Source organism: Diadema setosum, chromosome 7 (assembly GCF_964275005.1).
Source record: "Diadema setosum chromosome 7, eeDiaSeto1, whole genome shotgun sequence".
In the NCBI taxonomy this organism is placed as follows: domain Eukaryota; kingdom Metazoa; phylum Echinodermata; class Echinoidea; order Diadematoida; family Diadematidae; genus Diadema; species Diadema setosum.
In genome coordinates, this window is record NC_092691.1 from 21,282,461 (window position 1) to 21,426,639 (window position 144,179).

The 144,179-nt window shown below is 38.2% G+C and overlaps 7 protein-coding genes across 7 annotated transcripts in view; 5 read left to right on the forward strand and 2 right to left on the reverse strand.

The window, feature by feature from the left end:
• LOC140230869 (arrestin domain-containing protein 2-like) overlaps positions 1–11,179 on the forward strand; it is a 33,318-nt gene extending 22,139 nt beyond the window's left edge. The window contains exons 4-8 of the mRNA XM_072311013.1: positions 3,554–3,701; positions 5,051–5,147; positions 6,299–6,555; positions 8,538–9,237; positions 10,004–11,179. Of these exons, the coding sequence (XP_072167114.1) occupies positions 3,554–3,701; positions 5,051–5,147; positions 6,299–6,555; positions 8,538–9,237; positions 10,004–10,164 (1,363 nt within the window). The 3' untranslated portion in view covers positions 10,165–11,179. The remainder of the gene's footprint in view (positions 1–3,553; positions 3,702–5,050; positions 5,148–6,298; positions 6,556–8,537; positions 9,238–10,003) is intronic.
• Positions 11,180–20,927: 9,748 nt separating this feature from the next.
• On the forward strand, positions 20,928–28,856 carry LOC140230851 (uncharacterized). The gene is made up of 8 exons (XM_072310998.1): positions 20,928–21,081; positions 21,599–21,799; positions 23,344–23,507; positions 24,738–25,086; positions 25,605–25,783; positions 26,606–26,651; positions 27,043–27,141; positions 28,214–28,856. Exons 2-8 carry the CDS (start codon positions 21,599–21,601, stop codon positions 28,250–28,252), a joined length of 1,077 nt encoding a protein of 358 aa, XP_072167099.1. The 5' UTR covers positions 20,928–21,081; the 3' UTR covers positions 28,253–28,856.
• Positions 28,857–36,110: 7,254 nt separating this feature from the next.
• Positions 36,111–49,348, forward strand: LOC140230323 (uncharacterized). The gene is made up of 4 exons (XM_072310477.1): positions 36,111–36,160; positions 38,733–38,917; positions 45,392–45,538; positions 49,130–49,348. Exons 2-4 carry the CDS (start codon positions 38,897–38,899, stop codon positions 49,280–49,282), a joined length of 321 nt encoding a protein of 106 aa, XP_072166578.1. The 5' UTR covers positions 36,111–36,160; positions 38,733–38,896; the 3' UTR covers positions 49,283–49,348.
• A 10,520-nt stretch (positions 49,349–59,868) lies between these two features.
• LOC140231110 (anoctamin-8-like) lies at positions 59,869–80,486 on the reverse strand. Its single transcript, XM_072311261.1, has 16 exons — positions 80,420–80,486; positions 77,551–77,724; positions 75,959–76,202; positions 75,469–75,607; positions 74,286–74,499; positions 72,602–72,732; positions 71,454–71,615; positions 70,117–70,310; positions 68,898–69,048; positions 68,117–68,191; positions 66,862–67,084; positions 65,955–66,055; positions 64,999–65,190; positions 63,411–63,542; positions 61,165–61,275; positions 59,869–60,201 (listed from the first exon to the last, which is right to left on the reverse strand). Exons 2-16 carry the CDS (start codon positions 77,603–77,605, stop codon positions 59,869–59,871), a joined length of 2,457 nt encoding a protein of 818 aa, XP_072167362.1. The 5' UTR covers positions 77,606–77,724; positions 80,420–80,486.
• A 7,146-nt stretch (positions 80,487–87,632) lies between these two features.
• Positions 87,633–121,003, reverse strand: LOC140231111 (MAM and LDL-receptor class A domain-containing protein 2-like). Its single transcript, XM_072311263.1, has 19 exons — positions 121,000–121,003; positions 105,096–105,254; positions 103,583–103,851; positions 102,669–102,756; positions 101,475–101,627; positions 100,748–101,031; positions 98,802–98,892; positions 98,281–98,448; positions 97,551–97,813; positions 97,232–97,322; positions 96,465–96,653; positions 95,681–95,955; positions 94,809–94,902; positions 93,983–94,153; positions 93,339–93,613; positions 92,365–92,620; positions 91,325–91,593; positions 90,656–90,752; positions 87,633–90,071 (listed from the first exon to the last, which is right to left on the reverse strand). The coding sequence occupies exons 1-19, from the start codon at positions 121,001–121,003 to the stop codon at positions 89,827–89,829; spliced, it is 3,441 nt and encodes a 1,146-aa protein (XP_072167364.1). The 3' UTR covers positions 87,633–89,826.
• A 6,167-nt stretch (positions 121,004–127,170) lies between these two features.
• Positions 127,171–133,648, forward strand: LOC140231112 (ileal sodium/bile acid cotransporter-like). The gene is made up of 4 exons (XM_072311264.1): positions 127,171–127,362; positions 131,408–131,601; positions 132,025–132,229; positions 133,208–133,648. Exons 1-4 carry the CDS (start codon positions 127,171–127,173, stop codon positions 133,646–133,648), a joined length of 1,032 nt encoding a protein of 343 aa, XP_072167365.1.
• Positions 133,649–138,911: 5,263 nt separating this feature from the next.
• Positions 138,912–144,179, forward strand: part of LOC140231113 (ileal sodium/bile acid cotransporter-like) — a 13,285-nt gene continuing 8,017 nt past the window's right edge. Inside the window, exons 1-3 of the mRNA XM_072311265.1 lie at positions 138,912–139,100; positions 141,099–141,292; positions 142,137–142,341. Of these exons, the coding sequence (XP_072167366.1) occupies positions 138,912–139,100; positions 141,099–141,292; positions 142,137–142,341 (588 nt within the window). The remainder of the gene's footprint in view (positions 139,101–141,098; positions 141,293–142,136; positions 142,342–144,179) is intronic.

A 144,179-nucleotide genomic window follows, 5' to 3' on the forward strand; every position in this document is an offset into this window, starting at 1 on the left:
GTGAATTGGCTTATAGGTTCCCTTTGTGCCTAGTACAATATGACAAAGAGCAGGCGTCTGGCCAGTCATTGTATCGAGGCTCTTTAATACGCTGATTGCCTGTGTTTTACTATGGTGTGATGAATACATGTATGTCATGGGTGGTATCATATGGGAGATGTAACAGTACCATGTCTTATGTGATGTTTCAAATATGCAGCTTGAATGTTGTTGAACTGTATTGGTAGTGTTACATCGTACCTGTATCAAATGACCAATTTGCAGTTCAAAGTATGTTCCCTGGAGTACAGAGCATGTGTGGTCCGTATACTGATGCAATAGATGTATTGAGTAATAACACTATGGAGATGATATGCCTTAAAATTTGCACAGCTATTGAGCTATGCAAAATGCGATTAGAACTGCCTAATGTATCACTGTGTGGGATTTTTAACACCTCATTTGGTTGTATTCTGTGAATTTATAGTTTTTCAAAAGTGGATGCTGTCCATAATTGTAAAGCAGTAGATATGCTTATGTGGTACGTAGTTTAGATGATTGATGACACTATTAGTGTTAAACACTAACAGGTTAAAGTAGTATGAAATTAGTAGTCAATGTGAACATATGAGAGTTATGAGAGTGTCTAATGGAAGCGTCACTTTCTTAGAACCTGTATCACATTAATCTAGTGGTTGTCCATCATTATGGGCTCATGACATTGTATGTGCACTTCCATAGTATATAATGTGACAGATATGTAGGTTTATGTTGTAAAGTATTGGAAGTGACATTTTGTTCTTTACTGAGAGAATATGAAAGTCAGGCAGATATTTTTGCAGAAGGTTTTTTTTTTTTTCTTTTTTTTTTAATATGTGACCGTGTACCTCAAAACAAACATAAAGTCGCACATACTGATTTTGCGTGAGGACTGAAAATAAGTGAAATGGGTCAACCTAGCCGAACTTGACTTTTTCATATTTTCTGAAAGAGCGGGTCTTCTTTTACATTATGCTAAACTTTGGTATCATAAAACGGGCAGGAAAGTGTGTTTTTTTTTAGCAGTTTATCTTGAACATTTTTGGTAGAATAGTGTGATTAGGTGTGTCTTTAGAATCCCTTTTTCATTTCTGAAACACCTTGTCCACACTCTTCACTTTCAACTCTAATAACTTTTGAAAGGATAGTGCTACTGCTTTGAAAGTTGGCATTGATTATGGACAGAATGTGTTAATGAGGCATGCTTAATTTCAGTTTGATCTGATAATCCCTTCATTGTTGTTACTCTGGCGGTTTACTTCCTGTTTTTTGTCCCATTCATCGCACAGCCAACACGGTTTGGTAAAGATTAAGCGCTTAAATAGACACTGTACTTCAGGGCCTCTTTTCTCAGTTCACCCTTTTCCTGAGTTTGAGCTTTCTTTCCAATATTTAGATAGGTTAGGAGAGTCCATTTGATTTGAGTTATACATCATTTTAAAGCTTAATGTCTGCTCTTTCAGAATATGTTCTTAACTAAAAAGTCATGTCTGGCGACTTTTTGTTTGTTTTGAGGTGCAGGGTCACATATGTTCTCTATGCCTTTACGTCAGAGACTGAATGATGCAAAGATTTCTTATTTTGTTTTGTTTTTTGTTGGAGGCCTCAGTCTTTTCTACACCCAGACATAGATCCCGTTTACAGTGCGGGGCCGGGCTCGGCTGCGGCTCGGCTGCGGCCGAGCCCGGCCTCAATTGCGCGGCCGAGCCTCTCAACTTTGTCCGTTTACACTGCTGGGCTCAGCCGCGCTTTTAATTCAAACCTTTCAATATTTTGTCGTAGTGGCGCTCTGCTTGTAAACAAACGCAATTTGGTATAGCCTGGTTTTCAGACCCTTTGCCAACTGGATTCCGTGGCGACGAAGTCGCCGTTCGGGCAAAGGCCTTTGCTGAAGGAAAAATCCTTTGCAGGACAAAATCACCTTAAACTATACTAGTTTTCCACGTTGAGGGGGTTAATATCGTGAATAGTGAAATAGTATGGGCAGAGGGTCTGGAAGCCAGACTAAAATTGGCCGCGCATTTGGCCCAGTTTGCGTTTACACCAAGAAGAGGCCGGGCTCGGCCGCGGCTGAGCCGCGGCCGAGACCACCTCCAGAGCGAGGCCAAATGCGAGGCCAACTTTGGCCTCGCATTTGGCCTTTTGCGTGTTTACACTGAAGCGGGGCTGGGCTCGGCCGCGGCTCGGCAGCGGACTCACCTCACACTGTAAACGGGGTCATACAGAGACTGTACTGCATACTCTTGTGTATGGCATGGTGGTACAGAGACAAACGGTTGATAACTGGATTTTGCAAGACACAAGTGTGTTTACAATGCAAGCTGTGTCATGTTTGATCAAGGTGCAGGTGTTCGTTCACCAGTCATTTAAATGTTTCTTCAATATACATAAATATAAATATATACATTCTTTTTTTTCTGCTGAAAAACAAAGGTATATTGCAGGTCTGGTTCTCCAGGAAAGCATAAGGAAGTCACTGACTTTCTGGAAAAAAAAAAGAAAAGAATGTATTTATGGAGAGTTTAAATGAACAGCATATGTATCCATTTTCATCAACATGAGATATTAGAAAATGAAATTGCTGAAAAACAAATTAAAGGGTGTGTACAGTTCTGGTAGAGGTGAGGATTTAGCTTTTAACGTTTTGCGAGATATTCAGAAACCACTCTATGAGATGTCAAAGAGCATGCAATTCTGAGGAATATCAAAAGTTTTATTTGATGAAAATCGGTTTTGAAATGGCTGAGATATCAAAAAACAAGATGAAACAAAGACATCCTAATAAATGGGTGTGGCCTGTAGTCTTATATTAAAATGACACTTTTTTGGATATCTCAGCCATTTGAAAACCAATTTTCGTCAAATAAACATTGAATCCTTCTTAAAGTTACATGCTCTTTCATAGTTCATAAGAGGTTTCTCATTATCTCACTTAGGAATGTTCAAAACATGAATCCCCACCTCAGCCAGTACTGTACAGTCCCTTTTCCTTGTGATAATTTTAACAATTTACATAGATTTTTGAAAATATTTCTTGTTATGCAGCAAGTGCAGTAGAAGATTTGATTTTGATTTTTTCTCTATCTGATGATGACCTATAAAAAACTTAGAACATGGCATATATCAGTTTTTGCATTCCAATTCTTCATGTCATCAACCCCAGATGAAAGTACACTCTGTGTATTCTCATGAAAAAGAGTATTCTCATGAAAAAGCTTTACGTTTTCATCTGTACTTTTTATTGAATGTCTAAGAATCCTATATCAAAGATGTGTTGAAAATATAATTTGAGGACTGTTATTCAGCAAAATTTGAAACTAAATCATGACTATGTCATCTTTTTTCTCCATCCTTCAAACCCAAATGCATTCATAAAAATACATGTAAATTGAAGAAGAAGAAAAAAAAAATGTGCCCTCTTTGATATAGAAGTATAAATCTTATTCAGTTCTTCTGAAAGATATATAAATGCCAGTCAAACAGTGTTTCATAAGCATCCAGTAATCATGCAGTTTTTCTTTTGTCTTTCTTTCAGTCTTCCAACATCTTTTGAGTCCAAACATGCCAGGATACGCTACTGGCTGGAGGCTGTCATCGTCAGAACCTGGTTCAAGTCGAAGAGGAGAACGCTGCAGGGATTCACCGTCATCGAACATGTCGACATCAACCAACCTGAGCTTTTGGTTCGTAGCTTTACACCCACTTGAGAAGAATGTATTGGGCATAGAAGTCTTTGCTGACATTAAAGGATAAGTCCACCTTCATAAACATGACGATTGAGAGAATGCAGCAATATTAGTAGAACACATAGGTGGAAGTTTGAGGAAAATTGGACGATCCGTTCAAAAGTTATGAGTTTTGGAAGTTTCAGTTCCGCGATTGCTGGATGTGAAGACTACTACAGCTTGTGATGTCATATGAGTACAACCATATAAAGAAACTATAAAGAAAATTCAACATATTTTCACTTTTCTCGCATAATAGAAGAGTACATGACTTGCCTCTTTCAGAAGGCAGGGGGAGTAATATTACCCTTAACATGTATCAGTTACAAGTTGAGGGAATGTGTACTTTTTTCAAAAAATGAAATTTTGTGGAATTCTCTTTATATTTTCCTTATATCGTTGTACGCATGTGACATCAACTGCAGTAGTCTTCTCATCCAGCAGTGACTGCACAGAAACTTTAAAAATTCATAACTTTTGAACGGATTGTCCAATTTTCCTCAAATTTTCACTGATGTGTTCCACTTATATTGCTGCATTATCTCAATCCACATGTATATGAAGGTGAACTTGTCCTTTAAGAACAACAATATATAACCTTACATTATATCTACAACAGATTGATTTTGTGTATCTCTGTTTTTGTCTTGTTTCTATTCCTCTTCATTTCCTTTTTTTTTCTTTGTTTGTTTTCATTGATATCATTATGAATAAATTATGTATGAGAAGTAGTAGTAATAGTAGCAGTAGTAGTAGTAGTAACAGAAATAATAGTAGTAGTAGTAGTAGTAATATTAGTGGTAATAGTGGTAGTAGTAGCAGTAGCAGTAGTTTAGTAGTAGTATCAGTACATGTATTATCATTTAATATCAGTGTGAAAAGAGTGAGAGTAATGTAATTAATTATCAATGTCATTATTATTATTATTATTATTATTATTATTATTATTATTATTATTATTATTATTATCATTATTATCATCGTCATTATTATTATTATCATCATTAATATCATTATTATTATTATATTTATTTAATTTTTATCATCATTATCATCAACAGTATCATTACTATCTATCATTCATTCAGGGTAAGAAAAAAAAAATATCATTACCGTGGGTAGTTGCAGTTTTATCATTATCTTTGTTATTATTGACATCAGCAGCTGGTGACATTTGGCATTATCACGCTTTTCCCTCCAAAGAGACAAGAATCACCAATGTCACTAAAATCTCCATCTGTCATCAGCTCTGATTTCTCAAAATTCTTCCATTAAATTTCCGTCATTCTGTCCGTCTTTTCTTATAGGTTCCTGTGAATGAAAGCAGGGAGCACCACATTGGATGTTTGTGTCGGAAATCTTTCCAGGCCAGTGTGACTCTACACAGAAAGGGCTACTGTCCAGGTATGTATAGCTGCCTGATCCCACCTGTTTGGGACTAGCACCCATTAAACCCATTGAGGACTGTCTGATTTTGCTACAACACGCATTTCCCGCAGACACTTGCCCGAGTATACTCGGGACTTGTCCTCAATGGAGTAAAGGACCTACCATATGCTGTGCAAATGCATGTTGACCTGTATTGACTCATGTTCAAAATTTGGGCCTAAATTGTACATTTTCATCTTTTTCTTGAAAACCCCACGATGGATTTTCATGAAACTTGACAGGTTGCGTCCCTAGGGGGATAGGATCTCAGTTATTCTTTAAATGGGCTACTCACCCCCCAACCCAATTAAGGAGTCTTTAAAAAAATCTTTAGAAGGATAGAGCTAAGTTAACACTGTAAGTACATTGATGACTGTTGAAGTTTGTTCATGCTGGATTGGGGATGGGGAGTAGGGGGTGGGGGTCTAAATTTGGGCTCAAGTGGGAGCAAGGACCAACACATTTTCTTCTTTTAAAAACACATGGTCAAATTTGTCACCAAACCCAGTACGTTATCACAAGGGTGACAAATTATATATTTAATACAAGGACACCAGACCCCCTATCAAGTTTATTCATAGTATATCCAGGGGTTGGGTAGGGATCAAATGGGGGGAGGGGGCAGTTTTTACATCTAGGTCTTTATTTTGAAACTGCATAGTCAAAATTGTCAAAATCCAGTGTACTTGGCAGGTATTTTTATCGGTGTGATCGATTATGTAAATTGACACAATGCCCCCATAGAAGCCTTTAAAGCTCCCCCTTCCACCCCACCCTGCCCCCATAAGTTTGCAATGTTCTCAGGTAGTATACAAGAATGCGTGGGAAGTGAACTTGCCATACTCAGGTTAGCACAGGACCCTCGGATCTCTTTTTTTATCATTATGATAGTAGAAGACCGCAACATTTAGAATTAACAAATATATTAGCATTTACATTGTATGAAACAATATTTTGTCTATTTAAAGAACACACATGCACACCTACACACACACACACACACACACACACACACACACACACACACACACACACACACACAGATGCCTGGTTATTTTGAAATTAGAATGCGAGTATGAATGGGGCAATATAACTGCTCTCCTCCGTTTTTCACAACTACCTGACAGGCGAGACGATACCAGTGAATCTCGAGATCCAGAACGGCACCAAGAGGGCGATCCAGTCACAGATGGCTCTGATACAGGAGACGGCGTATCGAATCAGGGGCAAGACGTTCACCGACAACCAGCAGATTAACACCATGGACCTGGGCGTGCTACCAAAGAGCCAGCGCCATTGTTCAAACAACTACTACATCCAGCTTCCTTCCATAGCACCCTCCATTATCTCATGCAAGATCATCACTGTTAGCTACAAACTGCAGGTGAGGTTGCAATGCCGCCATCGCATTTTGCTTTTGTTTGGTTTTGGTTTTGTTTCAGCTGTGTCATGGAGTTCTGACATCCCATTTTTTAAAGCTATAGCATAGTTCTCAGAAGGGCTCAAATTCTGTTTCCCACAATTTGGAATTTGCTTGCAAATTCATCATCGAAAGGGTCTCTGCCAATTACTCAAGAATACCTGCCTGGCTGATATGGTTTGCCAGGATAACGAGTTGGTTTGGAGTATTTTGAGATCTAAAGTATCAGCTAATTTCAATCGCTAGTACACAATCTTTACTCCCGAAGCACCCTCTCTGTTCAGCACTGGGTTGGTAGAATGTTTACTAGTAAATGTGATGATCAAATCGTGCCCTAGCTGTAGTATTGCATCACTTGCACCTAACAAGCTGCTGCATGCAGTTAGCTCTTCATCTGACGTAATAAAAACTGCTATGGCCTGATATATTGTTATCAATCGGTAACTAAATATAAAACATCATGTGGCAACCACAATCAGATGTGCTTCGAGATTGCAATATTTTTTGGCGTACCTTTCTGGCCAATATTACACATTTTTGTCATTACATAACTGAACTTGTGTTTATATTGCAGTGTAATTTCACTCATTTCTTATGCATATGTCTCCATTTTAGAGTAAAATTTAACAGCGCAAGTGCAGACAATGAGATGTTTGATTCTATGTCCAAATTATATGATTGTGTAATTACAGGAAAAAAATTGATGTACTCTTTAAAATCTTGCCATTTTTATATAATGAAAGCCCTAACTCTTGTGTTGTTCCTCACGTAAAATTCACAGAATGTCATACAATGTTGATAGTGTGGATAGTGAAAATGAAATAAGACAGCAGAAGATGGTTCAAGTTATTCAAAAAAAAAAAAAAAAAAAAAAAAAACAAGCATGGCTATGGAAATAATAGAATTTTTTCCTTGGCAAATGACAAATGGAATGTCAGGAATAATATTGTCAATGTATAGATCTCCATGTGATTTCTAGACTATTTGATGTCTCTCCTCATTTTGTCTTGCATTTTGAAAAAAAAAATTGAGGTGTTTCAGTAACCAAGCTTATCCTTTAACTATCACAGGTGAAGTAGAGACTGATGCATGATTGATTTAATGTACAGAAACAGCATTGATTGTTAACTAATAGATTGAACTTCATGAATAGCAATGATTTTTTTTTCTTTTTTACATCAAGTTATTATGAATGCATATGTGACCTGCTACAACAAAAGGATCCTAAAGTGGCTGACGGCTGAGCTGAGAAAATCGAGTTTGAAGTCACATCATCAAAATTGGTGAAAACAATCGGGTCTCTGTTTTTGGCATAATTTTGTAGTCTAATGTTTTGTCTATCATCTGCCGAAATTTCAAAGCTAAATGATCAAAGGAAAGGCAAGAAATCAGCGTTTTTCTGGGCCATGATTTTCCGACTTTCAATGTGACAGAAATGTGTCTGAAGATTTGGATTTAGCGCCGCAGCTAGACTCCACCCCTGGCAACGAGGGAGTGATCTTATTGGTCAGGGCATGGCATCCTGATTACTGAATGGTCATGCGTAGACCGCTGGCGCTAAGCTTGAATGAACATCGCGGAGGTCGCTAGGAGCATACCTTCTATTGTCAAGCGGTGAAAACTGTCTCGCCTCCTCTTGATCATGGTAGCATTGGAAGGAAAACTTTGAAGGCGTTTTTCTCGAAACTCTGATTTCCACAACCACTTGACATGCACTAATAAAATCATTGATATCTCTGCAACTAAATACTTTTATGAGTTGTGCTATATATGAAATCAGAGTAGAAGAGTAAGGGAATAATGTCATGCCATTTTCAGAAAATTGTCCTCCCCTGACTTTCGGATGCTTTTGTTGTAGTGGGTCACATATATTTGTCAATCTTTGCATGTAAGAACTGGCAGTTGAATTTGTTGTCATTTATCTTTCTTGCTATATCCATATGTAGTTCACTGTTGGCCTCACTATGAGCAAGGAGAAGGTGGTATTTGTTGCTCCCTTCACAGTTGGCACGATACCTTACCGAGAGCCACCACCGCCCCAACAACCTCTCCCAAATTCTGGTTTCACAGTGGACCTCCCATCCCCAATGGAATGGCCTGGAGGATTTGCTCCCTCGATGGGGAAGGAATTACTTGATCCGCCCCCAAAGTATCCCGGGGGACCCTCCCCGCCAAGTTTACCTAGTGCACCTCCTCTACCAGAATATGAGTCTGGGTCAGGCACTTTCATGGGCAACCCACCAAAGACTACCACCTCCACAGTGCCACTGAGAAATGCTCCTGACCTCCCCGAGTTCAGCAGGTCGCCCTCCGACAGCAGAACCAGCCCATGTCCCGCCGTGAGACCGCCGAGTCCATGCGCCCCCAAGCCGAGGTCCCATGCTACCGCTCCCAGACCGACCACGCCCACTGCCGGTCGATCGTCACCATCGTCGGCCTCATCGGCATCCAATGGGAGACCTCTGGTGCTTCCCAAGCTTGAGCAGAATAAGGTCCAACTGAAGCCGGTGAGGACTGCTCCCAACAAGCTTCCCAGTACCAGGGACATGGCAGCGGCCCCGCCCACACCTCCATCATCTTCGCCTCCTCCACCTGTTATCAACCCCAACCTTCATGTATTCCAAGATACATCCACAAGTGGTGACAGTGAGTGCTCTCATTTTGTGTAATCTTTCAACTCGAGATATTGCTACTACATTTATGATAGAGTATTCAATTTGCAAGGGGTAGTTTGCTCATAAAATGAGTAACACAGTGTTCACTACCCATATTCTTCACTCCTTAAATTGTAATTGAGGTCCACAAAACATTGTCAAATCACGATTGTGAGTACCCAAAATTGTCTTGACTAGAAGGGGTACTAGATTCGTGTTGTGCTGCAGTGCTGTGAATGTTTCCTTGTAGTTTCCACTGAGATCACCCCCACTTTACAATTTTGCCATTTTAAAGTCATCTCTTTCATCATATCTCAGGAATAATGTTTGAAAATGTGGCCCTTGAAGGTGCAAGTCTGCGTAAGACATCAACTAGGAAATGCTCCCATGAGTGGAAATGGTGTGGAATCCATAGATGACACAATTTGTAGTAATTTATTATCCTTTTTTTTCCATTCAGAGTGCTGGGCCCCATTTCATAAAAAGTTGATATGATAGCTACTCTTGCTGGAATGGCAGTTGTCAGGGTTACGACAAGAATGCAGCTTCCTGATTGGCTGTTGCTGTTGCAAGTTGCCATTCCAGCAAGAGTTGCCATCCTAACATCTTTTATGAAACGGGGCCCTGGTGTAGCCATGAAGTAAAGTCTAGTGAATGTAACTTGCCAATTTATTTGTTGTTGTTGTTGTTGTTGTTGTTGCACTTTTCTTTTTTATCTCTCTCTCTCTCTCCCTCTCTCTCTCTCTCTGCATGTACAGATTGTGTTCATGCGTATGCAGAGTGCATCTTTGGTGGCTCTGACGGGCGGAGTGGAGGAGACGGAGGAGATGACTTTGAGGATGGGGAGGACCAGGATCCAGACACTTACAGCTACGTCCCCATCTATGCCTGGGCCTTCCCCACTGTCCAGCAGAGATGATTGATGTCCCAGCCAGCAGACAACTAGCCAAAGCGCCTGAACTTGACTAGACTTGACTTGACTTGGATCATGATTTTAGTTCTTTGCTGCGCTTGTTCCAGGTTCTGGGATAGGCAGCAGGCGGCTAGAATGTCTAATACTCGCCCTCCATGACTATGACCCTGTCCAGCAGGCCGATGCGGGCCCCAACATTTTCAGACAAAGTCTTGCTTGGTTTCCTACATCCTCTGGAGCTGGGAATTGGCATACTCACGACTGTCTTGATACACAATGTGGCACATTCCACATGCCCTTACCATGTGAGTTGCCTGTTGCGTAGAACTGTAGTCAGTTCCCAAATTCCCAATTTATTGCTAGTAGTGTTGCAATGGAGACTTCATCATGAGGTTTGACACCACAGGTCCAGCAGATCATGCATCCTTCAAATAGTGTTTCTATGTCAAAAAAACAGAGAATGGATGGAGCAGTCAGGAGGAAAAAGGATGAAAATCTCATAACATCTAGAAAAACATACTCTGCTCTACATGAATATATTGGACTTGGACTAGTCTGTGTTCCAGTGAATGATCGTGATGATATATACAGACTGCAGTTTTTGAAACATATTTGTTCTCTCTGTCTCTTACTGTTATCCTGGCAAAGATATTCCCATTAGGAACGTTGATTGTAATCAAGAGTTTATCCACTGAGAGACTACTGCCTGACAGAACACACACATGTCATAGTGATTGTTATGAGGGACTGAAGGGATTAGTGCTGTGGTCATATTTTCAAGATTGTAAAACTAGGGATGACATTATACTTCAATAGCATTTACAATCTCCCAGGAAAGCAAGGAATAACCACAGACGAACACATCTTCTCTGGTCATCAATCCAAGCATAATGATCATCAAGTATTGGTTTGCTCCGACATTCAGAATCAGATATCATTATTATTTTGTTATGATTGTAATCAAATGTTTGAATATGCCTGTTTAAAATTGTTTCGTTACTTGAATTTGCTTGAGTATACCAGAGTGATAGGTGAATATTCTTTCAGTAGAAGATGTGTTAATAACATTTTTTCAATGCCAACAAATTTTGTGTCCTTATTCTTTTTTAGGGGGTGGAAGTATGGGTAACTGTTTTTTTCTTGATAGTGTTTACAGATTATCAAAGTAGAGTGTCATGTTTTGGTTGGAGTTTATATAAGACAAGATTTTCATGCTGCTTTAGGTAAAAGGAATCAGGCTTGTACAAAATTTCAAGTATTTTTTAAAATTATTTTTTAAGGATGCAAGACCCTTGTGCACTTTGGGAATTTGAGATATTTTTTTTTTCAGAAATGAAGCCTTTTGAATATTAGAGTATTTATTGTGTTCTTTTGGATACAATGAACTGGTTGCGATACAAGAAGTCAGCACAAGGAATGCACCCTTAAGACAATCTCTTACAAGTATGGTGTGTCAGATAGCATATTTGGATCCAGCCATAGTTTTTGTTTGTTTACATAACGGGGAGTGAATTGAAACAAATCCATCACATTTTGTGTATGATAAGCAATTTGATAAGCTCTAATAGTGTGATTGTGATTGAAATGTATTTCTTCTTTTTCATGTATATAGCTAGGAGAATAAATAAAGCCAAAGATTTCTGCATATGTGATAAGATTTTATGTGGAGACATTTTTTAGCTCACTACAGAGGCTTTATGATTTTTGTTGTCTGTGTCTCTGTCTCTCTCTCTCTCTCTCTGTCTGTCTCTTTCTCTCTATCCTTCTCTCTCTTGCTCTCATATGTTTCTATATTGATGTAGCACAAAACTTGCCTTGGGTTTGTGATATATGTTTCCAAGTGAAGTATAAATGATAATCATGCACAGTATAAAGGAGCACAATTTGTGATGAAGGTGGTGTGGGATGTGGAATGTGTAGTGGCACATGAAATGTGTCTTTATACAGCTAGTGTCATATACCAGGTAGTCTTGCAATAATGTGTTGTAGTCTTTCATGTTCTCTGTTGGTATTTTATGTGAATGCTCCTTTAATACAATCTGTATGTTTTTCACTGCATGTAACATGCTCTGTTTCTCAGGGGGGCGTTTCATGAAGGAATTTGTCGGATAAAATATCTGACAAGTCAATTATATCCGACAAGTTTTGAGAAATTCTTTAGTCTGATTGGCTGATTTCTCTGAACTTGTCAGATATAATTGACTTGTCGGACATTTTATCTGACAAGTTCCTTCATGAAATGCCCCCCAGATCTAAGTTTGTGACATAGGCTATCTTTTATGGTCAAGAATTTCTCGTGGAAAAGTCAAAGTCAAATCAGAAATTCTGCTTCCAGGATTTATTGTCAATAAGTGCACAAGATAAAATGTATGGTTAGAAATACGTCATGTGTGTGATGTCAGCATGTTCAAATACAACCCATTACCATGGTACTCTGATGAAGCCACAAATGTTTGGCCTAAGAAAACTCCAAAATTAATGATTTGTATGGGGGAAAAAATTGATCTGTGTTTATCATAAAACATAAAAGTTTTACATCATCACTGTCTTTTCTCACAGTTTGTTGGAGTCCTTGAATATTTCAATTTGGAAAATGGTTTGGTTTCACACAAATAAATAAATAAATAAATAAATAAATAAATAAATAAATAAATTACTGTGGCATTTCAGTCAACATATTATACCTAATTTCTAGCACAGGTGACTATATCTAAAAGTCATAGCTGATTTTCTCAAAAGTATGTAAATTCTGTGGTTCAACTATCGTTAAATTTCTAAAGAAAGTTTATGGAAGTATTATCAAGTGATACCAAGTAATAGTGTGCGATCAGAAAACCAACAAAATCAGGAGAATGTAAAAATTCCCGAATCAGAAAATCAGTGCTCAGTGACTCTATCAGACTTTCATGGCAATGGGCCACAAATGACAAAGGGTACTTCATCAAAGTGGTTTGAATTCAAGCAGATTTTGTTCCCTTGGATTGTGTGTGTCTATGAGTATCTACCATTGGTGGCTGGTATGTTTGTAGACATGATTTAGCTTAATTTGTGGCCAACCTATATCAAAATTTGTTTTACAATCCTCTTTGTACATGTGATTGAAAATTAGGAATATATTCTACATATTGCTGAGCTGCATATCTATCACACATTAAAATGAATGACTGTACAACTGTATTATGCTTACCACATAATTCTGCACACTGAATTTATGATTTTTAACATGACATTTTTGTTGTTTAAGCATATATTTTATCAAAGAGATAACAAAGCATTTCTACTTATATCAATCAACATCAGTACTAACTAGACAGATGCAAAATATAGCATATTTTCATGTGAAGCAATATCTATCATAAGACAAAGAATATTGATATTTTGTATAACTTTCTTTTATTTCATGTTTTAATCCAGATAGCAGACATGTGAATGTGATGACAGTAGTGGAAGTAGATGCGAGTATGTGTATTCATCTGACAGAACAACGTAAACAATTTGATCCACAATTTTAGTTTGGAGCTCTTCGAGCTCTTTTCAGCTTTGGACATATGAAAGGAACTTGCCACAGTTTCTACCACGTGCATATGAAAATTAAAAGGTTAATTTTGATACTAGTTGCTCACTACAATATCATTTTGCTTTTTCTATGTCAGCTATATTTAGTTGAACAGAATCACACATAATTTCATGACAATTCTGAAAGGTGTTAGTCCCTCTGTAATTGAGGATTACAAAGGGGACATTGCCCCCCCCCCCCCATCTCCTACTTCCTGCAAGGAATGCTACAGGGGCCACAAGGGCAGGGTCCTTAACCACACCCGCTGTATACTCAGCTTTCTCAACAATGATGTCTCTATTTGCCTCTATCAAATAAGGGCTGCTCTGTTGCCATGATGTCATCAGGTCCACCACATGGTTAAGAGAGGTGTTTTATACCCTCACCATTGTTATATGTTTGCGTGTGAGATATCTCCAAGCCACTGCAAATTGAAAATGTCAAATACATTGTTGGGACATATTGAACATATTCTTATTGTTGGGATTCCTAGTCTTTGTAAAAACTCCATAAATAAGCCGTACCATGACATTATTTTCTGCAGTGATTCCACTATGGAGATGTCAAAGATTCTACCAACATGACGACAAATCACTGACCTAATGTGCCTTGTAATTTTTGTCCCTTTCATATGCAATTGTGTAGTGCAACATGAATGTGTGTTAGTCAGACTTTGAGTTGGGTGTGTTATTGTTGTATTTATATTCACATCAAAGAATCATATTATTCTGTAGAATGATCATATGCATGGGATGCTTTCCTAGCTGTGGTTACCAACAAACCTATGTAAACATGTATGTATATTTTGTTCAAATGCAATGTACAAATTTGCAATATGGATTGGATATCATCCTGACATGATTGTATTGAGAGGTGTGAGATTCTTGAAAAAAAAGAAAAGAAAATGTGTGCCTTACATTATGCCATAGTGAAAGTGAAGTAGAATTCCAATTAAATTAAATGAGCAAACTACAGACAGGGTACTTATAATTACCCGTCATTAGAAGCAAAGTGCTCATTATTTTAGATGTTATTTCGGTGATCAAATATAATTATCTGAATTGTTTCTATGCAGTTCACATTCATACTGTGGATAGGATTGGATAGTTAAAATCATTTGAAGAGAAGATGGCAGAATCGTTTTCTGGCGCAGCCAGCAGAGATTGTATGTGATACCAAGTACCTCCTTAATGAGACTATGGACCTACTTACTGCAGACAGACTCATAACGGAGGTTTTTCTTTGATCCCATCACCACTGCTGCCACGGGTGCACGTCACAAGACCAACACCCACCTGTCATACAGCCCATGAGTTCGACACCAAGCTAACAAGGCCCACGAGAACGACACATTAAGCCCTGTGTTGTATCTGTCGAACTCGTGGGCTGTTTTTACCTAGTGTCAAACTCATGGGCTGTATGACTAGTGGGTGTCGGTCTTTGGGAATGACCCTGCTAACACCTAACCCAGGGCTCGACACTAACGGTGGCCCGGTGGCCCAGGGCCACCAAAAAAGCACGTCGGGCCACCAAAATTTCAGAAATGAAGAATTTGGTGGCCTGATCGGGCCACCAAAAAAGGTCGGATGTTTGCCTTTGGGCTACCAAAAATAAAAGTTAGTGTGGAGCCCTGCCTAATATTATGTGCATCTTGAAAAGTACATTCAGATATTTGGACGATGACAATTGTGTAAGCATAAGCATTTCCATCATTTCAGTCTTATTTGGCTGAGGTGCCCTTTCAGACTCAACTGCCTGTGAATAGACACCAATGATTGGGAGCAGCAAACCTTAAAACATGACAAATTTTGTGTAACAAAATTGGTAATTACTGAAGTGGACACTTGTGGACATGCATGTAATGTTGCTAAGCAGTAAGACATTCATTTTGTCTGCTGTTACTGTCCATGTTTACTCTGAAACAATGTGCAAAAAAAAAAAAAACTAAACAAAAAGCAAACAAACACTAGACAACAAGTCATAGTCAACCTGCCAAAATTTTTCTTTCATATGGCATTTTGCAAATGAATTTGCTTGACGGATGATTTCCCAATATACACTACAACTGTACATGCATTTTTCATGATTTGTGGCGAAGGGCACATGAGCTTACCCTTCTTTGGGAGGGATTTTTCAAGTAGTGAGATGTGGATCTTTCAGACTGCTCTATGGAAACCAGCCTAAGCTTCATTTATGTAGTTTACCAAACAGTAAAAAAAACAACAACAACAACAGCAACAACAACAACAACAAAACACACACAAAAAGTCACACATACACACACACACGCTTGTTGTTTTTTTTAGGTTTTGACATACACACACACACACACACATGATGGAGGTTATTCGAGAGCTTTAACCCATTTCCTACGGGAACCTGATGGCTTATGTATTACGTCTATGGGGATTTCAGAATTCAGTATGGAATGGGTTCATTTTGAGTTTTAACAATGAATCATCTCAAATGTGACCATGGCTTATCAAATGCCAGCAGTAGTCATACATTTTAAAACAGTATAGGTATACAGTGCCCTTTCAAATACAAATAATATTTCGTGTGAATCATGAAATAAAGTATTTTTATTAGAAACTGTTTGATGTATAGTGTATTCCATGTACCTGTTTGTCTTTTATGGGTAGTGACATTAGTCATTCTTTTAAGTTTGAAACTGTCGGATCAGAAAGCTGGAAATATTTGACCCCTAGAAGACAGAGATAGATGAATAGATAGATAGACAGAGAGAAAGATAGAGATAGAGAGAGAGAAGGAGAGATATCTTCCCATTGTATTGGCTTGAAGTACAATACATTGTAGTCTTGTTTCGGCAAAACTGGGATTGTGTACATGGAATGCACATGGCCATCCCTTTCACAATGTGATGAAAGAGGATGATGGCAATATCTCGATCTCGAAAATTGTGCCACTTTGCGTCCAAACAATCGATCAACATTTATAATACTGCACAGTATTTGGAATACAGATCTCACCTGGATCATTAGGCTTAGACCTATAGGTTGTTGTGGTAAAACTAGAATAACTCCCCATAAACCTTAAAGGACAAGTCCACCTTGATATACATGTGGACTGAGTAAATGCAACAATATAATTGGTACAACACGTCAGTGAAAGTTTGGGGAAACTGTTCAAAAGTTTTGAGTATTTTTAATGTCTGCACAGTCACTACAGAGTGAGAAGACTTCCACAGTGTATGATGTCACATGCGTAAAACAATATAAGGGAAATATAATTTAAACAAAGAATTTCACACAATGATTTTTTTTAATACAAAAGAAGTGCATATTTCCTTGACTTGTCACTGACGTATGTCAAGAGTAGGCCTAATATTATGGTTACAGCTCGTTATTCTGAAGGTTCGTTATTCCGAAGGTTTTTTAATCCGAAGGTTCGTTATTCCGAAGGTTCGTTATTCCGAAGATTCGTTATTCCGAAGGTTCGTTGATCCGAAAATGAAATAAGATTCGTTATTCCGAAGGTTCTTTAATCCGAAATTATGAGGTTCGTTATTCCGAAGGTTCGATGATCCGAAAATGAAATAAGGTTCGTTATTCCGAAGGTTCGTTAATCCGAAAACGACATAAGGTTCGTTAATCCGAGAATGTAATAGGGTTCGTAATTCCGAAGGTTCGTTGATCCGAAAATGAAATAAGGTCCGTTATTCCGAAGGTTCGTTAATCCGAAAATGATATAAGGCTCGTTATTCCGAAGGTTCGTTGATCCGAAAATAAAATAAGGTTCGTTATTCCGAAGGTTCGTTAATCCGAAAATGAAGTAAGATTCGTAAGTCCGAAAATGAAGGTTCGTAAATCCGAAAATGATATAAGGCTCTTAGTATTCCGAAAATAGAGTAAAATTCTTGTTATGACAGAATATGGTGTTGTAATTAATGTCTTTTGCGTTCGTTGATACGTGTGCGCATAATTATGTATGAGTGTGTGTATTGATGTCAAGTACATAGAACCTTTGAAATTACTGTTTAACTGCCCATCTTATCCGCTCTCACCCCCATTATCATCGCCTTATAGCCTCACGTTTATCGGTAGTCTAAAATTCATCATCATCATAACAATTCAGGAGAGGCAAATTCACTTTGAAAAGGGGATGCCAGCATACTCATACTCTCTTTGGACACATAAACACCTACGAAAACACACATGTAAACAGGCACACACAAACACACGCAATGCCATATAAACTTTTATCGGCGACGTATAGAATGCCGTCGTAATTTATAATTTCATTAGTATATGTATACTAATGATGAAAGTAGAGGTATTTTCTCCTCCGGAGGATGAGTTCGCCCCTCCCACTCCTTCATTTCTTCGTCAGTGTCAGGGTAATACATTCATTATTAGAAATAATTACCATATTCTGCGACTCTAACATGTCTCAAGCAGGAAAAGAAAATCACACATGCTTGGACTTAAGAATAAAAGCTTTTAAACAATCAAATATATTCAACAAGCAGATTTCAAAATGAAACATCTCTTTTAATAAGCTTCACCGTGAAGAGTGGAATGTAATCGAACTTGTCCTACCGACCAGTCGCTAGGTTAGAAATTATTTTTGCATGAATTCAATAAGAAGTTGAATGCAGTTCTCCACTTTTTTGTGTGACATGGTAACACGTGGAATTCGTGTCGTTATGGTAACTGACAAAATGTAAGCCAGTGCTTTGTATTATTTCTAGCTCTCGTGAAGTTAAGTAAATTGGGTTTTACACTCCATTACACTGTAAAAACATCGGTGTTAGATTTAACACCATGCGTGTTAAATCTAACACCGATCAATCTTCAATAGAGGACCACACCCACAGGTGTAGAAAATGTATTGTGACGGTGTTAAAAAGTGTTCACCTGGCACTTCGTGGTGTTAATTTGACACTGTAGCTGGTGATATTTTTGACACTGCGCTAGAGTTAATTCATTAATGTCACCGCATGGTGTTGATTTGATATTTGTGGTGTTAATTTCAATGGTATAACACCCGTCCAGCTTCATACGGAGACCACACCAACTGGTGTTAATGTGGTGTAAATTTGTTTACACATTTTTTCAAAAATCAAGTACTTTGTTGGAAAATTCTTCATCGTCTTGCTGAAGTTCAGAATTAACAAGAAATTCAGTAACTAAGAAACTATCCGAAAAAAAAAAACCAACAATTTTATATTTTGAAATGATACCCGGAGGTGTTAATCTAACACCATAAATGAGCACCGGAAATTTAACACCAGCTCGGTGTTTCATATTTGACACCGGACTTTTTGCAGTGTATGATAGCCCTTGCCATGACACTAGTTGTATTACGTATTACCAAAGGAAACTGCAACTTTTGTCTGTGTAAAACCCGATTTTGGACACATATTCAGGTGTACTGTTTGGATGTTCAAGCTACGGTACCCATTGTTAGAAGTGAAAAAACAAACAAACAAACAAACCCGAGTTGTCAGTTTGCATGCATTTCACTTTCTTTAAACATATAATTTCTTCTTTTTTTTGGGGGGGGGGGGGGGAGGGGGACCGCGGTCACCATCTTAAAATAAAGGGAAGGCATTCAAAATTAAAGGGATGGTATAGTATTGGCTGAGAAGGGGCGTCAGGTTTCCAACTTTTTTGTGAGATAATGAGAAACTTCTTATGAAATATGCAAGAGCACGTAATTCTACGAGGAATTCAAAGTTCATTCGATGAAAAATGATTTTGAAGTGGCTGAGATATTCAAAATAAAGGGATCCTAATAAATCGTTGGACCCACCTTTAGTTTGGCCCGATGTTTTACTATGTTTTTGGATATCTCGGCCATTTAAACCGTTTTTAATACAATACACTTTGAATTTATTTTAAAATTGTACCATTTTAAATTTCACAAGTGATTTCTATCTTGCAAAAAGTTAAAATTTGAATCTCCCATCTCAACCAAAACTATACTATCCCTTTAGTATACCTCGCCTGTATGAAATAAATCTCTTTATAAGACACTAATACCCCAGACGATCGATAGACACCCCAAAACACATACACACAGACACAAAATAAAAAAGGAGACTAACTGCAAGCACCTTACAAAAACAAAACACGCCCCGTCATTGGATTAAAAAACAAACAAACAAACATATACGTATTGATGTTGGCGATTATGTTGGTCGTTATCATACATAATAAATATGATACCGAGTGCTGAAAAATAACCATTATGAAGGTGGACGATTTATGAGATCATAAATATTTACTCGGAGCGGCTGCATGTTGAAGATCCCGACTACAGTATGGGGATGGTGGGGCATAATGAAGCACTTAATTTCAAACTTGCAATATGACGTCGTTACTGTTATTATCATAAAAAATGTGAGGGTGTCTGAAAATAGGCTATAGAAAAATCACACAATCCCCTACGCTCGAAATCCAATCAGGTAAATAATTGTTCAGACTGAATTGAAATCAAGATTCTTGATCTACGCCATTTCTTCACGCAATACGACGTGCTTTACCTGAAAATATAAACGTGTATCATCCTCCCCAGAGACAATATGGAATTTTCATTGCGTAATATTTAAGCATTTTTTTTTTTTTTTTATTACGACGTATTTTGTCATTACAGTGAGTTTATCTCATTTTCGGAATTACGAACCTCATTTCATTTTCGGATTAACGAGCCTTATTTCGTTTTCGGATTAACGAACCTTAGGAATAGCGAACCTTATCATATTTTCGGATTAACGAACCTTCGGAATAACGGACCCTATTTTATTTTCGGATCAGCGAACCTTCGGAATAACGAACCTTCGAAATAACGCCACAAAATAATGTTCGGATTAACGAACCCTTCTTCATTTTCGGATTAACGAACCACTAGGTATAGGGAATTTGCGTGTTTCGGATCAACGAATCTTCGGAGTAAAGAACCTTCGGAATAACGAACCTTCGGAATAACGAACAGCACCCCTAAAGTACAACCGATATATAGATATTTGTTATTTTTATACTTTGTCCATGGTATCAGTAAGCAAGATAGCTCCGAGTCCAAGGATGGGGTGATAAAAAGACAGAACAATCCCTAAAGCGCGTAAGCGCAAACGATACGCTCCAAAATCAAGAAATCCTTTGTGACGTCATTAACACATCGTTTCTACAACGGAGTTGTTTTGAAGATGCTGAACTGGTGCGGGGCGGTACAATCAACTGTCTATGCAAGATAAATGACAAACACTAAAGTACGACGAGGAAGTACGAAGAGTATCTAGCCTGTTTTAAATTCTGAAAGAGTGACCGAACCTCATCTACTCTGCCGCAATGTAAAGAGAGTGACGAAGCTGTGTTAGTGCCGACATGCAGTAAAGACTGAACAAGGTAAAATCGCCTGTATTTTTTTGTTTTTCGTTTCTCCATTGTTATCTATAAAAACAGTCACAATGAAATCCTCTTGTAGATGTTTGTTAGACATGTTAGATGTCACAGTCTGCTGTTTGAAAGAGTATTAGAGCACTAGACACTCGCTGAAATACTATACAGCACTTGAAGTGGCTTCTATGATTGTCGACTGGACAATAAGATTTGAATATTGTATAATTTAATTAGAATTAGATTCTTTTGGGAAATTGGACCTACTTTTTGTACTGCGTGCAAAGGGAAGGGAATTAATAAAGACTTTAAGAATTGAAAATAGCCCCCCAAATGACGTCTGCGTTTTCATTCAATCTACACATGGAAGAGCAATCTTTCTCCAAGTGGATCACAATAAGAATACCATCCTGGATATTTACTTTGAAGGTAAATTAAAAAAAAAAAAAAAAAACCGCAATAATCCATAGCACTGCTATTATTTCAAAATCTCCTTGGTTTCTCTTTTCAATTCGGACGGTTGTAGATGTTAGAATTTCCCAAAGCTATACTGAGTTCCGTGCTGTATGTCTTCGCCGTGTACTGGGGTATCCTTGATGCCGTTTTCTCCCTGGTATTTCGCCGTGAGGTTGAGCCGACGGAACGGTGTACCATCTGCTACGTCAAATCGACCACTGCAGGGTTTGTGGGGCAGAGGCTTGCTCAAGCGCGCCAATGGTTCCCAAGGGTGAGTTTTCGTGTGATATACAATTCTATATATTGCACTCTCACTAACACACATGCACAGCTACTGACATTGACTGATACTGCAGCAAAGAAAAAAAAAAAATGTGTACCGAAACAAAAGATCAAGCAAACACACACACACACACACACACACACAAATCCAATAGAACATATCCCCACGATTAATGTCATCATACAGGTATAAAATTATGTTACAAGGGCACAATACAAGGGAACAAGAATCAATTTTCGAATGAAACCAGCCTCCCCTCCCCCCCCCCCCCCAAAAAAAAAATATATACTGTTGTCGATGTTAAGTGATCACTTAACATTTCTAATAGTGTTTGTTTGTTTGTTCATTGTCATCTGAGAAGATGGCTGGATATCCCATATTCAGCTACGTTAAGCTGGTCTTCCATGGGGTCCAGTTGGATGTCAGGTGGGACCACTTCACCGGGTTAAACACCCCGCTCTTTGCGATGAATGAATGAAGCGGGATCTTTTACGTGCATGAGTTGTTACTCTCTCAAACACGGGAGTTCCATTTTATGTCCTATCCGAGGGACAGAGTGTTTTGCCTCTTGCTAGAGGGGACGGTCTGCTCACACACAACATTGCTCAGTCCAGACTCGGGCTCGAACCCTGGCCCTTAGGATCGTGAGGTAGACGAGCTACCGACTGAGCCAACTCACCTCCCTAAAATAATGGTTAGTGCTCATGCTTACATGACAAATTTATATTTTCCCTGAAAATTAAACCTGACATCTTTTATGACCAATGATAAATGCATTTCTATTTGTCAGTGGTGTCTGTATACTCAGTGACTTTTTACTTCAATTTTGAGACACATTAACAGAAAAATCCAACTTCAATGCAATTCAACTCAATAATTCTGCGGTATAACTATTTGAACTCTGTGCCTTTAAGAAAACATCTCTACAGCGTTATTCAGGAATAAAACCAACCTGTCACACTTAAAGTTGTTTTTTTGTGTGTTTATAAATCTACAAAAGTGTTTGTTTGTTGTTGATGTTAATTGTTTCTGTCGAAAACTGATTACTATTCTTGAAATATTATGTCATGACACTTTTCTCAGACGGTATCAGGATATCACATGGCCTATATGAAACTAATAATCATTGTTTCTTCTTTTTGTGTGTCTTTTCACTGTCTGCATTATTCATATACGTTTTCACTGGAACCTTAAGACTGCATGATAGGATGTGTAGTAGCTCATAACTCGTGATATCTAATGGTTGATAAAATTATTCTAACCACGCGCGATACACGATCACTAGCAATGATGTGGTAACCTTAGTCCAGTTTTTTTCGGGCGTACAGACAGGTTTGTTGGCATCGAGCGGTTACAGGGGATAGCGCGATAAGCTATGGAGTGGCGCACTGAGGTGGATGCGTAATGACAAAAAACGTCCAGAATCTGGACTATGGTAACCTATGCGTACGTATAGTGAATAGTCCTCTTAATGTTCGAACGGAGATTTAAATACAACAAAACCATATTGCTGTATCTGTCTCTTTCTATAGGCACAAACGGGCGGCTCGCAGGAGTCTAGCAACACTTGCCCAGATGTCACACAATCACATTTGCAGAGCAGAGAGGTCGAACTCGATGATGACAACGACGATGACATCGATGAAGAATACTATGATGAAGTAGAGCCGCCAAATCAGTCACAGCCTAAGCAGAAGTACGCGATACGATAATGTGTAACAGTGCATTCAGGTGACATCAGGTCACGTTCAGATATATACAGTAACACAATCATCGAAAACATTCTATAGTGTATTTTCCTCCTAATCTTTCTCCATTTCCCTTTCTCATTCTCTCTCTTTCTCATCCTCACTTTTCCTTTTAGCTCTCTTCAGCCTTCTCTCGATCAATCGATCTATTTCCGTCATCCCTTATGCCCCAGTCACATAGACATTCCGGATCACCCCGGACCACCCCGGATCTGATCCGGGGTGATACGGGGAGAGATCCTTGTTGACGCCTTGGACATCCTTGGACATCCGTGTGTGTCCCTGTAGATCCGGGGACATCCGGGAGGCTAACACGGCAACTTTTGGATGTCAAAAACATCCGGCGTCATCCGGGGATTGCCGTGTTGGCAGAGCAATCCGGGATGGTCCGTGTGGATGCCGTGTAGCTGCCGTGTTGATCCGTGTAGATGCCGTGTGTGTCCGTGTAGACGCCGCGCTCTTCCGGCCTTATCCGTGTAGCTGACGTGTTGATACCGTGTGTACAGTCATACCAACGCTCGTCGACACTCTATCGAGGTCGAAACTATCCCAGATCTCCCCGGATCTTCCCGGATCACCGTGTAGATCCTTGAGCATCTGTGTTTATATGTGACTGGGGCACTACATCTGTCATGTAGGACATGTATTTTTTGCAACTTTCCCTTCGCATCGTGTTTCTTTCATTGTACTATGATGAGTGTTCCCATTCGACCGGTTACCAAGAACTCAAGCAGTGTTCAGTTTTCTATTCTTACCCATTGTAATGGTAACTGCCAATGGTCAAAGGCGTTATACGGAATTTACATCCATGTAAGATAGGATTTTGCTTATAATAATGTTAAGATATCAATGCTATTGCACAGTATGTTACGAAACGATTGTCTATGTTATATTCATGAATTATACAGTAAACCTAACTCTATATTTCCATATTCAAGTTGATTTCATTAACAAAAGAGTAAATTCAAAGGAACATAATGTTGTATAGCAGCCAAGTTTCTTGAAAGCAGATTAAAAAGTTAATATTCGAAATTCGACGTTCGCAACGGTTTGGCTTGGAAAAATTCTATTAAAAATATCATTTTAGAGATCACACTTTTCTTTATATTTTCAAACAATGATCAGGCAACAATGAAAGAACACGATTGTCCATAATAATTTGAAATTTATTCTTTCAGGTCTTACCAGGTTACCCTGGCCAGCACTTTCTCTGTTTTAAAGAGGGCCCTTCTAAACCCCTGGAAATCGTGTGGCAACGTCGTCAGCTTTGGCGGGAAAATCTACCGCCGCGTACGCCACTCTGTCGTCTGCCAACTGCAACGGAGGGTGATAGCACCCGTGCGAAAGGTTTCAACGCTAGCGGCGGACAAATGTCGGGCTACTCTGGGGTTAAATTCTACTCTGTCGGCTCCGAAGGAAAATGCAGGGTTCTCGGGAAAGGAAAAACTATCAGCTGGCATTGCTCTTCGAAAAATGGGATCTGAGATTTTGCGTAAGACCAGCAGTCACCTGCCGGCGCCAGGAAAGGTAGATAGGTTGTTCCTGTTTAACAACACACACACTACTTAAATTAATGGATGAAATTCCTCTCCTTTTTTTTCACACAGACACGGTGACGAACAATCACACGAACCTTCAAGAAACGTTAGTGACGAAATATATGAGAGAGAAATACATGTACACAATGAATTCATTGATTAATGGAAACTTGAATCTAATAAATCACGTACTCACACCTTTCTCCCAGGGATTTGAGTGCTTATAAATGAGTTCCCTTGAGCTACATGCCTTTTTTCCAACTTACCAACTCTAAATAGAGTTTGGACAGATAGAAAACCAGACAACAGGTTATTTCGGCGCTTAACTCAAATAATAAAAAAAAAAAAACAAGATGGTAATTATCTGTTTTTTGAACTTCCTTAATTCAGGAGACCTTTTTTAACATTACTGTACAGTATACTCTGTTTAATTGCCAGCTCTGTATTCGCTTTATCGCAACTTAGTCTCGTTCTTTTTTCTTTTCGACACAATCACCGACGATGTAGAATCTAGTGGATGCAATGTCAGACATTCTCGACAGTAGTCAGGCGATACGTAGAGAGGTTAGTGACCCTTTGCGGGGACCACTGGACATGCGCACAGATTGCCCCGTCTTCCTGGATCGACTCGCCCTCGCTGCGTTTCGAACCGGGAACTGGTTGCTTGGCCTACGCAGTACTGAAGAGTAAGTCAGCCCTTTCTTTATTATATATTTATTTTTTGAATATCCTAAAACGGTGGTCCGTCCTTGCCCTGGCAAAAAAAAAAAAAAAAAAAAAAAAAAAAATATATATATATATATATATATATATATATATATATATATTGCGCCTTGCGAGAGTTTACACGTACAAGTCTATACTCCAAAGTGGCAACACATCACATTAGTGTACAGGAAGAACTGAAAGAAGAAAAAGTATATAAGACGGAGAAGATTCAGAATCAAAATGAGCTTATTAATCGGAAGCATTCTCCGAGAGAAAAAGTGCTAGCACTTTCAAACATCTGCTGAAATTCTGAATCCATTTCATGCAACATTTATTTGAGAAAATTATAAGTGCAACATTTTCGAATGTCACATACAGTTGAGGATGATGTATTATGCTTATGTTCTGCAAAACTACCGTTGCGGAGGCACCATAATAATGTCCATCAATAAAGGCAAAAGTAATATAGTCGTATGATATATGGTAGGTATTAATAAAACGAATTATTTGATTATAGAAATGATACCATGAGCAATTGATTTGCAATAGAAATAATCCGTCACGTGATTTACGAGGTCTGATCTTGTTTTTTTTTTATGAGAACATTGATTGATTTGACAATACTGATCAAAAAAAAACAACAAACAAACAAACAAACCCACAACGTCGTGTCACTATGATCCTATTTCAGAACTTTGCGAGTCATACATTACACTTTACTGCGGTCTCGCTAATAATGCAGAATCATCACTAAAAATTATTCGTTTCAATTTGATTATTCTCCATAATCTCGATTTCAGAGAAGAAATTGCATTTCTTGACGGCTACCATGGTCACCTGCAACAGGTAAGCAGAATCAAGGCACAGTGAACCCACATACAGCATTGCATAACAATAAAACACAATATTTGAATATGTCGAGTTGATTTTTTTTTCCATAAAATTAGAGGAGCATGGTGATGTTATTAACGATGGTTATTTTATAATATCAATGATTTTTTTTTTTTCTGGTGCAGATGTCACTTTACTGTACTCACCCTAAAGGTGATACTTTATAACATTTTATACGCTGTATTACCAATAGCTGGTATTTGGATATCATTAGTATACATTGCATATTATATACTTTTACCCTAATTTCAACTACCATAATTTTTTTTTTCAAGTTTTGAATGGTCAAGTACTTCGTAACAAGATTACACAATGATATCATGAACAACCCCGTTCATCCCTTTAGATGCAGATGCGCGCACGGAATATTGATTACAACTGCACAATGGACGAAATCCGCGCTCCCCAAGGAAAGGCTGCTCTCTTGATTGATCTTGATACTCAGGTGAGAAATCCCGTTGTGTGTAAAAATTCTCTATGTACACTATATCTTCCTAAATTAATAATCAGGAATGTTCTGGAAATAGATAGAAGAAAAAAGTGTAGGTCCCACGAAAATTTATCAGGACAGAAGATTTGAAAGTGTTTTAAGTTAAGTTGCCTTTAAGGTAACCCTCCCCCCGCAAAAACAAAACAATATATATATATATATATATATATATATATATATATATATATATATATATTATGTTGATGGGATTACTCCGTTAACATTCGATCCGTTTCTAGTAAGTGGCAAAATATCAGTGAAATCGGGTCAAATTTTGAAAATGCTGCATTGGCTATGATCAAATTTGTCGTGTAGCGATAACTTTTCTTGATAAAAATTAACATGTTTAGGTTGCTGTGTTTATCCAGAGAGATGGGGCTTTATCTCCCCGGTTTATCTTTGACCTGACTATTGAAGTGATAGTGACCACATTGATGTCAAAAGATCAATACACTCTCTCCAGCTCAGAGGCTAAATTCTCGACATTACTCAGATAACCGGTTTTTTGACAAATTATGGCTCTTACTACATTTTGACCAGACAAAGACAGCAGAGCCATTTCTAAAAGCTAATACGGAAATCGTAATTTTGAAACGATTTTCTGTTATATCTTATTTTGTAACAAATAAAGACAGAATAAACTGACCAGAAAGAATATAAATTATTAGTGGAAAAGTAATAATAATTTATATTCTTTCTGGTCAGTTTATTCTGTCTTTATTTATATCTTAATTTGGAAAGAATTAAATGAGCTAGATTTGTGCAGTCTAAAAAGAGAAACCGTAAATCATTTTAAAACCTTTATTTGTAAATCGTAAAATGGTTATGAAACTGTCGTGCAAAATGTGTTGCAAAGTGATGATATCAGAATTGAAGGAAACGTGAAAAAAAAAACCCACACAAACAAACCTCACATAGATAGAACAGGTAAAATACAAAAAAAAAAAAAACGACTATCTTTGTATGTACACAAAGGCACAAACGTTCTCATCAATATGTTTCTCTGTATTCTTTGTTCCATATGCAGGTTACTGAACTGACGGAACATCGCAGCACAATCGTTTAACAACGAACACGATGGATGCGTAAATTGACTTTGATGCATTGTGAATGCCATAAAAAGAGCAATGGAACATAACTAGAATATTTTCACATTGATAATACGGTGTAGGAATAATTTCATTTCGACAGCATTGATACATGGGATGAATACTGTTCAATTAATACACTTCTCAATGGGGACGCAGTGTCTCCACGCGGAAAGTATTCCTGCAACGGCAGAAAGGCAAATGCATGATCCACATTCATGACTCGCTACAATGTACTCTCTTATATCTATACTTTTGGCCCGATGATAAGTTTGGTGGATTTTTTTTTTTGCTTTTGACGACTTGAGGGCGGAGCTTGTTTGTAGCGAATTTCCGTTTCCTGCCTGGATCCACTCTGCCCACCATAACAACACAGGACATAGTTTGGAATAATAACGTATAGCAAGCGACGCCAATATGAAACAGAAAACTTTGGCTAGATGATCTTTAGGCATTACCCTTATCTGTAATATAGTGCATGAACATTTCAAGCGCTCGTAAAAATATGGAATTATCATATTTGTATATATTTCCTCCAGTGAGAGTAGTGAATGATTGATAAAAGTGATTATTGGTCTGAAATCGCATGATGTACTGAGTATTTTGTTTATTTCCGTCGTTGCAAAGCGAAGGTCTATTGCCACTCTCTCCCTCTCTCTCCCACTCTCTCTCTCTCTCTATCTGAATATGCCTTTAATTTTCGTTTCAAGTCGAGTATATTTGAAAGTATTGCTGATTTTTAGCTAAGGTAGCTAGAATAATTATCATAACGTACGATACTGGGTATTAAGGCCTAGATTTTTTCCAGGTGTCAGGAAACACTCCCATCTTTGTATAAAATAATCTTGCATAGACGGATAAGCCCCTCTATATTAGCAGAGGTCTCTGTTGTTCAAAGTCTGTAATCCATTTTTAATGACGTCTCTTTTTACTTCCGATTGACTAGTGGGCGACTTAACTCACTGTTAAATAGTAATGTCTCTTCTCAATGGCTCGGACCAGATCTTTATTCGAAGAAGGCTTGCATAGTCTCCAGGAACTGTACTCAACCCCTAAGCCAAACTGAAGTTTTCATCGAAGGGAAGGTGTAAAAAGAACGCTAAATCTTCCATTCTGTGAGCCCAGTGAAGTTTGATTGAATTGAATTTGAAGTTTATTATCCAATGCAATAGTAATCACTGTACATGTTTTCCAGCTATGCGGTCACATGGAAAAAGCAAGGATAATAGAGACTAGAAAATAGCATGAATGCCAGTCGAATCTGGCCCCATGAAATTCGGGCAGTTACAAAGTATTTTATCTTACTTTTTCTTACTGTGCAGTAATGTGTTACCACTGTAACTGTAAAGCCCGCCGCAGACTACACGACCTTTCGACCATGAGACCGGTTATGTGACCTGGCAACGCACGCTCTGTGACCATCCACTTCTGACCTTGGAACCTGCAACCTGTCCCGTAGCAACCGCAAATGATGCCATGCTGCAATGCCCGCTGCGCCCGGCCATGCACATGCTGGCAGAATGCCGGCCGGATGCTGCTTCACAAGTGCTATATAACTAGCATGCATGCGATAGATCGGCGACTATACGTATCGACGAAAATTCAATGTTTTTGTCATCAAAGTGTAAAACTTATCTTTCTCCTGGTTGAACAGTGATCAGTTAGATTATTAGGATTCGAGACTGTGGCGTTATTGCGTTTGAATACAAAAGTGGAAATTTCAATGTATTTATGTACAAACTATAATTTATGGCAAGTTGTGATGGGTGACATCATCACCTCACTATTTGCATAATCATATTGACTGTTTAAGAAGTGGGGCCCGACTCAACAGAAAAAGACAACAGAGGAAAAACCCAACACCCAACATCAACCAACCGACTTTCCCGTGCAACCGCTGCAACCGTGCCTGCCTGTCCCGCATCGGACTCATCAGTCACTTTCGAGCCTGCAGCAGACGTTGACTTCCTTAAATCTTCGTTCGCGAAGCAAAGCCATACCGTTTCCTGAAAAATTAGTGAAACTTCAAAATGCCATATAAACTCCCCTATTTTTCATCCGCTTTTGATAAGTGTTTTTTAATGTTGTGCTTAGAAAGTTTTGCTTCTCTTTTTTTTTAGCACTTGAATTTCCCTTTTAGTGTTTTCATAAGGATAATTTTAGAAATAATGGTTTTACCAACATATAAATGATTGACGAGAGTCGTCACGAGCAGAGACGTGCCGCTACTGAAACCAGTTTTCGTCTACCAGTCGTGACAAATCTCATGTTCATGGCACGTGCACACCGGTAGACATGGTAACAATCAACTGGGATGTCTACCCCCAAAACGTTAAAGTATCTAAACAGAATATTCTCTTGCATCAAGTACATGTATATGATATACAGGTCCACATCGGCTGGATGTAAGAGTTTAGTATAACAGTACAGTAAAGCAGACAAAGTTATGACCAAGTAGTGCAGGCAACCAGAAGGACAGATTCACAGCAGTCGAAAGTCACAATAGAGGTAAGCTGTCCATCTACTGTTTAGTGGAAGCCCTATACTTGTCACCCATTAAGTCCCCAAAACCACATTCCTGTCGACGACTTTTATCATTCACTACTCATGTTATTTCATACGGTAGAATAACATGCCTTTTGTCTGTGCCCAACTTTGGTCAGATCATTGTACCAAGTGTATATTAATTTAAGCTGCATCCAGAATCATCAAAAGCCTCCAAATCGCAAAAACTAAAACGGATTCTTTAACTACCATCGTAAACACATTTCAGAAGATTAAGTTAAATATTTCTGTCTGAATTTGGCAAATACTTTTTTCTTTTTATTTTTCCAGATTCCAGTAAATGTAACAATATGCACATGAACACATTCATTCAAGTAATGAATTCTTGCGTCGAGTTTTTTTTTTTTCGTTGTTGTTGTTTAATTGCAATTGATTGACAAGTTACACTTTATCAACGTAAAATAAGCAACGATTATTCAGTGTTTCAGTAGTAGCCATGATTGAAAAAATATATATTGGTTCCATACATATCAGCGTATGTATGGTCATGATTTTTCTTTATTTTTTTTTTCTTATGATGGCTACAACCAAACACTGACTCATCGGTACGCCGATGAAGGACAACTTGTCAATCAGTTGTAATGAGCTCATTCAGTGTCTATAGTAGATATGAAGTAATCATTACTAACACCAAGAATTTAAACACCCTGTGACACAAATCCTGGATTTACGAAAAAAAAAAAAAAGAACAGGGTTCAAAATATCTGTGTAACTATAGTGTTACCATATTCGTCACACACACACACACACACAAATCGGTTTCTTTTGTATGGTGGTACTACATTTTCAAATCTGCATTTTATTTTTTGTTCCGAAATACACAAATTCTGTATACCTATAGATGTTTGTTATTCCCAAAATGAAGTATGGTTTGTTCACCAAAACATTTATGGCGTTATTTCAAAGGTTCATTATTCCAAAGATTCGTTACTCCGAAGGTTTGTTTAACCCGAGAATGACATTTTGGTCAATATTTCGAAGTTTCGTTAATCCTAGAATGCAATAAGGTTCATTATTTCGAAGGTTCGAAATTCCGGAAATGAAAAAAAAAAGAAAGAAGAAGAAATGTGCGTAATATCGAACGTTACTTCCTTTGTCACAATGGTTGTGAAGAATGCATGCATTGCTTGGATTTTACATACTTAAAGTGTCAATTTGTTCTCGTTCTCTATATGAACAAATAATATTGTGCCCTTTTTTGCATTTATTCCTGATTAAGCTTCTTTTCTTCAAAATTGCTCTCATTTTCATGTCATCGATATTTATTATAGGCACCACTGTTTCATTTCTTTTCTCTGTCCACATTTTAACGATTGTAACAAAATCATGTTCGCTATTTGTGTCACATTATGTATTCATGTCCGTTCTGATGAATTAAACTTCAAGTGCATTAATAACGTGACACAACTGTGATAACACTGAAACTGAAATAAGCTGTTAGTAATGCAACGATAAATATGATTTTCGTCTGTGTTTTTTTTTTTTCCAGTTATGATATTCTTGGCAGGGAGTCTAATTCTTGCCCTTTTGTCCGGTAAGTGAGCTATACCCAAGAATTTTAACTTTTGCTAACTTACTGGTACACACACACACACACACACACACACACACATATATATATATATATATACATATATATATATATATATAGGGTCCTATAATACTAAATGTGAAAGTTCTGCGTCGGTGTGTAGTAAATAGATATCAAGAGTAAAATCAGTCGTTTAAACACCGCAGGAGCTAAAAAATTTTTTGGCTCCTGCGGTGTTTATACGACTGATTTTACTCTTGATAATTATCTATATCTATATCTATATATATATATATATATATGTATATATATATATACATATATATATATATATACATATATATATATATATACATAATATATTATGATGCGAATTGATTCATGTCATTCCTTCTTCATATCCAAATCATGCTTGCAACATGAGTTAAGACGATCTAACGTTCTGGGTTTATGGCAGGAAATGATTCCAATAAAAGATTCTTTGCGAAATCACTGTATGGAAAAGAAAAAAAAAAGCGTTGCGAAGGAGATGTATCAGCTGTGCTGGAACTCATCACGGTCGTTGAATCTTTCTATGTGCCATTAATTGAACACCGTGGAAAAATAGCTATAGCTTGGTTATACGTGAACCATATAATATTCTTTTTCTATCTGGTTAAAACCCTTCCAAAGTGCTCATGACATACTAACATACATTCCAAAGTGTCTAAGACATACGGCTATCTATGGTAGATATAAAACAACCAAGTTGTGCTCTGTCGTATACTTGCTGTCTGAAGCAATGTACTTCTTAAGTGGCTTGGCTCTAAGTTAGTTCATAATTGGTTGATGTGCACTCCGGATTTGTCTTTTCTTGTTTTTCTCATTTGGTAAGGCACTTATCTCGTTTTAAAGAGGCGCAATGCATGAGCGTGATTTCCCAATAAATGTTTAAGGGTATACTGGAATTCATGTTGAATTACAGAATGACCTTCCGCCAGAATGGCCCGTCAATTAACACTTGGGAAAGCGTCCATTGTTTTGTGTTGAATGAATTATATTATTTCTAGTCATATTGCCACATGGTAGGTTCTAATGAGCACTTTATTTTTTTTTTTCTGCGCGCGCGTGCATGTTTTATACTCTCCAAATTTACGTCACAACAACAAAAAAGGCTTATATAACCCTTTTCTAGTCACCACTTAGAATAAAACAATGACAAACAAATTCAAAGAGTATTGCATGGTCATCATGCAGTGTTCTCTTCCTTTCAGAAGAGTTGAACTATTTAGATAGTGGCCTTTGTTTTGATCTTGTTCATACGCTGGTGTAAGATACTCTAGAAAGACACGTTGATATTTATCATAGCCCATGCATGGAAATTTCAAAGATTTGTATAACATGCGCATATCTGTTTTTAAAGACTTCCAAGAACATGAATAACGATCGGGTTTTTTTCTTTATAACTGAAATGCAGTTACAGACAACCTTATATGTCTTTTGTGTAAAAACAGGTTAAGTACGAAATGAAGTTACAGGTGCTGTCCATCCACCAAAATACCTCTTTCATTTGCTAATTTTCAAATGTCCTTCTTGTGAAGCAAGGCAGACTAAAAAAGACACACACACACACACACACACACACACACACAAAGAAATGTCCCTCAAACACTGTGGTCGTTAGAAGTGAGTGATTTTCCTGCCGCACTGATTAAAACACGTGGGAAAACATGCACCAAAACCTCATTTGCATAATAGACCCAGCAGGAATGTACGCGAAGACGCGTCATCAACATACAACACATATAAAACACGTCCAAATAGTACGGTTTTTCGATCATCGTTTATTTATTTCTGTTATCTGCAGGTTTGGGAATATTCATCGTCGAAACGGAGGGCATCCTTGCTGGTAAGCAATGTGGTTGGGGTAACGTTATGCAAAACAAAAGGAGGGTTTTACACGCTCAACTTGAAGGGGAGTATTCCGACGACGCATTTCGTTTCTACCTTGGACAAGAGTGGCATGCTCCGAAGAAGAAAAGTTGCGAAATACACGCGCAAGGTATCTTTGTAAAACCATTTGTAAAACCTTTGTAAAATTCGTCAAAAATACGTCTCTCACGGAGTTTTCATATTGAACTACTGCTGTGAATCAATATATATATATATATATATATATATATATATATATATATATACCTCAAATAGAATCCTCTCATCTGATTGGTTAAAAGGAGAGTCATGAAAATAGCTGTGCCCCATTGTTCATCAAAATGACGTCATGATTTAATGTGCCCGGGGCACAGTAATTGACTGTGCCCTATAAATACGTTTGGAGACAGACAGTCGCAACCCCGTACACATAGATCACATGTACGAATGCTTCGGTATCTATTTGGGAATCTTTTTTTTCGGTATATAAAACAAATAATGACATCTTGATATTCGGGCACAGTTAAAATTATGTAGGCCCTCGGTGATGTGAAAACCATAACTATGCTCTCAGCTTCGCTTCGGGCATAGTTATGGTTTTCACATCACCTTGGGCCCATAATTTTAACTGTGCCCCTCATAGCAGTCATTATTTGTATAATATATATATATATATATATATATATATATATATATATATATATATACATATATTACAAATGCTTCCATTGGAAGGCGGGTTTGCATAATTCATGTTGTAGACCCTTCCATGATTTACACACAAACACGAAAGTGACGGTTTATCTTAAATCCCAATTTCTATTTGTTTTCATATTTTCAACAAAATGTCATGTAAAAAAATACCATGAATTATATTCTCCACAAATTTCAAAGTACAAATTTAGAGAAACCTTCATCTGAATGTAAAACTGTCTTGATATGAATAATAAGCGTAACGGTCTGTTTATGGTAGTACTCGTGACCATAATCTTTCAAAGTAGACGTTGAATGGATCCTATACATAAATCATGTGTTATTTCCGGTAATACAAACACTGTGTGACCATATTTCAGTTGTCAGAATAAGGGACTTGGTTTCAGAGTCATGCCAAGAGACAGATAGTTCAAAATAACCGCAATCGTGCATGTGCGTCAACATTTTTGATACATTTCAGAAATCATCATCGGTCCTGACTAACGTGGAAATGCTGCCCATGATCCTCAAATCCCGTTTTTTTTTTTCCGTTTTCAATGAAATTTGTATTGTCTCTGCAGTCAAAGTTAGGGAAGACGTTTTCACTAACTCACAAGTCATGACAGACATTCTATTTCGTTTGACAGATAAGTATTATACCGTGATGCACGTTCCTTGGGGTTACATAGGTTTTAGACACGCCTGAACTTCCCGGGAGATGTTAAGTGACAAGTATATTATTATTATTATTTTTTTTTTTTTTAACGAGGGATAAACGTGGTATCTTTCTCAGGAGCATCCAGAAAGGAAAGAGTCATCAGAGGTGATTTTCGCCTAGTCGATGCAAATGGAACTCACGAAGGTAATGTTGAGGTCAGAGGTCATCGTCATGGAAACTGGCAACGTGTATGCAGGTATGGAGACTGGGACATCGGCGTGGCCATGTCCATCTGCAAATATCTCGGCTATCGCGGGGCGACCGAAGCCTTCACGAGGAGCCCCTATTCGTCCACAAGTGGCAGCACACACTCAAGAGAGGGCGTGATTTTCCGATGCGTCGAGAGTACTGAGATGGACGGTGGAATCATGTGCGACACCGTGACCCCACCAAAGAGATTATAATCTCTTTGGACCCCACTAACGTTGTGTGGACCGACTGATTCAGCGGGACTTGCATGTTGCAAAGGTGAGTTTCCAGATTTGTCCTCTCCGAACTTCAGCTCCGTTTGGAACATAAATCGATAGGATCTCTGACAAATACAAATGTATATGTATATGCATTTATAAATAGAAAAAAAATATATACATGACGGGTTATATATGCGTTTATATATATATACACACACACACACACACACACACACATATATATATATATATATATATATATATATATATATATATATATATATATATATATATAAAGTGAGAGATATACCATATTCCGCTATACATAACATGCTAATGAGCCTTATTATGCTTCTAAGCAAAATGTTTTGTCTATTCATGATTCATGTTTCCCACTGAAAACAGCTTAGAGTAAAAAAGAAAATATCCAAGTTAACCATGGTTTACTAAAAATTTTCTGAAATTGTGTAACAAGAAATGTAGATTATATTAATTACAAGATATCAACCCTCACTGAATATAGATGTTAAATTTAAACAGTATTGTTGGATATAAAACAAACGTAATATTTTGTTTCATAGGTTTTCTTGCAGTGATAGATGTGCATTAATCATGAATCAAAAATATATGATTCTTTTAATGAGTTTTTGGCTCATTGAGTCATTGGTCCTAATTTGGACCGTCAATGCTAAGCTGAGCTAATGGTCAAAGTTCTGTGTTTGATGGTGTGAAAATTGATTTTGTAAAAAAAAAAAAAAAAAGTTATTCATATTATCTGTTACTCTTTGAATTTGTCTATGATAAATGGTGGTGTGCCGAATCAAATGAAATTAGCAAACGTGGTTCCAATATATAAATCTGGTCCAGAGGAAGAAATATCAAATTATCGACCAATATCGACTTTACCTGTATATTCAATAGTTTTAGAAAGATGTATATATTATGATAGATTCTCTAAAATTTTCAGATACATGAAATTATTGAATAAGTCTCAGTATGGGTTCCGCATGAGGTACTCCACATCTTTAGGTTTGATTCAGTTTACTCCTCGTGAAATTAATGTATATGAAAATAAACAGATTATAGCTGGAAATTTTCTAGATCCAAGCAAAGCATTTGGTACATTAGACCATTATTTATGGTAACATAGGCGTCATATTGAATTGAATTACTGAAACTGCACTGGTCTTACATTCGAGACTACAGTGAACAGTTCCAGCACGTTTATTTTCACATTTCACTTCACATCTGTACGTGAAGTAAACAAAAAAGAAAAACTACAAACAAGCAGTTAGCTAGATACAAAATATAACATAAAGTTGGTCATGACAAGAAAGTGTGTCAGCATAATATTATGCACATAAAAGACAATTCTTTATAACATATTGTGAAATACGAAGGAACCGGAAAAGCAAAGCTTGTGACCGCGGGTTCCAGGAAAAATGTAAATTCGTTTTGCAATGGAGATAGGACACAAAGTACTAATGATGAAACTATAATGAAAGCACTAAGTGAAAGAAATGTGAGAAATGTGCTTCAGCTACAATACGAGTCATACTCAATTTTTCATATTATGCACATACTCAACCGATGTTTTCCTCTCTAAAAGTTTAGAATATCTATTATAATGTATTTCCCCAAATTGCTGTTTTTATGCTTATGTGTTTGCAGTCTCTTGATATGGAATGACATGCCTCACGAAATTAGAATAAGTTTTCTTCATTGAATCAGTTTAAGAAGAGATTTAAGTTGTATTTCTTTAGAAGCACATAACTTGCAGTAACTTCTTCCACGTGTATTTAAAGCAACGTGTTAGCTTATAAAATGTGAGTGTGTGGCGGTGGTGGTGGTGTGTGTGTATTAATGTGTAGATTTTAATTCATTTTGTCATAAGGGCCAACTTTATAAAAGCCAATCAACCTTCCTGTTCACCCCTTTACACTTTTATAATTCTCTTTCCCCGCCAAGGGAGGAGGTTATGTTTTCGTTACCGTTTGTTTGTTCGTCCGTGTGCAAAATAACTCAAAAAGTTGGGAACGGATTTAGATGAAACCTGAAGGAAAGGTTGATAATGATAAGGAACAGATGACTAGATTTTGGGAGTGATCCGGAAACTTTTATGGATTTAATGAAGGATTTTCAATATTTTGGCAGGTAGGGTCAATGAACTTGGAGTTCAAGCTACGTATTTTTTAGGTTTCAATACGCGCACTAAAGTGCGTGCTCTACTGCGAGGCGCACTGCGCAGCCGAGGGGTTAATGACGTAACAAAAGGCTTCTATATTTAGGAATTCGGACGATTTGTAGCATGCATAGGGCCTACGTATGGGTTGAAATCACTGATCTCTATAGAAGAACAAGATTATTGGTGGAAATTAGCTGCTTGGCGGAGGTCTGCGTTCTCAGAGTGCTTCTCTAGTGTTGTTTTCCTACCCTGCATAGGGTTGTATGGTTGACAAGGTGCCAATGTGTGTGTGTGTGTGTGTGTGTGTTTAATTTTGTAAAGCCTTCATTATGTGTTGTTTTACGAAAGTGGTAAATAAAAGAACTTGAACTTTTCGTGAGGCGCACACAGTAAAAAAAAAAAAAAAAAATCAAAATAATCCATCTCCACTCGTTTTGATTAACAGATTCACATGGATTGACCAAAGTGAGAACATCAAGGACCAAAGCTATTTACAACTCGGTAAGGAGAGTTTCCACTTTCCACTCTGTTCGTTTCTTGTCAAGAGATCTGCAGATACTAGCCCAGAACTATGGGAAGGCCAGACTCGATGTTAATGATTCCAAGGGAATGACTCACGTGGGACTTGAAGTAAGTATGTCAAACACTGATGAAGGTATAGATTATCTGCCCTATCCAATGCCATAGATAAAACCAGTGCTGATACTGTTACCGTCAAGGTCGATTCCTAATGTTATAACTCTCATACCAATACTAAAATGGATCTACTGTGGCACAGGGAATAAGAAGGCGGGCCCTTGATCATGTGAGGTTCCTAGTCTGGTCTCCAGACTTTTTGCCAACTCTACTCTGGACCTGGAATGGGATACTCTGGAGAACAGGAGGAGAATTTCCAGACTTCAACTACAAACTTGAAAGTCAGAGGAAACAGCAAAAGTATCCAAGAAAGACGTGCGCAAGTGGATTGCAATCTCTGTGGACTGGAATCTACTTAATGAGGAAACAGTCACGTCTACCTCGCGGTGTAGTTTCCAAACAGAGACCCCGTTTACAGTGCGAGGCTCGGCCTTTTCTCAGTGTAAACCAAAGAGGTTCTATATGTAATAGAGTAAGCGCTCACTATTCAGTGCGTGCAAATGAAAACGGGGCCAATTGAACAGTGGCGCGCGCGCACGAAAGAGGTCGACTACCAGAAGCCTGAACCCGGAAGCGCCTATACACGTAAAGTACAGCTTCGAAGATGGGGTTGGGTTGGAAAAATCGTCCTAATTTTAAGGAAAATCAATATTTGTCCATATGCCTCCGGATTTTATAAGTGAGATACATTCTCAACACAGTATACGTGTTTTGATGAAAAAAGGACTTGCTCTAATGTGTCAAATATGTGCCTTAACATGAAGCCAAAATTGCCAAACAGGCATTCATGCATTCATACTACATTATAAAGACTGTAGAAAGGTACAGTGTATACTCTTTGGTATGGGAGTACTGATTTCACATAATATATGTCACTTAGAAACATCAGACACACATACAACACACACTCCAACACGCATACAGCACATACTCCCACACACACACACACACACACCCACAACAAACACACACACACTCACAACAAACACACACATACGCACACACACGTACACACCAAACCACAATTTTTTTTTCAAATTAATTCCAACACACATACACACACACACACACACAACACACAGTGTGTTTTGTGTGTGTAGGAATTTGAAAAAAAAATGTGGTTTGGTGTGTACATGTGTGTGCGTATGTGTGTGGGTGTGTGTGGGAATGTGTGTTGTATGTGTGTGGGAGTGTGTGTTGTATATGTGTCTGATGTTTCTAAGTGACATATATTATGTGAAATCAGTACTCCCATACCAAAGAGCATACACTGTACCTTTCTGCAATCTTTATAATTCGTATCCGGGTAATTACCCCCGGAGGGCAATTACCCCCCGGCCAAATACTGGTTAGTGGTAAGGTAAGAGTAAAGATTAGGGTTAGGGTTAGGTTTAGGGTTAGGAGTTTGGGTTAGGGTTAGGGTTAGGTTCAGGATTAGGATTAGGATTAGGGCCAGGGGAAGGGTGCGGGGTAATTGCCCAGGGGGTAATTGCCCTAGACCCTTATAATTTATGTAATATGAATGCATGAATGCCTGTTTGGCAATTTTGGCTTCGTATTTGACACATTAGAGCAAGTCCTTTTTTCATCAAAACACATATACTGTGTTGAGAATATATCTCTCTTATAAAATCCGGAGGCATATGGACAAATATTGATTTTCCTTAAAATTAGAATGATTTTTCCAACCCAACCCCATCTTCGAAACTGTACTTTACGTGTATAACTATAGGCACTTCCGGGTTCAGTCTTCTGGTAGTCGACCTCTTTGAAAATGGCGGCGGGTCGTATATGGCCCCGCTTCTGTATGCGAGCGCGCGCTCTATTACATATATAGAACCTCTTTGGTGTAAACGCAAACTGGGCCAAATGCGCGGCCAATTTTAGTCTGGCTTCCTAAACCTCTGCCTGTACTGTTTCTCTATTCAGGATATTAACCCCCTCAACGTCGAAAACTAGTATAGTTTAAGGTGGTTTTGTCCTGCAAAGGATTTTTTCCTTCGGCAAAGGCCTTATGCCACGTAATTCAGTTGGCAAAGGGTCTGAAAACAATACCAAATTGTATTTGTTTACAAGCAGAGCGCCACTGCGACAAAATATAGAAAGGTTTGAATCAAAAGCGAGGCCGACAAAAACGGACAAAATTGCGGGGCCCGGCCTCGCAATTGAGGCTGGGCTCGGCGGCCGCGGCTCGGTCCAGCCCCGCACTGTAAACGGAGTCCTGGACCTCAAATGTGAAACACCTCATCACCCTACACATACACGACCATGCAACGTTGGTGAAGTACATTTAATTCTGAGTATACCGACCGAACGAAACAGAAGCAGACACAGAATCCTTACCACAAAATGCGCACTCGCGACTGACGCCTGTCCCTTCCTTTGTCATGATAATATCCTGGGAAGCAAAATAGCAGGGGAAGACGGTCTGGAAGCCATGTATGAGGTTCTTGGTTCTAGCATGGACCTTTTATTACACATGGACATTCATCATGTCGCTAATTAAAGCATGCCTATGTCTGGGTTAAAATTGTCACAAAAACATTTTAAACGTTCTTTCTTGCTTTGATCTCATGATCTCCGCAGCCGGCAAGCGAGATGAGCTGCAAAACACAACGCAGCTTTGAAAATTATAAAACAAATGTGCAGAAGAAAATAACTGTCCTAAATCAAGGAAAATGCATGTCAGGAGCGGATCCAGGAATTCTGTATGGGGGGGGGGGGGAGGGCGCGACTACTATTTCTGGTGAACCTCCGGGTTTCATTTTATGTTTCTTTTCATTTCTTTTGTTTTTAACGAAAAATAAAGGGGGCGTGCGCCGGTTGCGCCCCCTCGAGATCCGCCACTGCATGTGCAGGTTGTGGTATGTATCACTACTACATCGCGGCCCAAATATCAAATGTCAAATACCAAAATCCAAAATGTTGATACTAACTATAGAAAACTATTTATCTAATTGATTATGATTTGTAATCTCATTTTCCATCTTTTCCGCACATTTTTTTTTTCCAGAGTACAAAGAGACAGCAAAGGGCTCGAGTGGACATGTAGGTCTCACTACTAGGCAAGGTCGTATGTGTGAGCGATAGCGAGCGAGTCTGTAATTTCCAAGCAATACAGGGTGGCCCAGAAAGAACGGAACGCCTAAGATCTTTAATTTCAGCAATATTGTTGCAAATATGTCATTATTTTGCATACTACTAGAAAGACCATTCTTTTTCCGATAGAATGACACCACAAGTTTTTTAATTTTGGTTAATGCGTTATGATTTTAGGACCATTTTTTTAAACCCTTGCAATTTTTAAAATGTGATAATTTTGCACTCTCAGAGAAACCGAAAACAGCGAGAATTCGGCTTGCCATAGAACCAGTAGCCATTCATCTCATTCACAATGGAAACGGACAATGACAATCACACCGTCCGCCCCACATTCCACACATTGTGAACGCTACTGGTTCCATGGCAAGCCGAATTCTCGCTGGTTTCGGTATCTCTGAGAGTGCAAAATGATCACATTTTGAAAATTGCAAGGGTTTACAAAAATGGTCCTAAAATCAACGCATTAACCAAAATGAAAAAAAAAAACTTGGTCTCATTCTATTGGAAGAAGAATAATCTTTCCAATAGTATGCAAAATAATGACATATTTGCAACCATATTGCTGAAATTAAAGATCTTAGGTGTTACGTTCTTTCTGGGCCACCCTGTATAGGGCCTAGACGAAATTAGTCATGTTCTGACGTTTGCTGCTTCTCATCATTGGCATTGTGAATGAGATGCAGTTCTTGCATCGTTTATGGTATCGCCATTGATTGTATTAGCTAACTCTATATATGAAACTAGGTGAGTGTTTCATAGAGCATTGAGAAGATTCCCAGTTTAGAAATACACACCCCATATCATTATAATCCCTTTCATTTAATCCACCGCATTGAATGTGAACCCATTTTTTACATCTTGTGCATTGTAATCACAGATTGTATTTTTCACAGATCTATAATAGAGTAGTTCACGAACGGCTAACTCCGTACCTTGTGAACCACTTATCAATCAACAAAACTAAAATAACAACAAAAATATCACAAATTATTATTAGCATTTACAGTCATACGAATGATAGCTAGTGTCGTGTTGTAAAATCATACACAAACTGCACCGGTGATCAGAATTCCGTTGCATTTTTACCGATTGAAATGAGAAAGTGACGAAAGCCTACCGGATCATTATCTAAATCACTTTCATGGGTTTCCCCGCTTTCCCCGCTTTCTGGGAGGAGGGCAAGAACTCTGCCATCCCATGTCCAGGCTGCAAGAACTTTCTTACAAGACTTCGCTTTTTGAAACAGTTGGGCGTTGCTTGTTTGTCAAGTCTTCATCAATCCCCATTTTCGTTCCTTTGAGGACACGGCGTTTGGATAGGATCATGCTGCTGCGCATGCTATAGGAAACAAATTTGACGATGACTGTTCGAGACCTTTCATTGCGCCTACTGTTGCGTGTCACCCTCCTTGCTGAAGGTGATGAGTTGTCCTCATTCTTCTTCGAAGGAAGTCAATGGGACCTCTCGATGTCATTCTTGGACAGTTCAACTTTCAACTTCTCCCTGGCAATGCGGCAATTCGTAAGAGTCCTCATTAGCTGATTCTTGTATGCCGTGAAAACGGAGGCAATTTTTGAACTATCAGGGATCAAAAGTGGGAAATGTTTTGTGTAACACCTTGTATATTGTTTGGTAACCCTCTCTCTTTCTTCTTGTCACAGAAACCGCCAACTTATTTACCATTCTATATCTTCGGTTGAGATTTGCGTGACCTAAGTGCATAACGGTCTGGCTTCATGATGAATATGGATGCTCTGGATGAATGATTGTTGATATATTATTCTGCCCTGTGCAACATTAGAGGAGATAGACGTTGAGTGAACGTGTTAATATTTGAATAGTTTGAAAAGATGTCTAAAGCCCGCCGCACGCTACACGATTTTGCCGTTACAGTCTTGCCATTTTCTAGTCGTACGACTGAGGGTGCGTTCGAGCGCTCTCCTAAACTAACTGTACCGTACCGTACCCGCGCCAGAGGAGCGCTCGAACGCTCCTAAAGTGTACCGTACCGTACTATACCGAGCCAAAAGTGGACCACTTCCCGATGTGCTCCAAAAGCGTACCAAAGCGCACCAAAAGTTCGTTGTAAAGCATGCGCGTATCACGCGCATACGTCACAATGCAAAGACATCATTCTCTTTGTTCGGAACAGCTGTAAGTAGTTCAAGCGCCAGGTGGATGACATTCTTGCTACAAAAATGTGTGACCTTTTCTAATGGTGGGAACGCTCGCTATAAATATAGGGACTGGGACTCCAAACTCATTTATCATATTAAAATAAACTTAGAATTTCCTTTGTGTGATCTCTTTGCCAAAGCACGCAGGAAAATGCTAAACCTCTTCATCTTGTATATATACTTCATTATTATTGATAGAATTGAAATTATACATCATAATATTATTCGCATGATTTTATAGGAATTATGTAATATTCCGAAACCATATAGCAACTTAAAAGACATAGCGAAGGCATGTATAACAAAGCAAAATAGACCCCCATAAACAAAAACAATACGAAATTAAATTAAATGGACATTAGAAACACACACACACACACATACTGCACGCATATCTAATGTAGCTCCATGTTTCTATTAATGACACTTTGTCAAGTGAACTTACGTCTGAAGTGATGGATCTCATCAGATAATGGTCACAGTGGGGCTTGAAGTAAAAATCTACTTAACCATGCATTGTTGCTTTTTTTTTTCTCTCTGAAACACGAATATCGGCCGCAAAGACATACGAAAAGGAATTAAAATTGTGACGTCGCTGCTTCACAATCAACTCTCCTTTCTCCTTGAATCTAACACGCGTCAAAATGAAAATAAGTATGTAAATCTGTAATCAAATCTTTCAGCACCAATGTATTACATGTCATATCCTAATGATGTACATTAAAGGGTCTGAAATGACAAAATCTCCTCTTCCCAGAGACCATCGATAATCAAGTCTACAAGCGCGATGAACAATGATAATAATAATAATAATAACAATAATAATAATAATAATAATAATAATAATAATATGTTAATAGACATGTAAAGATCATCTTAATAGCTAAGGATATCATCTTGCTTGTTTGCAGGCCAATAGAAGGCTTTTATGGTTCCAACCAATATAATTTTATCTTTTATGAAAAAACAACAACGTGTAAGCATGTAGCATTCAAGAAATTTCAAATTCTTACATCTCTTACTTTCATGAAACGCCCACACTGTGCTATGTGCATGGTTCTTGTTCGTTTCACTTAAATCTTGAACTTGAGGCAGCATTTCACCCTGTAGTAAATACGTGCATGCTCAAAGATGCAAATATGCGTATGATTGAAGGATTACAAATATACATATTTTTCTCTCTTTACAGTTGATGAATGGCTGGAGACTAAACGTATCTGGGATTGTCATTCGCTCAGGTGGACGATGCACAAATGCATACATCATAATCGAGAACGTCGGTACTCTACTTAGCCATTCGGCATGGGGAAAATCCAGCTGCGGTTCTCAGCATTCGGTATGCTACTAGTGTATATTATTATCAAGGAGGTTTGAGAAATGGAGTTCCAACTGACTGTAAATATTCAAACAGCTATCAGTTTTATTTTCTTTTGATGTACAAAAGAATTAAGATGTGTCGGTGACGATCATTACATCAAAGAAAGACTGCCGTGAAGCGTGAACAGTCCATGTATATTAGGTCCATGGTCCGTTGCAAAATCTTGTGGATCGAACTCCTCTCTCATTTTTTGAGCAATTGACCCCAAATTTGGCAAGTGTAACCGCTATCAAAGGTAGATGTGCAACAAGACACCTTTTCGTGAGTATCGCATAATGCGTTGCCATGGCAACGGCATATTTTCACAACTACTCGAGCTACTCTCTCATCTTTTGAGCAATTGACCCCGAATTTAGCATATGCGACCGCTATCAAAGGAAGATGTGCAAGACACCTTTTTCGTTAGTATTGGATGAGTTGCCATGGCAACAGCAAATTTTTGGAAAATCTTACATGTTGTTGATCGAACTACTCTCTCATTTTTTTTTTGAGCAATTGACCCTAAATTTGGCATGTGTGACTGCTATCAAAGATAGATGTGCAAGACGTCTTTTTCGTTAATATCGCAAAATGCATTGCCATTGCAACGAGAGAGGAGTTCGATCCACAAGTTTGTAAAAACTTGTGGATCGAACTACAGTTCTCATTTTTTAAACAATAAACTTAAAATTTAGCAGTGTGACCGCTATCACAGGCAGATGTGCATGACAAATTTTTCATGAGTATTTCATAATGCGTTGCCATGGCAACGGCAGATTTTCATAAAAATCTTACAAAATGTTGTGGATCGAACTACTCTATCAATTTTGTAGCAATTCAGTTTGAATTTGGGATATGTGATCAATATAATGTGTAGTTGTGCAAAACACCTTTGATGTGTGCGTTAATAAATCTGTTGCCATGGCAACAGCAGTTTTTCTTTTACCAATCATGCAAAAATGTGTGGATTAGCCTCATGACTCCTTCAGATTTTAAGCATTTGGCTTGAAAATTGGCACATGTCACCACTATGCTACGTAGATGTGCAAACTTACTCTTTCGTCATTGTTGATCAATGCGTTGCCATGGAAACGCATGGTTTGAATGAAATCATACGAATATATTGTGGATAAAATCTTTCGTCAGTGTTTGACGATGCGTTGCCATGATAACAGTTGTTGTTGTTTTTCTACTTAAAAACTACAAAAATATTGTGGATTTAGCTAATTCCCCTAGTCTTTAAGCATTTAGCTTGAAATTTCGCACTTACGCACATAATTATGTCCACTGTGGTACGTAGATGGGTAAACATAATCTTTCGTCAGTGGTGATCAATGTGTTGCCATGGTAACGGCATATCTTGAATGAAAATCATACAAAAATATTGTGGATTCAGTTAACTCCCTAAGTCTTTGAGCATTTGGCTTGAAATTTTGCACATGTGACTACTACAATATATAGATGTGCAAACTTAATCTTTCGTCAGTGGTGAACATTGCGTTGCCATGGAAAAAGCATAGTTTGAATGAAACCATACGAATATATTGTGGATATAATCTTTCGTCAGTGTTTGACGATGCGTTGCCATGATAACTTTTTTTTTACTTAAAAACTACAAAAATATTGTGGATTCAGCTAATTCCCTTAGTCTTTAAGCATTTAGCTTGAAATTTCGCACATAATTATGTCCACTGTGGTACGTAGATGTGTAAACATAATCTTTCGTCAGTGGTGATCAATGTGTTGCCATGGTAACGGCATATCTTGAATGAAAATCATACAAAAATATTGTGGATTCAGTTAACTCCCTCAGTCTTTGAGCATTTGGCTTGAAATTTTGCAAATGTGACCTCTATTAATATAGATGTGCAAACCTAATCTTTCGTCAGTGGTGAACAATGTGTGGCCATGGTAACATCTTTTCACTAAAAAGCATACAAAAATATTGTGGATTCAGTTAACTCCCTCATTCTTTGAGCATTTAGCTTGAAATTTGGCACATGTGACCACTATAGCATATATATGTGCAAACTTAATCTTTCATTAGTGTTAAACAATGCGTTACCGTGGTAACAGCATTGTTACCAAAAAGCATAATAAAGATATTGTGGATTCAGCTAACTCCCTCAGTCTTTGAGCATTTAACTTGAAATTTGGCATACCTGACCACTGTGGTACGTAGATGTGCAAACTTAATCTTTTGTTATTGTTGATCAATGCGTTTCCATTGTAACAACATATTTTCAATGAAAATCATACACAAATAGTGTGGATTCAGGAACCTCCCTCAGTCTTTGAGCATTTGGCTTGAAATTTGGCACATGCAACCACTATAGTACAGAGATACACAAACTTCGTATTTCATTATTGTTGAACAATGTGTTACCATGGTAACAGTGCATTTTGAATGAAAATCATACTTACATTTCGATTCTCCTAACTCTCTCCGTTCTAGAGGATTTTGGCTTCAAATTTGGCACATGTTACTTCTACATTACCTAGATCATCTTTTGTGCAGGCCATTCCCCCTCCTCCATTTCGGGGGGGGGGGGGGGGGGGGGATGCATCCCCCACCCCTCCCCTGGGATTTACGCCCATAGTAAATTGCAACCATTATAGTGTACCTAAAACTTTCGAAGGAACATATATATATATAAAATTTTTGTCCCCGCCGAACGAGTTCGAGCAGGGGACTATGAAACGGGCTCCGTACTTGTGTGTGTGTCTGTGCGTCCGTCCGTCCGTCCGTCTGTCTGTCCGTCCGTCCGTCTGTGTGTGCGTCCGTGTGTGATCAAAATGTTCAATTTGCTACTTCTCTGTCATTTATGAGCCAATTTTGATTCTGTTTGCTTTCTATGATAGCACTACATGGGAGCTTTGAAACTTCTACACAGAATTTCAGTTGTGACCTTTGACCTTGACCTTTGACCTATATTGTACATTTTGCTACAAAATGCTACTCCTTCGCCATATCTAACCCGATTTCGATTCCGTTTGCTTTATGTGATGGCACTAGGTGAGGACTTAAAAACTTCTAAACAGAATTTTGACCTTTGACTTCTTTGGCCTTTGACCATGATTTTTGACCTATATTGTACATTTTGCTACAAAATGCTACTTCCGGCGGGGACATATATTACGCACCGCGTAATTTCTACTTTTCCTTGTTTTTTCGGTTACGGTAAGGAAAAAAAAATCACTCAGTCAAAATAGCAAAATCCAACCATCCAACCAAACAAACACACAAAGCAAATAAAGAAAACAAACCACGAAAAAAAAATAGATATGTAATTCAATTAACAATGCTACTCTAGCCAAACTCATGACTGACATAGCAAATTTGGTATTTTGATACATGTACAAACATCAAGTGGCGTATTCTACAATACATGGACTTCTACACTTCAAACATCGTTTCATCACTGCAAGACTCGTGAACTACGACAGACTAGTGTGCGTCTTGGAATTAGGCGGGTGTTTGTCTTTTGTTTTGTTTTGTTTTTAAGAAAAATAAATCTCCCGAAAACAATTATTTTTCATTAAAAGTGATGTCTCTCATTTCCTTTGCAGGTTCTTTCGTGTGGCAGCGGATCAAATTGGCCCAACGAGACCAAGGTGGTTTACCTGAGAAAATATCCAGTCCCGCTCTACGGACTTCTACTTTACATCCAAGATTTCGGGGACTGCGACTATGTGCAAGTTGAGTTGTTACACGTCATATGAAACGCGTTTAAATCATACCTTTTATCGATCACACCTTTAGGGACATCGACTAGAAAGGATCGAAATGATCAGGATGAAATAGCACTTAAAGATATTGCTAGCCTTGTTTAAGAAAAAAAGATCGTTGTGTAAAACACTGTTTCTATCGTAAAACCTTGCTCGATTAACATCAATGCGGTTGGTCTTTTACAAGTCAGAGATAGCTCACAGAGCTAAAAGAAACGGTAAATGGCAATAATCTATATTCAAACTGACCGAGATAAATAAAACATCGTTTTGTTATAAAACGCAATATGTAGGGCCTACTCTTCGTTTCTTGTAATAGTATATAATCCGAAGATTTTTCTGTAAATATAATCTCTTGCGATCGTAATTCCATAAGGCTTTTAAATTATCGAAGTTATGATGAAAGAAGCAATTGATATTACAGTGCAAAAGACAAATAGAGTTAAAGCATTATCTAAGCCAATGTTTAAAGTGAACAATCATCTTCTTTTCTTTTTTTTTCGACATCCGTCGTGCAGCGTGAGTCGTGCATCATTGCAGATCGAACTCGGGTGTTTGTTGGTACATGACGGATTGTACCTGAACTTTCTGGTCTTTCTATTTGAATTCCAAAACCCATGTTCAGATTATAAGAATCTTTATAAAGAGGCAAAGATCTTCATATTTAGAAGCAGTGCAGTCAAGTCAAATTTCATGCAGATACTTTCGAGGTAAAGAATAAGTAACAATGGCAGTAATGGCGGTGCCATTGGGCACTAGGGCGGGATGGGGAAGAGAGGATGTAAACAAGGTTGGGTGAGCCATGCATACCTAGCGATGAATGGACATTTCTTTGTCTCCATCAAAATATATACATGTAATAGGATTTGTTTTTCTTTACTTTCTTCTGTATCTTTATTTTTATTCCCCCCCCCCCCCCTTTTCAACCGAATTGGTGGAAATCATTCTTAGAGGTAGGCCTCACAAAGTTGTTTAAGTGGTTCCGGCAGCCCGAAAAAGATCCAGCCTCACTATGTATGAAGAGTTTGTTCGCAAACACCGATTAAGTCCATTTTGTTCAATTCTTTAAATCAAGATTTTTTTTTTTCGGTACTATGTTGGCGTAGCATGCGGATAATATAAAGAAATTTATAAAATTCCGTAAAGGAGGAGGGGGACGCAAAAATTATTTCTGGTGCTATTTTCGTGCTTTATGTCGTTTTTCTTTATTCTATTTTATCTTCTTCTTTTTTTTTTTAAACAAAGAATAGAGAGGGGGCGCGCGCCCGGTGCACGACTTTCCGGATCCCCCACTGCCTACATAACAGAATGTTTTGTGTAAATTTCTGAAATCTACAGAGAAAATGGGGATTTTGTGCTTTTCACTGTGTTTTGCGTTGCAAGCCCATAAATCCACTTCTCATTATGTTGAAAGAAAAAAAAAAGCCAGTAAGTCCGTGGCGCGGTATAGAAACAGTGCCTTGCACAGCTTACAAATCGAATTACTTCCTCAGCTTTTCCGAGGTGCTCATGAAATTTATCACACACATTAGTTATAGGGTGAAGATGTGCTGGACAGTTTTTTTTTTTTTTTTTTTTTTGCGTGTGTGTTTTGGAAACTGCGTTGTCATGGTAACGGCATATCATGGCAATAAATCTGGGGACTGTTTTTGCGGATTAAACTCTCTACTTTCTCATTTTTTTAGAGTATTGATCAGAAACTTTAGAACGCACATTGGTCCTGGGAAAAGTTTTGCAAATCACATTTCTTGATGTGTCAGAAACTATGTTGCCATGGTAACGGCATATTACGGCGATAGATCGGAAAAATACTAGGGATTGAAGAAGTTCCACATTTTTTTTTTTTTTAAATCTGTTCACAAATCTTGGCACACATATCAGCGTCGCGGTAACAATGTGTAAGATGTATTTTTTTTTTTCGAATTCATCGGAAACTGCGTTGCCATGGTAAAAAAACATATTACGGCAATACGGCATATGGCAACAAATCGGGAAAATATTGAGGATCAAAGAACTTCTTTATTTATTTTTCAAGCAAAATGCTTGGTACAAAGATTGGTGTCAGAGTGACTATGTACTTTTGACGAATGTGTTGCCATGGTAACAACATTATGGCAATAAATCAGGATAAAATATTTCGGATCAAACTACTTTATCATTTCTTGAGCAATGCTCATGAGGAGCCAGACACATTTGTTGAAAGTGTTGAAAACTACGTTGCCATAGTAACGGCGTATTCTTCATATCTTAAAAGCTGGACAGTCTTCTGTCATATGCCCCCATCCTCAGTATTATCTATCATGTATGTAGATCAGCACGCAGTCGCGACGTCGGCGCGGCAGCCTGCATGCTATCTCGAAGTCCTTATTGTGCGTGTGTGCACATGATACCTACTGTAACAGCATGCATGACACAGCATAAGGCAGAAATTTTGAAATCATCTGGCACATTAACACGACTCGTTGATTGGCTGACAAGCTTATGCAAACAAAATAAGATGATGTTTATCGGTTTTTACAACAAAACGCTGATTTTTAGAAAGAAATTATTCGAGTTATATTGCGTTTTGCTACAAACTAATCTTATCTTCAGAGCGGTGCCACAATTACTTAATCACAGTATACATTGATTTTCAAGAAAATGGACTTATCAGGTTTTTTTTGTGAAGAAACTCTTCATATACATATAAAGGCTGGGGTGGGGCTTGGAGATAAAAAAGAGATCTATTGCCAAGGTTGATATTACAACAACAAAATGCCAAGGGTACTAATTACATAAAAACATGCAATCAAATGTAAGTCAGAAGATCGGACATAGACCTACGTGAGGCATCAGCCAATCAGAATCGAGTATTCAAAGACTTCGTTATGTCTGGGGCCCGTTGCATAAAACTCCAACCGGACTTTTTTCCGGTTGAAATCACAAAATTCCGGTTGGAAGCTCCCAACCAGAGTTTTTATGCAACGGATTTTACATTCTTAGGTTAGCAACCTTAAAAAATTCAGGTTGGGTAAATCCCAACCTGAATTTTCTAAGGTTGCTAAAAAAGTTTTATGCAACGGGACCCTGATCTCTACCTTAATGCAACAGGGCCCCGAGCACATTTTACGCAAATCACACCACTGACGAATACTGAAGAATGCAAAACAAACACATGTTCAGTGTTGGATCTAATCAACTTCATTGCAAACTGTTATAGGAACGATACATGAATCAAAATACATGTACAACTGTGGAACTTCTAATCATACTGAGAGTAAAATGGCACATTTGTACGGTTATACATTGCATTGTGTTGGCACACATTCTACACTGATGTTAGATAACTTAACCCAAAGACTGAGAGAATAATATAGGTGACAAAAACATCTTTACATGTACTGAAAATACCACAGGATGGTTCGATCTGAAGGGTCATGGTTACCTTAAATCATTTTCATACTTTGATGAGAGCTAATATTGCACTTTTGATGTCAGACTATTTCACTAACTTTATAAATGCTTGATCAAAACAAGAAAACAACCAAAAACATACAATTAACTTTCTCTATTCTTCATTGAAAGTATATCTTTTTATATAATTATATTTCTGGACTGTATGATGTCACTGATGAAGGGAAAGAATTGGTTGAGAACATCTCTAGCCAATGTGTATATGTTGAGCTCATTATTATTTCTATCACTTTCTTCTACATGTAACAGGCCTACTCTAAACAAGCTCCAACTGCCTGAAAAAATACATAAAACAGATGCAGTCAGTTGCAGCCTGTTTTTAAAGGACAAGTCCACCTTCACATACATGTGGATTGAGTGAATGTAGCAATATTAGTAGAACACATCAGTCAGAGTTTGAGGAAAATTGGACAATCCGTTGAAAAGTTACGAATTTTTGAAGTGTCTGCTCAGTCACTGCTGGATGAGAAGACAACTACAGCTGATGATGTCACATGCATACAACAGTATAAGAAAAATATAAAGAGAATTTCACAAAATGTTACTTTTTGAAAAAAGTGCACATTTCCTTGACTTGTCACTGATGTAGGGCCTATGTTAAGGGTAATATTATTCCCTCTGCCTTCTGAAAGAGGAAAGTCGAGCATTCTGTTATTATGCAAGAAAAGTGAAAATATGTTGAATTTTCGTTATATTTTCTTTATATCGTTGTACGCATGTGACATCATCAGCTGTAGTAGTCTTCTCATCCAGCAGTGACTGAGCAGAAATTTCAAAAATTCATAACTTTTCAACGGATTGTTCAATTTTCCTCAAACTCTCACTGATGTGTTCTACTAATATTGCTGCATTCACTCAATCCACATGTCTATTATGAAGGTGAACTTGTCCTTTAAGTTTGGGGGGGGGGGGTGGAGAGCACGGGAAGCATAATCACGTAAGAAATGCTCTGCCCGCCACTTAGCGATTATCAAGTGGAGTCTACTGTGCTACACATCAATATGAGTCCTGGAACAAGAGCAAGGGGGGGGGGGGAGGGAAACACCCTCTTCTCCATGTCAATGATCTATGAACGAGTGAGCTTGAGTAATAAAATAGAGCATATTTCAAAGAATAGGGGAATAGACAGTGATCTGACTGAAGTATGGTCACCACCTGAGGCATTCAGTGATACATGTGCAAGGGAACCTGGTTATGAGGACCTAAAAACTACAATTCCCTTGTTATATCAGGTGTCTCACTATTTGATGGTACAAATACAAAAAGATACATAGAGTTAGAACTTAAAAATCACCTCGTTAAAAGGTTCTGTAACATCAGTTTTCTCACTATATCAAGGTACCAAAATAAAGAATATAAAGAGTTGTGACCAGCAAAAGGACCTTGTTGTAACAGGGTTGTGTTATATCTGACCTCTTTATAACAAGGTTCCAATGTATACACTTTCAGGATGCATATTTCTTTGGGTTACTACAGGCGACTCCCGTTAAGATGAAGTCCTCGGAACTGACAGTTTCGTATATCAAAATTTGCTATAGCAGAACAAATCAACTGTATAAAGATGTTCAGATGATAATTTTGGGACCTGAACTCAACTTTCTGGATTAAAAATGTTCAAAATGTTTTGACATGAGTGCACTGTAATTAAAGATAGAAGAAATGTTTACCATAATCAATAAATGTTTAGCAATATGGTGTGATGAAGCATAGTGGCACGTTCTGAAGACATGATTCAGCAGTGCCCAATAGGATAAAATTTAGTCAGTTAGTCAATGACTGTTTAAGCAATGTGTTGTGTTCTCAAAACTCGCTTATAATAAAATAATGTGTACCTTGGTGAATTTGCCTTTCATTCAGTGTCGATTTCTTGTGCCATGGAACCACAATGGATGCATCATTAACATTCTTTGTAAAGTTTTAAAGAAAATGTGATGCATGAACATGTGATGGATGTACTAACCCGTACTGCTAGAAATAATGTCCTAGAGAAAATGGGACATCGGAACATCACTGTAATCTTAAATCTAATATCAAGTGAAACACGTCTGCCTGGAGTTGCATTATCAAGTTACAAAAAAAAAATAACAAAAGGAACAATCCCTGTGTTTGTATGTTTTGTGCAATAACACTGTTATCATACTTTTGAATATGCTAACTACTAGTATTAAAGTAGAGACCCCCCACATGATGAGTGTTTTACACCTACAGCACAGAAATACCGTGCACATGCACAATTTGTACCATGATCATTATAAAGATAGTTTTGAATACGATGAGCACATTGGACAAAAAAAAAAACCAACAACCCACAAACAGAAGTAACATAAATATTCATACATTTATCTCACAATGTTGACATATAGTGTGACATGATTACAGAAGTCACGCAGTGCTCACACTTTTTTTTTTATACTTCATCAACTTTCAGTCTACATTCTTGATCCAAACTTGCCAAGAGTGGAAAAGTTTATATACGAGTTTTAATTTCAAATGCAAATGAGAAATACCGTAAGATATATATTGTGGCATCTTCAATGTCTCAAAACTAAAAATGAAAGGAAATGGGCAATTATGGGTGTCAACAAAATCCAAGGATTTTGCTACTCCAAGACTGACTTCTAATTTACCACTTCACTAATCTGCCACTACAATTATCTATTCTTATTTTTTTTCTTCTCTTTGTTGGTTCAGATGAGAATGCAAAGCATATCTGAACTTCCCTGAGATGAATGTAAGGACACTGTTTCATAATGTGGTCACTCATCAGTTCCCCTAAAAATATTGAGTTTTGCCAGCTGTGCTGTACAAAGATGTTCAGAGAGGATGAAGGTACGCGTACCATTATTCAAAAGTTTTGAAAATCATGCCATCAGGTATTAACAAATATTACCATACTGGTAAACTGCTTTTGAAATATTAGGCTGATACTACATTGATGCATGCATATATTCATGGTAAATCCAGACATCCAAATATTTTTCAACTCTTTTGAAGCATTTCTAACAATCATTTTTTAACCACAATTTCCTTATTTCACTGCTTCCGTTATTTACATATATTAAGAGACACTGGTACTGCATGGGAGTGTGTGACTCATGTTGTACAAACTGGAAGATCTTTGAGGAATGCCTTCGAAAATGTCCTTTCTACAAGCACTGATGACATGCATTATACATATGTACTATGAAGAAAAGATGCCAGAGTTAACCCACTGGAAAAAAAGTCCCTGAAATGAATAAGCAGTTTGCACAATTCCATAAACATAATTGATTTATTTCTTTCATATATCCTAGACAACTTTTCTCTTAACTTTTCTGTGACATATCTTTTTTTTCTCTCAGCTTTATTCACTTTCTCCATTTCTTGTGTAAAATGTCGAACTATAATGTATAATGTATAAATAATGAATATTTGCATTTTGATCATTACAAGCTAACAGACGCATATGATCTTTACGCACCTGGTAATAAACTTTTTCCCCACATTTGTTTTCAGCACAGACAAATCCTCTCGATCCCACCACCTTAAAATGCCATTCACACTGTGTACCAGGGTATGGCCCATGGTGATAATAAAGTTAAAGAGAAGCTTGCCACTGAGACCTGTCCTGTGTCCATGTCTCACACCCAGCACTGTTTAAAGTCACATCTGAACCCCATGTCTTTGGATTATGACGAGGCAAGAAGGTCACACTAGAATAGTAAAATGGAAGTAAGAATACATCATCTGGACAATTCCTTTACACAGACATCACAAACAAAAGACTGAAGAGGATCTACAAAATTCAACCACTTTTGCAAAGCTAGTGACAACTGCACAACTGATTGACTTACTTCAACTCTGTACATCCTATGAGAGAGAGAGAAAGAAAAATAAGAAAAACTTGAGAGAAAATATTCACGTGGTTGTATGGCAACTTCCATATATGACAACTTATGATCCTGACACTTTGCCCTTTTTGTGTTTAGATATTTAAAGACACGTAAAGATTAGCAAGCTCTCTCAGGTGTAGCAATGTGCCTCAGTCCAACAGGAAGACCATGGGGACACAAAAGGGATGAATGAGATAAGGTAATATCTACTCAATATAATCAGTTTCCAGACATCTGGGCCAATCAGGCAAAAAAAAAAAAAAATCCCCAAAACAAAAACAAAAAATAAATACAAAAAGCACTCCAGTAGATGTGCAATCGATAAAGACGAACGGTAAAGGTTGATTTCATGACAAGTGATTTGGCTCATGCAAGAGGTCCTATGTCAATAATAGTATACAAATAATGGATATTTATGAGTGCAATGGAAGGAATATTTCATGAGGTGAAAGATCAAATGATCCATTTCAGAATGGTTCAATAATTTCATCTTTCACCGAGTGAAATATTTGGTCCATTGCACTAATGCAAAACATTTACAGTATTATTTGTTTTATAAAACACCTAAAATAGATCCTTGTCATTTTATGTTTTATGAATTTAGAAACAAGAGAGAATGTGCAGGATCTGAGATCGAGAGAGCTATAGTGCTCCCTGAGCGCTTGACGCTAGCGCGCTGTCGCATACATACTGCAAACGCAAGCGTTTTGCAATGTGCAGTGTGCCAGCGGGCTCTCAGCGTGCGTGCAATGGAGTAAATTGTATGGATCCAAGATTGCACAGTAAATGGAGCCACAATTGCACGAATGATGACGTAATGGTAACATGGGACAAATGATCAATATCAAGCAACCAATCAAATGACAAGGACCTATCTAGGTGTTATATGAATAAGAATATTGGTGTGTGGGATAGCTGATAGAATGGAAACATGATCATGCATGTAGGTTCCTTGAACTCAAAGGAATCTGATGAATCATTTTTCACATAACCACACACAAACAATGAAAGTGATGATGATGATAATAATATTAATAATAATAATAATAATAATAATAATAATAATAATAATAATAATAATAATAATAATCACCATCATAATAATGATAATAATAATAATAATAATAATAATAATAATAATAATAATAATAATGATAATCATAATAAACAATAGCAATAATGATAAAAATGGCTAAATGTAAGGGTTACATCTTGTGGCTCACATTTGTTCAGAGGCACATACGTAACTTTATGTAGTCTGTCATACGTAACTTAATGTAGTCAGTCATACATAAATAGAAGAGCTGGAGGTTAATGTAAAAAAAAAAAAAAACATAACCGGTTTTGTTCATCTCAATACATTCACTTAAATGCTTCCTCACTTGTTTGCAGCACTCAAAATTTTGGAATCGTCCTCAAACAAATTGATTTTCATTCTGATTTGCAGCATACAATAAAAATACTTTCATGGATGAGCAAGATAACCATGTGCACATACCCCTGTATAGAATGAAGAAGCTTATTCACATAGTATTTTACAAATCAAACAGAATAAATTACATGTATATGATTAAATCAGACATGATCAACTATAATGCTTTATACGAAGAGTTATGACATTGCAGTTTAATAGTTCAACATATTTGAGTTGAATTATACATGAGTGCTGAATATCGACATGAACTGGTATACCTGTAACATCTACTGTAAGCTACAGTGAATAATCAACATGTACATGTATACAGTCTCAATCTATACTGCATTACGCATAAATCTATATTGCATTAGTCATTTTTAGTGGCATATTTTATGTAGTGTAAGTAAAATTGTCACCCTAATGCTTCTGCAAAGTACCAGCAGAACTCTGTCACTGTAGCTTCCAGTCTACATACATTATTTAAAGCAGAACAACAAAAACTCATTTTGATACTTTTTATGCACATCTAACAAGATTTCAGCTACTAGACTGGGACAACACGTACCTATCGAAATTTCTGTAATAAATCATCACATGTCCAGAACGAATGGAGACAGTTTTGAGAATACTGTACGGTTGTTAGTAAGACACTGAGAAATTTGACCTTGGGGCAATTCCTAGGCTGGCGGAGATTGTCAAGAATATTTCAGATTGCAGGATATCATTTCAAGTCATTTTGGTTTGCATTAAGGCAAAATCAGAAATTACTATGTACATTTCATCAATAAAAGTCATCAGGAATGGATATATCATCAGTCTATTAGACACCACCCTTACCCTATGGTGGCATACATGGATGCACAAATTGACGCATCAAGAAACAAAGTACAATGTTGTCCTATCAAAAACACTGCAGATACATCAATGTGGAAACTTTCTTTATTCCAGTTCAAGGAGCAATAAGAAAAATAAAAATACTTTATACAACTGTGAGACAATAGCCTTGGAACATACAACCAAATAACTTAATCACACATGCATTTACTCCACCATCAACATATCATTTAGTAACATTTAGTGAGATTTGTAGCAATTTTCAGCTGCAATTACATTTTATACATGATCTAAACTTCACATCCTTTCCATGACCCCTTATCATAAACCCTACCCTACGTTCTAACCCAATTCTTGACGACATTCTTTATGACATAATAGAGATAGATGCACACATGAAATGAATATACTTTGTGCATGCTTTTCAGCAAACAAGTACAACTACATATATATCGACCCTGTATAGGTTTGCCATACAATGGCTTGAGACATCATAACAGTGTATAAGATGCCATGGTTCCACTACGTAAATGCAGCCCAATATACAATAATGTACATTTATGCGTTTCATCCATAAAATAATTTCCTTCAGAGTAGTAGGTGAGAAGCTATTATTCACATACAGCTTTTTTTGCTTTTTAAATCTAAATACCTTGGATGGCACATAATGCCACATGTGACATCGGGCACACTGTCAGTTTCACAGCCAGGACAGGACCTTACAGCTTGTGTAACTGTGCACACAAGTTCTACATGGTTTAGGATGAGTTTGTGGGCAACTTAATTTTTTCACAGCCAGCTGAATCCGGAAGCCGGGAAGTGAACACATAGCAGAAGCTATTCATGTGTGAGGAAAGCACACTGGAGCCTTGTCATCATGCAGCTTTGCATACGCACACATGCACACACTCAAACACGCATACACTCAAACACTCACACACATTAACTCACACAGGGGTGCATGAGTCACAACAAACCTCTCCTGCACACTGCGTTCCTGCTCTTCAGTCAACTTTCTTTTCTTCCGCGGACTTCTCGACTGGGGCAGAGTCGCTTGCATCCACCTCTTGATGAGCACTGATCTGCCAATCCTCCAAGTCGCTGGTGGAGACTGCCTTGTCACTCTTGCCTGCCTTCTCAAACAGCTTGAAGTTGGCCGCAGCTTCTGCCATGCTTGACGGCCAGACTTTGCCCGGCTGCGGCCTCTTGAGTTTCGGGGCAGCACCAGCACCTGTCCCTCCATCATCCTTCTTGGTGCCTTCCTCCCTATCTTTGCCAGTGGAAGATTCCTTAGCTTTGCCCTCTTTGGCACAGTGTAGTGCGGCAAGTTCCGTTTTCTGTAGATATGAGGGTGGAATACTAAATTAACAAGAAGAAAACCTAAAGCCCAAGGAATTAAAACTTTTCTTACAGAAATTATCAAGGAATTTTATGCCCTCATAATGCTGAGGAAATTATCCCCCCCCCCAAAAAAAAAAACCACCCAACAACAACAAAAAACAAAGCAGAGCATGGTTCATTCGAATCAGCTTTGTAATAAATTGTATTACTCATATTCATGAAGCATGTACTTATTTATCTGACTGCAGCTACTTTCAGGTATATACAGTAGTGTACAAAACATGTTTTCAACACTTAGAACTAACATAAAAATCAAGTTAATTTGAATGCCTTAATCTGCATATACAGTTCAAGTACAAAATATCACACTTAAAACTATATCTGAGCTATCTGTAGTATAGCCTTTTGCCAAGGCTCTCTCACTGTACGTTGTATGGTGGTGAGCGAATGGGGGAAAACAAAGTGAACCTAGCTGAGTGCCACAGCGCGGGGGCCTTTTGAGATTTGATTTATATCCTCATGTTAGCCCTTTGAATTACAGATTTTTGCTCCCCCATTTCAGGAGCAAAAAATTCCCGATCTGCGTGTATGTCTGCCTGTGCCAATTTGCGTATGGTGAATGCATGTCACTGACCGCCACAAGTGGTCAGTGATGCTTGCGAACGGGCTGGAATGCCAAGACAGAGCATGTCGGCAGTGCGTCATTCCATGGGCCGACTGGAACCTGTTCATATGATTATTCAGTAGGGTTCACGTGGTCATGAATAATAATGTGTGAAGCAGACCTCAAAAGGCCCTTGCACTGTCGCTCTCGGCTGGGCTCGCTTTGCTCACCCATTTTAGCCATCATACAGCCAAAGGGCCTTGTCAAAAGGCAATCTTCGGTAAGGCTTGCAACATCAAAACAAATTGGATGGATAAAAGTTGGAGGAAAGGGGGATAAGGATATGGGAACTGACCTTCAGTGCCTCTCTCCTGTTATACTCCAGTTTGGCCATCTCTATGGAGACCCAATATGGAATGTCCGGAATGCCCATCGAGATAGCCATCTTGACTGCCAGAATAACATGCTAAGTAAACAAATGATACGAGAGAGAGAGTAAAATGGAGCACAGAAATATGTGTTGACAAGCACATAGACAGGTACATATATAGTGTAAGAAGATATATAGCTTGCACCTTTACTTTATTAGATTTGTTTACACTGGATAGTGAGGGTGGGAGGAGCACACTGTACAGACAAAAAACAGATAGACATACAAAAGCAAAAGATGACGTGTACATTCATACTCTCCTGAAGTGATGGACAACCGCTGAAATTATCATGACACATATTAAAGTAGAACCCAAATTATCCAACCATGTACAGGGACCAAATACCAAATATCAAGCCATATCAAATAAGTGATATGGCTGAATAAGCCAGATATGTTCAAGCACAACTCTTTCTAGCATTTGGGAGGGGCTTTGAGAGCAAATCAGTATTCAATCATGTTAAGTGTACATAAACAAGGAAAAGTAGAAATTACGCGGTGCGTAAAATATGTCCCCGCCGGAAGTAGCATTTAGTAGCAAAATGTACAATATCGGTAAAAAATCAAGGTCAAAGGTCAAAGAAGTCAAAGGTCAATAATTCTGTGTAGAAGTTTTGAAGCCCTCACCTAGTGCCATCACAAAAAGCAAACGGAATCGAAATCGGGTTTTGATAGAAATGGCGAAGGAATAGCATTTTGTAGCCAATTTACAATGTAGGTAAAAAATCAAGGTCAAAGGTCAAAGAAGTCAAAGGCCAAAATTTTGTGTAGAAGTTTTGAAGCCCTCACCTAGTGCCATCACATAAAGAAAACGGAATCGAAATCGGGTTAGAAATGGCAAAGGAGGAGCATTTTGTAGCCAATGTACAATATAGGTCAAAAATCAAGGTCAAAGGTCAAAGAAGTCCAGGGTCAAAATTCTGTGTAGAAGTTTTGAAGCCCTCACCTACAGACTGTAGTGCCATCACATAAAGCAAACGGAAATGAAATTGGGTTAGAAATGGCAAAGGAGTAGCATTTTGTAGCAAAATGTACAAGGCAGGTCAAAAATCAAGGTCAAAGGTCAAAGAAGTCAAAGGTCAAAATTCTGTGTAGAAGTTTTGAAGCCCTCACCTAGTAACATCACATAAAGCACACGGAATCGAAATCGGGTTAGAAATGGCGAAGGAGTAGCATTTTGTAGCAAAATGTACAATATAGGTAAAAAATCAAGGTCAAAGGTCAAAGAAGTCAAAGGTCAAAATTCTGTGTAGAAGTTTTGAAGCCCTCACCTAGTGCCATCACATAAAGCAAACGGAATCGAAATCGGGTTAGAAATGGCGAAGGAGTAGCATTTTGTAGCTAATGTACAATATAGGTCAAAAATCAAGGTCAAAGGTCAAAGAAGTCAAAGGTCAAAATTCTGTGTAGAAGTTTTGAAGCCCTCACCTAGTGCCATCACATAAAGCAAACGGAATCGAAATCGGGTTAGAAATGGCGAAGGAGTAGCATTTTGAAGCAAAATGTACAATATAGGTCAAAGGTCAAGGTCAAAGGTCACAACTGATATTCTGTGTAGAAGTTTCAAAGCTCCCATGTAGTGCTATCATATAAAGCAAACAGAATCAAAATTGGCTCATAAATGACAGAGAAGTAGCAAATTGAACATTTTGATCACACACGGACGCACAGACAGACAGACGGACGGACGGACAGACAGACGGACGGACACACGGACACACACACGTACGGAGCCCGTTTCATAGTCCCCTGCTCGAACTCGTTCGGCAGGGACAATTATTCATTTGTATATAAATTCTTTTGGAAATGAAGATATGCCTGGCTTGTGATAATGGTGAATGATATGAAAGAAAACATTTGTTATATTAAAACATGAGTCATAATCAGAACTTGTGACATGTTCAAATAAGTCAGTCACACAAACACGACAGATTAACCCGTTGAGGACGAGTCCAGAGTATACTCGGGCAGGTGTCTATGGGAAATGCGTGTTGAAGCAAAATCAGTCCATCCTCAACAGGTTAAGAGATATCACAAAGGATCAGTCATCAACACATCCTAAACATAGCCATCATCCTATCTATCTGGATGGTATGTTTTACTCTGGGATTTTACACAGCAAGACAGATATCTCTGTAGGTATCAAGTTGAGAACTTTGGTATCTCCTTACCTCCAACACAACCACAAACATGAGGACACCAAAGGGCGTCAGGCTGGGGAATGCCCTGCCCACCTGACCAAAGGTTCCGAGCAAGGCACAGTTGACAATCACTCCCACAATGCCCATCACCTCCAGAGCTTGCTGCGTTCAAGACAAACAAAGAAATAATATAAATACAAGAAATAAGCACTAAATGTTATCTTTACTCTCCACTTTTCAAGAGATGTCTTGGACCATGTGTATCTACATGACCAAACGATACTGAAGTACTAAAAAGTATAAGCCCTTCACGAAGACTTGAGAATGCATTATGTCGCAGACCTGTAAATAAAAAACAAATTTGGGAAAGTCATAGTAACAACACCGCTGTACTTTCTAAATTCTCTATTCAAACCAATGAAAGATACTACAATCAGATAAAATCCATAATATTTAAGTGATTGAGCAAACCAATTCTGCAGTATATGTCTATACATCCATATTCAATATCTCAATGGTCTAACAAACACACTGGTACATGACCCCTGTTTCATGCACATGCAATTAAGCATTTATGCATAACATCCCGGGTGCCGGGTAATGTACACCAACAATTCAATGTGTTCATTTATCAGAAACCTGAAGTACATGTAAGTCGGCACTCACAGGGGTCAAGCATAACCACTAGCTCATTGCTAATAGTGCTCAGAAAGCTCACTCCTATATGCACTGTGCTAACTTCCAGTAAAGTAGTTACCTACAAAATACAAGATCCATTAACATAGTACCTAACTTAAACTTATAGGCCCTCAGGGTGACATTATTGTCGAAGTTAGCAGGTACAAAGTAACAAAGTTATGACAGCTCAGTGTGAACCTAACTACAGTGGTCATTACTAAAACTAGCACTCATACACCAATCCACATAATGAATCAACAATTAAGAACTGTCCATTGCATTTTTTGTTCACATGATTAACCTATTGAAATTGTCAAATTTCAAAGCTCACTTCTTTTATGTGCCATGTGAATGGATCTTTTATTGTTCTGCAAATAACAATTACAATAAATTACAATGTTGTCTTCAGATGTAACAACAGTTCATATTGTAGGGCTCAGGTTCTTTCAGCTCTGTAACGACTCAACAGAAACAGACAGGGCAGCACACATGTTGCTTTGATGAAGTCTCCTGGCCAACTCACTTGTAGCCAGTTTAATGGTCAGATTATTTGGCATAGGTTTACATGCAAATTCAAATTGTAACATAAATATTCATACACCAAATCATCATAACAAAACATGCAAATGAGGAAACAATTATTGAAACTAAATATTCATAGTATGTAAATGGATGTATAAGCTTGGGTGAGTTGAGCATGTTTCCAGCATTACAGAGACCAATCAGTGAGGAGTGAAAAGGCGGGAAAATGTTGTGCTGTGTAGAGTGTACATGATAGGCAGGGTGCATGGATGCGTGCGTGGATGTGAATATGTATGTGATGTGGGCTGATGCATTGGTGTATTGTGGGGTGGTACATGTAATAACAGAATGGAGGATACACTGTTATGAAAGGTTCAAAATAAATCCTTACAATATGATTGTTTTTCATTGCACATACTTGCCAAGATCCAATGTTCTCCACTCGCTGTCCAAAGGGTCGGTGCATGCTGGAGCAGAGCTTGAAGGCGTCGCTCCTGATTTCGATGATGTTGTTGATGAGGGCGCACATCCCCGCCATGGGAAACGCTGAGGAGAACAGGATGACGTAACCAAACTGGATCAACATCTCGAGGTAGTCATCAAACGTATCCTGGCAATGCAACAACAATGGCATGTTGACATTCTGCTGCAGAATGTTAAGTATTTTACTTCACATTTCTGGAAAATGTTTGCTCGTGAAACCCAGATGACAAACTGCAATACTTCAGGGGGGCGTTTCATGAAAGGTCTTGTCGGATAAAATATCCGACAAGTCAATTATATCCGACAAGTTCAGAGAAATCAGCCAATCAGACTAAAGAATTTCTCAAAACTTGTCGGATATAATTGACTTGTCAGATATTTTATCCGACAAGTCCTTTCATGAAACGCCCCCCAGGAATGTCTGATGTACACACACTAAAACGGCAGCTTCGTTTCTCCTAGCTTTGCTTGGTATTGCCTAGCAAAGGAATAACATCTGCCTTTCGGTCTACAATGCCTCATATTGCAGCAGAGTAGAGTATATGTATCCTGTATACTGCAGCTGCACTATGGAAACATACATTATTATCATGATTATCATATACATTGTCATCATCATCATCATCATCATCATCATCATCATCATTATTATTATTATTATCATTCTTATCATCATGCCTAAAGGTCAACGCACAAGAGCAGACCAGTGGGTGTAGCATGGCAGTTTGTAGAGAGTTAGAAAGAAAATCTTTTCATATATAGAGTGAAGCAGGAAAACAAAGATTCCTTCCTTCATATCGTGGACATTGCTGTGAACTCAACAAGAATGATGACAACTTTTAGTACATTCTTCTTTCTATCTGTTCTCAAATCTAAAGGACTCATTCTTACCTCGTAAGACTTCATTACTGACTCCAGCTCTGCCTGTGTAATGGTGAACTTCTCCTCGTCTGAAGAAGTAGAGGACTTTCTCTCTTCTGGTGATGTTGTCTCTGTGTGCACAAATGAATATTGGTGTGTCATGGTTCACAGGATGGTGTTTGCGTGGAGATCAAAAGGCTGGAGGTTCAATCCCCCCCCCCCCCCACACACACACACTAATAATCTACTTACTATAAAAGATACTATTACAGATGATGATGATGATAATATGATAATGAAAATAATTATAAGTATACTTATAATGTTTAAAATAACAGGTATAACAATAGTGAAAAGAAAAATAAAAAAAAAAAAGAAAAGAAAAAGAGGAGTAAAAGAAGAATGGATATTAAAATTCCAATGACTGAAAGTGTGAAAGTGTAATTTAATGAAATGAAGAAGAGCATCCAAACAAACTCTTACTTTATGAATTATTCTCCATTTGATAATAACCATCCCATGAGCATTAAAACAACATTCTGGAGTCATTGTCATTGTAATCACTGTCAAAGTTCACAACAAATAACAATTGAAGAATATTATTTACATGAAGACATATGAGACTATGGGCAATCAACACTTGACTGCAAAATGACGTTTGTTTGACTTGCTGATACTCTATAAGTCGCACTTCCTGCAGAAAGCCTGCAAGTTACTGAAAACGTGGGACATCTCACATTGTATAAAGTTAACAAATTTTGCCCAGCAACAGACCACCACGAAAATGACAATACTCACATATGCGCACTTGATAATGTTATAACTGTAGTAACACTCGGACACTAAATTTAATGGAAAAATAACTTCATCCACAAATCTATTTAACAAAAACAGCAAACCTCACTGAAACTCATCCAGCTCATCAAATCAATCATGCCAAAGTTGCAGCTTTCGCTGTCCTCTGTCGTACCTCGTTCTTGGTCTGGAGAATCCAGTTTGTCATCTCCTGCAGTGCTTGAAGTTTCGCTCAACGTTCGCTCCACCTTGCTGGCTGTCTGGTAGGTCATCTGGTATACTTTCAGCGTCTCTGTGATATACGGCAGAACCGACTCCTTCAGGTTGCCAGTCAGCTGTCTCAGGATGAATACTGTGGCTAATGTCTGGTGAATTAAAAAAAATAATAATAATAAGATGGCTGTCCAGTGGTCAGGAGGTCACTGTTTTTTTTTTTGTTTTTTTTTTTTAAATCATGGCTACTACACAACAGTGTGACTGTATGTAGGGGACTCAGTGGAAGAATTGTACCTGTCCACATACAGTGTGTTGTATTTGATGTATATGTCTCTGTCTTATCAACTGTAATGTTTGTTTGTGCAGGGCCCCCAGTAAGAACAGTACTTGCCTACTGATGGGGCTACCCTGTTGAAAAAAGACTGAATAAATAAATAAAAACAGTGATCAATTTGGTGTTTATCTATGTTGATATAGGGCACTTTGTCAAACAGTTCCAACAAAATGAGAATGATACAAAGAATTAAGAGAGAGAGAGAGAGAGAGAGAGAGAGGAAAGAACATATGAATGGGGGAAACTGAATGGAAACCAAGATCTTGGTTGTCTTATAAAATCACATTGATGAGATTGATTATACTTAACCGTTACCGATAAAAATGCTTATCAATCATGAGATTTGAGAAGGAAATGGCAAAGTTATATCATTAATGCACTTACCAATTCATTCCAAGAAATAACTATATCAAAATGTACAAACTATACTATCCTTTTGATCATGTGGTAACAATCCACTTCTTGACAAATGAGTTAATGAAGGTTGAATGGCCTTGACAGGTAAAGTAACACATTAGAAATAGAATATTAATCTGTCCAAGCTAACCCTGACTGCATGAAATACAGTGTGCTTAAATGTCTTTATGTTTTTTCAAGTGTTTAAGTCAGGTAGAGAATCCACTTTCCCTAAATTTTACTGAGAAATGACATATGACTATATTTCTTGATCTCAATGTACATCCACTCTTTCTGATCTAGCTATTGGATACTATCATTGTGTGAATGTGTGATTAACGCAAAGCCATTGCACCGACACTTTGGGAGGACAATAAAGGCAGGTTCTTAATGACTCATAAAACTTTCATAACACTACTTGTATCAAACATATCATCTTACTACATTTTACCTTTCTTAATCTTGTTATGTCTTGCAACACAAAGGCAATGTAAAACAGATGGAGGAAATGGTTGATGAATTGCACCTGTAAGGAAGGGAGGTTGATAGAGAAAGAAAAGAGGTGCACATTTCAGTGTTTTCATACTCTACCTAAAATTTTCTAAATTTAAAAAAGAAAAGTATTGTGTATGACTATATCAATATGTGCAATGTCATCATTTTTCTTTGTCTATTTGTCAAGTGTACCATTAAGATGAACATTAAACAATTTGTAGGAAATCTCTGACACTATTTGTTACATAATTATGATCATGCTTGAATCGATCCTGTAACACAACACTATTGCATCTAAATAGCAACATCAACCCATTACAGAAAATTTCTGCTGTGAAATGTAGCAAATAATATATTCCTGACCTATCCCAAAGAGAAGAGAAAAAGTTAGGATTTATTTCATGTCTGATATTGCTTTTGGTAAGTTGTTTGTGGAGAGGGGGAGTAAAATTTAAAATGCCTCTAATACGTTCCTAGTTTTCATTATGCTTTGAAAAGTCCTGTGTGTGGTTATAAACTGACTGTCACTAGTTTTACAATGATTTTTTTTTATGCTTTTCAAAGTCTTGTGGTTCCACACTCACTGTTACTAACTCCTGGATGAGTTGAAAATGCCATGAAGTTCCTAGTTTTCATCATGCTTTCGAAATTCCTGTGGTCCTAAACTCACTGTTACTACCTTCAGGGTGATTTAAATTTTCTGCATTCAGTGCAAAGTCTTGTGATTAAACACTCACTGTTACTAGCTTCAGGATGAGTTGGTTTTCATGCATGCTCTGAAGTCTGTAGTTCTCCATCCTGTTCAGCCAGCGAGCCACTCTCTTGAAGAAAACATCACTGATGCTGATAGATCCTGTCAGAATGATCTTGGGAATGTATCCCACCCACCTGAAAACGAACACACTCAAATCATCACTATTGTTTCAAATCATGATGCTATGTTTAATAATGACATTGGCTTCGCAGACATGCGATCTTCTAATAGCATTACTGTATTGACTAAAAGAACCTGACACTTAGAATTCTATTTTTGATAACGGACAAAATTTAATTTCCAGTTTTCATTGGCTGACCCCAGATCACCAGTTACAGAGGAACAAAGTCTTCAACAAAGCCTTCTTGCATAAACAGAATACTTTAATTTCATCATTTTTTAAAATACAGGGTACAGCACTATAAAAAGAATCAAAATTAAACAAAATAGTATATTACTATTTGGTACCCTAGGGTACCCAAAACCACATCAGATGGGTCTGAATGTAGATTCTTTAATGGGGTAGAAAACCAACTTGTAGTCAAATCATTAGATTCGATATTGAGCCCACAATGCTGACTGACTTAGGAAAAACAAAAACCTAGCCTGTGATAAGCAAATAAAACATAAAAAGAAAATTCTATCTAGTTTCAAGATGGCAAAGAATCTTATGTAGAAGTGCCTTTAAAACCACACTGGATGGGCCTGAATGTACAATAGTTTCTTTTAACAGGGTAGAAAACCAATTTGTAGTCAAATCATTAGATTTGATATTGAGCCCACAAGGCTGACTAACTTAGGAAAAACAAAAACCTAGACAGTGATAAGCAAATAAAACATAGAAAGAAAATTCTATCTAGTTTCAAGATGGCAAAGAATCTTATGTAGAAGTGCCTTTAACACCACACTGGATGGGCCTGAATGTAGTTTCTTTTAACAGGGTAGAAAACCAACTTGTAGTCAAATCATTAGATTTGATATTGAGCCCACAAGGCTGACTAACTTAGGAAAAACAAAAACCTAGCCAGTGATAAGCAAATAAAACATAGAAAGAAAATTCTATCTAGTTTCAAGATGGCAAAGAATCTTATGTAGAAGTGCCATTAATAACAAATGGTGAGTTTGATGAGAGAGGACTATTTGAATTCAGTCAAACATTTGGTGGAGGGGTGTGAGGAAGGACAAAGAAATCAGTTACATACGAGGGGCAGCTTCCTTGATCGATGTGGAGGTTGACCCACTCCTGGAACTCCAGGATGAGGTACATGGAGACGAACGTGATGGAGCAGCAGAGGATGATGACAGGAAGTGTGACAAAGTAGCGGAAGATGTTCCTCTTCCAGCTCGGATAGTAAGGCTGCAGCTTGCCGGACACTGCACTGACCACCAAGTCACCCTGGTGTGGAGAGATGTGATTTTACATGAGGAGCAATGACAGAGGGGCTTATTTTAACCCATTGAGGACGAGTCCCGAGTATACTCGGGCAAGCGTCTATGGGAAATGCATGTTGTAGCAAAATCAAACCGTCATCAACGGGTTAAAGTAGAAAATTCACTCTGTGTTGTGTTCAAGTTGATTTGAAAAACTAGCATAAACGAAACACAAGAAGAACAGTGATATTTTACCAAAATCAGACATAAAACAGGAGAGCCAGGACATCTAAAAGTATTACACGTTTTCATGGAACAGCAACATACTGTACACGACACTATGTTCATTCATGAATCTGGACTTCCTAACAATTTTGCGGGTGGTTAACTTTGCGAGCATGGAATACATTAATGGACAGAGAAATGTATGTGTACATGCCACAATGAAGGCTGGATCAGAGTTGATATTTTTGAGTGTTGCTGAACTCACAAGAAGCACCCGACACACACACAAAAAAAGAATTGCGAAAATGAAACCCCACAAAATATATGACATATACAGTAGGTGACAATCTATATCAAACCGACATAAGGAGAGCAATGTCATTAACTCAGAGTCTCAAACTCACCTGCCCTCTAACCTCTACAAAATTTGATTTTTATTGAAATCACATTCAATGGTATATCTTATTGTTGTTGTTTTCCCAAAACAAAGGAGACATCTAGATTACGAAGCTAACACAAACCATTTTCACATCCCAGCAAAGTACTTTGCTGTGTAATCATCTAGGTATAGAATTAAAGATGGGCCTTCTCACTTACTACTGCACAACCCATCTAAAATTCACGCTGTTACTGCTTACTGGGATCCTTCACAGAACATTAAATTTCATTCTTCTGCACTCTTTAATGGAGACACCCATTCTCACATATGATCATGGGGGCTTCAAATTTACTCGACTGCAAGAACTTTCTAGGTGACAAAGCATTGTGAGTTTGATACATTCAAGCTTTTTCCCCATCTACTGTAATGACCTTTGACATCCAGATCCTCATGCACAGAAAAGCATCATGGTAGATGATGATTTGCTATTTTTACCAATGCACATTGATTACTCTAACTATTGGGTACACACACAATGTCACACACTGTTCCTTTGGCACTCACTTTGTACTGAGGCCTCGGCTCCTCGATGAGTTCGTGCTTGGAATCCATCGTCCCCCACTGGTAGGCCAGGGCCGCGCCTTTTCTCTTCCACACCTCCAGGTGCAGGGAGGCCCAGATGATGTTGAAGATGGAGAAGAAGACGACACTCCTGTCCTGACTCACCTGGTGAGATAAATGATGTAAGAAACATAAAGCAATCATCTTAATATTCTAAATCTTTAGGGGCAATACACATGTGTCTGTCTCTACACTTTGCATTAACTTCCATCTTACTCCGTTTATACTAAGCAAAAAGGGGGTTCTGAAGCCTCCTATAGCAGCCTAAATCAGCCTTTCAGCTCAGTATAAACAGACAGAATTCAGAAAAGGAGATCTGATCAGGTCAGGTTCTGAAACCACCAACAGGGGCTGGTTTCTGAGGCTGCTATAGCAGCCTTTGCTGCAATATAAATGCTAGGGGGTTCGAGAAGCTGCTTTTTAGCCAACCCGGAGGTAATTGCTGAAGGTCATCGCCTGCTTACATTTACAACCCAGCCGTCTCGACCAATCCCCGCTGAAAAAAGTCTTTCAACTTGCACACTTCCATGCAAACGCCCGCGCCATGTATCAGAGGGAAGGAGCCAGTTGGGCCTGCTAGTGCCTGCTTTTAGTGAGCAGTATAAACAGACGAGAGGCTGCTTTTTCAGAGTGGGCTTTCGAACCTCCTCGAGGAGGCTCTGAAACCCGCTAGCAGTATAAACGGTGCATTTAATTCTACTGCCATTTGGTTCATATCCCTCACCAGGTTGCCAAGAATATGACAGTCCCACACATAGGCCATTGTGATGGCATGCACTGAAATCTAAAGAACACAAGAAATTTAGCCATCTGGAAAGGTTTTAATGGATTTGAAAAAGGCTGTTTGTGAGTAATTTAAACTCATAATATGTCTATGTGTGTCTGTGTGTGTGTGTGTGTGGGGGGGGGGGGGTTGCATCCTCCATGGTGCCCCCCCCCCCCCACATACCAACACATGTAAACACATTTCCACGGTCAACGTGCATCTGTCATGAAACATGCAATACAACACAAAATGGCAAAACACCCACCACACACAAATTTATGATGGGGTATCAGTATTGCTCTTTCTAAAGCCTGAACCTCCTTACCTGATCTTCCTCATCCACATACAAGGTGACAAGAAGGCCAAAGATTGCTGGAAACACCAATGCTTGTGTGTAGTGACCCAGCCAGGCAAAGTACATGGCTATCTTTACACCAAAATAGTCACACACTGCATCTATTAAGTAAACAAATAAGCAAACACACACACAAAAAAAATAAGTCTATGAAGTACTACAAGATCACAAAGAGTGTAATTCAGTGCTCCATGGATGTTAAACATTCCTTTAGCCTTACAGTGATTACTCAAGATCAAAGATAAAAGAGGCTTAAAAAATGACTGATGATGAACCAAACTAGTACAAAAAAATTAATCATTGAGGATTGAGAGTTGTTTATTAGGTAGAGAATAGTTTACTATCAAATACAAACTGGGTCAATAGCACACATGTAATCACGAATGTCCGCCCTTCATCACAACTTAATGTGGTAATCTGCAAATCTATGTTGTTGATATGACTCCAAAGCACACTTCCACACATTGATCAATTCATACCTGCATTCTACAGACAAGCTGGGCTTAGAAGTGAGGGTAAGGCCTTTTTCCCCCCTTTTTTTTTTTTTTTTTTTTTTTTTTTTGCATGTCAGCTGAAGAAACCTGGAAGTGGCACCAGAAAGTTTCTTTGTTTTTGTTTTTGTGGCGCCAGCCATGTGTAGTTCAGTTTTTTTTTTTTTTGCTGCAATTAAATGTGTGGTACGACAACATCACATGTTGCTCTTCATTCTGATTTTTTCCATTCACATTATTCATGAAGTACCTTCAAGTCCAAGCTCAAAAACTGCAGTTTACAATTGGAAAAAAAATTCAAGATAATCAGGTAAGCATTGTGCCATGATTGGATAGTCAAAGATCCAGTAGCATGGGAATACCATTGAGTGGGAAGGCTGATCCGACTTGAACATAATATTTGAGGATTCCCGTTACTAATTATGTATAGCTTTATCACTACTCTCTATGTAAATACAAACACAGCTGAAGAATTTCGACTGCGTCGACCATTACTGATGAGCATACACTTCAATGCACATACTCGCCGACGGGCAAAGGGGGCAGCGAATTAAGATTTCCCCATGCTACTGGGTCTCCTCTAACTGAGGTTCGTAAGCAACTGCACAAGTGCCAGTCACCTGACATCAATGCATATACTGTATACGCCATATATTTTACGAGCCTAAATTTTCTGCGAATCGGGACTTTCCGACAATTTCGCGAGTGGTTAAACTTGCGATCGTGGAGTCCTGTACTGAACGGAGAAATGTATATGCATATGTCACATTCATATTGGCATTAGAGTGAATATTTTCACGTTTTTAATTTCACGAATAGCAGCTGATTCGCGAAACATTCGGCGTATACAGTAGTTCATGCACCTCTTGTCCAACGATCATCCGTAAAATCATACGACGGTGACAAGAGTAATGCATGGCGATGCTCGAACAGGGTTTATGATGCTTCCCAGGCCTGCAATGCTACGATTTCAAGAAAAATCTTTCACCACCATGGCATTTCACAATGTCCAAAAATATTGTACGTGGTTCAGTAGAATTGTGTGACACATGCACAACATATTCTCGATTTGATGGGATCTATGAGCCTCAGGAACAAATCAGGAAGACCACGAGACCTACACTTTACTATCAAAATGTTTGTGGGGTTTTCTCCCCACTCACCAAGTGGTTGAGGCTTTAAGAAGGCTTGGACCCAAGTCTTCTTGAGAATCTTGAGGTCCTCTTGCTTGTGGAGTGGGAAAACTTTGGAGACGACACCTTTGGCTTGCAGCTTAGGCACAATGGGCTCGTTGTCAACAAACTTCACCTTACCCAGTTTGTCGCCCTCTACAGCACGCAGATTTTCAAGCATGTGGTTGATGATAGCTTGTCGTTCCTACCAGATAGGAAGGATCAATTATATATTGTCAAGATATAAGTGAGGCATCTCTTGGTGAGACACAATGAAAGGCAATATCTCTTTCATGCTTTCCTTCTCTTAACAAGGTTCAGTATACAGATAATTGATCAAGTTAAAACATTCTGTGGGATTGCTGAGTTTGTGTGTTACCACTGTATGTATACAGGTTCCCACATTAGCAGTGGCTCAGTGGGCTGGGGCCACTAAAATATTAAGTCAGGAAACCAAACTTCTGAAAAATTCATCTTTTGGTGGCCTGATCTGGCAACTACAATTCAAAATGGATTTCAGATTTAAAGAGGACCTCTGCATGATTTTCAGACTTTTACATTTGACCTATAAATTAGTTATACTTAGTACAGAGTTTCAGAATTCATAGTGATTGGGATAGGAATAGGAATGTTTTCAAAATCTATAACAAATCACAATGAACAAGAATGATGACATGCAGCCTCACATCAAGAATGCATAAGTAGGGGCTCAAGGAAGCAGAACAAAAGAAGAAGGCATGCATAGATTATACGCAGGTGAACTTGTTAAGCAAGCGGTATTGTAATTACACTGCTACATTTCTGAAATATGTGAGGCTCCTATGTCATCAACACTGTTCAGTGTAATTTGTTTAAGATTTTCAGAGTATTGGTTTCTCTGCTCCAGGACCACAATAAATTTCACAAATCTATACATGGAGCTGTCGTGGTACTTCACGATGTGAAATTAAGAAAATCATCCGGAATGCCCCTATTAAGATTTTATTAACCCGAATATGCCATCAGAGAAAAAAAGGTAGTGTTGAGCCCTGGTACTGTATATGATATTGCTTTATATAATATCTGTATCAAATATGTGTATATTTGTATGGGGTAAAACCATGAGAGCAGAGTTCAAGTCAAATGTTTCTGAGCGCTAAAACGCTATCCCTAACTCCAGCATTCAGTTCCGTACCTGTGACGAGAGAAACTCTTCCTGGTCGTCGATGCCTTCAAACATGCTTGCCTCTAGGCACGTGAACTCCTTCAGACCTCCTCCATACTCTGTTTTCAGTGGCTTGCGGATGGATAGACTCTCAGCTCCTTTCAAGAGGCTGTGTGCACAGGTGAGGAGGGAGCAATGCTCACTTGCAATTACCTGCATTGTGAGGCTCTAATCACACTACAGCTTCTATAGGCTCCAGATAGAAATTACTGTATGACAGGGGTTATTGACATCAGGTCACTAGGAATAATCTTGAGTACTGATACTAATATGGTCTTATTTACTCAGGGTTGCCTCTTAAGTGTATAAAAATGTAAGAAAAAATATATATAAATAAAATTCTAGCCCATTGCAGAGAGAATCCCAACTTGTGACTTTTTTGTGAGTTTTGAGCAGGGGGGGTCACATAATATAGTGACCAAGAGATCACTCATCCTAGAGAGCCAGAAGACCACAGTACCTTTCGAATGACGCCGACAGGTACAACCCACAGGTGCCAGTGTGGGCGTGGTTCCTGACGGCCACTAGCAGCTCCGGTAGTCTCTCCTTGAGCCTGGCCAGGACCCACATGAGGACTGAGTCACCGGCCTTGGCCGGGAATATGACCACCACCTCGCAGTCCTGGGTGGGTACCGTGTGCAGCCACAGCCTGTTGGCACGCATGTACTTGTTGGTGCGGGCAAAGTTCTCCCCAAACAGCTTCGCTGGTGGTAGAGGTAGTGGGGTTCAGGAAAGATGGAAACGACAGAACATGAGTGAAGGCAACCTCAATTCTGATGTTTTGAAAGCAGAAAGTTCACCCAAACATATCTGTAGATCACCGAGTGAATGCAGCAATATTAAAAGTCACACATCTGTGACAGTCAGACAATCAGGCAATCCATTCAAAAATTATGAATTCTTAGTTTCAGTGCTGCCATCGCTAGATGAGGAGACTACTACAGTTTGTGACATCACTGCAGAACAATAATAAAAATAGGAGAAAATTCAACATATTTTCTATATTTCTAGCAAAATGAAAGTGTCATTTGACTCACAATGTACCTCCTTTCAGAAAGCATGGAGAACAATTTTACCCCTATTCATTCATATTATGAATGTAACAAGTTAAGGGAATGTGTACCTTTCATACAAAATGATTTTGTGGAATTCTCTTAATATTTTCTGTACATCATTGTCTTGCAGTGATGTCAAACACTGCTGTAGTCTTCTCATCCAGCGATGGTGGCAATAAAACTTTAAAAAAAAATCATAACTTTTAAACAGATTATCTGATTTTTCCTCAAATTCCACTGATGTGTAAACTAATATTGCTGCATTCACTCAATCCATTCATATATGATACTTGAAAGCATGTAAAACTGATTGCATGCATCACATAGGTAGTTGTCACATGAATAATGTTGTAAACATCTTAGTTAGAGTACTTGTAGGTAGTAGAGGTAAACATTATGACAACAGAACTGGAAAAGCACATATTTGGGATTGCAGGTATATGTCCCTGACATGCACTGTGAAAGTTACATTTTGAATGAAATTTTGACTTATTCTGCATCAAACCAATTGCATGCAGTATACAACTACACGGTTTTCTAGATCAGTAGGAATTATATACAAGGCTGCAAGCATGCTGACATTCAAATTTTATACTTATGATACCATGTACACATATGACATATTGCCCAACTGCAATGTGTTGGATAGGACAAAACTACTCAGTATACAAGATATGCTTTACACAATGAGTTATATTTGCATGCCAAGACTACTATGTTGCCACTACTGATAGAAAGACAAAAAGACAAAAGACTACTACAAGGGGAAGACAACAGCTGGGAACTACAAAAATATGTATGTTGTTGTAAAAAACTGCAATTATGTCAAATCCGGTTGTGTTTTGTTTTTTTCATTTCCAAGACAACATTTATCCTTGAAACAAAAAGACAATTATTGATGAGTTCTTCCTAGCTCTTGGCTGGGCATTCAATCAAATTTTTATGCAGGTACATGTAGAATCCACTTCCTGGAGTCAAAACCAAGTTGCACACTTACCATGTTGCACTGCATCCTTGGCCTGTGCCTTCAGCATGGTGCTAGTTTTCTCCATGGCTGGTGCACCGGCGGTTTCTGTGGTTCCCCCCTAGTAGGGTCTCCTCACCGGCAGCCAGGGGGTCTACTGGTTATTACTGGCAGGGTGGTGGTGGTAGGAGGGTACTATGGTAATGGCTGAAAGAGGGGTGCATTTTTATTATACGAGGTGCATGTATTTCATATTTAAGTATAGCATGCAGTGCATATAATGTGGAACAAGTGAGTTTAATTTCAGAAATAGTTCTTCTTTATTTGCAGTGTAGTCCCATGGACGGCTTGTCTGAAAACATGCATTCTTCTGACGGAAAGAGATTTTGGGGCTGCATATATACATGTATATACTGTATATCTTTTTATTGTTTCTACCAATCATGTCACAATCTGTCAACAGGCATCTGAAATTAAAGTGTAATCAAAATGTTCTCATGCAATCTGTAGTATTCCAACCATTCTTACCATCACTATTAGTCTGTTCTTTGATTTTATTCAAATGCATGGAAATACTGATGAATACATAAGACACAAATCACACTTAAGAGTTCTACAGCGGAGTATATGACTTCAAACATAGTTACTTTAATTGGACACGACTATGAAAACATCACTGTGTCCACAAACATACCAATCACAGTTTGTTGGCCCCTATCACCATACTGAAAATGCCATGGCAGGTCAGTCTCACAGCAGGGTAGTAATATTGTACATGATTATGGCATGAAGCCCCCAACCTCTCCCCCAGTTCTCTGCAAACACAAAACCCCCATCACACCACAGAAGCATCATGTCAGCTCAATGGCAACTTCGTGGGGGAAAGTATGATATTCGTGACCAGTGTCACTAAGAATCTCATTAGTGACAACAGCTGCTTCTGATGAAGCAATCAAAACACACTAATTGGCTAATGAAAGCAGTTGCCCTCAGCTGATGAACGTCATGCTCTGATGTCAACTACGGACAACAAATTACCTGGTGTCACCTGCATTTTATTGAGAGATCAAAGACACTACTCCTCTACCACACACGCTTGGTATATGATTGGATACCTCGCTTAACCGCTGCGAAAAAATGGCTTCTTTATAGGACACCCTTTTCTTCATGACTGCCTTGTTGTATATATGGTCCATTGCTCCAGGAATTGATAAACGGACTGCAGTGATTAAATGACAGCAACATCGTAGGCTCAATTCCAATGTAAAACCTAAAATACCATACCTCATATTAAAGAACACATGAGGTGGATGGTTACTGAGATTTTTGTTTTTTAAGTCACTTGTAGGGTATCGAAATGATTATTCCTCCAATAAACATTTCAACCAAGAATTCAATCCAGTGCCTTTTCATAAGGTTAAATCTGACATCAAATGGAAAACCCCTTCAATGATGGAATAATAAATAAATTCAAAATTTACCCGGAAAAACAAAACAAAACACACACACAAAAAAAAACTCTTGATCAGTCTCAGCTGGCATATCCAAATTAAATGAGAGAAAATAATTCAGGGAATTGCAATCAGCTTCATGGCTGGGGGAGGTATAACAATTCTGTTGTGACAGTGACTTCTGGCTCAAAGTCTCCAGTTACAGTATCTTTGACTATTGTACAAGTAAAAAGCTGGGTAACAGCTAATTAACAGGCAAGTAGATTTGTGGCAGAAAAAAAAGAAGAAGAGATATTTACAAAACATTACTTATATCCACTCAGTCAGCTTGCACCACAGGCAGTAATGTAAGCACGTCAAGATGTCTAAGTAGGTGTTACGTATAACAGAAGGACTGATTGTCTTTAATATCTGAAGTGCATCAACCACACACACACACACACATATTATACCAATATATCTTCAGTTCCCTTTTATAGTGGTAAGATGTATTTGTCTATTTGCTTTCTCTTGAATTAGGCCAAAAACAAAGACCTGCACCAGATGACTTCACAAGGAGACTGTAGCATGAAAATAAAGCTGGCTCAGTCATGATCGCCTCCATATTGTGGAAAAAAATCTGAACAACATTCTGTAGCCTAAGGCAGTGTACACTAACTTCCTGTTTACACAGTGTGAGCAAAGCAGCATAATATTTGCGCTTTTCTTTAGCAACACTGCATACAATCTCTTTGATACACTTGAGATGCGTACTATTAACTATCTACCTGCCCCATTTACAATTATCCATAGACTGGGATGCCTTGTCATGCACCAAATACCTTATCTTTAACCTTTAATATGCCATGTTTATGACTTACTTGACTCCTACAGGGAGTGCCACATTTACATTTCCTCGTACACAGCAGATTGCCACATATGTTAAACTTACAAGCCACATATAACAATTTTTGTCTTTTGATCTTGGTGGATTACACTGCACCCATGACTGATTCCAAAATTGGATTTCACGCGTGACTTATTTGCCAGGGCAGCCAGGCAAGATTTTATTTTATTTATTTATTTTTTTTTTTTTATTATTTATTTATTTTTTTTAGTTTGTAATTCACCTGCTAAGCCTTGAAATAATTCTGGTGCTGGAGGATTTAGCACTGGTTAGAAACATTAATGGGCAAATGTATAGTGTAAATAAAAAATAAAAAAAAACAACAATAACAACCTGCTACTTCTTCATTTCAAAACATTTTCCTCCCAAACCTTTCTACAAAGTGGAATGTAGTGATCATGTCTAGAGATACAAGTAGATTCAGTCTGTCTGTGGGAAATTGAAGAGCTCTGATGGAGCATGTAAGAATATATCACAAACTGTTGATGAAGAATTCATATTACATACTGCAATTGGCAACTTCAAGGGCACTGAATAGAAAAGGTTGTATATCTCTTTATCTCACCTAATACATTCAGGAATGCGGACTCCAGGTTGTGTGCCATCAAAACTGACCTGCGCTTTTCAGATAATCTGCATGAAAAACAGAAAGTAAAGCACCAAATTACTTAAGTTTTTTTTTTTTTTTTTTAATGAGAGAATTATAACTTGCTTTCTAAATGATAAAAATAGCTCATCTATAAATAGATAAACACATAAAACATTGTGAAATTTGTCACTGCAGCAAAAGCAAAACACACAACACACAGAATCACTCAAATTTGAAATAAAAAATTGAAATAAAAGTAGATTACCGGAAAGTCTACGTTATGCCAACTCAAAAGAGCAAAATGAATATTGCCAAAGTAGCAAAATTACTTTACCTTTAGTAGCCTTAATTTGTCATACACTGTACTTTTCAGCCTACTTAATTACTGCATTAGCTATGGAAAAGAAAATGTAACTGAGACATGAGCATGGTACCAGTAAAAGTACAGAAGAGCAGTTTTATCATGCTCTCATGATTATTGTTATTGTTGCCATTAATAATACTCAGCAGGTATCATATTACCATAACCCAGATATTTCTACATCACAAATGATCGCAATTAAAGTTTGAGAAAGACTAATTTTGCTAACCTAGCTTGATAATTGCAAGCTCAGTTCATCTAACATATAGCACTCTTAGAGAAATGGCCCATATGTTAGCTGAAACTAAAACCATGAATGAGATAAATGGAAGCTTCCTAAAAAATTCTCTTCAGTTTATTTTTTATCAAAACAGTTGTAGCACTACATTGTAGCAGTCTTAATCTGCAAACAGAAATCAAATTAAACTTGATTACTGGTTGAATAATTGATGGACAACATGTTTCTCAAATGTCCAACTTTTTTCTGCATAAATTCAAGAGCTGTCTTTGAGTGTTAAGGGTTGTCCTAAAGAGAGATTGTATAATTAAAGGTAGGGTCCATTTCAAGTTAGCCTGGCATGATATGAAATCATGCAATATTGAAGGCAAACATCAAGTCAAATGTTGCACTATGACAGCTATTAAACTGCGGGAACCTTCATATGACAGCATACATGTAATATGTCAAAATTTGCGTTCCCTAATATGTATGGTTCCTTCCATAAAAATAGTTACTTTTAAACTTCAAATTCACTAACGTTTGAAATCCAGATAAGAGTTGCTTCAAGTAAATTTGAGTATGACAGATAGGGCCTAATAAATGTGCAATATTTTATTTATGTGTTTCTACATCGTAAATTTACAGCATGACAGTACAGACAGATGACAAAGAGAATTGAAACACAGGGAAACCATTAAACATTTAACCTTGTTGGATGCCCTTGAATCCTTGATGTAGTGGCCACAATCGGGTCTAGGTCTTGGCTTCTTGCCATGATTTCATGAATGCAAAGAGGGTGGGATACATGCATGTCACAGCAATCACACCCACTGTAGAGCTACAAATGTGTTTTGAAAACCTCAATACACCTACTACCTAGCATTTCTGTTTTATTATTTATAACTAGTTAGACTCTACCGATATCTAACTTATTCTAACATCTAACCAATTGCTAACTGTTAGTGTTTAATACGTTAGACTCTATTGTCATTAAAGTTTATAATTGGTCATTGTGTGCACTTAGTGTAATCATTGGTTGCCAGACTTAGTACACTCATACACACCAGATACAGAGGGATATTACCTAGCATGAGGCAAAGTATTCCATATAAACATACCTACCTATGGATACCTATGGAAGCTTCTGAACGCAGGCTGAGCCTCTAGGCTCTATATTCAGATCCAGGTTCAGTCCTTACGATGAGCTGGGTCGTGACCCAGTAACATAGTGAACGATGAACAAGACGACTGCTAAAACCGTCAGTACAGTACTGTACATACTAGTAAACTAAACAGTTAGACAGATGAAAACAATACCATGAATACTCGCCGTAGGCCTATGCGTGGTAATCGACACACTCTATACGGACTGCACGCACTGTACATTGTGCTACAATACAGTTTGCATTGGTTGTGTGTGCTAGCGATAAGCGAGAAGGCATAAACTGTATCCGGTATCACGATTATAAACTAAATTGTAATTCTAGTGCTGTCTATCAGAATGGTCCACGGGAAAAATGTGCAGAGAGACGTTGAAACACCCAACTTGCCTTACTCAAATACATCTGCATACCATACCGGATGATCTTCTTGCCGAAAAGGACTGTGTAGTGATGCTCTCTTCTCTGTTTATACCTAGTGAAATGGCGTAAACTATGTCTACTCCGTCCGAGGGCTCATGAAGAGTGCCAGCGTCCCCGCCCGTCCGCCGCCCAGGCACCGCAGATTGAAGTTGCACTACACGCACTGGAACTACACATCTCTAGCAGACATCATTTCACTACGGTATCGTCAAAACAAATAATACATCTGGAAATGGGATGTGTACGAAGTACGGTCTACACATAGAGCTCTATTAATGTAAATACAGCTCTATGGGTCTACATCGTCTCTAACTTTTGCATCACTGGTGAACCTGCAGAGACTCATGTTGAAAGAATACAGGGGAATTGAGCGGAAACCACTTTCCTTTCATATCCATTGTTGCGCAAGTTAATTTATATTTTTTATCAATTTCTAAGTGGTGTCTTAGTATGTAAGTCCCTGATATGTATGATAATTTAAACTTTATCATTGTGTAAATGCCGTAAATATGCCATTTAAAAATTATTGTCTGATTAACCAATCCATCTAATTTAATTGTTTGTCCTTCTACAACAATGTCCAATTTCGCCCCAGACCAAAAAACAAAACAAACACACACAAAAAAAAACACAACAAAACAAAACAAAACAAAAAACAAAAAACACCACCACCAACAACAACAAAACCGAATTCCTGTTACCCATTTTAGATTCTCATACTTTTTTGTTTGATGTATAAACATACTGTATTAACATGCTAGTTTAGTGATATATCATCTTAAATCACATCAAGAATTAGAGATGATACAATTTTGCACTTTTGTGACCGAGTCATCTTTTCCCTTGCCGTCGGACACTAGATCTGTTAAAGGAAGGACTTTGCCTACTATGGGGGGGGGGGGGATTCCACTGCAAGTTGCTAAATCATAACAACTATAGTTTGCGGTTTAATGACAAGTGTCATGCATGGTAATGTCAAGAATCCCACTGCCTGATTGGCTACTGCTATACAACAAGTTTCCATTCTAGCAAGAATCGCCATCATTATTAAATCTTTTATGAAATGAGGCCCATAGGAGAGTGGATGATGACCAACATTATGAAGAGATGAAATAAAAAGGGTTTGTAGAACTCTCCTCTGGTATATATATATATATATATATATATATATATATATATATATATACATATATATATGTATATATATATATATATATATATATACATATATATATATATATATATATGTATACACATATATATATATATATGTACATATATATATATATATATAAACATATATATATATATATATATATATATATATATATATATATATATTTATTTATTTATATATAGTGAGACTGGGGCAATCATGGCCCCCTTTTTATATTTTCTATTACTACTAGGCCTATATGAAAAGTTCGATAATGTTCTATTTTTGTAAGTATATAGTCAATGTATACCTATAAAATATAAAAGAAAGTATAAACATGTAACCTTTCTTTTGCATATTGATTGCCATTATAATGTTAACAACTTTGTGGGGCCATAATTTCCCCGTGGGTAATACACTATGAACTACATGAGAGCATGTAAAGGAATTATTTCGTATTCACACCAAGCCTATTTTATCCATTAAAATTACCGGAGTCAAGTTCATCCAAGTTTAGCTAATTCGCATTTTGTCCTGACACGCTTTGGACAAAGGAAGTTAATGGTATAAACATGATGCATCATCAACCTATGATATAAAAGTCGATTCCACAACATCTGACTAATTTACAAAACCAACGTCTCCAAAAGCTTTACAGGTTGCTTTCAGCCCCATTTTCCTCTCTTTTGAAGCATAAGTGACATCTGTCTTATCTTAATTATGTGAATACAAAATAGCGTACAACAGAGTCTGTCATTTGTTTATAGGTTTGGCCTTGGATTTCGTGGCATGATGACCTTGGAAGATTCATTTGAGTCCTTCAGCTGAAAATATCCTAAACAAAGCTGAAATTATGTAATTACAAATTATGTTCATATATAAATCACAGTAATGAACCATGTTTATTGCGATTTTAAACTTTACAGTGTAAATCTTTGATCGTTCTTGCATATTTCCAGAGATGTTCATAGCAAAATAATGCTTTTACAATCATAGAGGACCGTAATTGCCCCGAAGCACATGTCTCAAACTATGGCACTCTGTTTTCAGAATAGATAAAATTTTGTATTATTTGTTTCATAATCACTTCAGACATTACAAGGTTTATCATTATCAAGTATACAATGAAGAAGAATTTGGAAATGAACAGGAGATGTGACACTTAACTTTCTAAGGTGGAAATGCGCTTTTTACTCAGTTATTTTGATATGCACTGACAAAACAGGTCCCCCTATCAAGATGCTATAAATTGCTAAATGGATGGATGTTGGGGCATAAGTGGTAGGAAGTGGTCTTCCAAATACAGTCATGTACCACAGCTAATGAGCTATTTCAACAGATGGAAGATGATGTCATGATACATTTTATGTCGAGGGGCCATAATTACCCCGGGGCCACAATTACCCCATGTGCAGTCTCCCCCATTGCACTATTTGGTAGGCCTAACTTTTTATCATTTTCTATATACTTGGTGAATGCTAGCTTTATGGTTACGTGCAGTGATTAAGACTCGACAGAAAGAAATGTAAATCACTCCACCGACTGAGAATTGTGAAGTGGTATCATGTCACTTAAATCATTACATTAGTTTTCAGCACTGAATAGCGAGGAATAGTTTAATACAGAGGGTGAAATATAACTTTTAATAGTCACTCAGCGCTCATTTTGGTCCTGCGGTAATGATTGTTTTAGAAACTGAAAGAATGTCATTCGGCTTTGCGTGCCATCATATTTTGATTAGTATCCAGGGGCCTATTTCCAGTTCGCGATTTAATCCTGGAGCCAGAAAGGGAACTGCAAGAATAATATTCTAATAAATCCAATAAACCGACTGGGAATCGGTCATTGTGCTTTGTCACATCTTCGTGGATGATAGAACTAGAGAGACAGTGACGGTAGTCGTCCCTTATCTAATACTAGTACTTTGTGGTTTTATATCCTAGGTTTGTAATTATAGGATTTCTTTTGGTGTGTTGCTTGACAACACATAAAAGAAATGATCACTTCCTGGTTGTGGATGTACATGGAAAGTGTATGAGACGTTAGTCGAGTTCATGGCCGTATATAGGCAGAAATGCTTTTATGCATGGGAATGAAATAAAATGAAATAAAGTTCGTTATTCCGAAAGTTTCGTAATCGACAAGTTAGTGAAAAAAAAGTTCGTTATTTTAAAGGTTCGTTAATCAGAAACATGTACAAAAACTCCGTATAGCTTATAGCCTATTTCATGTTCGTTAATCAGAAAATGAAAATAGGTTTGTTATTCCGAATGTTTGTTAATCCGAAAGTACTCAAAAAGTTCGTTATTCCAAAGGTTCGTTAATAAAAAAAAAAAGTTTGTCGGAAGGTACACCTTCTTTTCATTTTCAAATTAACCCTGCTGTAGAAAGAATGTTCCACAGTGTGTTCACGATGTAGTCGCCTGTGTGAAAACGCTCGAATCTAGTTTGACGATGATTTCATACTGTGACGTGGTTTTTCAAAGAGTGTTCACATAATGTTTTGTTTCACACTGTAAATTGATGATTCACAAATTATGTGAATTGATGATTCACAATGTATTCACAATGTTACAACGCTCGAATTTAACAATGTGACGAGATTTCACATTGTGTTCACAATGTGTTCACACTATGTTTCACATTGTGTCTCACACTATATGGGATATAAATAGCTGTATTCTTTCCAGCAGGGATGTTATCTTATTTTAGTTTCGGATTAACGAACCTTCCTTAACAATACTCTGGATATTTTGCTGGTGAAATATAGTTTTTGTGCGTCTTGTTTAAATTTTGAGTAGTCCATCTGTCATGGTTTGCTTTCTCCACTTTCGAGTTTTTCGGTCAAGAGCACGGCGGATGTTAATTTCGTATACGATGGTTTCAATATAAAATAGTTGATAAGATTTTATGTGCAAATAAGATGTTGAATAGAATTGGGTTGGTTGAAAGAAAATAATGTTCGTTTTGTAATGTGTATGTTGAGACTTTAATGCATTTTTTGAGTGAGTGTCAATATGTTGATATATTGTGGGTTGAAGTAAGAGAATGGATTAATGCTAACGTATATAGGGTTAGAAATAACATTTAATGTATTTGTTTTAGGGATATTAACAGTTCGGCATTGAATTATATTATTATGCTTATGAAATATGAAATTTACGTTTGTAAAATGAAAAGAACAATACCTCGTTTTGATTTATGTAAAGATAGTATAAGGGAATATTATGATGAATAAAAATTCATTGCAAGAAATAATCATATTAAGTTGCAAGTGTTTCAGAAAAACGGTGTCTGTTCAGACATCTGTTTTCTATTATGATGTCACAATAATTGGTAGTCTTTCAAAGTATTTTATTTGAAATATTATGATGTATTATGTGTTCAGATGAATGTATGTTTGATGTAGAATGATGAATATCCCAGTTGGGTGGGGGTGGGGGGAGGATAGATTATTTCGTTTTTATTTTCTGTGATTTATCATGTCATATACCTGTGAGTACCCTCAAAAGATGATTATAAAAATCTATGTCTCCCACTGCCTTGATATTCGAATAATGACAATTTGACAAAACAAACATACACGTATTTATACATGCGCGCCACACCACACACCCACACCAGAGAGGTGGGAGCGCCACCTCCCTGCACACACACACACAGATACAGACACAGACACACCCACACATTCACACAGTATTATTTGCTCGCAAGCAATGGTTTTGAAAGTATTTTCAAACAATCAACAAAGAGAGAGAGAGAGAGAGAGAAGACAACATTTGGGAGACTGATGGTATATTTTTCTTCTATAATGATATTCATATAAATACAAAATATTTTCATGAAACTATATTCCCAATACTCTTGCTAAAAATAGTGTGAATCGATCGGAATACATACTGTAAATTTCTGTTTTTTATATACAATGAAATAATCATATACTCATAATATATAGCTCTCTGATCTTTTCATTCATGTGTCATTCATTATAATATATTATCTGCAGCAACAAAACCGAAATATTCACTGTGAATTAGTGGCTCTCAACACTTTTACTTCTTCTTGCTTATATTCACGCATCGGGTATCATGATATATTACGCAGGTTAAATAAACTAGAGCATAAAAGGATGATGTAATTGTCACGAAACGATAAAGGAGAAAGTGGTAGTAGTGAGATTTAAATTGTTAATTTAAAAGATATCACCAGTTTATTGTTGTTTCCCCATATATTTCATGTGTGCGTCTGTGAAAAGAGTTGCATGCGTGTATACCTGCAGCTTGCCAATAGTTGATTTGGAGAAGCGAATTGCCTTCCACCTTAAATATGTTTTTAAGTATTATTTCATCTACGTTTAGTCGGAAATGAGTTTTTGAAGTATCAAACATTTTAACAGTCAAAAGATATTTCCGTTGTTTCTCCGTTTTCATCCGTAAGGAACATGATTATTAAGTTTACACATAATCGCAACGACTTCGCATCAGCATTTAATATAAATCTCATCAGTCTGTATCAGTACCGATGTACACCTAGCTTTGCCGTGGAGAACTTGACGACGCGCTCAGATTCACATTTATTTTACCAAAACTGTGCTTCATTGTTTCATTTTATTTTCATTTGGCTTGACTAGTTTTATATGCTATGACCACTTAGTTATAAGAATCGATGAAGGCTTATTATGCATGCAACCACACGGGACCGATGGAATTCAGTCTCGTCCGAAGGACTAGGCAAATGACTAACTATGGAGGTACAACCACTGTAGCGCCACGGGACTCAAACCACAGACCACGTGATTAACATGAGTCCGTCTTATCTATTGAGCTACAACAGTAATACATAGCAATATCAGGCTCGACACTAGCGATGGCCCGGGGCCAGTAAAGATTGGTGTCGGGCCACCAAGTTTAAAAAAAGGCTCTCTTTTGGTGGCCCGATCGGCCAACTAAAATTCAAAATGTATCGTTGTGTTTGCTTTTCTTTTGGACCACAACATCTTTTTCGGGCCACCAAAATTTAAGATTTAAAGATTTTAGTGACCACCAGAGAAAAAAAAAAGTTACTGTCGAGTCAAGGCTATATGGCACTGATAGCTAATATTGAAATATTGCACACTCTGTTTCCAAGACTAGCAATCCCTGTTATATTTTGTGTGTCACCATGGCATAATAATTACTTAAAGGACAAATTGGCTAATTAGAACTCCAATTGGCCACTATACATGCATTAATCATTAAGCGCTGAAAAGTTCACTAACTATATATATAGATCTTTACAGCTTCAACTGATCAAAGTGTCATTGATTTAGTGCACGTCGCCAACTTATTGTCCATAATGGTATCGTTTGTGTCGCTGATCTCCACTCTCTATACCGGGCAGAGATCAACGATTCTTGCACACGAAACTTGAAGCACTGTTGTCACGATCACAGCATCTCTGGCGTCGATGCCAATGAAGTACATAAACTCAAATGTTTGAATTACGTTATTGGTAAACCATTTATAAACAAGATGCAACTGCATATTTATTGGTTTTAGACTTAGTTGCTTTCAAGAGCGATGTGATGAGAGATGAGAGGTTTGATTTCATTATTAAACTGCATAATTGCAGTTTGCAGATCGATTTCATTTTTTGAAAGTAGACCCTACGACTATTTTGTATCAATCATGGGATATCGACATATTAATGCGATATTAAATCACATATTCCTGTATATTTCAATAAACGATAAGACAAACGTGTGTGTGCGTGTGTATAAACGTTATTGCCCCAACTCTCCAAGACTGTCTATAAGACAAAAAGGATTTGGAGCTCTAAACTCATGCAGTATCTTATCAAAATACGGTGGTTGCATCGCTCACAGGCTACGGAAAACACCAGTATTCAACAAGAAGGTGACAGGCGTTGACTAGACTTTGCTTTATTCTAAGGTTTTTCAGTCATCACAATAAGGCCATTCATTTGGATCACGATAGGTGACCACTATGTATCCACGTTCACGATCCGATCTTAGAAAGTGGCCAACTATTTTGACATCCTCGGTATTGCGCGGCGGTCCGTGTATCATGAGCGATATTCATCGACTTCATTCGCCCCCTCTATCGTCGAGTCGTTGGCCAGCGACATCGTGATCGGGTGCTCGTCGCTGAGCCGCCTCTGTAGGATTACGGTTTGGAACGGTCTCCGGATACGTCGTCGAAAGTACAAGAAGATGACGATGACGACGACAATGACGACGATAAATACGGCGATAAGGATGCCCACTACAAGAGTTGGGTTTTGCGGGCTCTCTAAATGGCTTACATTCCCTGGGGTGAAAGTGAGATAAATGTGAAGTAAAACAAAAACACAACGAAACCTTAGTCATTTTTTTTACACTACATTAGAATTGCCGTGGCTGCCGGTAGCCTGTAATTGGAGGCTGTAGCCTGTAATTGGATATCTCATTTAGCTCCTTGCTTTCAACTCTGGGAGACATCCCTAAAGAGAAACAACGAATTTATTTCTTAAATGTAATACTAAATCGTTTGCTGTGGATAGAAACTCCCTTCCGAGTTTTCATGACGAATTTATTACACCAGTGCAGAACCCCCATTTTCGATTGACGCACATTGAATTGAAACAATTGAAGAAACAAGATAATTCCCCAGTTGGACATTGGTCAAATCAAAACATACAAATGTCACACTCATCATGCTCGTGTTTCAAGAGAAAAGAAAAATCTGGGACTCCCTGCAGGAATTCCTAATAAGAAACTATGACAAGACAAGAATATTTGCATAATTCATTCTATCACAATTTCCAATCGACGTTGCACTGATGTTCAAATGGAAGATTAAATTATATGTTTTAAGTCATTGACTTCATTTTCTCAATGGAATATAGCTCTTACCTGATGTACATTCTCCTTCAAGAATTGAAATATCATCGATTGCCACTGCCTCGATATCGTTGTCGGTCTTTTTCCGCATTCTGGCCATGAACTTTATCTGATGGTCATCAAGACGGAGAAAACTTTCAACTTCGGATGTCAACATCATTTTGTTATATTGTGTGAGAGCTAGGTTAAAAAAAAATACCTATAGGCCTATGGGTACCTATGGATATACGAGTACGTACATTTGTATGTCCCACTTTAATTTCTCCTATTTAATGTTTTCAAATGATATCATCTATTGATTACATAAGTGATTAGATTTTTCGATTTCTCCAGTCATAAGTCCCTGAAACCCCAACTGAGCGCTGAGTGTGCTTCTGTTCATTTATTTTTTTTTTAATAAATTGTCTCTCTCTCTATAAATGCATTTCTAAGATCGCAACTGCTGATCTACATTTCTTACATGTTTATATGAAATGTATAGTAGCAGTTGCGATCTTACAAATACATTTGTACAGAGGGAGAAAATTGATAAAAAGATATTCTAGCACATCTTCACTATCTGCTCTAATAATCTCTTGCTTTCAAATGTTATCATCACAAACTTTAACAATGGTAAATATTTTCACAGTCAATAATCACTAATCTAATAAGGTGCGACCTTAAAGAAAAGACATTACTTACTCTAAATGGATTGAATTGTTCACTGGGCAGCAGCGAAATTGACGTCCTCTTCCACTTCATTGATGCCACGAGTGTTTGAAGAAAGTGCGATGACCCTTCGTTCCCTTCCACGATCACGTTCACTGTAATTTCGCTGCTCCCGATGAGGATGTAATTGAACTCGACGCAGTGACCAACGGTCGGTACCGACGACAAAAACGGACTCGATATATTGGTAGTGGTTCCAGGCGGTATCGGTTTGTCTCCGACGAGAATGAACACGAACGCGTCTGTGCGAGAACGAAAAAAATAGATAAATAAAAAGGCAAAACGTATATACAGACATTTCCGACAACGACAGCAACGATGCCGTCTGAGCTAAAAATGAAAGACTTTCCTACTCGTATAAAGGTAAATTCAGCTAGTTAGTTTCTTCCCACCTGGAATAGACTGCTAAAGGCACTCAGCAATCATAATGGATTTTATCTGGTTTCTGTTTTGACGAGCAACTGTTGTCAAAAAAACAACGCATGTAAAGACAAAGACATGATTATTTTTGCTCTCCGTGGAGCCATGTTCCACTTGAATCTGTGACATTTCCATGCCCTAATTTTCTCTTGTATTTTTGTCATAACCCTTATTCTTCTTAAAAACAAACAAACAAACAAACAAACAAACAAACAAACAAAAACTCTCCCAGTGGCTCGATTTACTTCGATGAAGGAACACTCATGTTGGGAACATGCCAAATCCTCGTCAACGAACGATGCAGACATAGATGTACGTTGAAAAGAGTTTGATAGCAAAACGCGTCAACTCCATTCCTGTTTAAGTTGAAATATTTGTAATTAAAGGTCCTTAAAAAACAAAGAAAATAATAAGAAAACATAGGATATTTCTAATCATTACCTCAAGGATATTCCCTGTTACGTAACATGTATGGTATCACTGGAAAGGTTTTATTTTGCTCAATCTGATGTTGGATGGCTTTAAATTTCATAAAAATGGTACACAAGCTCATTTTGCGATCAAACACTTCGCAGTGATCGTTCATTCCATACCTCGTACGCCGGACTGTGATAACGAATCGAGCATGTTCTTCTTGGCCACGATGGCCGGCGTAGTCGAATCGTACCACGACCACTGGAAGTAGATGGACGGTCCGCCGCTCTCCTCGTAATTGCAGTCGTGCACCCCTTTGCTGAAATCGCAGAGCGATTCGGAGGGAAGACCGTCACACGGTCGTCGAATGAATGCGATGTCGTCGATGGCGATGTCACTCTTGAAAGAATCCCCGATGACGGCATCAAATTTCAGCTTCAAGGATGCACATAATTCGGGAAAGACATCAATTAGGACTATTACCGAATATGTGTGAATGAGTATACTAACTCGAGAGTCATTCTGACAATGGAAACGAAAGCATTTATGGTGAAAGAGACAGAAATGCAAATTTGTGTCTTATTAAGTAAAAAAAAAAATCGTTGACACATCTTACTTGTACCACAATCTTATTCTGCGTATTGTTGTCCATATTTTGAGCCGTTATAACTTTGTCACGCATTCATGGTGTTTCCCTTATATACCTCTTCACAATTGGAGTTTCTCCTTGTTAAGAACCTCACATTTTTCATTTGATTGCACCTTTTTATATCATGGATGCATGAAATGCTTATTAACGAATGAATGGTGGCAAAGACTGAAACGGAATAAACTGACCATTTTGAACTATACGATTGACCAATAATGCTGCTTATTGTGTCAAATCAATTGGCGCACATATTATATACTGCAATTTGATCATCGACTTCTTGACAACACTGACTTCTACTTTTTTACCGCGATCACCTTTTGACGAAATTAATTGTTCAACACGTTAGATAATTGACCAGAAACGGCTTGACATTGACCGGTAATTATATTTCTGCTCTACATTATTATCATCATTATTGTTTCGAGTTTTAATATTACTTTTTGTGATCGTCATCATCATTACCAGCATCTCACGAACATTTTGAACTTATGAAGATGGTACCTGCAAGGGTCCGTCAATTTCAATGACGTCAACGTGAGCTGGTAACCATGACGACATCGTCTGTCCATGTAATCGGAGTATTTCCAATCCGGACGAACCCGTGTGATGACCGGGCAGTAAGAGGGAGACACGCAGTGAGCCCGTATCCACGCCACTCATGTGGTAGAAAAACCGGAGACACATCGGCTGGTTGTTGCCGGCTATCAGAGGAGTGACAAACGCGGCTCTATCGCCAGGTCGCTGGGGTTGGGACGCTTCCGCGTAGAAATAGAACCCTGAGCAAGTAAACAGCAAAGAAACGTTATAGCTTTTGAAGCGCAAACACAGATTACAGTCTTAAAAACTATTAGGTACTTCTTGTTCTCTCAAAATGACCTGTGTGTGTATTCATAACGTACAGACATAAATCATGTAAACCCAAATAAAAAAGGCGTTCAAAGTTTTCAAAGTTCCATTATACCAGGTATAGCTTATTACGCTTTAACGCTCCATTATAGCTGATCACTGCCTGTCATAATACAGACCTTCGTAAAGTTAATTCAGATGACCAAGAATAATCTTCTTTAATTCTTGTCCGCCAGTCGAAGTATTTAAGGTGGGGTATGGCATCAAGATAAAGAATGACTCAGAAAAGGGACCCACACCTTTGCTGGTGCCCAGAGTGTGATCCACCTCAGGACCTGTTCCCTCCGAACCCGTTCGTCCCCGATGGCGGACCCAGTCGAACTCGTCATCCGTCAACTGGACGTAGTCGCAGCCTCGGTCGAGCTCGAAGTCGCAGTTAGCTGTGGCTGGATATACCGTCGGGGATGTATCTAACCAAAATAGTGCAAGAATGATATGACTCATACTCATGATACTCAAAAAGAGTATGTTCAGGTGGACTGGGACAGAACATGTACATCTTTTGGAATGAGAGTGCACTTTAGGCTCCTCCTCTCTCACTTCTCTCTTGAGAAATTAATTGCAATTCAGAATAGACAACTATGTATGTTCGAAAGAAAATTAAAAGACATATTTACTGGAGAGCCCTCTTGATACAACTAGCTGCATGCGAAAATGATTTACAGTCATTGGGTTTGTTTTATGTTGAACACGAGGTATGATGTGGAGAAATTGGAGAAGTTTTTGTTTTTTATCAGATACTTACATAACATAATTACGAGAAGCAGAAGGGAGAAAAAAAAACTACTCTGATTATTTCAGGTGATTTTTAATATGATTAGTATGCGATTATTTTTATAGGCATATACGGAAAATAAAAGTGAACCAAAGAGAGGAAAACACCATCATTTAATGAGGTTTTCTCCCAGCTTTTAGTGGCTGACTTTACATAAAGGCAAGCATACACGATTAATAGGTATGAACATGCCAGGTAGTTAATTCAACAGCAGTGACGTGACACAATGTGAGTTCATAAAGTCGGTAAGAGACAGAGATAATATATTTGATCTCAAAGAGACGCTGTACCTGGGATTCGACACTCGTTCTCCTCGAGCATGATGTCGTCGATAGCGATGTCGCCCAATGTCTTCACTCGGCCGATGACGCCCTCAAAGACGACCTGCGGATAGGGAGATGAGAAAGATGAGGAACGAGATTGGAAGAACAGGAAGAAGCCAGGAAAAAAAAAAAAAACAATACATAAAAATGAGGACGAAGACGAAGGTGAAAAGTGAAAAGTGAAAAATGATGATGATGATGATGATGATGATGATGATGATGATGAAGAAAAAGAAAAGAAGAGGGGAAAAAGTACAAAAAAAGGAGGCCGAAAAAGAAAAAAATTGGAGGAGAAAAAGGAGGACAAGAACAGAGAGAAGAAGATTAATAAACTTTTGAACTAACGAAGAGCCGAATAGTCACGACGGGTTAAAGTTTACAGTACAAGGGGGGGGGGGGCGGTCACGCTACCATGGATGCAGAGACAGAGCGTTCTGCCAATTCTGTTGGGGGGGGGGGAATTATGCCTGAAATTTAATTTAGAAGCATATTATACATATCTCCATAGCAAACAATAACACTTCTAGTACGAACTGCCAACAGTGGCTACTCAAACCAACCAAAGACCGTCACGGTTGCAGGGAATCGGTGAATTGTCTGTACGTAAACAGGGAAGTCCAGAATTCTTGTTTAGAACCGGACAAAAAAATGTGGTGAGACATAACATACAAAGTGACTTAAAATTATCTTTCTATATCTTTCAACCTAAACATAAATTTACTGCTAATTTCGTCCGGCTGCTCCTGCAACTACAACGTCTTTCAAAACAAAAACAAAAACAACGTAATCTTTGTGTGGTCATCTAGTTGTCAAACTTTGAACACTCTGTTAATACATACACTAATGGCCGTTGCCATGGAGGGTTCGATTGGGACGTATGCCTTGATCCACTCTGGTTCCTGAGGGCCAAAGATGACGAGTTGGGGGTCGAAGGTCCTCGTCTGACCATACGGGACCACGTACACGTTGAGGAAGTCCGCATACTTGGAGGCCATGAAATAGAAGAAAGTGAGACAGCGGGACTTGGCCGACGGATGGAGGAGCGGAGAACGGATTCGGGCCCGGTCGTCGGTGCGAAGAAACCGCTGCGACGATTTTATGAAGGCGTAGTTTCCTGCACGAACATTTCCGGAAAGCAGCAATGACAAAATTATCTTTATTACCTCAGATGGCACTGGTAGGGCAAAAAAATTCTAAACATATAGAGACTAAGAATCACGGTTTCTTTATTTCTGAGTGGTATAAACTCGCCTACTGAAAATATGACGACGCATACTGCTATCAATACGTATCGTCTCAAGATAAACTGATCAATTGCAAACTGTCCAAAATCTTAATTGTGAAGTGTTCGCGGAGAAACGTCACCTTACTTGGAAAATATGGATGACAGAGCCACACACTAAAGGGAGGAAAATATCAAATATTTAGCATTTGAGGGCGTCCTGATATATTGTATTTCTCTCTTTCATATAATCTTATTAAAAATCAATGATGCAACACTTGAAAAGTAAATATAAAAGTCAGCCTGATTGAGTAATTCGAAATCTGTGTATCAGGGTCTCACTGGATGGAGAGGAATCAAAAGTTGACAACCGGTGACGTAAACCAGAGAAAGTTACTTACCTGTGCTGTTGAAGAAGGTGTGGTCAACCATGTTGGGCGTGTTCTGGTTTGTGTCCCCGCCTTGGCCAAGCCTCCAGTCAAATACGTCATCAGTCTCCTGAGTGAAGTTACACCAGCCCCTCTCAAACGTACAGGAGATGGAGTGGACGAGGGGCGGGATCGTGGGCGTGGTTGGGTCTTGTGGTGTAACTAATGGGAAGTACAGAAAGGAGAGAATTGGCAAACATGCAAACGCGTGTGCACATGTACACATGCACACATTAATCACACACACATACGAATGTTCTTTTAACAAGATTTTTTTTTATATTTGAATTTCGTTCGATATCAGCATCATATTCACAATGAAACAACTATAAAAAAGGCAGCAAGTATACTACCTATTATGCTTATGCTGCTTTACCACATACATTTTTTTTTACATGCAGAGAAAAAATTATATGCAAATTCATACCACCATGTATGCATATCAATGAGGTTACATTCCAAGAAATGGTGTCACATGTGCACCTCCACAGGTATGTTAGGTCTCGCCACTGTGATAAAACTTTTATAAGAAACCCTGAGAGGGCTTATCGAGAAATTCATCATTTATTTCGTTTACTTGAGACGTTACTTATGTCCTATCGCACTTTGTAGAACACAGAACTTTCTCTTTCTCCCTGTTCGATGTTTAATCCACGATAGTGAATAATGCACTGATTTCTCAACGACGGAAATGTTTATTGATATACTTATGGTGATAAAGAATACTGAAGTTAGTGTACCTTCCGGACACTCGGCGCTCTCGTATATCCGTACGTCATCGACGGCAATGTTGTCCCTGAACTTGGCGCCTCCGAATGCGTGAAAGACGAGCTGGAGAAATCGAAGAAATAATCATGACTGTGTGGGTAAAGAGATCTAGATCTACACTGGTCTCTGGCTTCCAGCTCTTTTCAAAAAATTTACTCTCGCTACCGATACGAATACTTTCCCGTTATTGCAATTGTTCCACGGAATTGATTTGTCTGACTCTCGTTCTCTGTGATGGTACTTTTGTAGTTTGTCCAGAGAGTGAAGTACAGATATGTAATCAATACCTACGTGTAAGGGATGGCTCGACGCAGGCGCCATGACCTCTGCCCTATGCCATTGGTCGCCTCTGTTGCCCGTGATGTTGAGAACCGGCCGGTCGCCATGGTTACCGTCCAGGCGACTGATATACACCTGCAGGGAATTGACATCCGTGCCGTACATGTGATACCAGAACTCCACGCACGACGAGGCCCTCTGGGGCTGGATGGGCGGTGACATGATTCGTGCGTCGTTCCCACCATTGGACGATCGCTCAAAGAAGATGTAGAAGCCTGCCATTTTGGTTGATGATATTTAAAGGAGAAAAAATAGTTAATATTGAATCGTAGTTGAGAAATATCTTAATTTTGATCTCAAGCTTTCGTCGAGGCTTTCGTCGCACTTATGAATGCAAATCATCAAAGCATTAAGGTGATCGAAAGAAAAAAGTACGACAAACGCTTCTTGGATCTTCACAGTCAGTTTCACGACCAAAATTCAATACCAAAAGCCGGAAGTACTTATCTAGCTTATTCATTCATTCTTCGTTTATCAAACATGTCAAAGTTGTCGATGGCCGCCACAGGCTGTAATGTTTGCAGTGTCCATAAACCTCACACAGCACAATCAATCATGATACTGTGCCATTGCGAAAAAAAAAGGCATAATCTTATATAAATTTTGCATGAAAACGAGTAAAAACGATGATAATCATAACAGGACAAAAATTGAGAGAGGCAGCGAAATAAAAGCAACCAACCGAGTTCGTCACCCCTGGTGTGGTCAAAACTCGGGCCAGTAAACTCGATGTAGGTTGCCCCATTACCCCACTGCCAGTCTTCTGTGTCGGTCGTCGTATCCTGCGTGTAGTGACAGATGTCCGCCTCCTCGAAGTCGCATGATACGCTCGATACGTTAGCGTACACATCTGAAACGAATAACCATGAGTACCATGATCAATCCACAAAGTATAGTTCCTAGTGCATTTCGTCGGTGTAGTGGTAGAAAGGTTCGATTGTGGAACAAGACGAATGTAGGTTCGAATCCTCTTAGTGCGTGTGTCCCCTATCTCACTTTGCACCTTCCTACAATCATTTTAATTAGTATTGTTCTAACGTAAATGGAATGTGAGTTACACCATGGAGCTACAACACAGATTCCATGGTTACATACAGCGTGCCAAGTAATGCATCATTATGTAGCTAACAATTTCCATAGCGCTCGTTCTGACTATTTCAAATGGCAGTCTCATTATCATCACGCCGGATATTGTATACTCACGATGACCTGGGCACGCCTTGTTCGTGACGATAACGTCATCGATGGCGATGTCGCCGTCATATCGTACTCCACGCGAAAAGACGAATACAATCTACATGGGCGAAGAAAGAGAACTCGTATCAGCGATGAGATCACCAGTGACATCATAGTTGGTGATATGATTCTGACCAATGAAAATCACGCGCCGTAGAGAGGATCGGAGGCAGGTGGATTTATCGGCCAAAATTTGGCTTCAGTAGATGAGAAAATAGCATTCATCTTACACTGACCAATATAAAGGGCAAGCAATCAATATTTGCGAATGAAACAAAATTAATTGACCGTAACAGATTTGAACATACGGTGATACTAAGATACTATAAAATACGACAAAATAAAGACAGATGCGGCACTATTTTCAACAAAAGTAAGGATTAGGACCAAAACTTTTCAATCAATATCATTCAACATAAATTCATATACTACACATCTGCACATAACCAATGATATCGACTAGATGGTGATATTTATTGCCGTGCCAAATGCATTGACAAAGTAAAACAAAACAAGAAACAAAATTTACTGGTTCTTCAGTCAAACCATTAATGATGATGATGATAATAACACAAGCACATACATTATGACAATAATTCAAATACATTTGATGAATATGCAATAACAATGTCCGTATACTGAACGACAAATGAAATGGTGGATATAATATGCAAAATACAAGAGACATGAAATTAATAGATACAACAAAAAATAATAGATACAACAACAAACAAGGACTCTAGGTCTCGATCACAGAAGAAGCACAAAGCCTGGATGGAATGAAATATATATTTATAACATCAATGATAAATAACGTGGCTGCACGACAATATTGCACTTATAAATTCAAAAGACCATACTAACAAATCACAACACGGCGAAACTCCAGCCATCTGTTGAAAAGGATAGTAAGTTTAAAAAAAGGAACATTTTATGAAACGATGCCAAATCGAAGTGGAATTGCAACAAACTGATACAGAAAAAAAAAATGGTAATAGAGAAATATAAGGAACTTGATTTACAAAAACAGACTTCCCCAAGTTTTTCCGGTTGAGGGACATTCATTTTCAGAGCAATACTAACCGTCTATTGTGCAGCTTCCTTTTTTCGACTCTTCAGACAAACAAATATGCCGCCGTAGGCAATGGAAGGTGAATTACCTCACTAATGCCAAGAATCTCCCACGATTATTTATGTATTCATGTCAAATTGATACTGTTTTTTTTTTAACATTGACGATTGTTCAGTTCAGTTCAGTTCGGTTGTCATATACAGCTGTTGAAATGGACTCTTAAGTGAAACGCCGCTCTCATTCTAAAGCTGACGTTCTCACGTATAACATGGACTCAGATCCTGATATTATAATTGGAAATTTTCATCAAACTGAGGTGAACAAATAACGGAACTAAGTGATATTGGTCACATTGAAGTGTGTAAAGACTAGATGAGATGATGTCAGATATCTCAGGTCACACGTTTCCCAGAGACCTGCACATTAATCATCAATTGATTCTCTCTTTCTAATGGAGTAAGAAAATTCGAATCAATGGTTGTGGAGAAGAAATTATAACTAGGCCATTGTGATATTTTGAGGAAGGGTATACAGTCACTCAATTATCAACGAAGATAATATATTTCGTGTAAACTAGTGAGGAAGCTGTGTGTTTATGAAGTTATTGCGCCGTCCTAAATTTTGTAAGTAATATTTGACCAGTTTGGCATTTTGCGAAGTCACATTGAACTGTACCATTCCATTTGATGTACCCTCCGCACTGAATGTCTGAGATCAGTGAAACTTCTACTGTGTGTTATAGCTTTACTTTGTTCATTGCAGCCCATTTGAAGACAGGGTGTCTTTGAACTGTACATTTCTGGCTCTGTTATTGGCTTTTAGTCACTGGCCGATGTTGTACCTTGTAATCCAAACGTGCTGTGATGGGTATTTCAGTGGCGCGCCATCGATTCCCGCGATTTCCCCTCAGAATCCAATTTGGCGCCATCGAGTCAAGAGTCGACATCTGCCTTGACGCGTTCACGATGTACACAGCCAGAGAGTCTACCGCCATCCCGTACATGTGGTACCAGAACAGCAAACAGTGGGACTCCCGACCGGACGGTACCCCGCGGAGTGTAGGCGAGATTATTCGCACCTTCTGGTTGATTCCGAGAGGGGTCGCTTCCATGTACACATAGTGTCCTGCAAAACCATCACAATTACACAAAACAGCAACATATACCATTACCAAACATAATGATAATTGAAAGAGTACAAAGTTAATAATACTGAGAGAGTATTCTCTTTAGGCACCCACAATGTAACCAGCGAATTGATGATAAGACATTTGATATCAAATCGACTTTCAAAAAGCACATTGTTAAGTAAAGGTAATGTTACTGCTAGTAAATCATATATGTTCGGTAATTATGAACATGATATTCATTACGGCGTCTGTTCGAGCAATGTATAAAGAAGTGTACTTGAAACATGTAGCATATTAAGTGACTCAGAGTGAATACCGCGCAACTTTAAAGTGAATCCACATGCAGTTTCAGTCAAGACTATGGAAGGAAGATGAATATTGTAGTCCTGCTGGTGCATGCATGATAAATTTGAGATTATGTTGGCGTTCTATATCATACCCGAGCTATTTCCGTAAGTGTGATCGAACGAGGGACCAGTGTAGAAGCTGTCCGTTTTCCCGCTCATGCGCACAACGTTTCCATTGTCTGTTGGATCCTGGACGAAGCCGCAGAGTTCCGAGTCCGCACTCTCGAAGGAGCAGTCAAAAACATCTACGTTAACGAGAAATTGTATGACCGATTGATTATTTGATTAACTGATTTGCTGATTGGTTGAATGATCACCTTATTGTTTGAGGATTGCAACGACAGCTAGTCCATTATTACTCACTGCAAAGTCGTGAATATGAAGTGAAAAGTACAGCACGGTGCTGACGAGACACCGAGACTGAGGCACCTGGGAAATGCCAAGAAGCACCGGGAGGTGCCAAAGAGTACCGTGAAGTGATTTACATAATAGATATAATAAGTATCAAGTCATGAAATGGTGGTGTCGATAAGTATACCATAGTTTAGCAAGAGTAACACTTAAGCGCCAAGAATATGCAGGAAGTGCCAAAAATTACCACGGAGTACGAAGAAGAACCATGAATTGCCAAGAAGTATACCAGGCATACCAGCACACGCTGATAAAGACATGGAGTGCTCTGATCCGATCGTAGAATTTGACACTTCAGGGCATAATGTGTCCGGTAAACTGTCGTTTAAAAAAAAAAAAGCTTAAAGTTCGCTCATCATGATCTTTTTACCTTGAGGATGACGGGGGGAGGGGGTATATCTGCAATCTACAGATCTATGTTATTCTTCTTTACCTAACTATATTCACGTTACCCTTCCTGTCTGAAGTCATTGTGGCAAATTCCTAATGGACACCCTGAGCTGAAGACATCATGGCTGGAAAGTGACATTCACATTAGCAAAAGTCAAATGACCTTTAATATTGCTATATTGCCTTTCAGCAAGTAAATTTACATTGATATCTGTCCATTACACAATATTTATATACATCATCTGCCCTTTGCTACAAAATCATATCATCATCCGACATTAAGCTAAAGTCGGGGCTTGAAAATTCAGAAACATTTGACCGCTGACTGCTGACCACGAGGGGACTGACGAATAACCAACAAAGATTATACTCTGAGTACATGGCCTTTGAAAACGGATTAACATTTTCCGTGCACCTTAGAAAATGGAGGGGGAGGGATAAGCTACTCATAGCAGAGATCAAGATGACCATGCGTTTGATCTTACCTTTTGCGCAGACAGATTCCGTGAGTTGCACGTCATCCACGGCCATCTCACCACCTATAACGCTGTCGCCTGTTGCCTCGAACGATACCTACGTTACATTGATAAAAAACAAGAATAAAGAATCACAATTTCCCGTGACTTTCGTATGATAACTGGTTTGATATACGGATTATCCTTTTTTTCATGGTGCAGCTCTTAAATAATGGCAGTTCAATTACTTTTTCTAATAAACTTGTGAAATTCAGTAACATCGACGGATTATCATTCTTTTGTCATGTGTCATTACCATATTTGTGTCTTTGTGTCCATGTCTTTGTATATACATCTGTACACTGATTTGCTATTCATAATTTCTGTGCAAGTTGGAAATGAAGATGAAAATTTTTATGAATTTGATCGTACGGTGAACCGTGTAAATAATTGAGCACTGCCGAAAAGGCGTGAAATCTACAAGTGGATATAAAGAAGATATGACAATAAAACGCTCCATCCTGCCGGGGAAGCGCACGTTTTAAGAAACAAAAAGTATATAGCACACAGGTTAAAAATAGCATTCTTCATCAGCGACCAGGATCCGTTTCTGAAGCAGAAATAAAGGCCTACACATTAAGGTAGATGTGCTCCTATGTATTACATATATATATATATATATATATATATATATATATATATATATATATATATATATATAATGTATAATATATGTATAATATATATTAATTGAAAGAAAACTCGATATATTTCCTTGATATTATGTAGATACGCATGCACACAGACACCTACACGTAAACGTCCTACACGTATTCTATGCATGTTGTTATGTACAATAGGCCGTATATGTTTTTAACTCATGATTGAGCAAGCTTGGAGTATATTCGCATCTGGAAAAAAAAAAAATATATATATGTTCCTACTTTGAAAGCGTTAGCCTGCGCAGGAATGTCGGCCAAGCCGCGGTGCCAGCCCGATCCCTTGTCACCGGTCTGCACCTCTATGTCGATCGACGTCACCTCCGTTCCGACTCCCGTCTTCACACGGACGGTCAACGATCCGGGACTTATTCCTGTCATGTAGTAATGATACTGGAGGCACGAGGGGCTCGTGGTTGACGGCAACTCCGGACTCAGAATCTCTGCACTTTGACCGCTGCGCCAGTTGACCGTGTTGACGAACATGAAATGACCTTTCGTGTAAAAGCGACAGTGGTGGGGGATAAGAAAATGCATTTGAAAGAGTTTAATTGGAAACGAGGAAAGCCGCCAAGAAGCGTACAAAATTATATGTATGGAGTTTTAATGATAATTATATATAACTAACGTAAGTAATCATCATTTTGGTTACTGAGCACTATCTCACAGTTGGCTGAAGAGGAAGTGAATATGAGATAATCTAAGGACGGGAAAAATTGTCACGTATGCTATTGGAAATTAGAGTGTGCAAATATGATTGGCGAGCCGACGAGTTTGGGCTGATCAAGAAATGGCTATAATATTACACGCCTACTCGATATTTCGTCAAATTTCGGCCTCCTTCTTACGTTCAGTTCCATAAAACAAGAAGTTTAATCTTATTGCTGTTTTTATGCACTGCTGTGTGTGTATGATATACAGCTCAACAGCCATTTGAATCGACCCCCACCTCATGTCAGACAATTTCAATGCATATATACAATGCACATTACTGGAGATACTTTCCATTTTCCTTAACTTCAAAACAACAATAATAATAACAACAAACAAACAACAACAACTAAAAGCATTCAAAGGCCCTGAATTGAACATACTCGAATGATTCAACTTTTGTTCAATGCACCGTGAGCCATGCAATGAGTTGCAATTTCCATTTATGATATAGGCCATAAGTAAATTTTAATGACAAACCTATAACGTGGCTGTAATTAATGTGTCAGCACAAATTTGCTAATAATGCACTGCGGGTTTAACGGGCAATATGGGATAGGAGAGCTCAGAAAGAGTGAAGAGAGTGGTGGAAAAGAAAAAGAGGGAAAAATGAAGAAGCGTTTCGGTCTTATTGATGTTGCGGTATAAAAATGCCTGTTTACTCTCTTTATTATGTGGCCATTGGTGGAAATTCGATTTACAGACGAGTCTACGTCTAAAAAATGCCATTCTTTTAAAGAAAGTTAATCGTTGTTATGTTTAAGATTAGCTATGCCATCAATATTCCTAAATGGTAAAACAGTAACTTCCTTTTTTATGTGGCTCTTCTCTTCGTTTTAGAAGTAAAGTATGACAGCCATTTAATAAGGTAAAAACTGACAAAAGAAATACAAAAAAGTACTAATGAAAAAAGGTAATTTTGGTACAGACTTGAAAAGAATATCAACATCTTGAACCCAAGATTATGGTGATATCATAATTCCTTCCGACAATGGTCAGCAACCATACCGAACCACAATAGGCTCACCTGTTGATGTGCCCGTGGAATGATCGACCAGCGGGCCATTGACGTACATTCGGCTCCGTCCTTTCCTCCACAGCCAGTCGTAAGGGTCCACCCTGTTCTGGGTGAACCCACCAAGATCCGTACCCTCAAAGTCAACGTTCAGCAAGGGAGAAGAATTTTCTGCAAAGAAAGAATTATTAAATCTGCTTTAACGGAAACCAAAACCCAAACACATGTCGATCGATAATTTATCGAAAGCAGCAATATTACGAGAACACATCAGCGAATTTCGAAGAAAATCGATCGGACAATCGATTCAAAAGATATGAATTTTTAAAGTTTCAGTGCCGTCATTGTTGGATAAGCAGACGACTACATCAGTTCATGACGTCATGCATGGATGACGCCACTGAAACTTTTAACAATGATTTTATTCATAACTTTTGAAAAGATTATCAGATTTTCCTTTAACTTCGCAGATGACTGTGTTCACTAACATTGCTGCTTTCACTCCATCCACATTTACATTTTTTTTTTACTTTGCTTTGTCTTTGATTCTCCACATTTCTTTTTGCCCGATTACATATCTTAATAAAGCACATAACATACAAAACATTTATATCATTATTATAAGGGAAGTATCAATTTTATGACAGTATTCCTTTCATCTTCAGTAGAATAATAACACACAACAAAGAAACAGATTGTACACCATACAATATCGTCAAGTGTAAATAGGAAAAAATCACATAGATAATAGGACAGCCATTACAGTAGATATTATATTTTGGTCCTTGTACAGGTAAAAACGGCAAGGACAATACAAGCAATGTTAAATATACATTAAAACACTTTACCTCACAGGCTCAAAAATTAGAAAACCGTAGAGAAGAAGTCAATGTCATGTATACCATCACAAGAACTAATGGAGACATTCAGTAATAAAGATGACGCTTAAAAAGATGGAAACCGTAATTCGTATCATGTTTAGATTAAATGCTGATTAGTGGTATAAAGACGAGTGCAATTACAGATGTTGACAGAGGTACTGTAGATTTTAAAGTAGAATATTGCCTTTATTCGGGCCGGAAATCCGGGAAAAAGCAATATCGATACTCCCTCACCGTTCAACAGTGTCAATCCATTGTGGCCAAAGATTGTAGGCGGAGAAACTCATTTAGAGCCAATGTCTCGTGTATGGTTCGCCAAATTTAGTGTATCCAACGTTATGACTACAAGATGGGGAAATTGCATTGTCTGATATACACCCGAGTATATAAATAGCTCGTCACGGCTCGAAAGAGCTTCGAAATAGTGTCGTCTGCATGAGGTATCATTCGAACGTTATGTCAACTCAAGAATCTGTGAGTGATCCCTATAGGACAATCACGTGCTCCATAAACAAGCGACTTGTAATAGACATGATAGAAGTCGAATATATGCACTAAGACCAGTAGCGGCCTCCTGAAACTGAAAATCACTGCAAGAACAAAAATTATGCATCTTTGAAAACACTGCCTTTGAGAAAAATGTGATACGTTTGAAAGTACATCAATAATCATGTCTACAACAAAAAAAAATGTAACTATTGTGTTTATCACTTATGTTCTCTCACAGTATTATGATTAATAAATACGATAAGAAATTCGAATACGAACATGCCTTTAAGGGGCTAAAGCCAACACTAAGATTCTGAAATAAAAAAAAATGATTAGAGAAAGAGAGAAATGTGTCAAAAAAAATGAGTATTGAAGAAAAGAAAACACACAAGAAGAAGTCGAAAAGACAGAAAAAGAATAATAATTCCGTCACTCGCTTATGTGTTTCTATCAAATGAAAATTCATGATATCAATTATTGTGACCTCCTCTTAGGTCACAGAGGGAAGCATACATGCGGTCTGTATGGGGCATTCTCAATCTCAAGCCCGATATCATATCGATAAAAAAGCTGAAAACGAATTAAGCGCTTGAAACCAATGCCTCATTCGAAAGTAGGGATATTTTGTAAGCCGCCTTTGCTTTAATAATTTAATCATACTTATTCTCTGACTCATACATGATGCGAGCTCGAAGGTCTCGATGGCCTAGCTTATAGTATTGGTGAACTGCGGGTGTGGGAATTAGGCCTAATTTGTGCCGTCTTGTTCATTACAAGGTGAGGCTTTCCTTCAGAGAGTCTTGCTATTTTGTTAACAAACTTGAGAGGCAGGGTGATATCCTTCAAGCAGAATGATGAACTAAAGAAATTGAATAATGCAACGTCCACTTATACCGCAAGAAAAGTAGGCATGCTCATCTATCTCTTTCAAAGGAGCCCTTCTCTTCTTCTACTTCTTCAATCATAATACAAGCATTCACTCGTATCCTATACGCGACACTCAACAGATTCCCCCTGACATATTCAAACCCTCATAGAACACAGGTCGTTCAGTCATCATAATATTATTACGAATCCGTTATACCTGACACCGTCTAGTCAAAACTCGAACTCCCTGCATTCCTAACAAGCTATATATAGCACAAAGAAATAATATATTGTGACGCAATACACACTGTAAAATGCATCGGCATAATTATTTACCTTTAAAGGGGCCCTGAAATCCAAATGCATGTTGATTTGTGTTGATTTATGATACCCTCAACATCACTTTTGCGGTAAAACAAATATCTAGAAACATTCCATATATTTTTAACGATTTTTTCTTCTATTTTTCTTGAGATTACTTGGGAACGTCCACAAAAAATCCTTCCAAACTAATCAATATTGATATTCTTGAGATGACCTCATCTGTCAATCATTGGTAAAGTACTGAAATGTTTAACAAAAGACATTGGAATGCACCTTCCCCTCGACTCAGCATAACTTGCATGTTCCCTCGCCATGTCTTTTGTTAGTCACATAAATATGACAGGAATATGCAAGTTATGCTGAGTCGAGAGGAAGGTGCATTCCAATGTCTTTTGTTAAACATTTCAGTACTTTAGCAATAATTGACAGATGAGGTCATCTCAAGAATATTAATATTGATTAGTTTGGAAGGATTCTTTGTGGGCGTTCCCAAGTAATCTGGAGAAAAATAAAAGAAAAAATCGTTAAAAATATATGGAATGTTTCTAAACATTCATTTCACCACAAAAGTGATGTTGAGGGTATCATAAATCAACACAAATCAACATGCATTTGGATTTCAGGGCCCCTTTAATACCCCGTTTAGATTATGATGTCATCTCTTTAGCATTATTGTATTGATATCGATGAATAGTGATTCTATATCGCATGGTCTCATCCGGCACAAATAGATGCACATGCATGCTGCATGGCTGCATGTGCACAGTTCTATCCTACATCTTTTTCTATAGGCCACTACATACTGAAAAAAAACCAAAACACTTTTTGAGAGGCAAACCTGAGCTAAATACCTGAGCAGTCAGTCCATCAGTCAAGCCATGGTTATGCCGGTGATCCCCTTGAATCAAACATACTGCCTTTCATTATTTATGCAACAGTATGCTTTATAATAATTGAGGTGCAGGATCATGATAATACCATACTTATCTTTTGCTTCTTTTTAATTTAGTTATGTTTTGTTCAATTCTTTACAACAATGTAATTCTATGAGGTTTTAATTTTCTTCAGTTTGTCTCCCTCTAACAAATGAAATTTGTAAGATCGCAACTGCAAGATTCTCTTGCAAAATTGTAATTCTATCTTGTTTTGACGTTAGAAGCAGAATAAATGCAAACAAGCAACCCTCTCAAAAACAAAACAAACAAACAGCTCATCGTTCTGTATGATGAATATCTGGAAATTAAAGCGCATAATACAATGATGCTCATAGCGAAATATACAGACTCGGGAGCCATATTATACTCCTCGAAGCCTCGGCAAAAAGGCTATTTTAGTCCATCCTGAACACTGACGTCTGTCTGAGATTAAAATACCCACAAACGGGATGTAGGTAGTCTACTTAGGAGCAGGGCCGTACACACACAGCAGGACTGTGTTATAGCAGGGGGCCATTACGAATTCCCTTCCCCAAGCGTTATTCAAATCTTACTTTGTCATTGCACGAACACTATATCTAAATGCACTATTAAGAATGATACAATTCAAATGTGACAAAAGGTTATCAAAATCAATACATTAAAACTTTTGTTAGTGGATGGATCCCTCCTTCAATGAAGATGTGTTGCATGCGTAATTCCTTCTCAGAAGCTAATCAGCACGGTTCATCAGGGATTGCCATATCCGATATCTCTTTAAAACTAATGCCGACGTCATCAAAGTTATTGTAAGTGGTGCAAAATGCATCGACTGATAGCTAAAACAGTTACGAAGAACAAGATAAGTAAAAACAACAACAACAACAACAATTTGTGTATTATTCATTTTAGAGATGCCCAATCCTATATTGGCTCCTTGAGTGATAATGATAATAATGATATCTTGTTTATAAATGACAGCTACCCCGGGTAGCCCCTACAATGAGAGCATCGTTCTCAATAAAAGACACTATCAGTTCCATTACCCCTACATTTCCAGGCACGCATTAAAGCACCTGGGTATACCTGAACTAGAGCGCTAATAGTCAAACATTCGACTTTCGTAAAATGAACTGCCTTTAGCTTCAACGAATATTCCTCCCAAAACTGTCCTCCATGAGTTTCAACTCATCACATTTAGTGAACACTTCTTATATTGAGCTCTAGTTAACAAGGAAAGCGATCATTAGTGCAGGATTCAATGGCACTTGCACATTCTCGGCGAGAAGTCAGTCACATACGCGTGACGGATAGTACCATAGAATAGAATGCACCCGAAGATATGCCCTCGTCTCGTATACAGTCGGTATATGAGAAGAAGATGGTCGATCGTGTGTCATCGACAAGGTGAGAACAGGTGATTGCCTATATAGTGCTAACCTGCCCCCCCCCCCCACCTCCGTTTCCAATACATACAGAGCCACAGCGAAACAGAATATACGCCGTGGGGGTATCCTTGCATTTATATGACTCAGTGCACTATGTGCAGGGGCGTCAAGGGAACTATGAGTGTATATGAGTAAAGACGATAATGTTGCTGCTGTTATAACAAGGGGAAGAGAAAGAAATTCAAACATTCTGTTGATGTGAATGTTGTATGAGCGCCAAAAGTTCGTTTTCTCCTTGCTGGGATAGGGGAGTGTACCCCCGTGAAGAGCAGGAAGCTGTGCATAAATTCTATTACATCGAAGAAAAAATAAATGAGAGCTCGGCAAAAATTCGACAACGAACGGGAAAGCAGCATGAACGTTTCGACGGTACAACGACAGTCAGCCATCACACATCATGTCCTGTGGTTACCCGATGTGGAAAAGTGACGTCACAGTCTAGACAGATGTATTTCAGTTACCTATCAAACGCCCCGGCATAGTTATGTATATATTATAATGTCATAGATATAGAACAGAGTGACGTCACAAGACAGGTTTATTCTAGATGTCCACTGAACGTGGCGTCTTTTAAAGAAGACTAAATAGATAGATAAAAAGTACTATGCATGTCATATTGATGACGAACCGACTTTCAAATTAGCCCTACTTCAGAAATAATTTGGAGCTATATTCCACTGAGGTACAGGATTTGTATATAGGATTTTCATGTACATCAGGGCTATCACCGCTCGCATTAATTACTGAAGAAAGTGCTACCTGTCTCGGGTGTATATCATAGGCTCTATTTGAAGTATAATTCCACCATAACTGCCTAATGTTCAAATTAAAGAGTGACATTATCCAACCAGACATAAATTATAGGTTGTTCAATCTTGACATGCGTAACTATAACGCTATTTGAATAGTCGCAACTGTATTGTGCAAAGTTGTTTGAGGTGATCATGCCAGTTATTGGTCCCGGCGTATAACTGCCATTTACAGCACATAAAACCACAAATATCCCTTTAAAATGAAATAAAGATCCAAGACAGGTACTGAAAGGAGTCATGCACGGGAAGCTTAGATTTTCTTAATTTATACATTTTATTTATAAGATATAAAGTACATTGAAGTTAAAAACAGAACAGACAGGACAGAAAACCCCATAAAAAACAAAAACATAAAAAACACAAACACAAAAGCACAGCAACATGGCATGACTGTAAAATGTATAAATGTGAATGTAAATGCCTAAACATACAGATGCGAACTCCCTTGACAAGTTTTATGGTCGATGTATGTTTATTTCGATATGACGATCATGCCATGGAAGGGCACCAACTCTCTTCTCGCTGATAAACAAATTCGAACACTTTTTTTTTTCTTTGACAGGGCTACACATGGCTACTGCTTAGACGAATCCAGAAGATAGATTCATCCATAATATGCTTCTAATGAGAAGTATGTAATTATGCTTCGAAGAGAAGATACCTTATGAACTTTTACATAAAATGATAACCACTGCACGGGCACCAACAGATATCACTTTGTAGGCTCTTCAGGTTAGAAAAAAAAAAACAAACCACAACTTTCAGTCTCGATGGAGCTTGAAAACACGCATAAAATGGGAAAGCAAATTTACAATCAATGTATCAATGCTGCCCGTGATTTAAAAGTGCGCATGAACAAATCAGATGTGTCTAAACTTAACCATTACCAGACAATATCAACTTTCCTTTTAAAGCAAACGTGGACATTTGAATTGAGGATACATTATGATTTTAGATACATGCCCTATACTATAAACGATGATGATACTGAAGATTATAACGCCAAAGATATTGAAACTAACATTGATAACGATAAACATTTTAGTAATGATAGTCATGATGAAAACAATAACTCGCACAGCTAATTTCCAATTCCCATCTCTCTGTACCAATACCCAGTTGTTTTGTGTTCTTTTGAAGGAATTATTCTACACGATCCAAAAACATGGAATCAATATTTAAGCAATTAACAATAAGGCAAAGAACTTTGAGAGACTTGTTTCAAATTGGTCTTGCAGGCATTTTTTCTTATCTTTCTCTTATCCCTGCCTTAATCACGAATATTAAGGTATCTTTTGAAATACGTTGTAATTAATTATCTTAATACCACTGCAAACTGAATGTGATTGCTTAATGCATTCAGCATGCAATATTGACGGAATCAGTTTGATTTTCCTTTCTGTCGAATTACGAGTGTTTACTTCAACAATTGCCATGACCTACACGTGATAGTAATTGATCTATGTTAGCTTGATCTCATCATTACGCATTAATACACGGGTAGAGGAAAAACGACTTGTTTCACAATCATGTAAACTAGCAGATGGCGGATACTATCATAATTACATTAAATAGTAGTGATCGTTCCAAAAAGACTAGGGAATCCATCGCAATGTAACAGGAACCCGTGGGATAAGGCGGACTTAATTTCACATGTGAGCACATGTCGGATATTATCATCGTATGGCATTAATGATAAAGACTCCGGGGTTCGTTACAATGTAACAAGACCCCGGGGATAACAGTTGGTTAATTGCAGACTTTGAGCACTGGCTTCGTTTTCCGAAACCCGTTTAATGGCGTTCCACGAAAGTAAACCCATTTATCGAAAAGTATCGAATGCTGGTAATGTTTGTGTGTGTGTGTGTGTGTGTGTGGGGGGGGGGGGGGGGGGGGGGGTCTCCAGGACTATATAGGCTCATTCACTAATCTGCTCCAAATTTACCTGGGACGATATGACGGTTATTTATACAATGTGTCTCTTGCAATATCAAACAATATTGTTATAGCAAACGTTTTCAATATTATGTTCCAAGAAGTTAGAAACAATTACGAGGCTCATCTATGAACGAAATTGACATTTTCATTATCAAAAACTACTGTTATTCACTGAAACTAAAGGAATAGTATGGTTTTGGTTGAGACCTAACCTCCGGTTTCTAACATTCTTTGGTGAGATAACAAGATACTCTTATGAAAATTAATGAAAGAAAATGTGATTCCAAAGGAATTCACCATTTATTTGATGAAAATATTTGGAAATGGGTGAGATATCCAAAACAGAGTGATCCGAATAAAAGGTGGGACCAACCTTTTATTCATCTCCATCAATACTATACCGGCTATCCCTTTAAGTTTGGCATGTTCCGTTTGACGTCACGCGCTGTCAGCAGAAACGATGCTACATAATTTGGAAAGTTTTGTCAAAGATGACAGGGAGTCAACTTTTTCTATTTCATTGGTCCACTGATATGCCAAAATAATCAGAGCATATTTCTGGTGCTCTGCTTCACGTGGCAATCATTACGGTAACATGACTTCGCGTTCTTGGCACGGCGTTGAAGTTGTACCGACAATCACAAAATCACACTGAATCAAATCTTTTAAAGACTCACAGTGTATAGTATAGAAATGAATGACGCGAAGAAATGTACGACTTAATTACAACTGAACGCACGAATGCAATCAAATAATGTCTGACACAGTGACATTCGAGGCAATGCCCAATTAAGAGGTTTCCACATTCAATTGAGTGCATGCAGTTCCATCGATCCACAAAATATGCTTGGTTAATGAAGAGAGGCCTTCAAACATATAAAATTTAGTGTATTTCCCCATGATATTTGCAATGCTTTTGAAATTACCAGATGCACGAAAAATTCTACCTAAGACATGTTGAGGATAAACTTACATCTGATTATAATACATATAACAATACATCAGATTATGTGTGTATGTATGTCATGTAATAAATGGCCGGCCTTAGTCGATATACGCAAAAGAGGTTCTATCTAACCTCTTTGATATACGCACAGTAACGATAATTTACGGATTGAAATGTGTTAAGGAATGATAAGCCCACAAACACGTGATTTGGCCTGTGTTTGGCATTTGCAGCGAATCATTCTTTGACCTATATCCACGCCTCACTAATAGTCGATTTGTCACTTCGTATAGAATCTCGTCTAAACTTGAGCGCAAAACTCCCCGCTTACGCAATATATCGTCAATTAACATTTCTCAGTAGGACCTACTTTTTCTAAATCTATATTTTCTTTGCGGAAAATCTAAAAGAAAACAAAAACGATCCTAATAAATGGCCTATATGGTTCATTGGAAGGTACAGCAATATTGCCTCATTTCCACAACATTCTAAATAATCTAAAATATCTCTCTGAATTTGTGTCAATTATATTATAATTATTTGAAAGCCTATTGAGACTTTACTAAGAGAATGGTGTGTCAAAGAAGGAAGTAATTCTGACATATTTTTCTTGACCTTGACCCCTTTGAAATTACATAATTATATATTCTATTATGAAAAAAAAACAAGGATAAAGCATAACACTATATAAAAATGGACGGACTGTTTCGGGCCGTTCAGCTGCTAATGAGATAAAGCTAGCAATGACAAATCAGCTGTGGTAACCTGAGCTGAAAATACACTTAATGATGAAAATAATGAGATAATAGTGATCACTAGCTACAGTGTTTTACCATACGGGAGCTACCAGCATTTTCCCATGGTATCATTGCGGAGAACACACGGAAGTAGGGCATCATGGTGGATCCCCAAGGCATAATACACCACAGTCCCGCTTGGCAAACTTGGTGGGCTCTTTCGGGAATCGCGAGGTTTGCGAACAACGCCCCTTTGTATTTGTTATCATTTACATGTGTGCATGTGTATACGTATATAGATATAAATGACTGACTATTAACAAATGAATGAATTAATAAGTAAACACACACACACAGACACACACATATATTTATATGTGTACATGTACATGAATATATGCATGTATGTATGTATGTATGTAGATATTCCTATGTGTACGTCCATATGCCAAGAAGAAGAATTTCCTAAAAGGACAATAAATGAATCTGAATCTGAATATATATATATATATATATATATATATATATATATATATATATATATATATATATAAAATTATACATACACTACACTTACGAAGGTCCGAGGCGGGCTGAAAATTTTGTGAATAAAAAACCTTCTTGTTGGATCTACAGATGGCGTATTTGAGATTCATTCTTCTCATAATTATATATATATATATATATATATATATATATATATATATGTGTGTGTGTGTGTGTGTGTGTGTGTGTGTGTTGTGATTGTGTTTGCGTGCTTGAATCTGCAGAAGTGGGTTGATTAATATAGGAAATGGAGAGTAAATAAAAGTTGTACCAGAAATTTTGAATTCCAAATTTTGATTCCGCATTGCACCGTTCCAGAGTATTTGAGGAAGTTTGGGAAGAAACGGTCTTTAACGAAAGTTTCCAAACACATTAACCGTATTTATTGACCCCCACACAAACATCCACACGTGAGTTTCCAAAGCAATTTTGTAAAAGTCAAACCCCCGTGGGGCGTAAACTTTACAGTGTATAATGTCAGGAGATGAGCATGACAAACTCGAACTTGATGCACAATTTCAAGTGACATGCCATCTCCATTTTCAAGCTAGCATACGTGTTGGAATTTTTTGCTAACGTCTTACACTTGATATTTCTATATTTTTCAGTACGAAGTGTTTTTCCACTGTACCAGAAGGATACATGTGTAATTTGGATAAGATGGTGATGTCACGTCCCGTCCGACGAAATCGTATGCTTTGAATCAAATCATCAAGTCATTAAAATTAATTATGATCTGCGCATTTATATTTTTGTTGTTGTTGTTTTACGAGGATAAGTTGCTTTAATCTTTAAAAAAAAAATCATCGAAACAAACATCGAGACGTGTCATTTCCAAACTGAAATAATCGTTTTGAGGTGATGACATCCCCTCGTCTATTTTTTTTTACAATGTGGTGGCGACCTATGCTGCTATAATTTGATATTCTCCCCTAAAACGTATAAACATGTTTGTTTTGTTTTTTTTTTTCAATTACGTATCTCTGTTTGTCTCAGTCTGATTTCAAAGAAACTTTTAGACACCTCTTTGCTCCTTGACTCTGCTCACTGAAGCCAACTTGAACATGGAGTGGTCTTTCCCTTTAAGGCCAAATAACTTCGGATTTGTTTATCTCATTTAGAGCTTGACTCCAACTTCACCTACGCAGCGAGAATATCATCAGTTCCAAGGTGACTGCACTCGGCTGCAGCTGAAATCAACATTACTTTCTGACGACCTGAATTTCGTGTAGGATTTCGGAGTGGCAAAAATTGGGAAAGGAGAAATAAGGTTTCATAAGGCGGATTACTGAGTAAGTGATTTATCTGATATCGCCAGGATGGAATACAATTATGGATCAATTAGACCATGCGATTGGTTTGTTAAAGAAAGATAAGGCAGGGCTCGACACTAATGGTGGCCCGGTGGCCCGGGGCCACCAAAAATGAAAGTCGGGCCACCAAATTTCAAAAAAGGGCAAATTTGGTGGCCCGCCTCGGGCCACCAAAATTTTTTGAAAAGTATGTCAATAAATTCGTAACTTTTTGCGCCGAAAATTAGCAGTTAAATTTGTTCAAAGGATGGATGAAAAGGACTGAATGAATGCCTGAGAGTGAATGTTGCAAGTTTTATGAGTAGATATGTCCAACTTCTAATTCTTACTATCATAAATCTTAAATATTTGACTCATTAAAAAAAAAGGACTGTTAATGTTTTTATTGGGGTTTTTTTTCGGGACACCAAATTTTTCTCTCGGGCCACCAAAAATTTGAAATTTATGATTTTGGTGGCCCCATCGGGCCACCAAACAAAAAAAGTTAGTGTCGAGCCATGGATAAGGATTTTTTTTTTTTCGAAAACGCTCAAGTAAATTTGGTGGCAGGTGTGGAAAAAAAAATTATTAACTAAACGAGCAAACTAACAAACTAACAAACACGCGAAAAGAAAAATTAACTACCAGAATTTAGAACCTTTGATGTAAACAGATGCGACTTCATTTTTTGCAACGATGAGTAGACTGTATTTTATTCCAATACTCTACAAAAAAATGTCACAAGAGTGATGGATTTTTGGAGTTTTGGAGTTTTGCATCTCAACATTAGGCTGTACAGAAAACTCACACTCAATCTTAGGATCTTACATCTAACAAACGTCGATAAATCGTCGGCAAGAATTCCAGAATTACAATAATCGCATCCACGTTCATGATCGTTTCCCACATTCAGGTTGTCAGGATGTACACCCTAAAGTGCTAATTGACTGCAACTCGTATATAACACCACTCTCTGAAACATTCACTATAGACGGTGTCATTATACAGTGCCTACCTTTTCAACCTTCAAGGCTTATAGCTGAGAATTACTGCAGAAATTGTCATCTCATTCACAGTATATTGGCACCGCTTAATTTCATTGTTTATGTTATAAGGGAAAGTTAGAAACACCGTTAATTTCTTCAAAATAATGAATGCTTGCGTCGAGATGTTTTTATCGTTGCAAATGATTGACAGATTGCGCTATACATTGACGTAAATAAACACCGAATCAATCAGCGTTTAGTTGTAATAGCCATGATAAAAAAACCCCCGGTAATTTCACTATTACGAGCTGCACAAAATCAGTAGAAAACTTCGTCAATTTGATGGAGAAACATAAACCTGATGTTTTAAAAAGTGTTGCCAACCTAAAGGTCAGTCTGTACGATAGTAATAAGAGGTGCTCTAAATTCTGAAACTATAAATTATTGACAATCATGAAAACAGAGGGATGAAATGAAATATATATATATATATATATATATATATATATATACAAGGCATGTATATATAAACAGGATAAACGTTATTTATCATATATATATATGCTACATTCTCTTTTTACATCTACCTTGAGATACACGCATACAACGAATTAAAATAATGTGACTAAAGATACAACACCAAATCACAGTAATGTGGTTAGCATGGGGTTGAACTTGATTTTACTAGGCCTATACTTTTCAAGAACGCTTGCCATACATAATTATCATCCCCTAAGAATTACGGCCGGTGTTTTCTTCATTGCAACGCCGGCAGATTAACGTTTCCCCCACACATACGTGAGTCACATGTCTGGTGAAAAGTAACCATAATTTCACTGACAAGGACAACCGAGTCGATTTTTTTTTTTTTTTTTTTTTTTTGTTGAACATATAGCAAGTCTGTCTCACCTAAGTCAGAACTGCTTGATTTAAAAAAAAGAAGAAGAAGAAAGTTACCGGCGAACTACATGACCAACATTTTATTACTTTTTTTTTTTGTTTTAATTTCCTTTTCCATACGTAGTGACGTAGACAGCATCATGAATGGGTAATAACTTATGTGTGCTAGACATCGTTGCGTTATTACATCGCAACTGTGGTGGTGTTGTTATAAGAAATTCACTGATTTCATGCACATACACCGACGCGACGCACATGTGTACGCATATACATAATCAAACAAAAATGCGAATTATCATACACAGAATACAATGTGTACAGTCAAAATGATTTCATTATGGTCGAAATGAACTCTTCACGCATGTTATTATTTCTTCTTTCTATCCTCGTTTGTTTGTTTGTTTGTTTGTTTTGTTGTTTGCGGTGGTGTTGACAGCAACTTTACTTTTCTTTTGTACTGACTTCCACATTGAATCATAAACATCTCTTTGGCACCTACCCCTACGTGGACGCCTCGTAGTGAGTGATAGAACGCACTATACTACTCACTCGGAGGTTATGAACAGCCCTTTCAAAAGTCAAATCATGTCCCGTCGCATTAAGTATTGATGGATTCAGTTTTGTTTTGATTATGTATACCATATACACATCTCATTTTAAGATTTTCGTTCTCATTCTCTTTGTCAGACTGAGTTGAAATCTCAAGAATGTGCATTTAGTTCTATTGCCATGCGGCGACGTATAGATACATTTATGACTGGAGAGCAGGAGCGCAGCGGGAAAGGTCAGTTCCATTCTTCCCTCCGTATGAGCTTGAATATAAATAATAGTTATAAGTCTTTTATATATCAAATTTTAACGGAGAGGCGTGGCCAACATCTTACCCGTTTAAACGCTGCAAGAATGTAGTAGTACTTCACTCATTACGACAACACAATGGCGACGGTTAGCGAGTTAACGTTGTGAAGATGTACTAGCAGCAATGATGGCAAAAACACAATTTGGCACAATGCACCGTCTACAGACGATCGAGTTGATTTCGGGAGATGGAAAAGTTTGCGCAGATCTTAAAAGAAGACTGAACTTTTAACGAAGAATCGTAATTGAGACACCAAACTTTCCACATCGTTGACTGTTGTCAGTGGTTTTGTGTGTGTTAGCTGTCACTACTTTGAATTTAGTTTTTGTATTTATACATTGACAATCAGCGGCACAGGTTCGACGTCACGGAAAATTACTAAAGACAGCGTTGTTCAACGCTTTCTCGCCAAAGAGTAAAGCCTACAATGAAATCATAATGCCCGAACTTACAAGTGCTATGATGTACTTACGTGACAGCACTGTCTGGAAAGGTAACATTCCCTGAAAAAGAAACAGCCGCAGAAGCACCATAACACACATGTTGCCAGACTGAGCTAATGAATATATCCTTGCTCCGTACATGTTGGTACTGCGTTTATTCTCTCAAGAGCCTCAACTTTGGGACAGAATGCAACGTCTCTTGTCGTCGGAAAGATACAAAAGTCAATGTGAAGGAAACTGAAACATTTGCCGAAAAGATGAAAAAGAGAGCAGCGCTGACATACATATCTTAGTGAAAGTTTTATCCAGCCGTGCAGAGGGTGTTTCTGAATCTAACGTCTGCTCAACTGATGACGGATCCTACTGCAGCGAACTGTCTGCCTGGGACGGTGCATGGCGTAGGCAGGTTCCTGGATATGCTGAGGTGGTGGGGGGGGGGGGGGGGAGGGGAGGGAAAGGCGGAGGGGGAGATGACGTCATGACATCGGTGTCACACTGTGAAGACTGCTTGCCGGATAGATATCGTGATCACAGTTTTAGTATGACAAAAATCATTTCAACAATTTTCTTAATGTAAACGCGAAATGAATGAATGAGCTAAAACGAAAATTCACATTTTCACTTAACAAAGAGGTAGTAAACATCAGTAATTATGACTCTTGAAATAATGGTAGCCTTCGAAACATTTTCCTTTTATTCTCTTTTGATACAGGAACATGGAGACAGAACAATCGCATTGATTATACATTGTATCAGGAAATTGCGTGCTCACACTCTGAATCCTACAAACTTTTCCTTATCAGACCTGCAACAGTACTGAGAGAGAAAGACCTTTTCTATCATGATAAACTGAGACTGTATGTTTGCGGGGGGGGGGGGGAATTTGCACACTGCGTTCTTCCCCCTCCCCAGACTGAAAGCTATAGTGGGAGCCGATGGGGGGGGGGGGGGGGGGCTTCTATGTCCACCCCCACCCCTGCCAAGTTGACTACACCCCCGGGTAACGTCATCTTCCTGAAGTTCTGCAGATCTGCAATGTGAGCGCCAAGAGCTCCCCTATTTGACCTCCTTCTGACTCCAGCTCGTTGGGCCCCGGTGAGACCAAGAACACAATCGTATAGCGGCAACCTTGGCTTTGGCAGACAGTTGATATACCCCTCCCCTCTATCTTTGACTTCCAAATTTAGGACACAGTGTCAACAGATTCATTTACAGGTTAAGGCTTGGGAGCATCAATGTTGATATCACAGGTCAAGATGATAATGTGTTTGACTGTCTATAGCTCTAGCCCTCTCTCTCTCTCTCTCCGTCTCTCTCTCTCTCTCTCTCTCTATCTATCTATCTATCTGTCCCTCTCTCTCTCTCTCCCTCTCCCTCTCTTACATTGTCGTCTTTCTCTGTAATCCAGACGACGAAAGACACAATTAAGTAAAGATGTATTACATACCTTGAGCTTTTATAGGCTTTAGCAGCCATAACACGCATGGCAAACCTGATCTTAACATTTTATCCTTAACATTATAATCACTCTGACCCATTGTGGCATAGATATGTGATGTCGAGAAAAGAAAGAAAGCTCTCAGCATTATTAAAAAGTATACTTCTTAAAATGTAAAAAAAAAAATGCGCTTGCGCAAGGACAAAGGATTTTTCATGAAATGAAATTGACTGTTCATGATACATTTCATTTTATTCATGTGCTTCGTATTCTATTTAAAAGAGTGCATGGACAGATGTTGGCAAACAAACAATCAAACAAGCAAGCAAACAAACAAACAAACGAACGAACGAACGAACAACCAAACAATCTCAGCCGCTTGATTTATTGTTATTCTATTGTTTGTATAAGAGCAATCTTCTTCTTCTTTATCTTTCAAAGAGGATATTCGCCCTTTGTGATCCAAACGGGTGTTACTATACCCTGGCGCTCCAGTGACAGTGGACTTTTGAATGCAATTATGTTTGAAGTTATGCAATTTCATCTCATTTTCATTTTGGCTAACATTCGGTAGGTAAACTCAAACCGATAAAATGGCAAGGTCTTCATCAAACTTACGGAAAATGAGAAAAAAAAAAACCCGCAGTTTCCAAAAAATAAGGACTGCGGATTAATGGCGTCATGGCCTCAATTATGATTTGCATAATGATGAAACGGAGATTAATATCACTGCGCTCGGACAACACGTGAGCATTTAAGATTTAGACATCTAAAGAACTTTCAGTATCAGCCGTAAGCTCTCAGAACTACCTCTCAATGCTAATAAGGTACTTCCGACTTCCCATAAAATATACATCAACAGACTGATATAAATAGATATAGATAGATACATAGACAACTGAATAAATAAAAACATATAGTTGTATTGAATAGGCATATACAGTACACTCTTTTGAATACATCTGTTATTCCATTAACTTTTCATTCACCTATTTACATCTCATTTACACTTATACATATTTTGGATGGGTTATCATCATTATTATTATTACAGCTATTTTCTATCATTATTATCATTATTTATTTATTTATTTATTTGTTTGTTTGGCAATTCAACATATCAGACAAACAGAAAAATATATCATATGATATAAAGATTGTGGTGATTCTAGGTGCATACCGCTGGTTCGCCGTTATTAGAAATACTTCTACAAAATTTTGAGTGTTATTATTTTACTTTATCTTCATTTTTCACGCACGCGTGAATCCAAAGCAATGGCTAGATCCAGGGAGGTGAGATCTCAGTGATGTATACAGCACACGTTACACGTCGATGAAAAAAATCATGGAGCTACTGTAGTAGCTCCACGGTGAAATATTAGAGCGTCGACGGTGGACACTTTAATACGCAGCACAATCAAAGTTCCTTCCGCCCGAGCCTCTCTTCTAATTGACTCGCATCCTGCGCGAAGAGGGGAACAATTAGGCCAGCGGATGATCGCAAACTGCCGTATAGCAAGCATATTTCATTTTTTCCCTTTTTAAAAGCATAAGTCTTTAAACAGTACTAGTATCCTACATAAAAATTCGTGGTTTTCGGAATCTGCTCGTACGATGTTATTCACGGCTGCCTAAAAAGTGGTTATTTCAGGTTAGGTCTTTAAATAGAGAGCCCGAATTCAGTAGGCCTACATTCATTGTCAGGATCGCACTGCTTGGTCTATACATAGAGACCGTAAAGAAATTACTGTGATAGCACCTACTAAAATGCACTAACCTACAGTGTCGTAACAAGTATACGCAAACCATAGAGATCAGAGTGTTCTTAGTGTATATAATTTTCTCTACGACGCAAACACTGAACTTTAATGATGATGTGAATGCTCGTTCAGTCTGTTTAGAGACCGCTCTATATACCCCCTTCCACCAAGTATTGGACTCATCGTAGGCTTATCTGATCCCTAAATTGCAAAAATTTCAGCGTGTACCAAGATTTATCAAGGGTGATGCTAATTCCTGAAGGTCTCAAGAACCTGAACTCGAGATGACTGTTAATCACCGGACACTCAACAGACTGTCGTAGGACGTCGGCTGGACACGCCCGATAGCCGCCTAACACAAATCTGAAACACATCGGACCGACTCGGCACTTATCCGACACTAATATTAAAGATGTAAAAAGAGCAGAGTAGAGAGAGAGAGAGAGAGAGAGGGAGAGAGAGAGAGAAACATGAAGAGAATATTATACGAAAAGCTATATAAAGCTTGTAGAATTGCACGTTTCAGAGGAAAATATGAGTTCTTAGCATCAAAGTGGAAATCGGAAATGAAACTGACCAAAACGAATATTAATGAAAAAGCACTAAAACTTGGGTAATTTGTGCGGTGAGGCACAACCACAATGCAGAAGTGGGACAGTTACGTGTTGTGAGTTTAAGGAAAAATCAAAGCCCAAAGAGCAATGTGGATTGAGTAAAAGCAGCAACATTAGGCTAGTAGAACACATCAGAGAGAGTTTGAGGAAAATCGGACAATCGATGCAAAAGTTACGAATCTTTAAAGTTTTGATATTGGAACCACTGGATTAATCATGACGTAATATGTGGACAACAATATAAAAGAAATATAAAGAGAATTCCACAAAAATTAATTTTTCATGAAAATTACACATTCCATCAACTTGATACTGGCATACAAGACTTGTATGTTAAGGGTAGTAATAATTACCCCTGCTTTCTGAAAGCGGTTAGTCAAATGCTCTTTCATTACCCTAGAAAAGTGAAAGCACTTTAAATTTTCTTTATATTTTCTTTATATTGTTGTCCACACATGACGTCCTGAGCTCTAGTAGTCTCCTTATCCAGTGGTTCCAATACCAAAACTTTAAAAATTCATAACTTTTGCATCGATTGTCCGATTTTTCTCAAACTTTCACTGATGTGTTCTACTGATGTTGCTGCTTTCACTCAATCAACATTTCTCTTTGGGTTTGGGTCACCTTTAATTGTCGCACCCTGCACCTGCAAAGAATACTTTCATATTGCGTGTCAATGCATCATCGTAACGGTTGTTCAATGAGAGCAGAGAGAAAGCGTGTACCACTATTGACACAGTCAAAAGTAAAAAAGGAGACAGCGCCATCTAGGGAAACACACTCTGGATAAAGATTTACTTTCTGTCTTATATCGCTATCTTTATGTCGGTCTATCTACCTAATCAGTCTACCTATTCATCCCCTTACCCCCTCTGGTTCCATTAACACCCCCCCCCCATGCCTAAGGCCTGTAGATGATTAGTGGACATTGGGGGTCAAGTGGCAACTACCGCATATACCAAACGCATGTCTATATTTTCGGGGATTACGCATAATCCTCACAACCTCAACGAGTGAAATGCGACATTCACTGTTCTTCATGTGACACTCAAACTTGGGAAAAGGCTAATATGTCATTGTTGTCTTAAAAGTTCATGTGCTCAGTCACGCATGACATTTGTCACCATAATTAGGTACCAATGGAAAGAAGAAGAGTTCTTCTTTCCTTACAACCAACCTTGAGCTCTCCATAGCTGACCATAATGAAATAGTATCCCTCCAAAGTTGGATTACTTTTTTTTTTGATACGCACTGTGCAGTCTGTTAGATCCAGCAAATTTGGTAATGACTGGGCGTGAGAGAACATGACAAAAACATAAAAATCGACGTTAAAAAGGCAGTTTAATTGTGGTGTACATGTGTGCACTGAAAATTGTGGGGATTTTTGAGCAATGGGTTATTTGAGAGGCTGCACAAATTTCAAAAATGCTTTTACCACGTTAGCTTGAGATTCAGACATGTGGTTTATTACAAATGGAAACTATTAGGATCTGTATATGCAGAAGGACGGAGCACGATTTTATGAGGGTCCTCACACTTTGCATATCTACGGGTGCGTTTATCAACTCTTTTTCACGGCAGAAACAGGTTTTCCAAACGGCTTTCAGGGAATTTTTACGAGATGATAAACGCAAAGCTGTTTTGATTATGGGGTTCGGAAAGCCTTTTTGAAAACCAGAAATTTGTGCTTTCCGAAACAGGTTTCCGAGAACAGGTTTCCAGAAACCTGTTTCTAGAAGCCCTTTGAAGAGAGATAAACGCAAAGCTGTTTTGAAACGGCTTTGTACTTCGGTTACAAACCATGCGTTTCCGTATGAGACCCCTTCTCCTCTGGTCAAAATGCGCAATGCAGCTGCGCAGTGACAAGGCCAGTTTTCGTGTTCGCGATGAGTTGATAAAGGCAATTATATTTTGGATCAAAAATTTATCCTCAGATGATTGGTTGAAAGAGCTTCACGTGATTAAAGGTATTTTCAGCTATTTCAGAAAGTTGACAGTCCATATTCAAAGTACTATTTGCAAAATGACGTCACTTCTGTGACATTTTGCAAATAGTATACTATTTGCAAAATGATGTCACAAAGCAATTCTGAAATTGTGCGCAGCTTTGAACCATCAATCTGTGAAATGTAACAATTTCTAACAAAACAATTGTGACGCCACAAAGCAATTTTGACATTGCGCACTGCTCGTACCGTCACTCCGAAAATGTATCAATTTCCATGCGCACTGCTCGTACAGTCACTCCGATGTACCAATTCCTAACAAAGCGATTGTGACGTCATAAAAACAATTCTGACATTGCCCATAAAACTTCGCACCGTGCATCGCGTCGCGCTTGTCAAAAATGTAGGCCTACTAACATTTTTAACAACATCACAATAAAAGCAGTTCTACATCGACGCTGCTAGCTAGCTGTTAGTGTAAGATCCCTTCAAAACATCGCACCCACGTTTACGACTTGTGGCTTTTCATTTCCCTCATTTTCCTTGTTTTTTTGTTTGAATTTTTGATCCAAAATATAAAACAAATATACTTTGCCTAATTTCGAGTTTCTTGTTAAAACTATAGGCCTCGGCGCCTCTCAAGGCCAAGTATATTTATATACTATTTTGGAAGTCGTTTCTATAGGGCTTTGGAAACGGCTTTGGAAAGGGCTTTGGAAACGGCTTTTGAAAGCCGTTTCAAACAGGGGAAAGATGATAAACGCAGCCTACATAGCTGCTTTATCGCAATCCAACAAACCGTGAGAAGGAATGTCGTCGTTACCCAAGCGAAATCGTTTCATTACAGCGTTATTTCACACATTTCTAATACGTACTAGTGCATGCACTGTATTTACAGCAAAAATCGGCAGCTTCTTCAGGCATATGCACTGAGAACTATGCTTTTAAACACCTCTACGGCACTAAGGGTATTATACGCGAAACATATACTTACCCGATGGGATAATTGTTCGTGCCTGAACAAGGAAAAACATTTTCCCCCCATTTTTTTGTTAACACTACAACGGTTGTACAGTTCACAGAAGTTTATCAAGTATGTACTCAGTGCACCTTTTTTTTTTTTTTTTTTTTTTTTTTTTTGTTAGCATGCGTGTGGTAGTGGGCTGATGGTGGTGATACATTTCGGAAATGATGTCAGGTGTCAAAAGAAATCTCGCATCTAACACAAACAGAACACAGAGCAACAAAGACAGATGAACAATGTGTGTGTGTGTGTGTGTGTGTGTGCAAAGTGCAGGAAAGGGAAAGGAGAGACAGGGAGAGAGAGATTTGAGGACATGAAAATAACGGGGCCACACATGCGTGCAATACCTTTCCATTTATACAGCTTGTCCCTTGGTTTTCTTTCTCGTTCTTGATATTGCTTCTCTTACCTTTACAGGTAGAAAGTAATTTCCACAATTATAGTTCTGAACCTATTCTTTTTGTGATCTCCAAAGTGTTCGAGAGACAGGCAGACGTCTTCAAGACTAAAACGGTGAGTTCTGATTTCTTAAACGTTTCAGATATAAAGTTTAATACGCTATAAATGAAACACGTTTTGATTCCCATGTATACCGCTTAGCAAATAAGATATTAGAAAGCACGAGCATGCTCACTGTCTGTTGTTCACGCAACAGTCCCGATATTTCTCCCTCGTATGGTATAGCTTATGTTGCATTGAGTATGCAAGATGCAAAGGTATAAGTGTCTGCTTATTACTGTATCTCATCAGTCATCGTAATCAATAACACTGTGGCGTAATACGAACGCTATACACAACATCACAACATACAAACCTGAAAAGGGGGCGTGTTTTATTTCAAAGTATGAGTCTCCTTACGAACTTCCGGGTCTTCTCTTCCAAGTTTATCTACTTCCGGTCATGTCACCCTGCAGTTGACGATGATGACGCCAACCACATCTTATATGGACGTCGACGACTACTGGTGGAATGGGACTGTGAATGAGACTGCGGTCGGACCACCATCCCACATCGCAGCGATGAAACTCGCCCACAAGATCGTTCTCACCTCCATCCTCCTATTCATCATGCTAGCCATGGGGTGCACCATCACCCTGAAGGATATTAAAGATGTGGTGAGTGACAGAATGACAGCAATTGCGATTAACCTGATTTCTTTTTTTTTTCTTTTTTTAACTCTGTGATCTCAGACATGGTGTTTTAAACCCATTCTAAACCCACTTAGACCTACTTTAGACCAGACATTAGTTTAAAAGGACTGTACAGTACTGGTTGAGGTGGGGATTCATGTTTTCAACATTCCTAAGTGAGATAATGAAAAGCCTCTTATGAAATATGAAAGAACATGTAATTTTAAGAAGGATTCAACGTTTATTTGATGAAAATTGGTTTTCAAATGGCTGAGATATCCAAAAAAGTGCTAATGATAAAAGGCGACATGCCACAACTTTATTATCATCTCTTTGTTTCACCTTGTTTTTGGATATCTCAGCCATTTCAAAACTGATTTTCATCGAATAAACTTTTGATACCCCTTAGAACTGCATGCTCTTAGACATCTCATAGAGTGGTTTCTGAATATCTCGCAAAACGTTAAAAGCTAATCCTCACCTCGACCAGAACTGTACACACCCTTTAAAGTCGGTTTCAGTTTTTAGCAGAATACGAGCCGTTGACATGATGGTTGAGGCCATAGTTTCGCTTGTTTTTGCTTTACGTGAATCACCGAGTTACATTTCACGTCATAGACAGTTTGCTACATGTATGTTTTTGTGAGTTACAGTCATGTGATCATTGGATGATCATGATCACTGAATTGATATACTGTAATTTTTAGCCGTAGAAGACCAATTTGAATTTAATTAAGTCAATCTTGCACCGTTGCTTGAATTTTATTTTGACAAGTGACATCGTTTATTTTTCACCTCTGACACAAGACCTACATTGCAGTCAGCATATTTTTAGGATCATCATACACATACAAGTATTAATGTTTTAATGACAGAATCGGCTATCAGTTGAAACAGTCTTGTTTTATCGATTCAGATTCAATATGCCTTCAGAAGGCCCGCATCATTAACTTTGTGTCACCGTGCAATATCAGGAGCTATAGTGACAGATTAACCTTTTTTTTTCATCCTTTTCGATTTATTCTGTAATCTGTAATCTGTATTACACAACAAAAAAAAAAATAACAAGTTTTCATTCTTCCACATATTTCCACGTACGATCGCGTAAAAATATCAAACAAAAAAAAAAATGTAGAAAGCAACAGAAGGGTGATGAACGGTATTATCAGGAGCAAAATTCTGAGGGGAGAAGTACAATAGATTTCTAAGTGCTGGCAAAAGAAAAAAAAAGGAAGGAAGAGAGAAAGAAAATGATGTTTAAAATGAAGGCACTGGCATGGATGTAGTTGAAAGTAACATAACTCGTGCTCCTTTGATTTGTTGCATGTTAAAATATTAGGAAAAATGAGCTTTAAGCTTGGCCAGACGTGAGTCAACAATACGACTCTTCAATATACCACGTCGCGTTACTTCCTAATGTACCTTATCAAAAGTAACTTAATGTACACAGCGCCAAGAAGAAAGGACTATGTTATTGAAGAGGTGACCCGAGACCCTCATCAGAGGAACTGTATACACACATGCAGGAAAACGCAGCAGTCGAGTCAATCAGTTCGAGTACGACCCAGTACACATGCATTCCTATAATATTCCAACAGGAATGATAATGATGATATGCATAAGAAGAAGAAAAAAAAAAAGAAACAGAAGTTCCCATCTATAGGTGACAGCTGTTTCAGGGTTAGTGTGAAATCCTATGCTGGAGCTTTCCATGTATTTGGGTGTGTCCGTTCACCCTTCTCCTCCCCTTCCCGGAGGAGTAAAGAAGTAACACAGTAGGCCTATAATCCTACCTACGTGGTTGTGCCTTCTGCTTTATACGCCCTGGAGGAAGCCACTTCAAAGTTCCATTCTGCGTGTGAGCAGATAAAGGTCATTTTGAGAGAGAAAACGAAAATCCGACATAATGAGACACAGAGCTGGAATAAGGAATGTCGTGAACAGTCCCCGAACGGTTTGTTTACGTTAAAAGTTTGAGATTATTTGCGATTTAACATACTAAAATGTAATAAGAAAATATAGGATATTTTAATCAAACTCTAAAAACATTCCGTGTTCTGCAACAAGCAAGGCACCATTGGCAATATTCTATTTTGTTCTATCTGATGATGAACTTACTTTAAAGTGATTAACAATGACGCTTAACACGTTAAGCAATCAAGCTCTTTATTATTTATAAAACGTTCAACCACTACTAAGTGGGTGATATATAGCTTTACAACTGTTTTGTTGCTATGGTTTAAGATTCGGGATACTTGAACCATCTCGCTTGCACATTGTGAACCATGGATCTAAATTAACACCTGCCGGATTTCCGGATAAACAGGTCAGATGGAGCTGTGTTTACACGAATAGTTCATGACAAGCAATTGAACTCGAGGGACATGAGGTTAGGCAACAGATTTTCACATTTAGATAGTATACTTAGGAACTACAATGTACCCCCCCCCCCTTTTCTCTGCCGAGATTAAGCCAGACGAATGGAAACTTCTCTGGTCATGACCCCAAACCTATTTGGGTCATGTCAGAAACTGATGATACAAACCATGAATAACTTTGTAATGAAAACTTTAAACTGTATCTGCAAACTTTACAGAGGTTAAATTTAATCATTGCGAAGTTATTTTTCTGCGGGAATAATTTTTGTATTAGGGTTGTCGTCCCCCGCTTCTGTTCTTTGAGTGTAAACCTGAGCTCATCAGCATCAGATTCATCGTCACCTACCGTGGATTCAACAAGACCTCCTGGAACCTGGGATGATACACCCAACCAGTGGTTTACAGTGGCGGTCTTTAACCGTCGTGTAAACTTATCCCTCAAACTGAAAGATCTAGGACTCTTTCACTCTGACTGGACTTGCGATTGTTCTGCTGCGTGCTGTCAAGAGCTAGAGAAAAGCAATTAATGATGTTTATACTGAGCCATAACGTGACTGAATTCAGTTTAGACAGATTATTTCAGTTAAGAAAACGTCATTTCATTATCATATCCCCAAAGAGAGGACATCAGGAAACTAAAGCAGTACATTTTTTTTTCTATTTGCTGAGAACACCAGTTAGGTGTTTAAGATCAATAATGATGTTCATGATTCGTAAATACCAAGCATCATGGACAATGTGGAAGTACTATGGTAAAGTTAAAGAAAATATCGCTCTACATTATTTTGATATTCTGAATTGGAATCTTGCTCCGTGCGAAATTTGATCCTTTGAGAATGAAGCTTTTTAAAGTAACGACACAGCATATAACATGCAAGAAACAAACCGCGGTCAAATCATACAGATTGTGCGGAGCAATATATTGCAAGTGAGATGCAATTTGTCACCATTAAAGGGGAAAATGGTCCAAATTAGTCTTTTAAAAAAAGAGTAAAATCTTACAAGTTCAACGGTAACAATTTGACTGAAATCGGATGGCAAATAAGGAAGTTATGACATTTTGAAGTTTTGCTAATTTCTGCAAAACAGTTCTTGTACAGTGGATAAGAATATGCAAATTAGTGAGCTAACCATGTCATAACTTCACAATTTTCCATTGATCGTGTACAAAAAATGACGAAAATTCGATGTTTCTGTCAGGTCTGTCAGTAAAGTCTGAAACATAATATTATTCCTGGTTGAATAATTTCAGAATAGTGATAAGTTAGATATACCAGGATATGAGACTCGGGCATAATTGCGTTTTAATGAAAAATGTATAGAAAATTTCACAATTTACAAACTATAATAATATTATGGCAAGTTGTGAGGACATGACATACTCACATTGCCATTTGCGTATTCATATTGACCGTTTAAGAACTGTTTCCTGAAAAATTAGTGAAACTTCAAAATGTCATAAAAAGACGCAGCTTTCAATACTAGCTGGGAAGGAATTCAGAAGTAAGCGAATCAGAAGGAGGTAAGGCTGGGATCGGAAAAGCTTGCTCCTCTTTCAACCTGTCCTTCTTGTCTGTATGTCCGACAAAGTCAAATATAGTCCAATATCAAAGAAACCTTAATCAAAGAAAATTCGTTCTTTTCTTCCACAGCTACGCGTACCGACAAGTGTGCTGATAGGAATGTTATGCCAGTTCGTACTGATGCCGTTAACGGGATTCTGCCTCGCTCTGGCCCTGTCGCTCCCGGCGCACTATGCCATCGGGGTGCTGGTGATATCTTGCTGCCCTGGAGGAACCGTTTCCAACCTCTTCACCTTCTGGACTAACGGCGACGTTTGTCTCAGGTGCTCTCATTCATATCCTGCAGAATTTGATTTCATTATGTTCAGACATTAAATCATTAATTTAGATTATCTTTGTCGTTGTAGGTGTCATATTTATAGGAGCTGATGAGCTCATGGGGGCTTTACTTTGTTTGTTTTACGTAATCATTTTTTGAGAATTCAGTTTATCGAAACAAGGTTCGATATCCCCCGAAGGTTCTTTAATCAGAAAAATTAGATAAATTTTCGTTATAGCTAACGAAACGCTTTCATTTTTCGGATTACGAATCTTCGGAATCGAACCTTCGGAATTACGAACCGCCCTATAACAGTGCTCAATTTATATTTTAACAAGAACAGATAAACGGTATCAATATAATGTAAATATAAAATATATAATATAGATATGATATAATGATTTTCGTCATCATGACACACCCGCAGTATCTGCATGACGACCATCTCCACCGTGGTTGCCATAGGGATGATGCCCTTCAACCTCTTCATCTACAGTCGAGTGTGGACCAACGACAGGGCCATCATCCCATTCGTGAGCATCTTCACCTCGCTCGTCTGCATCCTGATACCGGTTGCCATAGGGATGGTCATCAGGTGGAAGAGGAGAGAGTGGACATCGCTCATCGCGCGAGTGAGGGCACTGTTTTTTTTTTTTCTTTCTTTTTTTATACATATCTGCCGATCTACGGGATGTCCCATTGTTCGCACAAATGCTGCAATCACCGATCTAGATACGGGATAATCCGAAGCAAAAATGACTTGGACGATGATGTCATTATAGATAGAGCTTTCCATAACCGTAAACTCTGACCTAACATCCGACAGTCCCTTGCCTCGTTTCCTGTCACTTTTATTTGGATCGGCATTCACTTTTGGAGCTTAAGCTGAGGAAATAGGTCTACATCTACGTGAGATCTAACAACGCCAAACGCGTACTAGTATATTCGTAGGATCCTACTAGCGACTGATAGCGATAATTCGGGGGGGGGGGGGGGTTCCTGTCGGGTATAAGAATAGCGGTAGAGGACTACATGAGGTTTTTTTTATGTTCCTTTCTCACTGGTTAAATTAAACTTCAACAACAACGAGATACCCTGATAAGTCGCACAAAGTGCATTATTGTGCGTAAGAAGAATAATGCCGATACATGGTAATATAGAAATATAGACAAAATGTAATTACAGCCAGAAATGAGAGTCATGATCTGATATCGTCATATAGCATGAATGGTATCATTGAATTACCCTATAGGAGCTCACAAATTTAATGTCAGTCAAGGATTCTAATCTGGTAATGGTTTGATATTTTGATGTAATGTTTCACCATTTTAACATCGACATTAATGAAAGCAACCACTGCGACTAATTTCAAACAAACAAAATCGTGAAATAAAGTAATGCCTTGCATAATAACACATAGATATGGAATATTTCGTCTATTGTCTTTGAGAGATAAGCATCAGCTGAATGTTATTATTATTATTATTATTATTATCATTATTATTATCAATATCATTATTATTATCATCACCCTCATTATCTCCATCATTTAATTGTTGTCATCATCATCATCATCATCATCATTATTGATCTCGCTGCATCTGTTCCAGGTCGGGAGCATTCTGGGATTGCTTGGGATCTTAACCTCCGTAATCCTGACGGCACTCATCAACCCTTCTACCTACCGCGTGGGCTGGCGAGTCTGGATTTGCTTAGTCCTCCTGCCGTCGTTGGGGGCGACATTAGGCTACGCTCTCGCTTTGCTCCTCCGCCGCTCAACCGTCCAAAGCCGGACCATCGCCTTCGAGACGGGCTTTCAGAACGTGTCCCTGGCCATCACGCTGATCCTGCTAACCTTCAAAGATGCGACCCATGTGTACACCCTGCTCATCTACCCGTCGCTCTACGGACCGTGCATGATGTTCGAAGGCTTCGCAGCAGTGTTCGTCTACAAACTGGTGAGCCGATGTTCGGACCGGAAGTGGACTCGAGCGCCCAAGGTTGATGGCGTGGATGACTTTGGTTATGAAGCAAACATGAAATCCATCTAACAGAAGACAATAAAAATCATGATCCAACATGATTCGCGAGGAAAATATATACTCTTGCCTCTAACACACACGAAATAATGAATAACATACAGATAATCAATAATTCTGCCTACCTCCTCCTTTAACTGTAAAAACTCAAACAGCGGTGGCATTATTTGATTTCCTTCACCAGAACCTGTAATAAGTAATAATAAATCATAAATGAATAGATAATAAGTAATAATCATTAAAATCATTACTTTGTGCATACTCGCAGAGAAGGGAACTTACTTTACAAGGCCCTTTTGGCGTTATTCAAGTTCTCTTTTTCATTTTCACAGATATATGTTAATGATTGATTATCTTTTTTGTATACCGTATCGTAAATTACTGCAATGGTGCTGTTGTATTTTTATATCAGAAAATGAGACGAATAAACGAATTGAATTGAATTGAATTGAATTGAATTGGATTTAATTGGATTGGATTGAATTGAATTGAATTGAATTGAACTGAATTGAATTGAATTGAATTGAATAAAGGGCTCTGTCCTTCACAAGGTGTTGACAACGCCGTGCCAGTGCGCCCTGCCGGTGCACAGCGTAATCTCTATTTTGATCGTACGCAAAACATGGAGCACTATCAGTATCTTCGAACTACTCTAGTTTGTAGATTTTTCTGGGCAATTTTTACTTGTTGGGAAAAGAAATATCCAGTTATTAGCTTTGAAAATGCAACAATGCTTTCATTATAATAAGCAAACAATATATAATGGGACAAAATGAAATTATTGAATTGATTCTTTATTCAATAGATACACTGTTGGCCATAAAGGTGGAATATTTTTTTTCTCTAATTTCAACGGCATATCTATTACAATGTGCTTGGAAAATAATAATGTTTGATGTATGTCAATCACTTAACTTTGTTATCATGCCGCTTACACACTTTCACAGTGATTTTTAACTAGTTTATGTCTATAAATCATTGTAAACTATGGGCGCGAAACAACATTGACGACATTACAAAAGAAACTTTATCAACTGAATAGTTGGTTTAAACGTCATTCAATTTTCCAGATGATTTTGTGTGTGTGTGATTCCATTGACAAGTTCACATCAAATTTAGTCATTGTTCTTAGATTTCACTAATATCGGATATGTCCACCCCGGGTTGTTACCTCTAGCACGAATCAGAGCGCGTAGGCGTTGTGGCAGGCTGTCCACCAGGTTGTTGATGACGTCGACAGGTACAGCTTCTCACTCTTCCCTCAACGCAGCCAACTCCTGCAGATGTTGAGGAATGACCTCTCTGCCGTTGATGGCTCAGCATAGGGCATCCAATGCATGTTCTGTGGGGTTCATATCTGGCGAACAAGCTGGCAATGGTAACTGCTCAACCCCCTCTGCCTCTAGGAATTTTCTAACTACAGCTGCCCTGTGCGGTCTAGCGTTATCATCCTGCAGTGGGAAATGGAACCCATACACATGTATTTCACATGGAAGGCAGTGGAATTCCAATATCTCCCCGTAGACAGCGGCGTTTACTAGATAAGTAAATGCCACTAGTGGTGTCATCCGGCACCACTAGTGGCGTTTTCCTGCGTAATGGATTCCGGCCCAGACCATCGCTGGGCCTACTCCACCATGTGTTATCTCGTGGACACAGTCATCCCGAAGGCTTTTCCCATGAGCAGCTAACCGACGAACTCGCTGTCTCCCACCTCTACGGTCAAGGATGAACCGGCACTTGTCCATGAAGATAACGTGTTGCCAATGTCCCAGTTGAAGCGTCCTGTGTAGTGCTGCCTGGCCCAGAGGAGACGAGCTACCCCGTGGCGAACCGTCAGGCGTGGACATCTAACCAGTCATCGTGCTCGGTAGCCATGTTGTATCAATCTGAGATTGACTGTTGATCTTGAGACGTTAATTCCATGATGTCTCCTCCACAAGCGTTGAAGACGACTCGCGGGTTACTTCCGGTTTCTGCGGCTAAGATTCAACAGTTGGCGATCATCTCTACTTGATGTCAGTCTGGGACGTGGGGGTGATTTCCATGGCAGAACATTTTCCTCTCTCACGATGACGCTTAAGGATTTTAGAGACTGCACCCTGTGAAATCCCTAGGATTTCTCCTATACGAGTCTACTTGTAGCCCTCCTGCATTAGCGCTATCAGCCGTCAGCATTGGACTAGGCACAGTCTAGGGGGACTCTCTACAAGGTGCAAAATCAGCAAAAAAGGCAATATTTCAACTGCACAGAGCTTTATAGTCTGCACAAGGTAACTTTGTTACGTAATAACACATTCCTCATGTTCAAAATATCACCTGAATAATCCGGTAACATTACGTAATCAATAACATACCAGCTTGTCTACAGGCAGCCGTTTAAATGCAAACAAAACGGTCGACTTCTATTCCATACCAAATTATTCCACCTTTTTGACCGACAGTGTAGAATGAAAACTTATTTCAATGAAAGTAAAAGTCAGGCAAAACCTTATTGTCAAGTTATGATGTGACCTTAAATATAATTTAAACTTAAATGATAAAGATGTAAAATCAAAAGAGAATCATTTCCTTTTTTGAACAAAGAAAAACCACTCAAATTAAAGGAATATATAGGCTAGCAAAAGGCAGAAGTAATTCTTCATGCAAATAAATACGGTGCTTAGGAATATCGATGTGTTGAATTTCATCATCTAGACACTTACAATGATGCGTTAAATCTAGATATTCACATTCAAGGATTGAATTCCGAATATTATCACTTGTGTTTATTGTAATGATCACTATGAGAAAAGCCAGATTGACAAAAATAGATCCTTATCACGATTTTGTGTTCATCATTTTTATACAGATCTGATGTGATGGCTATTAACTGCAACTTTATTCAAGATAAAGAGATGAACATCTTCATCTAGAAACTCCCTGTCTACGTCGATTAGATCTTATGAGTACATCAAATTATTGCCAGATAATCAAACTCTTGGCTTCAAGTTATTATCTGTGCATGCATATTGTACTGATGATAACGATATCAATTCAGTTGTAACCTAAAGTCCTAAAACTTATAAAATGTTTTAAAGGACAATCTCACCTTCATATACATGTGGATTGAGTGAATGCAGCAATATCAATAGAAAACACCAGTGAAAGTTTGAGGAAAATCAGACAATCCGTTCAAATGTTATGAATTTTCAAGTGTCTGCGCATTTACACTATACTGGATGAGAAGACTGCTATAGTTTATGATGTCAGATAATATGTAGAACGACATAAGAAAAAATATAAAGAGAATTTCACATTTTTTTTTTTAATTTCTCATTCCCTTGACTTTTCACTGACATATTTTAAGGGAAATATTATTCCTTCTGCCTTCTTAAAGAGGCAAGTCAAGTGCTCTTTTATTATGCGAGAAAAGCGAAAATAATATGTTAAATTGTCTTTATATTTTCTTTATAAAAATGTGGCATCACAAGCTGTAGTAGTCTTCTCATCCAGCGAAACTTCAAAAATTCATAAATTTTGAATGGATTGTCCCGTTTTCCTCAAACTTTCACTGATGTGTTCTATCAATATTACTGCATTCTGTCAATTCACATGTATATGAATGTGGACTTGCCCTTTAAGCACACAACATTGCTAGTAAAAATTCGTTGGACATTTTCACATTGTATACACGAAAGCCTGTACACTACCTATACATAATCATTTGAATATTTTCATGTCATTTGTATATCTGTGAAAAGTGTTGCAACTATTCGTTTTATCATAACAATGCACATTTAATTTTGACTACATTATAGAAGGGAGAACAATAGAGTGTCATCTGTATAGGAGCTATTATAAGTTGTGTTTGTCTATCCGTGTTACAGGCGACGGTGCGCTACAATTACAATTAATTACAAAGAACAAAAATTTTGTATAGCGCTCCGAGTACAAACTATATAATGAGTTGTTTCACAGCGCCTTACATTACATCACCATTTACTGCTCAGATGCAACAATAATATCCTCTCTATAATATAGAGAGGATATTATCTATACTTAATCATTGTACATTCTCAAAACAACTTCAAGTCTGAAACCAAACATAACAACTCATCACGTGATGACAGTTCAAACATCAGAAAATCGACGGTTAAAAATATACGATGCACTTTATAGATAAAGGTTTGTACGTGTGAATGTGTCTGTGTAATACATGCAGTGTAAATCATACCTTTGTAATATAATTTTATACATGCCCTTTATGATCACATCTCATACACTTTAAGCAATCGAATAATCAAAGTTACATGCTGATGCTATAATCAACCGCCTCCTGTAGTTGTCGCTTCTCTGTAGTATACAAACTCTGCTGTACTACAATGAACAACCGCCCCGTTTGTTGACGACGGTTGCTTGCAAATATTGTTACTATATCCGGAAAGGATTTCATCTGGTTTTCTAACGAGTTGACACTTTACATTGGTCATTGCAAAGCCTGTAAAGCCCCATCGCAGCATAAGACGAAACGTATAGACTATAACGGTAAGTGATATTCTCATTCATGCATTATTTTCTAAGGCCTAAATATATTTTTGCACATAATATATTGTATAGGGTACTAGAATCCCTAATCTTCATTAGATGATACTTCTATCTTAATTATTTGACTTGAGATTACACTTGGCATACAGTTACAGTTTCTATATCAGTAAAGCTAAAAACCAATCATATCTTTACAAGCTTACGTATTACGAAAAAAAAAATCAATCCGTATGCGGTTGAAATCGAATGATGAGCTCAAATTATGTGAACTCCAGTGACGGATCCAGGAGGGGCGCACCGGGCGCGGGCCACCTTATTATATTTGTTAAAACAAAAGAAATGAAAATAAAAACAATGGGGGTGGGGGAGGGGAGGACGGGAGGCGTGCACCCCCCTTTTACGGAATACCTGAATCCGACTCCCCCTCCTTTTTTTTTTTTTTTTTTTTTTTATCCAGTCGATTCTTTCTCCCCCAGACTGCAAAATCTTTTTTGAGTAAAGTTCATGTATATATACTCAGGAGAAGCCATGTCACCTAAGTGATTTAAACTCTTTTCCTCATTATGAATACGTCCATGACCGGGACAGATAATAGTATTTGGTAACGTGTAGTAATATTCGTGATCATGTTAATACAGACTTTCATGCACACTCACAAACATTGTCTAAGGAGCCGTCTTCATTGCGGGTATCATGCACTAGGGGAAATCTGAATAACGAGAAAATCTTCCTGGCATAACCAGCGACAATGTCAGCACCCACGATCACCATGGATGTGGACGTTGACGAATACTGGTCGAATGAGACCGTGATCGTCGGGCCGCCAGCCCACATCGCGGCGATGAAGCTCGCTAACAAGATCGTGCTCAGCGTCATCATGCTCTTCATTATGCTTGCTATGGGGTGCACGATCACAGTCAAAGACGTCAAGGACGCGGTGAGCTTACGCACAAATTTAATATTTCCCCACCCCATCCCCTTTACTTCTCTTTGCAGTCTTTTCAAAGAGGAGAAAGTCTATCATTAATTTGCATCATAATATGTGTCGTAGCTGTAATGATTTCCCCCACGGGGACGCTTGTAGGTTGCTAGATAATGACTGAACTGATTACTAGTATTTAATCATCGTCATCTATTATAAAATGAATTAGAGCATATTCTGAAATTATGATAGTGATTATATCATCCAAATTAGGCGTTTGTTGTCTGTATCACCGTGTCATTATCCAATTTGCAGAGTAAATACACTATTCTATGTGTTGTGGATCAAAATCATCTTGAAATGTAGTATCGAGTCTTCCTTTAAAATGACATATCACTCTAACTCCAAGTTAGCCTCAAATATCATAAAATCAAACAGTGAGAATAAATATCAAATTTTCAACAAGTTTGTATATGACAAAAATGAGAATGTTGTTTGAACCGGTGTCACACATTTTTACGAAACAGTCGCAAAAACATATACCTACCATAAGTTAAATGAGATGATAATGTATATTTCTCATTGTCTCTCACGCACAATCATGAAGCAAGCGTTCACTAAATAATCTCCTCTTAACATTAAAAATATACCAAATATACAAAATACATATTCTAAATGAATGTTACTATTGTATCAAAAAGCCCAATTCCAGCGACCCAACTTTAGGAAATACACTAGAAAAAAAAATAAACAAATAATTTTCCTTGGTGAACATGGTAAGGTTACCTCAGACGCTATAGTGGACGTCAGTTGACCGTGTCAAATGCATAATAATCATCAAGTTTTTACAGTCTGTACATCCAACATTGTTTTCCCAGGATAAGAACTACCAGCATGCAGTTGAGGTATTACAATGATGTATGATATTATGAGCAAGGCATATGGCTATTATAGTGAACAAACAATAATCCTCTGCCCCCCCCCCCCTTCCCGTGGATAAAGCACAAAGAATTAGGATAACAATGAAATTCAAGATAAACGGATAAATAGGCACAGATTATGTGGGGATAACCTCTTTTATCGCATTGCGGCGTATTTCATGGTCATAATCCATTCCCATAAAATAGGACTAGTTTACTTTATTACGACCTTTGCCTTTTGCCGCGCAAGTTCAAAAACTTAACGAAAAAGGAGAAACTAGATAATCTACATGTTGAAGGGCCTAAATGAGTGCAAAGTGTTTTTAGTCTGCGTCATTTATTAGCAGCTTTTCGAAGGCAAGAGGGAAGAGCCAAATTGAGAAAGAATTCAAGTCAATTCAAATCAAATTCAATTTCCAATACCATTTTTTTCCATATACAATGAACAACAATTACAACAAATCAGTGTATATTTTCGTAACCATATTGATAGCATTGCGCAGAGGCCGCAGAAGTCATCGTTTATTTATTTATTTATTGCATGCGTGCATGTATTTATTTTCATTCGTTCATTCTTTTGTTCTTTCTTTTATAATTTATTCATTCATTCATCTATTTGTATTCATTCATTTATTCATTTGTTTATCTATTCATTAATTTTGTTTACTTATTCATCTACCTATAATTATAATTATCTATCTATCTATCTATCTATCTATTTATCTATCTATCTATCTATCTATCTATCTATCTATTTTATCTTATTCATTCTTGTAATTTGCGGGGGATGGAAAGATCCAGGGGCAACGAGTGCTCGGAATAAGGAGGAGCTATTTCGTTGTGTTGAGTTTGTACGCTTTTTAGGAAACTAAATCTACACTGTTTTAGAGGCAAAAGTATGAGGGCAGCGGGGATCCCGCCGTACACCCCCCCCCCCCTTCCCAAACCGACATTACTGTTGCTGTTATCATCGTTATCATCATGATTAATATGGCCTATATTAAATCTCAAACGATACAATCCGAGCCACTACAACTAATTACATCCCCTAATAACTTTAATGAAAACATTCTTTCATCCGTATTGTATCCAGCTGCGTTTTCCAAAGAGTGTGCTGATCGGAACACTGTGCCAGTTCGTACTCATGCCGTTAACGGGATTCTGCCTCGCTCTGGCCCTGTCGCTCCCGGCGCACTATGCCATCGGGGTGCTGGTGATATCTTGCTGCCCTGGAGGGACCATTTCCAACCTCTTCACTTTCTGGGCCAATGGCGACGTCTGTCTCAGGTGCTGTAGTGATCCTTAACCCTTCCTGTGCCAGGCACTTTGGACGTGTGTACAAGGCTATGGGGTTTTCTGTGCTAATCAACACTCAAACCTCATACCAAAGGGAGAGCATGGCATGAAGCAAAATGAACGCATGCCATGCAAAACATAAATTTCGTTTTGAAATGTGTCTGATAAAATGCGTTTTTGCCCATCACGAGTGAATCGTACACGGCAACTCCAAGGATTGTCGGAAACGGTGGTTAGATTTCTGCTATTTGCAAAGTTTGCGCAGGAAAAGACGATAACCCCTTTATCATGATTATGATGGACCCCTAAGTGAGCAAACAACGTGCTTGACCTCTTGTGTCTCACAGAGAAAACAAAGTTTCGGCATCCATCGATAAATGCTGGAAGCTAATCTTCGGAAACTTTGTTTTCATAAGGCAGGCTGTTTAACATTACGCAAAGGTTGTTTGTTTTTTTCTTGAATAAGAATTTAATGAATTAAGCGTTTGTTCATAACCGTTTGCTATTTACTTACGACAAGACGAAGAGTAATATAACGAGTAGTGATACTGTCGATAATCTTTCTCCTTCCCCTCTGCATCCTCCTCTACCAATGGAAGCTGTATATTAAGTTCGCCGCCCTATTTTCAACTTCCTGATCGCATCCTCCTTTCTTCTCCACCTCATTCTTGGTATATTGTAATATCGTTAGAGTAATCAATCAGCATAGTCACCTGTGTCATTATATTAACCATCCTCACTCCCATCAATATGCAGTATAATGACAATAAACATCATCGGCGAGGGTGAAAATACGCTAGTGATTCTCTCCATCACAATGTAACAACCCCAACAGTGTCTGCATGACGACCATCTCCACCGTGGTTGCCATAGGGATGATGCCCTTCAACCTCTTCATCTACAGTCGAGTGTGGACCGACGACAGGGCCATCATCCCATTCGTGAGCATCTTCACCTCGCTCGTCTGCATCCTGATTCCGGTTGCCATAGGGATGCTCATCAGGTGGAAGAGGGAGAAGTGGACAAAACTGATCACGAGAGTAGGTATAATCACAGCGTTGGTAGCTGTCGTAGTGACAATAATAGGATAGTTTTCTTTACTTCTATCTCGAAACAGGCCTTCCGAAGAGTTATGATAGGAGAAATTTTCGATTTGGAAAGGCAATTTTGAAAAATTATATGCTCTCGTAGCGATTTTTCATTTATTCATTTATCTATTTTTACTTAAGCACACTGATATGTTCCCCAGTTACCTTATTCTTACAGCAACGTATAGGGCCTACGTCTCAAAATCTACACTGTAATATCAATCACTCAGATATACTGGGTGTTACAAAAAATATTTCCCACTTTTGATCCTTAATAGTTCGAAAACTATATATCAGATAATACTGTCATTGATATGAGTAATAGCTGAAGAGTGTACAATTCATTTGAAGGTGATTTGAATATGAAAACATAAATCAGTTGCATTAATTCTTTGTTTAATTTTAAAGGTAAGTTCCAGAATTTGGTCCAATTTTAACTCTCTGCAGAAAACTTGAACTTTACAACATAGGAACCAATAATGTGTATGTGAGTGTGTGCTTACAATGATCCTGGACAATGGACATGAATACCATCTTTTCAGAGCTCTGCTGAATAGGCTTCCGGTCTCTTGCTCCAAGGCACATGAATGCTTTATTCATAATCCATGATGGATTGCCCTGGGCACTGCTAGTCTGAATTCATGGTAAAGGGTAAAATGCATGCACATGAAAAAAAGTAAGCACGTGTTTTCATGTGCTTGCGTACACTACATTTAAGGATGAATAACGACTAGCTGTGATAGTGGAAAATCTCGTGAATAAATGATAAAGCATTCAAACTATGGCCATTGTCCAGGACCATAGGTGACCGTGTATCACAAAACGAACAAAAAGTTGCACCCCTTGATTTTACGTGAGGACTCAAAAAAGGTGAAATTGGTCAACCGAGTCAATCTTGAGTTGTTTATATTTTCTGAAAAGGCTATCCTTCTTCTACATTATTCCGTAGTTTGGGATCATAATATGAATGGGAAAGTGTGTTTTCAGCAGTTTTTCTACAACCCTTTTTTTTTTTTTTTTTGAGGAGAGTAGAATGATCAGGTATGTCTTAGAGGCCCCTTTTCATTTCTTGAAATCCTTTGCACACTCTTCACTTTCAAGTCTAATAACTTTTGAAAGGATATTGCTACTGCTTTGAAAGTTGGCACTAATCATGGACAAAATGTGTTGATAGAACATGCTCAATTTCAGCTTAAAGCCCCAAAAAAGTTCTGGTACGCCTGCAAAAGTTGTCAAATTTTTCTCCAAAATGTGAACGTATGCCTAGGAAATGTGCGGAATAACGCTGTAATAACAAGATATTCGATGGGTAACGACGAAAATGGGAAATATTAACCAAAAACGTTCAGTCTCAGAACTTACCCGAACGGGGTCAGGCTAGACTCGGACTCGGGGATAATTCGGCCTCGCTTTGCTTGACGGCGGGATGAGTTGTATTGGTTGTCCTCTGGATTGTACAGCGTGGTGTAATATGCATATGGGAGCGGCCTGTATAAACTACAATGTAGCGTTCTGGCTACTCGTAGTAATGGTCCGAGTTGTTACAACGCGCGCATCAAAAACCTCTTTGGCGCGCATGCAAAATTAGTGTGCGCCTCTCAAGCACCTCTAAAATAATCAAAGACGCTTGATAAACAACAACAAAAACTTCAAAGACCGCGCGTCTCAGCAACTGAGGTGATGTGCGTATACTAGTAGGCTTGAGGACCGCGCGCTGTCCATTTGTTTTGTACAGGATTAGCACGCACTTTCCTGTCTGCTCAGTAAGGCCTCGCCGGTACCCGTGGTGG

Excerpts from the sequence above, each read along its gene's own strand:
- LOC140231111 (XM_072311263.1), bottom strand. Across the intron at positions 92,621-93,338 it reads AAATTGACGGACCCTTGCAG|CTGAAATTTGATGCCGTCAT; the intron begins GTACCATCTTCA and ends GCATCCTTGAAG. Across the intron at positions 91,594-92,364 it reads ATCACAGTCCGGCGTACGAG|ACGCGTTCGTGTTCATTCTC; the intron begins GTATGGAATGAA and ends GTTCTCGCACAG.
- LOC140230323 (XM_072310477.1), top strand. The coding sequence starts at position 38,897 with ATGACTCACGTGGGACTTGAA. Across the intron at positions 38,918-45,391 it reads TGACTCACGTGGGACTTGAA|TTGATGAATGGCTGGAGACT; the intron begins GTAAGTATGTCA and ends CTCTCTTTACAG. Across the intron at positions 45,539-49,129 it reads GCTGCGGTTCTCAGCATTCG|GTTCTTTCGTGTGGCAGCGG; the intron begins GTATGCTACTAG and ends TTTCCTTTGCAG.
- LOC140230851 (XM_072310998.1), top strand. The coding sequence starts at position 21,599 with ATGTTAGAATTTCCCAAAGCTATACTGAGTTCCGTGCTGTATGTCTTC. Across the intron at positions 21,800-23,343 it reads CGCGCCAATGGTTCCCAAGG|GCACAAACGGGCGGCTCGCA; the intron begins GTGAGTTTTCGT and ends CTCTTTCTATAG. Across the intron at positions 27,142-28,213 it reads TGATTGATCTTGATACTCAG|GTTACTGAACTGACGGAACA; the intron begins GTGAGAAATCCC and ends TTCCATATGCAG.
- LOC140231110 (XM_072311261.1), bottom strand. The coding sequence starts at position 77,605 with ATGGAGAAAACTAGCACCATGCTGAAGGCACAGGCCAAGGATGCAGTG. Across the intron at positions 69,049-70,116 it reads GATCAAGGAAGCTGCCCCTC|GTGGGTGGGATACATTCCCA; the intron begins GTATGTAACTGA and ends GTTCGTTTTCAG. Across the intron at positions 60,202-61,164 it reads ACAGGAGAGAGGCACTGAAG|AAAACGGAACTTGCCGCACT; the intron begins GTCAGTTCCCAT and ends TCATATCTACAG.
- LOC140231112 (XM_072311264.1), top strand. The coding sequence starts at position 127,171 with ATGACGCCAACCACATCTTATATGGACGTCGACGACTACTGGTGGAAT. Across the intron at positions 131,602-132,024 it reads AACGGCGACGTTTGTCTCAG|TATCTGCATGACGACCATCT; the intron begins GTGCTCTCATTC and ends ACACACCCGCAG. Across the intron at positions 132,230-133,207 it reads GGACATCGCTCATCGCGCGA|GTCGGGAGCATTCTGGGATT; the intron begins GTGAGGGCACTG and ends CATCTGTTCCAG.